The sequence below is a fragment of the Falco biarmicus genome, chromosome 13, assembly GCF_023638135.1.
Source record: "Falco biarmicus isolate bFalBia1 chromosome 13, bFalBia1.pri, whole genome shotgun sequence".
Lineage (NCBI taxonomy): Eukaryota > Metazoa > Chordata > Aves > Falconiformes > Falconidae > Falco > Falco biarmicus.
Window position 1 is genome coordinate 28962701 of NC_079300.1, and position 121896 is coordinate 29084596.

General features: G+C 47.8%; 8 protein-coding genes and 1 long non-coding RNA gene across 22 annotated transcripts; 3 read left to right on the forward strand and 6 right to left on the reverse strand.

The window, feature by feature from the left end:
* Window positions 1–7611: 7611 nt before the first annotated feature.
* LOC130157964 (aquaporin-12-like) lies at window positions 7612–9924 on the reverse strand. The gene is made up of 3 exons (XM_056358116.1): window positions 9152–9924; window positions 8558–8674; window positions 7612–7941 (listed from the first exon to the last, which is right to left on the reverse strand). The coding sequence occupies exons 1-3, from the start codon at window positions 9756–9758 to the stop codon at window positions 7760–7762; spliced, it is 906 nt and encodes a 301-aa protein (XP_056214091.1). The 5' UTR covers window positions 9759–9924; the 3' UTR covers window positions 7612–7759.
* A 4728-nt stretch (window positions 9925–14652) lies between these two features.
* On the reverse strand, window positions 14653–62448 carry PAK2 (p21 (RAC1) activated kinase 2). 6 transcript variants are annotated; one of them, XM_056358105.1, is made up of 16 exons: window positions 62290–62448; window positions 53974–54040; window positions 39244–39454; window positions 33436–33536; window positions 32775–32925; window positions 31868–31899; window positions 31413–31520; window positions 30049–30181; window positions 29311–29374; window positions 28455–28503; window positions 26288–26400; window positions 25639–25756; window positions 23662–23761; window positions 20841–21037; window positions 20148–20285; window positions 14653–19623 (listed from the first exon to the last, which is right to left on the reverse strand). In XM_056358105.1, exons 3-16 carry the CDS (start codon window positions 39428–39430, stop codon window positions 19537–19539), a joined length of 1578 nt encoding a protein of 525 aa, XP_056214080.1. In that variant the 5' UTR covers window positions 39431–39454; window positions 53974–54040; window positions 62290–62448; the 3' UTR covers window positions 14653–19536. The 6 variants fall into 6 exon arrangements, with proteins under 6 accessions (XP_056214080.1, XP_056214081.1, XP_056214084.1 ...); XM_056358106.1 differs by lacking the exon at window positions 62290–62448 and adding an exon at window positions 61880–62144; XM_056358109.1 differs by lacking the exon at window positions 53974–54040 and having other exon boundaries at window positions 62290–62446.
* A 3617-nt stretch (window positions 62449–66065) lies between these two features.
* PIGX (phosphatidylinositol glycan anchor biosynthesis class X) lies at window positions 66066–71596 on the reverse strand. The gene is made up of 6 exons (XM_056358121.1): window positions 71386–71596; window positions 70860–70923; window positions 70250–70391; window positions 69156–69369; window positions 67763–67863; window positions 66066–66662 (listed from the first exon to the last, which is right to left on the reverse strand). The coding sequence occupies exons 1-6, from the start codon at window positions 71453–71455 to the stop codon at window positions 66510–66512; spliced, it is 744 nt and encodes a 247-aa protein (XP_056214096.1). The 5' UTR covers window positions 71456–71596; the 3' UTR covers window positions 66066–66509.
* Window positions 70827–78168, forward strand: CEP19 (centrosomal protein 19). 3 transcript variants are annotated; one of them, XM_056358122.1, is made up of 3 exons: window positions 70827–70966; window positions 73906–74104; window positions 74392–78168. In XM_056358122.1, exons 2-3 carry the CDS (start codon window positions 73975–73977, stop codon window positions 74751–74753), a joined length of 492 nt encoding a protein of 163 aa, XP_056214097.1. In that variant the 5' UTR covers window positions 70827–70966; window positions 73906–73974; the 3' UTR covers window positions 74754–78168. The 3 variants fall into 3 exon arrangements, with proteins under 3 accessions (XP_056214097.1, XP_056214098.1, XP_056214099.1); XM_056358123.1 differs by lacking the exon at window positions 70827–70966 and adding an exon at window positions 71636–71722; XM_056358124.1 differs by lacking the exon at window positions 70827–70966 and adding an exon at window positions 71984–72153.
* Window positions 78169–78312: 144 nt separating this feature from the next.
* On the reverse strand, window positions 78313–83751 carry NRROS (negative regulator of reactive oxygen species). 2 transcript variants are annotated; one of them, XM_056358102.1, is made up of 4 exons: window positions 82777–83751; window positions 81943–82052; window positions 81225–81348; window positions 78313–80973 (listed from the first exon to the last, which is right to left on the reverse strand). In XM_056358102.1, exons 3-4 carry the CDS (start codon window positions 81330–81332, stop codon window positions 79003–79005), a joined length of 2079 nt encoding a protein of 692 aa, XP_056214077.1. In that variant the 5' UTR covers window positions 81333–81348; window positions 81943–82052; window positions 82777–83751; the 3' UTR covers window positions 78313–79002. The 2 variants fall into 2 exon arrangements, with proteins under 2 accessions (XP_056214077.1, XP_056214076.1); XM_056358101.1 differs by lacking the exon at window positions 81943–82052 and having other exon boundaries at window positions 82777–82947.
* Window positions 83752–83834: 83 nt separating this feature from the next.
* On the reverse strand, window positions 83835–92296 carry LOC130157970 (uncharacterized). The gene is made up of 3 exons (XR_008825104.1): window positions 85845–92296; window positions 84575–84706; window positions 83835–84044 (listed from the first exon to the last, which is right to left on the reverse strand). It is a non-coding gene; the product is annotated as an uncharacterized LOC130157970 (long non-coding RNA).
* Window positions 92297–92524: 228 nt separating this feature from the next.
* FBXO45 (F-box protein 45) lies at window positions 92525–98397 on the reverse strand. The gene is made up of 3 exons (XM_056358119.1): window positions 98015–98397; window positions 97076–97432; window positions 92525–95066 (listed from the first exon to the last, which is right to left on the reverse strand). The coding sequence occupies exons 1-3, from the start codon at window positions 98270–98272 to the stop codon at window positions 94881–94883; spliced, it is 801 nt and encodes a 266-aa protein (XP_056214094.1). The 5' UTR covers window positions 98273–98397; the 3' UTR covers window positions 92525–94880.
* A 53-nt stretch (window positions 98398–98450) lies between these two features.
* On the forward strand, window positions 98451–104120 carry WDR53 (WD repeat domain 53). Of its 4 annotated transcripts, none has more exons than XM_056358112.1 (3): window positions 98451–98499; window positions 99454–99945; window positions 102819–104120. In XM_056358112.1, exons 2-3 carry the CDS (start codon window positions 99469–99471, stop codon window positions 103398–103400), a joined length of 1059 nt encoding a protein of 352 aa, XP_056214087.1. In that variant the 5' UTR covers window positions 98451–98499; window positions 99454–99468; the 3' UTR covers window positions 103401–104120. The 4 variants fall into 4 exon arrangements, with proteins under 4 accessions (XP_056214087.1, XP_056214090.1, XP_056214088.1 ...); XM_056358113.1 differs by lacking the exon at window positions 98451–98499 and adding an exon at window positions 98507–98636 and having other exon boundaries at window positions 99456–99945; XM_056358114.1 differs by lacking the exon at window positions 98451–98499 and adding an exon at window positions 98648–99320.
* A 6651-nt stretch (window positions 104121–110771) lies between these two features.
* Window positions 110772–121276, forward strand: RNF168 (ring finger protein 168). Of its 3 annotated transcripts, none has more exons than XM_056358745.1 (7): window positions 110772–110884; window positions 111413–111756; window positions 112670–112746; window positions 116695–116871; window positions 117551–117675; window positions 117971–118058; window positions 118700–121276. In XM_056358745.1, the coding sequence occupies exons 2-7, from the start codon at window positions 111456–111458 to the stop codon at window positions 119780–119782; spliced, it is 1851 nt and encodes a 616-aa protein (XP_056214720.1). In that variant the 5' UTR covers window positions 110772–110884; window positions 111413–111455; the 3' UTR covers window positions 119783–121276. The 3 variants fall into 3 exon arrangements, with proteins under 3 accessions (XP_056214720.1, XP_056214721.1, XP_056214722.1); XM_056358746.1 differs by having other exon boundaries at window positions 118718–121276; XM_056358747.1 differs by having other exon boundaries at window positions 118721–121276.
* The last annotated feature ends 620 nt before the right edge of the window (window positions 121277–121896 follow it).

Consider the following 121896-nt stretch of genomic DNA (forward strand, 5'->3'; position numbering starts at 1 on the left):
ACCCCTCAGCCTTCACAGTCCCAAGTACTTTAGACATTAAAAATCTCCCAGGAGGAGCTTAAGCGTTTCAGCTCAGTTAAGTGACATTTCTGAGCGCAGGGCAGAACTGTACCGGCGAGTGTCCCCGCTGATGCACAGCCACTGGAAGTGGTGCTGCAATAAGCAAACTACAGTTAGCTGTAACAGTCGACACTTTTTCTGTTTCTGTTGAAAATCCAGTTTTTCAACAGCAAACCCAGACTCCTGACCCGTACCGGTGGGATGCATGTGATCGCTTCCAACAGCCCGTATTTGCACCATTGCTAGCTCTTCAGGCCGGGTCTTCTCCCACGTGTCACAAGGCTGCTGAGAGTAGGAGGTAAAGAGGGAGATGAAGACGCCCCGGGATGAGCAGGTCTGTGCACTCCCAGGCTCAGCCTCTTGGTCCAAGGCAGAAGGCTAAAGGAAGCGGGCAATGCCAACACAGATCAATCAGCTGTCAGAACGTGGCTTCCAAGAAAGCTCTGGCCAAATCTCTGCTTCCATTAAATCCTCCTATTCGGAACCCTCCGTTTCATGCTCAGCAAAGCAGCCTGTGCCTCTCCCTGCCTCTGAGAGGGGGAGAGCCGACACCTGGGGCTCGCAGGCTGGACCCCCACCCAAGGAGGAGCCCACAACAGGAGATCTAACCAGGTTCTCGGTACAAATCATCTCCTGTTAGGCAACAGTAGGTTCCCTGGGTAGAAACCAGCAGAAATGAAATGCAAACTAATCCTTATTTCCAGGGAGCTTAGTTGCCCAGCTGCTCCACTTAAGATTAAGGCTACAGTCAAGCTCCACCAGGAGTTTGCTGCAAGCCCTACAACCATAAAGTCTTGTGGCGATGTTTTTCATGGCCTGAATGTCCCCGCACACAACCCAAAACCCCAGAGCGTAGTGCTGAGGACTTGAAGAAATCACGCTGCTGTTGTAGACTTGGCTAAAACCAGACCGAACGCCAGGTCAGGCGCCGGAGAGGCACGGCTGGGGCCACCGCGGTGGCATCGCAACCAGCCCCAGCTGGAGCCTGCGCAGGTGGCCGTCACCTCCAACAGTAGGCATTGAGAGGAGGGGAAAGCAGGGAAAACAGTTTGTTGCCTTTGTTTATAAAGATGGGGTCCTGATGTTTCTAGACAGGGCAAGGCAGGAAAAACGCCGGCAGTGCCTGCTCCTGCTGCTCGGGGAGCCACCACGGGAGCTCAGGCGGTGCCGGTGAGGTGTCCCCGTGCAGCCAAGGGACTTGGCAGTTATCGCTGTTTACCTTTCGGTGCGATATTTGTATCCCAGCTGGAAATTTCCACTAGGCTGCACGGCCTGAGCACAGCCTCTGAGTTTCATCGGTTATCGCTGCCTCTGCACCTCTTCCACCTGTGAAAGCATGACCTTAAAAAAAAAAAAATATAATTTTCTTTTAAGTTTCAAGGTATCTGTCCCTTCTGCCTCACACACACATTTCCTCTGTCTACTAACGGTCTGAAATGTCTGCTTCCTTGCAGGAATCTGAAAGCAATATACAGGTGCCAGACAGCTCGGCTCTGGATCTTCTTCAGCCTCCTCATCCTCCTCTTGGTCATGCTTCAAGTCATGGAGAAGCTGCAGCCTGCCAGGTAGGTCCCAAACAGGACTGCAAACCTGCACCTTGTCCTCCGACCTTTCGCTGACCACTGAGGTGGGCTCAAAACTGCCCTCCTGAAGACCACCCAACAGTGTCTTCTGTAGACAGGAAGGAAAATCCAGGTGGGAGAGGACCCCTCCGGGGCTCTCACGTCCAACCCCTACGCCCTGGCCAGAGCTGAACCCACCCTGGGTTCAGACCAGGCTGCTCTGGGCTTTGACCTGGCTGGCCTCAACACCCCACAGCCCTTGAGCATCCTCCCAGCCTGGGGTCATCTGCAAACTTCCCTCCGGCTTCTCCAAGCCACCCGCCCTTCTGTCTCCTTGCCTCCTCGTCCTTTGCCCCTTTCCACCAGCCCACCGTGCTGCAGTGGGACAGGGGCATTAGCACGTCACTGCTGACCTCTCCTTCTCTTCTTGCACCCACCCCAACCTCCCGGGGCAGTGGTCCAGTCCTTCAACCACCCCAAGAAAGACGGGGGAACATGTCCTGGGGTGCCTGCAGGGCGGGGGTCTGGGCTGCAGAGGAGCTGCCCTCTCTGCATGCTCCGTCCATCCTCTGCAGCTGAGCCTCGCGTCCTCCCTGTTACAGAAACTGCCAGCACGAGCTGGAGCGTGCCCTGCAGCGGACCATGGACCGTCACCAGAAGCAGCTCAGCTATGCCCTCCAGACCCCCAGCCTGCTGTGGGAGGACGATTCCCTGCACTGGCAGAGGGAAGCTGTGCCAGACCCCACTTCGACAGAGAGTGCGCAGGATGTTTTTCAGATGCAGCTGTACTTCAGCCAGGAGACTCCACTGGAAAACAGCCCAGGCAGCCAAGAGGAGCACTGGACGGGGCAGCCTGTGAAGAGCAGCAAGAAGGTGAAAGCCCATCTTTCATCCGTGAGACTGAAATCCCAACTTCCTGGCCTGAGAAAAGCAAACAGAGAGGGTCCTTCTCCAAGGCTTCCTGGGAGGATCTCTACAGTTTTGGGAGATGCTGATGCTGTCACCAGCAAGTTCATGATCTTTGCAAACAGGATGATCGCAGAGGAGCCCAGGAGAACGTCACCACCAGGAACGATGCAGGTGGTGGTACGGAGCCAGTATCAGCTTCCAGCCATAGGTTCCCCCCACCACCAGTGGGGCAACTTGCTTAAACGTGCTGTGCCAAATTCAGCTCAACCTCCACAAACAGAGGACTTCTACAAGACAGACCCGGCAAGGGGATTTTTCCCAAGCTGGACAGAAGTCTCTAAGGTTGGGGAGGTGACACTTGGAGAAGGCCAGAAGGCTGTAGGGCTCTTCTCCCAAGGAGAGACGTGTAAGCCCAAGACTGACATTGTTTTCCTGAAAGTCCACAAGAGCGCCAGTAGCACCGTCATGAACATCCTCTTCCGCTTCGGTGAGATGCACAACCTCACCTTTGCCTTCCCCACTGGGGGTGGCAACCAGCTCTTCTACCCGCACCACTTCTTGGCGAAGTTCGTGCAGGGCTTCTCCCCCAGGAGCCCTCGGCAGTTCAACATCCTCTGCCACCACATGCGATTCCTGCAGCCGGAGGTACAGGCAAAGCCACAACGCCTTGGGAGGGGCAAGCGGCAGGAGGGAGAGAGGGGGCTTGTGGGGAGCAAAGCGGGACAGCTGCAGAGCATATAAACTCTTCAGGGATGAAGCTCAGGAGAGACAGGATTGTCCCTGGGTGCCCTGCATGCTATGGGCATTTCCCAAGAGCTTCTGTAACCGGGTTTGGTAAATCATTCTGCTGTGACCCAAGACAAGCCAGGAGACATCACCTGTAGCAGTCAGCAGCTATCATCTCGTTCTTGTCTGGTGGGCCCTTGGAGTTGTCTTGCTCCCTGGACAGGCCCAGAGGGTACCAGCTGCAAGAGGAGAGCACCTTAAGCACATTAGATCAGCTCAGCTGTGCCCAGCATGTACCCTTCTGGATGCCAGGGCTGGCGGATCTGGGGAAAGGCAAGGGGACAAGACCTGTCTCAAGCCTGGACAGGCCACCCAGCTGTGACAGCATGTCACAGGGAGCTTTGGTCACTGCTCTCCCTGTGTCCCCACAGCTGGCACAAGTGCTCCTTTGACCAGCTGCACCCTGAAATGCTCCCCAGCACCCACCATCTGCAACCCCAGCGGGCGTTGCTGCTTCCCAGCGGAGCGCAGGGCTGTGCGCAGGTCCCTTCTCCCAGCCTCACCCTCAAAACCTTCTTTCTCTCCTCCGCAGGTGCAGAAAGTGGTGTCCAGCTCAGCCGTCTACTTCTCCATCCTGAGGAACCCTGTGCAGCTCATGGAGTCCTCCTTTGTGTACTACAAGGGCGCGTCGGCTTTCTCCCGTGTTCACAGCCTGGAGGAGTTCCTCAGCCAGCCCCACCACTACTACAACCCCACAAAAACTGACAGTCACTATGCCAGGAACCTCATGACGTTCGACTTTGGCTTCAACCCCAATGGAGAGGTCTCTGCTGAGCGGGTGCAACTGATGATAAAGGCCATTGAGGCGTCCTTCGACTTGGTCCTCATCACAGAGTACTTTGATGAGTCCATGGTGCTGCTGAAGGAGATGCTCTGCTGGGACCTGGACAGTGTCGTCTTCTTCCCACTCAACAGCAGGGACAGCAGCACCAAGTCCCCTCTCCCAGACACCATTGCGGAGAAGATAAAGGACTGGAACAGGCTGGACTGGGAAATCTACACTCACTTCAACAGGACCTTCTGGGAAAGGATCGACAAAGACATTGGCAGGGAGCGCATGCGGCGGGAAGTAAAGGCGCTTCGGGAGAGGCAGGCAGAGCTGGCAAGGGTCTGCCTGCAAGGGATGGGCAGCGTGGCCCCGAAGGACATCAAGGACTCTTCCCTGCAGCCACTGCAGCACGGCAGCGCAAAGATCTTGGGCTATAACCTCAAGCAGGGCTTGGATAAGGAGATGGAGCACATGTGCCGGCGGCTGGTGACACCGGAGCTGCAGTACAGCAGGGCTCTCTATGAGAAGCAGTTTCCCCAGAAGCCCCCCCCAACCCACCCCCCCACCCCCTCTCAGCACGGCAATGCCATGCATCAGAGGCTGACGGGCACCCAAAACTGAGGCTCCTTGTCTCCTCCAGGCATCGTTCTCCAGCTGCCCTCGCTGAGGATAGTGAGGCACCCGCCTCCTGGGCTCGGGGGCTGCTCGTGCCCCGGGAGGGACAGGCAGGCAGGGACCGTGCTGCCCCCCGAGAGCCCCCGGTCACCTCTGCCTGTGCAGGACTGCGCACATGTTGGGTGCTACAAGCTGCTGCGGAGCGGGGCGGGCTGCCACGGGGGTCCCAGGGGCTCGATGCAACATGACTCTTCAGGGTAGGTCATGAGCAAACAGGGCAAAACCCCTGAGCAGGGGCCAAAGCCATGGACGAGGCCACCCAGGGCTTTGTGCTGCGTGGCACCGACTCCAGCCGCAAGGGCAGAACCAGGACGGCAGCCCGAGTCTTCGGCCCTGTGCCGAAGGCCATGACAGTGCAGGGCAAAGCCATAAATCAGAGCCACAAAGCTTGATTTACAGCTTAGGAACAAGTCCGTCTGTCCAGCTGCAGCTCTCCTCCACTACGCCCTAATGCTGCTGGAAAAGCAGCTTCTTAATTAAAAATAACGATATTCACCGTCACTCCCATTAAGTTCCACTTAATTACATCAATCTGCCCTGTAGACGATCTCCCCAGCAGCCCAAGAAACAGACCTCAAACGTCTGAGGATGTTCTAGAAACAATAAAAAAAAATAAAAAAAAATAAAATCAGTGTTTTTCTTGCCCTGCCTCTGTGGTTATACACTGCCTTCGGATCCTGCGCTCGTACGCTGCATTTGTAGGATCAGCACCCTACCCCAGCGCTGGTGCCGACGCCACGGTGTCAGGCTGCAAGTTAAATACCCACGTGTCTGGGAGACATCTCATGAGCATCTCTGCAGCCATGCATCCTGGCCCACCACTTGGAGAGGGTAGGAATACCCTACGCACTGCCTGGGGAAAAATACCCCAAGAACAGGCTGTGGTGGGCCAGCCAACCTCACTTTTCACATCCTACGCTTATCCTCAAATCAAAAGCAGAGCCAGCAAATCAGTTTGGATAAACAAAGGCCCCATCTCAGGATTTCCAGTATGATTTCCAAACTAAAAGAGGTTCAGAAAAAATTGCCAGGGGATCCGAGCACCCCAGGCTCTCCCTTGGCCAGCCACGTGGAGCCTCAAAGGTGCTGGTCTCCACCCCAGGGTGCCCTGTCTCTGGCTCACGGTTTAACCAGGATAAAAGCCAGAGGGACCAGCAGTGCCGAGCACCCAGCCGGGCACCGTGCGGGCCTTGGTTCTGGGGCATTTGCTGCTCAGGTTTTGGGGCGTTTTGTTCCCTAAAGTTTCACTTCTGAGGCTTGTCCACGTCCTTGGTCCCTTCTCTCACTTCTCCTGTCGGGATGCAGTGCGGCCTCATGGCTTGCAGAGGTGCAGCTCTTCCCTGGGTCCTGGGCGGGCTGCAGTTCGCCCCAGAGGGCAATCCCACAGGTGAGCCCCAGTCATCCCCCCAAAATGCACAGGGGACATCGCAGGGGTGCAGGGAGGAGCAGGGCTGGCACCCAGCTACCAAACCTGCCTCCGACACCTTTGCTCCGGATTTGAGCTGGGTGCCACTTCCTTACTCACTGCTTGCACCTCAGTAAACAGGAGCAGAACTTCCCCGCCCGAGCTCCTGCCAAGGTGACCCAGGGCAGGGACACCCGTACACCCCGAGCATCGCACCCCCCCATGCCCACTCGCATGCAAAGCACAGCTGGCCCCACACACGCACCCCGCACCGGCTCCAAAAAGCCGTGGTGACCAAGGATGTATTCAGCTCAGGACTGCAGCACCTCTCTGGGCAGGACAAAATTGACTGTTTTCTGCGAAATGGGGGAACTGGCCTTCTGCGGCACGGCAGGGGCGGGGGGGGACCTCGGGCAGCAGCTCGGTATCCAGCCGTGCCCCAGGGATGCTGCACATGGGATCACCCCAGCTCCCGCTCTTCCCCTTGGAGAGACCCCCAGGGTGCAGCACCCATGGGGTGCCCTCCCCCAGCACTGCCTGGGGGGAGCCCCGTTTACCCAGCAGGTGTCTCCACCCAGATTATCCCTCTTTCAGAGCAAGCAGCAGGCAGGGCAGGCAGTTTGGACATCTCCACCACGGTGTCTCCCGTTTTCAGGGATCAGATGGGGCTGATAGCCCTCTGCAGAGCTTGCAGGAATGACATCACTCACCCAAATGCCAATCACAACATTTATTTTCATCATCATCATTATTATTATTGCCACAAACCATAATTTTATCTTTAGGAACATTTCATGTAGACACAGAGAGGAGCCCAGGGATGCACTTGCTCACCCACACTGGCTGCGCACCAGCTGCCTGGGTCTCATTTTTTAACCGCAGACACTGTGCGCTGTGTCCTGATGCCTTACAGCACACAAAACCCAGACTAAGCACCACATCCACAACGGAGCAGGGGCTTCTGTGGCCAGTGAACCCCCTTGCCCTGGCGCATTATTAATTCTTCTCCAAGAACTGACAGGTTCAGCCTACGCAATTCAAGGAGCTTAGTTTAACTCAAAGAACACCAATTTTTGACCAACATACATTTAGTACCTTGAAAGATCAAAGCCTGCTTCCTCCTCACCCGAAGTTTCCAAGGTGGTTTCTGATTTATGCTTTGGTTTTATGGCTGCAGGAGACCCAGCCAAGGTGTTTCAAGCGTTGCATCGCGCAATACCCTGGGAGTTGCTCAAGCCTACCCATGCCACGGTCCTGACTTTCTGTAAGCTCCTGGTAATATAAGACAACCACCAATTTAGGCCAAAGTGTTAGGTTCCCCCCCGCCCCTGCCCCAAGCTAGCGATGCAGGCTTGAAACATTTAGGGCTCTCCAGGGAGACTTCCAAAGCTATCCCCTAAGGAGCGCAGGGATTCAGACATCCTGCAAGGTCAGATTGGCTGATTCCTTTGCAATGCTTAAAAAAAATAATCTCACCCTGCAGCTGGGACTGAACAGGCAGGACAGATGCTGGGTGGGACGAGCAGCAAAATCCTCTGTGCCGGGAAACCCAGGAGAGGGGCTGCGGGGGCCTCCTCAGCTCAGGCTCACGGCTCAGGCACGAGGCTCAGAGTTGCTCTTCTCCCCTTTTCTCTTGCGCTGCGGCTCGTCACCCTCTGTGTGCGCTGCCATCCTTGCCTTGGGTATCTTGTATTTGCTCTTCTGACTGTAAAGGAGGTTTTTCTGGAAGAGTCGTGGGATGTTGCCTTGGTACAGGAAGAGGGCAGCGAGCATCCCTGCAACGAAAGCACGGACCCCTTCCGCATGCTGCATCCAGCAGCTCCCCATGGCTCAGCAGTGATTTTCAGGTCCTTGCCACAACCTCCATCACGACTGAGAAGTAGCTCCAGCACCACCAAAGTCCCCACCGACACCTAAAGACCCTTGTTATATTACTTCAAAGAGGGTTTAACCATTGTGTCTGTAATGTAATAAGCAAGGTGTGTTTTGGCCCAAGAGGGTCATAAACCACGCCAGCAGCCTCCTGTCCCCACTCCCTGCGTCCAGAGCAGCACGTACCCAGCTCCCCGCGGTCACCCTGAGGCTGTGCACAACCTCAACAGCACAGCTCAGCCTATCGCTGCCCTAAAACACCTTTGCTTCACACACCCCCCCCCCCCCAAACTTTGGCCTCGTGGAGAGTTTTGCCTATGCCCCGCGTAGAAACTGAATCAAAAAAACCAGACAGCAAAGAGTTGACTCAAGTGACAGGGAAGCAGGACAGAAAAGGACCCTTGCCACTGGCGAGGCCCAAGTTCAGCCCCTTCCCAGGAGGTCTGTGCTCTGCCCGGCATTTCTGCCCTGCCCATTGCCCCCAGCCCCCGCCGGCCGGTACCCCCGGGCAGCCCCTACCTGCGAGGGGCCCCAGCCAGTACACCCGGACGTAGTCCCAGAAGCTGCTCCCCGAGCAGTGGAAAGTGGTGGCTGTGGCCAGGGCAGGGTTGAAGAAGGCCCCCGTGAACGGTCCGGCTGCATGGGAGGAGAAGCGTGGTCATCAGTCTCACTTGCACCCTTTGAAAGGCCGATAAAGCTGGGTCCTCCTGCCGCCCCTCCTGCCGCCAGCGGCGTCTCTGCTGCATCGGCAGCTGCATCCCTTGGCCCGCGCACAGCAGCAGGTGGGGGAATCCCCCCCTTGCCGCCCGGAGCTTTGCAGGAAGCAGAAGAGCTCGGTGTGGGACCAAGGGGTTGCGTTAGGAGACGTTCAAGGAGCGGTCCCAGTTTTGGGGCAAGCGATGGCTTCCCACGTGCTGACATTTCACCTGCTGCCTAGATATCCTGAACTGCTGTCTTCATCCTCAAATGACTATTCTCCAAAATAACTGGAAAATAAATGGCTTTGTAATCATTACCTATGAAGTCCTGGAAGATGAAAAAGGGACCGTTACTCCCCCCCAAATTAGGTATTTTTCTAAATGGCTTAGAAAAAGAAAGGCAAGTGCTGCTCACCTGTGTAGGTCAGGAAGGTGACAGTCGCTGCCAGCACAGGGACCTGGTACATCGGGTGACTCTGCCGCAACTTGAGAAGGACAAGGTGGAAAAAGAAAGAGCAGATGCCTTCCACAAAGGCAGCGTGGTGCAGAGACGTGTGGATAGAGGAGCTGCACTCTGACGCTATCAGGTTCTGGATGAGGTGGAAATGTGTCAGCTCCCAGGACCAGTAGAGCTTGGTGACAGCCCAGCCCGCCCCCACGCCCGCGCCCTGGGCCAGCAGCTTGGTGGCCGTTGCTGCGAGGCTGGACTCGAGGAGCAGGAACTCCTGGAGAGACACGGTCGGGTTGGCGGATGCTCCATCGAAAGAGACACCATGAACAGCGAAGAGGAGGAAGAGCAGGGTCAGGACCACATCCGGGCCAAAGCCACCACCCCACGGGCCGATCTCCATCAGCATCTTCAGCTCAAGGCAGCTTGCGCACAACTGTAACGAGCCAGCAAGTTCTCTGGCAAGGCAGCCATACGCTCCAGGAGACAGAAGCCTCTTGGAAAGCTGCCTGAGCGCCTGGCACACCCCAGCCACCAGGAAAAAAAAAGCAATGGAGACATTCAGGCCAGCCATAGCAAAGGCTGCGCTGGGGAAGAGACTGGACCAAACCCCAGGAAGGAGCAGCGAGAGCCTCTGCGCCTCCCCTTTATAGGGCTGTGTGCAAGCAAACGTGGCGCAGCCCGGCAGGCTTGGGAAACACCGCACGTGCTGCCTCCTCCTTTGCAGGGCCAGGCCTGCTGCCACGGGGCACTGATGCGCTCACCCACCTGGATCCGCCAGCAAGGTGTTTGTCCCAGCACGCAGGTCCCGGCGTTATCTCAGCACGCGGTCGCTGAGCCTCCAGCTCCCAGCAGTCACATCCAAGAACCCGCAGTAGCTCCCCGGAGCTGCTCAGGTCTTCCAGAAGCAGCAAAAACCTTCATTTTTTTTCTGCTTTGCACCAAAAATCTCGACCTACTGCCCCAGTCCCCAAGCCTGGGAGGCAGGGGACCCTCAGAAAGCCAGCAGCCTGGGCAAGGAGCCCACGTTTCTCCGGGGCAGGGCCACCTTCAGCCACAGCGAAGTCCCTCTTCAGCCAGTCTGAAAGCCCAGCTTGCTTACTGCTTCCTATCCTCGTCTTGATGAAGACCTCGCCTCGTTTGTTGGTAGCACTAATTGCACGTGCCGTTGGTCTGCAGGTGGCATTTTAGTGACAGTGACATTTCAACTCCTCCTGCTGGTAACACACATATCAGGGACAGGATCTTTCCCAGCTCCACCAAAACCACCCCATGGTGTTGTCGCTACCAAACTTGTGAAACCCACACCATCTAAACACCTATACACATCAGGTTACACCTCCGAATACACAACAGAGCCATCAGCAACTACAAGTGGCAAAATACACCGTGTTTGCTCCAGCAGTCGCAGGCTCTGCACCAGCTCCGGCAGGTCACTGGGGACCCCCAGGATCCCACATGGCCGGGGTCTGCGGGAAGAAAGGGGACAGGGAGTGATGGGAAATGCAGGAGCAGCACAGGCCATGGCAGGAAGGGTGGGATGGGGTGGATAATGCTGCATTATCGGGAACTCATGGTTAACAGAGCATAAACAATTCTTCATGTGTCTTCTGGGTCACTTCCCTGCTCCACGGCAGCAGTTACCCCACCCTGAGCCCACAGTTCCTCTCCCTACAGGGAGAACGGCATTTCCTTCATCACCGGCTCCGCTGCCATGGGAACAAGTGATGGGACAAACTGTGAAACAGCTGCCGGGCACTGGGACCACCACGCTGGGTACACCATGCCCGGGGCAAAGCCTGGTCCTGCACCCTTGCACAGGTGGGTGACACAGGCTCCCTTCATCACCCCACCACATGCAAGGAGCCAACAGCTTTTATTAATGCTATTTTATCCCTCTCCAGTCATTTATAGAAGACATTGCCAGGAGAGAGGTTTGAAGCACACTTGAGCCAGGGATGAGACATTTAATACAGCTCAAGCCGGCTACGGCAATGCAGAGCGGCCCGTGAGAACCCGGAGCGTACACTTGGAAGGCACCGGAGATGCTCAGCCTCTTACGGTCCTTGCTGCAGCGGAACAGAAACACACTGGTTCAGCAGGGCCTTTTGGAGATGTCTGGAAAGGTCACAGCCAGCCTCAGCATCTCCTCCTGCAACACTCTCCCTCCTTTCGTCTTTGTTCCCACAGTCATTTCTAAAACCTAGTGCCCACCCGAGGGCGGCTTTAGGAAGGTACCACACCCCCAGTGATCGCCACAAGCAGCACTTGCTTTGGAAGTCTTTGGAAATGTGAGCGAGGAGAGGAACCACGCTGCAAACAGCCCATTGTCCAAGCCCTCCCCTCCTTCCCACCAGAACTGCCCTGGCTTTGGTTGACCTGCCTCAAAACACAGCATGATTTTACCATTTTTAACCCGTTTCCCTCTCCAGAAGACAGGCTATGTGTGCATCTTTCGCCTCAAATGAGCAACCAACCTTGCCCAAATAAAGGAAGATGACACATGCTTTAAGAGACTCATAAAATTAGTATTTTTGGCCTCATGAAAATTCACTTCTGGTAGCATCAAAGTGCTGGCTATATGGCACTGCAGAACACACCACTAAAAAAACCACCTAACATCACACTCCAATTAGTTTGTGTCTCCCCTACTTCTGTGTTTCTCAAAAGCAGAGAAATTATTTCAGTTTTATCTTCAGAAACAAAGCCATTCGGGGATTTGCATTGGGCTGATGCCCCTGGATCCTTGGAAGAGAACCACTGGCTCACGGGACGCAGGAGACAGACGGGCAGTTTGCACAGAGGAACACCACGGCTGCCCCCACGCCACGGCTCAACCGCTCCCATAAGCAGCTGAACCGAGCAGACCAGAGCCTTCTTCCAGCTCCCCTCTGGAGAGCATCTCCAGAGCTTCCCTCTGGAGAACACCTCAGCCGCTGAGCAGGGTTCATACAGATCAGCAAAAAATGGGGGTAACAAACGTCCCTGACGCCAATATTTCTAGTTACTCTTAACAGGGGAAAGCTGCCACACACCAGTGCCCAAGGAGCGAGTGCATTCGCATCCCCTTCCTCCCAACACAGCTGTGACAGGGAAAACACTGTGACACTCATGGTAAAATGGGAAAAAATCCAACATCTCTTCCTTCCCGCAGGAACCGACTTTTCCCTTCTTTTCAAGTGTTTGAATTGGGCCTTCGGAAGTAAATGTTCAGAGATCTTTAAAACCGGTTTCCCATCCATCGCCTGTAATTATGCCCACGGCACATCCTGTAATTGTGGGATGCTTAACACCAGCTGGAGAGAGGAACTGCAAGCTGTTGCTTACGAGGATAATTATGGGATTAAATAACGCCAGTGGCAGAGGCCAAAGCAGCTGGTGGCAGCGCTGGTGGCAGGCAGGGCGCGCTGGGCGTTCCGTGTTGGAGCAAACCTTCACCCCCTGCAACGGCAAAACACCTCCATGAGCCCATGCAGCTTCGCACGGCTGCTCTTCTGGAAACAAGACTAAAAAGTCAGATACTCCCACTGAAAACCACTTTCCTGTGGCTGAAATACTGGGTTGTCTTCTAAACCAAATTTGCTTTCAGGGCTGCTTAAAATGCAGGTATTTTAAATGTTTTGGGTTTTTTGCTTTTTTCTCTTTTTTTTTAAGCCATGGGATAGGAGCAAGGTGGCATCTCCAGTTAAGTAAAACATGCATTACTCTCCTAAGCCACCCAAGGGTAACAAAAGCTGAGCAAACCTCCCCGGCTGCCCCCCACCGTGCTATTTTCACCCACAGGAGGTACTAGCCAGCGCCCAGTACAGCTGTAAGGTTATTTAAGGTGAGTTTTACTGGGCAGGGAGGTGGGCTGAGAGCTTCCCAGGAGCAGCCACCGGTCACCAGCTGCTGCACAAGGCAGCAGAAACCCAGCACCAGCCTCAATTGTGCTTTGTGAAAAGACCTGAATCCTTACAACAAGCATTTGCTGTGAGGAAAAAATAACAAAAATGGGTTATCCCTGGCTCTGTAAACCTTGAACTCAAGGGAGACATCTGTCCCTAGAAAGGTCACTCTATACCCAGTATGGGAAAAGAGCATCTATCTATTGTCCCCTCCCCACCCCCACCCCCCGAGCAGCCTGGGGAGATGCCCTGGGTCACATCAGCATCTTCTCCACTGATGTGCAGTTACACCAAGCCAGATTCATCATTCACAAGCCCTTCAGAAAACACCAGAAATTGGAGTCTGTGCATTGAGACATATCTGTGCACTGAGACATACTGTCTGCTATTCCAGCCCCATTCTCCTCTACTGACTCAATACATCTTCTCCAAAGCAGAAGTCTGGTGGCCTTTCAGTGTCCTGAAGAGAATGAGCAATCATTAACTTCCCAGTGGGAAAATCCCATTAAAAAGAAAAATTAAAAAAAAAAAAAAATCAAATCAGCCTCTACACACAGTTTCAATAATCAGGTCAATCGGTAAATGGGATCTGAAATGACATTACACTGTGCTGGAAGATATTCCCCCTGCAGACCCCGACCGACAAACAGAACGGGGAAAAAGCAGCATCACCATTGCAGTAAGGGAGCGAGCGTGAAAAGCTGCATCGGCACTGCCCACTTCCCTCATAACAAGACTGCAGGTAGAGACATTAGTCAGAAACTCATTGTTCTCACTTGTATTTCCCCCGCTCAAGGGAAAAAAAAAAAAAATAATAAATCCTTCTTAAGGCTGGAGTTCAAAGTAGGGAAAAAAGCTCTCAGAAGAACCTGCTTCCTCCACGCATCTGGAGGGCAACATCAATAATTTCGCTGAGCTCAGCACACTTTCACATACCTCTCTGACTGAAGATGGCTATTTTTATTAAAAACAATCTTCACAGCAAAATACAAGTTATAAAAATAGGGAAACAAACCAACTGGGAGCAGGCGTTTGCAGACCACTGCTGTGCTTGCACACAAGCCATGAACTGTGCTGAAACCCAATGCTTTTCTTCAGGCACCGCTGTGAAAACACTAATTAGAAATAAGGATGCTCAGTTTTCAGCCATCCTGTTTTTAACCAGCGCGTTGCTGGCGAAGTCCAAATAATTGTGCTCAGCTCTGCAGTAAACTCATGCAAGCAAACAGCAGGCCCGAAAGGGAGAAATCGTTGCCCCCGACTTAACTATCTTGAGTACGTTTTAATGCCCAATCTTGAATAAACAGATCCAAAAAGATGGAGCTGCTCTTGGTTCTAGTCTAGGCCAAGTATACGCAAGGGATGAGCAAGATTACACAAGACTTAGTAGGATTTATCAAGCAAAGACTAGCAACTTTCAACTTGTGCAAGCCATATTCAGCCAAACCCCTGCTCTCCTTCCAGCAGCACAAGTACCAACACCTAGCTAACTACGGAGTTCCGCTAAGCGCCTTCTTCCTCCTCTTGTCAACTTCCCCACCAACCCCCCCCCCCCATAAATTAAATGCAAAATCACTTAAATGCAGTGTTAGAGAACATCGGTTTAAATGCATAAAGGGTCAATTATATATAAAGACAAAAGATACTACAACAAATTCATTAACCTGAAGAGACAGTGCTTTGTGCAAAACAACATTCTCATGTCTGGTTGGAAAGGCTTCTGAAGACGAGTGGTTTCTTCATTTCCCTTGTCAGTGGTATGAGCAAAGCTTGTACAACATGCAAGAAAGGGGAAGAGAATTTCCCAATAACACACGGGAAATGCACGACATGGTGAGTCCTCGACATTCGCAACCAAGACGGAAACTTGACCCGGATCTTAACTGAACCGCTCTCAACCCCAGAGTAAATTCATTTAGACGTCCGTTCCTGTAGCTAGACTGCCACGCCAGCACGCCACAGCATTTTTACTGTTGCAATGACAAACACAAGCGACTCTCTGCAGCCAGCCAGCGGGCACCAGCAGTCTCGTCCCAAGTCCCAGGCGAGCTACATCCTTGACCCTTCGGCTCTGCTGGTCCAGCGCTGATGAGCGGAGGCAGGGCAGAGCCAAGAGCCATGCCTTTGGAGTGGGCATCGGGACAGGTCATTCCCCACGTAGCCTGTGCAGACACACGTTTGTATGTAGAATGCTGGATGATATTCACAGTGCAATAGAGCAGTCTTGTTTGGAACAGTTACCGGAACATCATCACATTGCCACGATGGCAGTTTACTGGCCCATCAGTCCCACCCCAGGCACTACCAAAAGGCTACCGTACAGCGAACGGGTGGTGGAAGATGTGACCGTGATGAACTAGGCTGGTCTTTGCTCTGCTCCCTTCGCAAGAAAGGTGAGGATCCTTGCTTCCCCGTTGGGTGAGAAGGGTGTTTCAGAGCTGCTCTCCTCCCGTCGGTGACCTGGAGCTCTGCAGGAGGCACAGCCGCCCACCAGCAGCGCGTGGCAGCAAGGAAAGCCTGCAGCTACCACGAGGCTGGTACAGACACCGATGAGCAGTAAAAATTTATAAAGAAACAGGGCAGGCTAGTATAGCATAAAATTATATCCATCGTAATTAAAGCATTCATAAGCTTAATTACAAACAAATACATTCTGTTAATCTCATTAAGACATCTAAACATGTACTCTTTTCAGCTAGTCTTGTCTTAGAAGGTATAAACTCATGATGGGGAACGGGGGGAAAAAAACCCAAATGTTTTTTAAAAGTTTATTTCTAGCCCTGAAAGAACAGTTATTAAACAAAGTCAACAAATACAGTAGTTAATATTGCAGTAACAATTAAATAACATAATGGGATTAAATTACACAAAAGGCAACATTAAAATCTGAAGACAGTTAAAAAAATAAAAAGAAAGCTTGCACCTACTTCCATCTCCATTGACAGCGTGAGGAACAGAGGGAAGAACAGACCAGAGACATTTAATTATTTAACCCCAGCTGGAGACCCTTAACAACCCTCTTGCCTCCTCCCCAGCCCACCCACCACCCCTCCGACCAAGGGACCCAGCCTCTCCCATCTGCTCCAGCTACACTTTTGCACCTCCCTGCACTGGAGAGCCAGGATGAAGCCTACAATTAGTCTCATTAACACCTAAGGCAGGTCAAAGTGCACGTTCCCAGCGCCACGGTTGCTTTTAATGAGGAGCCCGGTTTATTCTACACCAACAAGCAAAGCCCAGGAGTCACACGTTCCCTGCACACTTGCGTCTCTGCCACAAGATGCCCAGCTGCACACCCCCCCAGCCGAGCACGCCACGCATGGTGCGCTTCATACCACCCCACGCATCTTGGATCCTGACTCAGGATCTCATGCTGGCACACGGAAGTGAGACACACAGGAATCCCAGCACCTTCCGATGCAATCCCTTGTCATCTACACAAACTCTGGCTGGTCTCTGTCTGCCCGCCCTAGTGACACAGCAGAGTCGAACAGCCCTGCAGCAAGTCTTAAGGACACTGATCTGCTCCCATCAGGGGAAAAAAACCAAACACGGCTTGCATTTTTTATTCCTGCAGACACATGCAGCTGACGTCACTGGAAAACCAATGCCCGCCACACTGCGAGACAAAAGCACGGCACAGCAACCTCCTCACGGCTCTCCTCTTCTGCCAGCCCCATCTCCGACCCCGATTTCTGGCAGTGGGGAGAGGAACCTCACCGTCCAACAACAAAGCTGCTGGGGGAGCGGTGGGCATGGGCATGTCTCAGCCTCAGAGCTAAGCACCTTCCAGGTCACCCGGCCAGGCACTGGGGTATGTTTTGGTAACCTCTGGACTGGGCCAAGTTTTGTGTGCCAAGACGGCTGAAAGTCTGGAAATCATCTCCAAAGTAGACTAAATCGGACAAATTTTGTAACATGTTTTAAACCGTTCTCATTCACCAAGAAAAGTGAACTAATAAGTTAAAATTACTTAAGATTTCTTGGTTTTCTATTTAAAAAAATTAAATTTATTGCAAGGTATCTTACTGCCTAGATTGTGCCATAAAAAAATAAGGAGGAAAAAAAAAAAAAAAAAGAGAAAGAAGAAAGAAAGAAAGAAAAAGCTCCCAGTTTAACTCCGGCACAAGGAGTTTCACAAAGTCCACTGCCAGCAATGGACAAAGAGGGAATCATTGGTATGACAGTTCTATTTTCTCAGCCAAGCTTCCTCGCTACTTCATTTGGTCAGGGAGCCAGACGCGCCCAACCCGGGGCATTGCCGTTACAGTGTGTACAGTGTCCGTGGCTCGTAATACATTTTGCCTGGGAAATGCATCTAGGTTTCCTTGCCTGGAATGAGACACTTCCTTGAATTTAAAACTGTAACTATTCTTACACTTAGAGCTAGAGGGATTTATTCCTGTGATGGAGCAGCTAACATAATTTACCCGACATTAATTTTTACTACCACGCAAGAGTAGCATACAAGCTGTACTGCGCTACTGTAGTGCCCTGCACAAGGCATCGTGTTGGTACCACACCAATTCCCAGTAGCTAGTGAGCCGCAGCAGCGGATGCTGCAAGACCCCAGCCCCAACTCCCCCTCCACCATCGGCACAAATAACCCCCACTGTTCTGGCCAGCTGCTCTCAACTGGAAGTTGGTTTTGTCATACCTTGGCTACCAGTCGTCTCCAAAACATAGTTACCTCTATCACTATACAAATACTGAAATTATCTGAAAATGTCTTCTATCTTCTGCCAGCAACGTTTGTAAAAGTGTGCAAAAAAAAATTTTATTCAGGGTCCTCTGTCCATATGCAGCCATAACCCTACCTGTCCCAGGTCCTGCCCCACTGGGAACGCGGTAAAATCCCACTAAAGTAACGGTTGTTCTTTCACAGAATCATTTGGCACATTGTCACCACAGTTGGCTCTTCGTTAAACTGTTGGGGAAGTTGAAATGCATAGACTGTAGCACTAGAAGAAGCCGCAGCACAGGCTCTTCTACACTTGCCCCTGGTAACACCCCAAGAACTCAACTGCTCAAGTTGCTCACTGTCCTTCAGAGGGAGGCACTTTTTCTTGCATTGCATGTTTGACTTCAGCCATTCTAGTTGGTACAACGTCTTTAGTGAGAAAGGATCAGCGTGACACATCATGTCTCCTCAACCTTGAATGAGCCAGTCAAATAAGCCCCATGAATGTCTGACAGCGCTGTTCTCCCCCCTCAGCTTTCGTCTTCTCAGAACAGCGCTCTGGCATTTCCAGGTGTTCATAATCTTCTTTTTGAATCATATTTAAAAACTCATGTATCTTCAGTGTCCTCAGATCCGATTATTCGTTCTTCTGATTTCATTAGTACAAACGGAGCACATACAAAACTGGAAAAAATAGCTCTAATACTTAAACTGACAACTCCATAGGTTGATGCATTATTTGCTTGGGGAAAAAAAATACAACATATACAAAAATGTATTTGATACAAAGAAGGGAAATGTAAAATAAAAAAGTCAAAGGCACCAGCATAACTTCCAAAGCCCAAATCAGAGCACAGATACAATACATGTTTTTGAACCACCCACCGCACCAAGCACGTTATCCCTCAAGCTTCTGGCCAGCAAGTCTAACAGGGAAAAAATACAGAGCAGACAGGAAGACAGCTGGAATTTTTTCTTGCCCTGACTATAGCTGATCATTTGATCATAAATAAAGTATCTGACCCCTACCTACATATCGATAAACCAACATCCAAAGACTCGATCCATCATTAAGTTTCCACAAAGAGGCCACACCTTTGATTAAAAGTCCCCAGAGCACAGGCATATGAGAAACAGCTGAATACTACTCTTCCCCCCTCTCCATATTCATCTTAAAAAGTGAAAAACATCTCAACACGTTACGATTTCTTAAGTAGCCGGGTTATCAATTCTACAGTACAGTGACAGCTAATCTGTAAAGGAAATGAGGGGCAAGATGTACCTTCACATTGTCACACTTGCCGTGAATCTAGTCATATGGGAGCTTACTAGAGTGATTTGAAACTAGACAGGTAAAGGGGAGGAAGAGGAGAGTGAAAGAGACCAGCAGGCAAAATTAGTACTGCTCTCTGAAAGCTTGAATCTGTCATTCAAGTATTGAAAGTACCCAGAAGGGTACAATGAATGGGAGTTGTTACAGTGAAGTCATTAAAAACCCTTAAAACCCTGGGCACAGTAAGTGGCATTTCTGGGCTGTGTGGAAAAAAAAGGAAAAAAAAAAAAAATAAAAATGTCCTCAGTTCCTTCTGGACCCCAGACAGGGATCACTAGAGTCACCACAATTCATTTTGGGTGTCTTCTGGATGACAGTTTCTTCCCTTTTGCAGACGTTTCCCCCCCACCAAAATCCCTTCCCACCCCCCCGAGGTGTAACAATGTCATATATTATAAAGATTTGTAAAATACAAACAAACAAAAAAAGGATGAAGGCTGTGGCAGTAATGTTAGCGGTTACTCTTCATTGCTTCTTTGGCTGCCAAGATCAGTGGTGTCAAGCTAGACAGAGGTTTGGCCAGTTTCAAGAAGGGATGCTGCCAGGAAGAGAGAAATACAGTAAATTAGTGAAAGACTGTTTAAAAAGCCAGCAAAAGCCATATACCTATCCAGCCCTTTTCTTTCCAAGGTATGAAAAGCAATGCAAATGCTGTCAGTGCCCAGCTCCTGAAGGGACAACTCCAGAGCACCTCAAGCCCAGTAATCATTCCTCCTCCTCACCCCAGAAGAGCCTAGGCCTTTTTGCAATAATTCATTACAAAGAGGTTTCCTGCTCAAACATCTCTCAGTCGCATTCTGCTCACTTCAATGTCCCTATTACAGTCAGTTTGTAAACTGCTGGATGCTTTAGCAGCAGCAGAACAAAGGCGCTGTTCTTTGTTACCGAGGGAAAGACTTCAGAGTACGTACTACAATCTTCGACGACTGTAGTTGCTACCAACTCCTCCCCACTAGACTCCAGAGAAAACACAAAAAAGGGTGCAGCCTATGCTATGGTTTATCACAGGCTGACCTTACTCACGGCTTCTCTGTCTGTCTGTGAGAAGAAGGTGACTCTCACCTGTAGCAGTTCTTTGGCTGATCCTCTTTTCTCTACATCCATCTCCAAACATCGGTTCAAGAAATCCCGGAATATTGGGGACAGTTTCTCAGGGTTCTGTAGCTCTGGTGTGCCATTAGTTGCTATCAAATATAAAGCCTGTAAAACGAGGAATATTGTATAACCAAGCCAAATCTTTAAAAGATGCCAAACTGACCTGCCTAGCGGTAATCCCTTAGTCTAGATGAGAAAGGGCTCTGCAGTCCACTTCTCTCCCTAGCGAGACGGAAAACTGTAAAAATGCCACAATTATAGACAGTCATGACCTACTCTGGCTAGTAGCAAAATAACCTTCAAAATCTTTTGGCAACAGATACTTACCTTGGCAAAGAAAATACCAGATTCTGACACAAGCAGCATTTTTCATAATGTAATGGATTTACTTTCCCTAAACCATCACAGAAGACTGACTACAAAGTCCAATGTTTTAGTTACAGGCAGGTATGAATCTTCTAAACAGAAAAATTCAGGGTAGGGCTGACTGCAAATTCAAGACTGCTATCTCCCTTTGGAGGAATTTCCTTGCACTACTCACGCTCATTGGGGTTTTTGTTTCATTTTCTTTTTAACGTGTACACTATTAATGAACAATTTTTGAAAATGTTCATATAGTAAACACGCGCAAACAGTTCTAGCAACATCTGGACTTCTTACCCTCAGGGGGTTTTCGTTGAGGTACGGGGGTTCTCCTTCCACCATCTCGATGGCCATGATGCCCAGTGACCAGATATCCACTTTAGGGCCGTACGCTTTCCGTGTGACCACCTCGGGGGCCATCCAGTAGGGAGTTCCAACCATAGTGCTGCGCTTGCTCTGCTCTGGGGTGATCTGAGCACAGAAACCAAAGTCGGCTGTAGGATAACAGAATTTTAAAATGTTAAATTGGTGCACCCCAAGTAAGTGGGCTTCCTAGAAGACTTCTCTATTACTACACATATATTCTACTCCTCTACACTTGAGAGGGGCTTGGGGGGGTTTCTCCTCCCCCTCCCCCCACTACATTCTCTATACTACAAAATCCAATGTGCAAGATAGATACAAAACCTGAAGGTGTTTAAGCAGGGCAGAATTCCATGGAATGAAGATAAGGCTTTTTGTCCTCTGGAAAAGGGGCAAAAGTATTACCCTGTAGAAGAACTGTATTTTGTCCAGTCCTTCCTTCATGAATCCCAGACTGGTAACAGCTAAAAAAAAATTAATCAAGCAGAACACAGAAGGCAAGTGTTCTACACGTGGTACGTTATACAGTCTGAACTAAAATAAACCACCAAAACCCACCAAAAAATCCCCAACAAATCCACAAACCATGGCTTCTGCCCTGCTAAACAGATTTGTGCAGCTATCGAGTTCAACATTTCACGCAATTTGGCTATCAAATACATGTACTACAGCTGACAGAGACAGGGAAACGAGGCTTCAGATACATGCTACCCCACGCAGCAGAAGGAGCCTAGACAAACAAACCTTTCCACAAGGTAACTACCAAAGAGAACAACCACACGCAAGAAAACAAGAAAAGTCACCTATTCCTATAGCCTTCAGGTGCAGCAGCAATGCATGTTCCATCATGTTACTTTATCCAGCTGCAGCACTCTCACTTCCCAGGCATGTAAAGCATCAATAAGAACACAGTTAAGGCAGGAGACAGATATTACCTTATCATTGACACTAAGTTTGAGAGAGAGAGAAAGAGAGAGAAAGAGAGAGAGAGAAAGAATTTAAAAATTTTGAGTCGATTTTGAAAGTGTTATGCCAAGCGCTGCTAACAAAAGAGCCACAGTCATGGAAGCGTGAAGTTGTACCAAGAGGACACGTTAACAAAGAACTACCCCCACCCTGCTTGCTGAAACACTGCAAACCAAAACAAAACCAACCAACCAAAAAAAAAAATAAAAATCAAACCTACAGGAGTCACCGAGTTGCTCATCAGCACTTCCTGGCCTTTATCCAGGTGTCATACTCAAAGCACAGCTCATTCCAAAAGCAGCACCAATGCACGTCTCCTGACCTCCCAACAAGGCCGTCAGCAAGGAGAGAGAAGACAGGCCAGATGCAGCACCCAGCTCCACCAGCCAGTAGCGTGTGTAGGTGCGTAGTGGTGACAGGCAGACCGGTATCTCTTCCCTCTCCTGTCACCTGTGTCCCTCAGGCCAGAGCCTCCCACAGAAGGGGAAGAGCTTGAAAAGAAGGTGCAACTTCTTCCAACCTCCACCCTAAAGGACTGCTAGAAGCTCGATAATCACAGCCAAAGAAGAGCTTATCTCAACACTGATTACAATACCATTCTTTACAACTGACTCCTGTTTTCTCCTGTCTCTCCCTCCTCCTCATCCTCCCCCAGCGTCCTGGGGAGGATGGTTCTTTACACAGGCTGCTAACCCTGTCCTTTTGACACTCTGCTTTGCTTTGACAGCTCTTACTTTTTTGAGCCTTCTCCAGCTAACTCTTCTCAGCCACATCCTTCTACTGTAACTATTCACTTGTCTTTAGCCTCTGAATTCACACAGTTTGTCCACAAACACATCACACCCTCAAAAAATAAAACTTCCTATGCAAGCAAGAAGTGCCTCCAACAATGCTGGTAAGCAAATCAAGGTGCTTATAATCTTTCTTCCCACTCAATCTCATAAACAACATGAGACTGCAAACCATCTACACTAAGGAATATTGCCGAGATACATTTTCATGGCATTTCAAATTCCTATCCAACTGTAAAGTCACCATCCCTTAACTCTTTGGTCACTTCACGCTCTGCACATTCCTACATACCAAGAAGTCAGACAGACAATGCACCTCTCAACAGTCCCGACAGCTTCTTCAAGTGGTTTCGCATGTTTTTTTTATTCCCACAAGTTTACACACACCAGAAACTGACTTACTGTACACAAGTCCATGCATGCATAACAATTACCTGAAAAGCAAGTAGTTTCTTTTGTCATTTCATGATTGTATTAATGAAAGTGTGTTACACTGTCAGTCCAAGAAAAGGAGACCCAGTACAGGCATAGCATAAGACTAGACAGCAATACAAATGGTTAATAATGTATAATTTTCTTGTTAGTGACCTTCTAATGAAAAAGCGAAAATGTCAAAAGCAAAGGCATGACAACCTGAAGAGACTAACAAAGCAACTGCAGTTAGCTGCAACTTTTCTCTTGCAATCATTTACATCTTTGCTTCATTGTACGGTGCCAGTTAGTTCATATTTAGCAACGTATTCATGTGGCAACAGGTTTGCTTCAACATCCTTCTAGTCTAACACGTTCACAGCCTCAGTCTTAGGGTCCTCAGAATTTCATACCTGCCACCTGCGAGTTATACATTTCATAAGACAGAACGAATTTCTGTTACTCACAGTCTATCAAAATACACCTCAGCTTTCCCTGCCAACTCTCCTTCTACCAAGTTACACTCTCAAGTCAAAGTTTACTGGGACAAGGAAAACAGAACATTGAAATAATTGTCTGGTACTCACTTAGTTTAACGGATCCATCCATTCCTAACAGCACATTGTCACTCTTAATGTCTCGGTGGATGACCTGGTTGGCATGTAGGAACTCAAGTGCTTGCAAGCACTGGATGGGAGAGGAAAAAAAAACACACCAAACAACAATTCAGCATATGGAAATAATGGAAATAGAATTTGTGCGTGTGAACACAAATGCAAAAGCAATGCTTACACCCTCATCCAATGCTGACTGCAAAAATATAACAGGTATTATTTAAAATAACCAGCAGAGGAAGCTCTTGTGCTAAAAAATACACTCCAGATCTCAGGAGGTCAAAAACCTTTTAACCATGGAGTAAGTTTCTCTGCTATCCCCTAAATCAAAGTCCTCACATCTCCCAGTTGTCACCCAGTATGCTCCCAAAAATTCTAAGATGTTAGTTTTGGTACATCCCACAAATTCTACAGAAGAATTAAGTGAGAGATTTTTAGCCTGAAGTCTCACCAGAAGGAATTGGTGAGACTTTCTTCTCAACACACACAGAGAACTCCTACAGGGAAGGCTGCAAAACATCTTACGAAAGTCACTAATACTGTTTTTGCTTTGTTTTTAAGATTAAAACCTTTCACACTAAGTTTCTGCCTAAAAGCATACTGAAATTTACTTTTGCTATTTGAGAATAAAAGGGGAAAAAAACCAGAAGGTTCTTCTCTTTCAGTATCAGCAGAACATTTACCATTTGCAACTTGGCACGGCTGTAGTCCCTAGTGAGGTTTTTATGTCTTCATTTGCTTTAGCAAAGTGGCACCGATTTACCAAACGAAGCGTATCTAATATACTGGGCAGCAGAGTTTTGATGAAGTACAATAGTTCAGTATTAGACTTTTTCCTGAGAAGTTAAATACTGTTACAGTAAATAGCTGCTTTGGGTTCTCTGCTTCCAGCTCCAGTTTCTCTGGAAACCATTGCCTGTCCATACACGTTAATGTACAAGTTTGCTTCCCATCCCCTCCCTTTGGGTGAGTCATCAAAAGCAGATGGCAGGTTGATGTAGCCCAACGGAGGGGTTAAGAGCCTAAGTTTCTCCTGCACAGCAGAAATACAATTACTTCTTCTGCCCTAAGAAACCAAGTCTGAGCTGGACACCAGCATTCTGACTCAGGGCAGAAACTACTGGTAAGTTGTGACATTTTTAACTCTCCCATTTGAAATCTTACTGCAATCTCAAAATTATTCCAACTACAGTCTTCTGGAGAATTATTTCTCTGAGAAATCCATAAAGAAAGCTTAACTGTCACAGAACTATAGATTTCACACACAACGAAAACTACTAAAATGAGAAAGGGACAGTCTGCGCCAAGTTCATCTTTATTTTAGTACATGTTTCTTAAACCATTCTTGTTTCATCAGATCCACTTCCACGCTTTAATCAAACACAGTTCCTCTTCCACCTTCTAGAAAACACTCATAAGCTTTCAGGATGTTTTCCTTTTTTTTTTTTTTTTAAATATGATTACATCTCTACTTTCTATGTTACCTATATATGAACACTCAAGTTTTCTTTTTGGTGCCTTTGAATAGTCTTCATTAGTCAAAATTAAAAAGACATTCTTCCCAGCTGCTAAATTTCTTCATTGCTCTTCCCTGAACTTGAGTTCACGTTATTAATATCTTTCTGTTAGGACTGTCAGCAGGACTAGGTAACCCAGGCACCAAAGCCAAAATCTTTATTTGCTCCATCACCCAACACTCCCCAACACCCAGCTCAAAAACTACTGTAGCTCTTTTGTGTCACAACTTGCAAATCCCCAATTTTCTGAGTTAAACTACTTTTGTTATTTTCTGTAATTTTAAGATTGATTTCTGCTCTCAGTGTCATTCACTCTTCCTAACTCCATGTCTCCAACAGCAATTGTTGCAATTACTCCTAACCTAAGTGTACCACAAAACCTAGGGGAATGGAGTGCACCTTCATTCCTGTACCCACCAACTGTAATACTCACCTCTCTGCAAACAGCAGCAATCTGTGCTTCATCCATACACGTTTCTGTGACCACATCTGTTAGAGAGCCTCCAGCTAGATACTCCATCACCACAAACAACTCATCTCCTACGAGGTAACTACAAACAGAAAATGAAAAGCATGCCCGTTTGCCATCAAGGAATCGAGAACTGAAAAGGGACTGTTAAGAGCTGATCAATGAAACAATTCATAAGCATTTCAAGACAAACAGTAATGAAAGTTATCTCTGGGAAGTAGCCTGAAATGTAAATGCTGACAGGAAAAGCTGTGTGCTTCTTACTACCTAAACAGGCAGCGTAACACCCTACATCTCTCATGCACAACACAAGCACTGTCCCAACTGTGCTCGTGCACCGCTGATCCCCAAAATGACACGTAGCACTGCATTCACGACAGAAGATGCCTTCTTACTGATTCATCAAGACCATTCCCTAGTTGACTTTTTTTTCTTCCCACCCACCCCACCCCCCCATTTTTCTGTTTTCTTTTTCTTAGATGACAGTCTAAATACAGATTTATTTGCTTGTAAGACCTTTAGGTACAGGAAGTGTATGTCTGTGTAAGTATATCAAATTATAACCTCTTGAAAACCTTGGGGATTAAGGAATCAGCCAGATGTCTGCATTTACCTGTCCAGGAAGTTGACTATGTTGGGGTTCTTTAGCTCCTTCATTACCAAGATCTCATTAATAATCAACTCCTTCTTGGGCTGTTTCTGCAGGTTTATCTGTTTAATAGCAACCTGAATAGGACAAAATAAAACAGCAATCACTCAAACTTGAGTATCAAAACCTTTCGGTCATTCTTAACACAGTGAAAAGTTAGAAGAAATTCTGTAACAGGATTAAAGGAGTTTAGTACAGCTTGCGGCTGTATTTTTTATTTATTTATTAGCATACAACTTAAAAGAACGCAACTTGATGAGCATAAACTTGCACCCACAGCCAACATCATCCTCTTGCAGCTGAAAAGATCCACAAAAAAATAACAAAGGCCAGAACAGGCAGCAACGGAAACATTCAGGAGATAAAAAGATACTTGCCCAATCTCCTATCAACAGGCCTAAAGCAGAAGAGAATTGTGTAGCAACTAAGAGACAAAGCGTAGGACTTCCAACGCAAGGCATGGCAATTTGTTTTTCTATTTTCTGACTGAATTAGTATTTGGGTGTAACGAACGCAGGCAGGCAAAAGGAATTCCTCTCTAAGCAATTAAGCCAATGATTACCCCAGAGAGAGAAGGGAAGAGAAAGACCTATCTTGTCCAGGAAAATAAGCTAAGCAGGACAAGTATTCCAGACTTTAAAATTGAGAATAATTGTGCCAGTTATGTTAGCTGCAACACTTTAAGGAGACAGTTCGGAGTTTTACAAGATAACCTACCCACAAGTCCAAAACCAAACAGAAGAACCAATATAATCTTGTAGAAATTATCATTATCATGTGGCCAAAGGCATTAAAAGAAGAGAACTTGTGGCACAGAATCGCAAAATAACAGATTGGAGGGGACCTCTGAAGGCCATCCTGCCCAATCCCTTGCTTAAAGTACAGCCAACATGGAGCAGGTTGCTGAGGGTCTTGTGCAACTGAGTTTTGCATGGAGATCTCAGCAAGTACAATTCCACCACCTCTCTGGGCTCCCGTCCCATGTTCAATCATCCTGACTCTGAGGGAAAAAAAATTCTAATATCTAACCAGAATTCCCCTTATGGCAGTTTTTATCTGTTAACGTCTGTCACTGCATAGCTCTAGAGGAGTCTAGTACCATGTTCTCTGCATCCTCCCATTAGAGCGCGGAAAACAGCAATAAAATCCTCCTTTGTCCATCTCTTCTTACCACGGAGCAGACCCAGTTGTACCCTCTGACATGAAGCACTGCGGAAGCCAGAGGGGTACCGCGTCCATGTAATGCATGAAGGCTGCAAGCCATCAGCTGCCAGCCCACCTGCCTGACAAGATGCAGAGGAGGTCTAAGAAAGGAACTGGACTATGACATTGACTCTGCAGTCAGGAAGAGGACGTGAAGTCCTGCAGTATGTAGAAAGCAATTTAAGAGACGACGTACTGAGATGACTGAAAGGCTTGCGTTTTATCAAGACGTGGTGCTCCACTGCAGTACTGGTAAATGTGGTTACTGTTGAAAGGGCAATTACTTATCAGTGACCTAAGGGATGGCTACTTGTGGATATTTAAAGGAAAATTAAGGAAACCTGAATTCCAAGAATAGCAAATAATTGCTGAAATTTTAGTGCCAGGAAGCAGAGATGACCACCGGATGACAAGCGTGCAGAGTACTGCCAATGTCATCAGTTTCACCGAGTGGGTTTGGAGACACCAAGGAGTAAAAGCAAAGAGCAGGATGTGGAGCAGGCATTCTAAATACATCAAAGAATAACATGGGGCAAGCTGCTTCCATACAGATAGGCACATCCATCACCTTTACTGAGACCGGACTAGAGAACAAGTGTACAAAGACAAAACAAACTTTTATTTCTGAAAATGCCAGACACCATTGCCTACAATTCTTGAAGGATAAACTGTTTTCAAAACCCATTTCTGGAACACTTCACTCCCTCTGCTTTTCACTGGAAAGACAAAACTATTTTTAGCTTTCATCATCTGATTACTACAGAACAAGGCACACACTGTTAGAAATGACTATGATAAATATTCTTCTGAGAGGTGATAGCAGAGATGGGAGCCACAGAAAGAAATCTAGTCAAACCATTTCAGCCACCTACAGAAGAACATTTATACAAAGAAAGCGTTTTCATTACAATGAACATAGAAAGCTTACCTCCTGCCCGGTTGCCACATCAATAGCTGTGAAAACTGTACCTGAAGCCCTGTGAAGAAAAACGTTACAGCAAGTTGCACCTCTCTGTGAAAAACATGCACATGAACAAACAAGCCACAAACACAAAATTGTGTCAGATGTTGATGTTGCAAGAGCTGTACCAAAAAAAAAAAAAGCTATTAAAAATAAGTGGTATCACAGAAATGCCAGTCAGTTAACACAAAGCTGACTAATTGCAAATACACTCTTCTGACACCAGCTAGGCCTCCTGCATCCAGGACATCGAAGCCCCCAGAACTTGGGCTGCTCCCTACGATCTGGTAAGCTGAGCAGCACTTTCTGTAGTAGGTATTACTTTTCATTTTCCCCCAGGGGAACCCTGCCCACAAACACACACAGACCTATTTGGAAAGTATACAGTAGGAGTTAGGCATATATATAATCAAAGCTGGGAAAGCTACAACTTGCATATACTTTCTTCTCAGAAGGATTCAGAGGACCACTAGAAGAATAACTTAGTCATGGCAGTGTTGTTAGCTTAGCACACAGCAAGGCTCGCGGCGCGCCCTCGTGCTGTTCAGCAGTCATGTAACAAAACGGATGAACGCATCTTACTGGGAGGGGAGAGTACCAGCTGCACCAACAGCAAAGCTACAGAGCGACACTTTTCGTGTTAAAAGAGGCAATTCAAAACTTCCACCACCGTGTAAAGCCTTCACCATCCGTTTTATCACTGCTTAATACAGGCAACACTTCTGCCTGCTTCAGTAAGCGGTGGCTACGTGATGTATCAGACAGAACAGTACACCGCGTCTAATGTTGGCTCGCTGGGAAAGAACGTGGGCTGAATACTTACCCCTGCCCAATTTTTTCATATCTGTTGTATTTTTTCTTGGGATCTCCTATGCTTACAATAGTGCCTAAAAAAAAATAACAAAACAAAAGTCAATCCAGCTGTCCCCCCTTAGAAGAGCTGGCCTGGCCAAGGTACCTCCAAGAGTGGGCCAGCTCAGGTAGTAAAGGCTGATACATGAAGAGCCAAAGCTTCCTGACACTGTTCCACTCACAAATGGCCCAACCTCAGACAAGCATTATTTATATATACTAGATTATATTCTTCATGAGACAGATCATGCTATTTCCCCTAGTATCTCAATTTAACAGTAGTCTTCTCTGTAGCAAAACCCAGTATGAGGTTACGACAAATCCATTAGCTCAGCCAAGTCCAGAAACTATTCAGTTCTCGACTTAAGCACAGGAACTTTAATACAGTGAAAAGTTATCTTCAAGATGATTACGGAACAAGCAACAGCAAAAACTACTTTGTGTTATTATGGTTGTATTATACATACAGGTCACATTAGCACAACTGAACTTCAAGCCAGAAAAAACTTCTACAATTTTTTGTTATCCAATAGGGCTCTGAAGCATATTAAATTGGCAAAATTTCTGAAAGTAGTACTTTCAGCCTGACACAAAACTAGTCAAGCACAGTCCTCAAACAACCCTTACACAAAAATAGGATGAGGGCAAAAACTTAACATTCCTCCCTCAGTCATAAAGCTTTTGTTTATCCAAAATAAAAAACACCTACGCAGTTTTTCCATGATCTCTTCATCCGACATTTTGGTCTTCTTTTTCTGCTTATCACCTGATTTTGTCGCACTGTCAACAGAAGTGTCACTGGCTTGTGCAGGGAGGGGGTCAATTACAGACCGTGTATAAATCTGTTAAGAGAGACCATTTACCTGAGCATTTTCTTTACAATCATTGCCCTTCAGTTGAAAACAATCCCAGTTCTTCAAGATCCCTAAGCACCATTTTACATAATATGTTGGAGGCAGAAATTAGACCTGAGAAACGTTAAAAGTCCACTAAGTCAAGATGCTGGCAACCTTACTGACCTCTGAAAGAAAGACCCAAACACCTCCTGAACAGCATAGATGCTAGGGGATTAACTCCAACTTCCACAGAGATGTTTTGTGGGTTTGCTACCTGTTTATTCGTTATAATCTATGCTAGTTAATACAACAGAAACCACTATTTCATAGCGAGATCAACTACCAGTAAGATCTAAAGGAAAAAAAGCTTCATGCTTTGCCATGAAAAGAAGCACGAGACTAAGAAATTTCCCAGTTGCCCCAGTTTTGGGCATTTTCTTGGAGCTTTACTTAACTCCCACCTGAGCAGTTCACAGACATACACAGCTGCTCTAGAAATATCAGACTGTAGACTTGTCACATTTTCTACGTCTACATACTGAGTGGGCAATATAAAGCAGTAACACTTGACAAAAGAAACACAACTCACATTTGCACTCCTGGAGCGAGAGTAAGTGGGCAAGAGTAGCAAAATATACAGCTACCACAGCCAAAAGAATGAGCCGGAGTAAGTGGGAACCCTGGGACACTATTAACAAGGTGTGTAGTTCAGGATGACTACACTAAAACTGAATGAACAACTTCTTAAGTGTTTATATTCATGCAATGTTGATGACTGAGTGAAATAAGCAAAATAAGCTTTCAAATCTTAAAACTGAATTGTGTCGGGTTTAGGTAGTATATTTGCTGAAGGCTATCACACTGCAATCAAACAAAACAAAGAAAATTAAATACATTACACTTGTACCACTGTCCTGTGCAAAGTTACAGAAACTGGCTATAGCTTTTTAGAGCTAAAAAGCTGCCGCCTCATATGTTGGGTTGAAGGACAAGCATAACTGGATACCTTCAACACATGCCAACAAACAAAACAGCACTAACCTCAGGATTTCTGATCCAACTGATATCCAGAAATTAGGCATTTTCTTAGCAAACAAGTAAAAACCAGAACTTTTCCCTAAAAACTTACAACAGTTCATTTCACAAATATAACACTTCACTAGAAAACAGAAGTAGAAACTAAGTTCTGCAATACTGAGAAATGCAGGTCTGCACGGTAATTTTTACGGCTGCTCACCGATTTTGTGTGATCTGGTCGTGGAGCAATAACAGGAGGAGGAGCTTCTTCATCATCCTCATCATCATCTGCCACAGCTGTTGATGGTTCTGAACCTTTGGCATTGGTCTACATTTTCAAAGTTAAAAAAACCCAAACCACAAGATTATCTCCTGCACAGTGTTAAAGACATGCTTTTTTTTCCCCTCCTCTGACATGAAGATAAAAGAATTTTGATGTTGAACCAAAAAGACAGGTTGAGTGGTTTAAGTGCCCTATTACATTTTATTATGAGACTCAAAATACTACTGCTCCAGTGAAATACTCTCTGTTGACCCCCCCAATTCATGTTTTTATTCCACACAAAAAAAATATCTCATTTTGTTTTATATTGCAAGATTCAGCATAACAACAAATACAGAAGACTTGAACTTGCTTGCACCTAAGAATACATAAAGAATAGTAAACACACTCACCGTTGGTGTTCCTGACGGGAAACCATCTTTTTCTAAATAAGACAAATAGCAGAACATATAAGATCATCAGAAAAATAATGAAAAGTGAACTTTACAGAGTAAAGAACACAGACTGCTTTGGAGATTATTTTTTTTTCCATCTCTCAGAAAGCAAATTTCATGGTCACAAATACAAGAAACCAGTATTGCACTGTAAGACCATGCAGAAGGGAAGCTGTAAGTTTCTAAAATCCTCCCCTAAGGGTATACAAACCTATTCATTCCCCAGCTTGCTCTTCACCTCACTTGAATACCCACACATAGTTTTCTAAACTGATCACTGCTGGTCACACTTACATGTTCTGTCTTACTGAGATGTTCCCTTAAGGGTATTTTGAATCAAGGATGAGAAATACAAACTCTTATTACTAAGCTACTTCCAGAAATAATTTGGAAGAAAACTAGGTAAAACTGCATCTGCTTGTACGACAGTTATTCTCTCAGCCCCCCACATAGCTCCCAATGTAGAAGCCACAATTTATTTTGCATCTTTGATGTCACCATATGGTGATATCGAATTTACAGATAACCACTTTGGCCACAGACGGGAGGAGCAAGGTCTCCGGCACGAAACCAATCAATTGCAGTCTCAGAGTCCCAGCTTCATCAACACAGCCCATTAAGTTAATTTTGACTGCTATTTTGAATTATCCAGTTCTATTTCTTTCCCTCTCCACTTAAAACAGGAAATTAACTGGACAATGCCAGTTTCCATTAAGTTTTAAATCCATCTTCAAATATTTGTTCCTCATTGAAAAATAGCTTGCTCTTTCAGCATTTGAATCTGATTTATTATTCTGAAAGAGAGAAAGACTGTTTCAAACACCCAACTCCTCTGCAATGTGCCTTGCACACACTTGGATCTCACCTGGAGCAGAAAAACTCAGATACTTCTGTTTTGCTGTGTCTTTGGAGTCATAGAATTTCAGCACATCTAGTACCGCCTGGGGGTTTTTCTTCTGTTCTAGCTTCGTGATATTTGAGGTCTGAAGCAACCGAGCCCATTGCTCTGGCATTCCCTGAAGAAAAAAAAAAGGCTGCTTTAAGCATCCTTCTAGTATTTTGAAGATTTTTTAAAAAGCAGAACAGATTTCATTCTTCTACAAAAAGCGTAACACATGCAGCCTTAAACACATGACCAAGCAGATGGGGTTTAATGGGGAGCCATACATGCACACCACACATCTCTGTGCCCATGACACCACCTCTTTCAGGTGTATTAAGCCAGGAATGGGAATACAAAAGCACTCAACAGAACCAGCGTTACCCGCTAATGAAAGTAAACTGAGGAGGGTTTCTCAGGGAAGGCTCTGCCAGGTGACACAAAGCATCAGACCTGACATTCACACTGCAGAAGTACTAACACGCCACAGTCTCATTACTCTGCATGCTGTACAAATACACAATAAAATAATTCTTTTGATAAAAACAAAGACTAACTTGCACTTTATTCTAAAACATCGCAATGGCTTCACTACAGTGCTGACCCACAGATGTTTTCTGAACAACTCCAAGGCAGGGATACTTACAGTGAACTCTCCAGTAACAGCATCAAAGCCAACATGGATGGTGTGCTCAAAATCTGACGGTGGGGAGATTTCTGGCCTTTCCTTTTCCTTCTTCTTGCTTCCTGAAACAGACATTCAAAGATCTACTGAGCAAAGATTTAAAGTCCTATTGTCTCCATTTAATATAATCAAGCCAAGCATTACAACAGTTAGGATTAATGTAATCATTATTCTGTTTACTGGATGGAGGTCTTTACATAGGCAGCTCAGTGATTTGGTATTTTCAGGTTGGTATAGATTCACGTAAGAATCAACAACTTGTTCCATTCAAATCATTCATACTATGGTAGCAAGCAAGCAAGAGATTAAGAGCACCAGAGTGCAAGGAGCTCTTTTGAGCATATGAAATCTAAACATATGAAATGTTTACAATGCAAAAAAGGACATTTTAATATGGATTAAGAACACCACAGAAGACAACTTCAGTTCAACCTCAAGTTCACCCTAAAGACAGTTAAAACTCAGTTGCCTCACTGCTTCATTTCAAGGTAATTAATGCAAACTAGGACTTCCTGTGATGAAGATAAGTTTATAGTCTTAGAGCAATTACCTAATTTAAATTAAAAGAGAAAAAAAAGCCAGCATAAGTACCAGAAGCAGGAACAGATAATGAGAAGAACCATGTGCACAATCCAACCTAGATTCAATTACATTTGTAACATAGTTTATAATTCCAGGGGCTTGGGTTTTTTGTTTTTGGGGTTTTTTTGTTTTTATTTTTCCTGACAAAGAGAAAATAAAGAAAAATGGAAGACATTTTTCAGTTAACCCAATCTAAAACACACCATTCTGTTCTCTTTACTCAGAAAAGGTCCACAGTTAAGTTGGAAGGTTTCAGGACCCTGTTTTCTTGTTCTTGCCAAAAGCCTGAGCCCTGCTTTCCTTCCCTGCCAGAGGAGTGTACTTGCCGTTTGCTCTGCAGGTAGAAAGATGATGCTCAAGGCCTCATCTCACAGTCCTCGGCGGAAAGGCAGAGGCCTGGCAGTGAGCTGTGGAGCATGTCTAACCTGATACCAAGAAAACTGCATCTGTAATCCTGGGAACGCCTGTGGGCTCGCAGAACACACAGCTGAGTCAGCTGCATTTATTATAGCGTGCATGGAGCCAGCAAGAACACCATAGTGCTCATAACCACAAAGGAAAGCAGCACACCATTTTGCAATCTAACTTGATTCCTTGATTTTATGTTTGTACATCAAAAAAAAAAGGGGTTTTGCTTTGTTTTAAATTCACCTTAAAAATAAAAAGTCATGTTGTTTCAGTACAGAAAAAGAGCAGCTAAACCAGCAGCACCCTCTTCGTTACTACATGGCCAAAAGTTACGGAACATGGGACAAGCATAGATCACGCTACTCAGACCCAGGGAATCTGTCTGAAATCCCCCTACGCTGGCAGGAGATGGACAAGAAGCCGAGGACAATACTTACAAGTGAAAAACCATGTGGGCTGCCTCCAGCTGAACAATGCAGTGGAAAGACACGGCTATTATAAACAGGATATCTTTAATATGGCTGCACAGGTCAGAGCCAAAAAGCAAATGGACTGTCAAACATTCCCATTAACATCAGTCACAGGACAGAAGAAACTTGCTTATGTGAAAACTTTAAAGAAAGAATTGTTTCTTCCCAATCTCTTGCAATTATTTATGTGAAAGTAAGGTGGGAAGGAAGAAAAAAAAGTTATATTCCTCCAGAAGGTTCCTGTTCGGGAGCACTTGAGACGTAGGTAACAGGAGCTGGTGTTCAAACCCTCCAGCCTGTGCTGCGCAAATAAACCCACTCCTTCCAAAAATACACAAATCTTATTAGTAGGCTAGGCAAGGAGACTAAAAATCACTCCTCTGCCCACAGGAACAGCTGATCTGAGCAGCACTTCAAACGAACGCGAGCAACTCTTCAGTCAAGAGGCAAGTCCCGTGAGTCATGTGTTGGCAGGACATACTCGAGGCTCTTCGAACAAGGCCACTGTGAGGCCACGCTGCTTTTCAACCTCTGATTAGGTTTGCAACACAGTTCTGTCTTTAAATGGGCACCCCTTTAATAAAGGGCAATGCTCGTTTGAAACGGCAAGTCAATCTAAAATGCGGCCCCTGGGCCCTGCAGAGACAACAGCATATGTTCCCAGGAGTGGGGAGACTCGGTCCTTCAGAAGGATTTGGCGAATTGGAGAACTGATTAAGAAAGTGCCTCAAATACAGTTAAACTCTTCCCTAAATGAAGCCACAGGCATTCAGCAAGGTGTCACTCCAGGTGCTTCACATACCCTCCTGCATGGCAAACCCATCCTCAAGCATCCCTCACTTCCCGCCAGCCGACCTCTGTACGCAAAGCGAGAAACAGACACTTCCCAGCAGCCTGGTCGTGGCAGGTAGATGACTCCAGCTTTAGCGAGTTACTTTAAGTTTGAGTTACTGAGCTGCAGCTGAAACCACACTGAAATCTACCCCGAGCTGCAGCCTTGCTGGGTGATGCCCCACAGCACCTCCTTTAGCAAGTTCTGCTTGAAGACAAACATTTCTTGTTTCAGGGGACTGTTTTAAAGCTTTCCATAAACATACACACAGTTTCATTTGACTTCAGAAGTCTAGCCAAGGAAATTCATGGCAATTAAGTACTCTAGTAAAAGATGACTATCACTTCATTTATCCTAAACAATGAAACTGGGGGTGGGGGGGTGACCCTCCATGACTAGGTCATTAAATAATCCCTTCAAACAGATGATTATTTCAGTGCAGAACTAGCTCAGACTTGGGGCAGAAGCTCTGCATTGGCTAAACCCCATCGCCTGCAGTGAGTTCCCCGAAGCCCACCCCCCCCCAGCACCACCTCCTACGCTAGAGGAGCCTCCCAAGAGGGGGTCTGGGGGCAGAGCTGTGGCAATAGATGCGATGGAGCTGGCCAGGAGGGACCTTGCAAAAATCAGGTGGGCAGAGATCTGCAGAACAAAGTCAAATAACGTTAACCAGTAACAGCTCCGTTGCAGTAGCCTTGTAGATCTTCCTGTAAGGCATCCCTTCATTTTCAGAAAAGGAGAATTTACCATTTTGGTAGTAATTTAACTTTTGCACTGGCTGAGGAAATTTTTCGCATGAACTTTTTTAATTCACATGTACTTTTTTAATCCAAGCAGGAAGATAGGATTTCTATAAAGCTTCCCAGCAGCAGATTTTTTTTTTTCCCTTTAAAGAAAGTATTTAAATTGGCATTTCTAGCGAGGGTGCATCTCAGCCATGCTAACGAACAAAACAACTAACATCTGACCACTGTTTTAGTGCCAGAAAGCCACTGTGTCCATTTATATCCTGCTTACGTTTGACAGCCAGTTCTGCAGTCTTGAGGGCCAAAACCATTTTTTTGGATGTTTACATTATCCTTGCTGCAGGTCATCCAATCAAGAAGTTTTTTTCCTAATCGACAAAACACAACTTTCAGATAGTTTCTTTCAGCTAGGTAATTCAGTTACCATTTTTCCTAACCACATTATCTTACCATGCAGTAAAACCTTCTGCTTTTTTTCAGAAGGACATTATCTGAAATACTTTTTAACATCTAGAAAACACACTGACACCATTTTCTCTAAAATGTACTTTTCTCAACAGAAGTTATTTCTTCTGGTTTTAGTTTACATCACTAAATATCAGTAGGTATAAAGACACATGCTAAACAAGTATGCAGATTAATTTCCATCAATTTAGTACACATGAGTATTTACAGAGTGGTCTCAATAATCTTTAAGTACTGGGACTCCAAAGCAATTTCAGGTGAGCCAATACAACTCTAGACAAGTCTTCAACCACCTCCCCAGCCATTTCATCAAAAAACCAACCCACTGTCAAGATGGAAAGAGGAAACAGTCAAGGAGAAGTAAAGGCGCTATAAAATGTCACAAAGCTCTCCAGCTGCGCTGCGCCCGCTTGCATTCACAATTTGTTTCAGAACACAAGCAAGTCTTATGCAGTATTACTCATCCAGAGCAAGGAAAACCTTCTTTCATGTGGGGTTTATGTTCTACTTCATTATATCCCTGTCTGTAAAAAAGGGCTACAAGTGCTCTGCTGAACCATCGATGGAACAACATAATGACAAATGCCATTCCAGCTCCTAACCCATTCTCCAGCCTGAAGATGGCCAGATTTGATCCTTCCCCAATATTTTCTTTCAGCACCCACACCAACAATTTCTAGGCATTTCCTCCCATGACAAACACCATAATGGTAAAACACCAGTTTCTGCAGTATCAAAGAGCTAAGCTAGAACCTGCTCCAGACATGCGGCACTGCACCCAGCTAGCAGCACCCAGATTCACCACCTTCACCAGCCTCAGAGGCCTGGAGTCTCTCTCTTGGGGTGCTGCCACCAAGCTGTGGTAGCTTCCCATGTTCTCCTTATAGGCTTACTTCTTTAAAGCTTACCCATGCCAGTAAACAAGACCACCACTTCCACTGCTGTAATCCAGCCATGGACAGTTATTTCACAATAAATGACCTCGTGAAATAACTACAAAAGCTACACTGGCCAAATCCTTCCATCCTCCAAAAAGGAAAACACGCCCACTGTTGAGAGCAGAAACACTGCCAGATCATGGAAAGCCAGGTCTTCCAAACAGCGGGAAGCCTGCCGCCAGCGTTTCTCTCCAGCGTGAGGCATGGCTGCAGAGGGACTGCTCACACAGCTGAAGCAAGAGTGAAAACCAGCCCTGGGGGAAATACTTAGCCAAGTGAATAAATAACCAGAGGAGCAAAGTCTCTTGAAACAGTCAAACCTGTGTCGGCATGACTGAACCAGTCCTGCCCAGCACATCAGCAACGAGGCGCAGGAAGCCAAGAGCAGAACTAGAAGACTTCAAAGAGCAGCAGGGTCTTCACCTTGTGCATCTTAATAGTAATCACAAAAATACTAACCGGTAGAGATTAATAAAATGCACATCAGTTTCAGGTCAGGCCTGTAACTCCCTGCACAGTTTTACCACACCAGATGTTAGAAGATATTTCTGTCTATGCACTATTTTGCTGTACATGGATAGAGACATCCCGGAGAACCAGGATCAGGGCTACAGCACTGTACATACATTCATCATACAGAAAAGAGGACAGAAACAAAGCACAAATACAGTCTATTTCATATATGAAATATACATATACATGTATGAAATACATGTATTTCATTACAGCAATTTTTTCCTCAGAAATAATCCTTGTTTGCAGCAATCCAGATTTTTCCCCCCCACTAGTAATTAATACTAGCAGTGCAGTTACACACACAGAAGGAATTAATTTTTCTCAATCCTCCTTCATGCACACTCCACCCTCACCACTATTTCTTTATTACCTTTTTTTCTCCTCAAGAAAACCACATAAATGGTTAAAATCAACGTGACACAACTTCCAAAACAGCTGGATGCTATTTAAACTAGCTATCTGAATTTAGCATAGCAAAATGGTAAGTAACACAATACCCAGGAATCACAAATATTTATTAGGGTTGTTTGGAAATGCATTACTTTCAACTGGGCAGCAAACATGAGAAGCAATAGGTGGTGGTTTTCCTCAGCAAGCTATTTAGTTTTTCGTACTTAGCATTTCATCTTCAAACATTACAGTGCAAACAGAAAGAACATCTCAGCTCATTGAACACACATATCCAACTTTCAACACTTCCTCCAATCCCCTACACTTGGACAGGCTGGACTCAAACGTCTAAAGCGCTACCAAAATTTAGAAATATGCGTAAGGAATGCAAGTAGTAACCTTGGAAAATAGAGGCATCTTACCTTTTTCAGTGCTAGAGAATATGGAGATGATTTTATTTCTAGGTTTTCTCTCTTCTGGTACAGAGGGCAGGGGTTTCAAGCTGTGGTTGGCAGACAACTGGTCTTTGCCCCCTGAACTGAAGATAGTACTGCTCATCCGGACAGGAGGAGCTGGTGGTTTGTCTTCCAGTTCTCCGTTGTCAGACATGGTTCTCAATAGCTAGTGAAAACACTGAAATAGAAATATGTTTTAACATAGGAAGAAAGCATAGAACCCATAAACATAGCATTTCTTCTGTTGGCTAACAGAGAAAGGAGGTACAAACTCAACTCTGAGGAACGTTGCAAGCGCCACACTGGCAGACACTGATGTCTCCACCAAAGGAAGCGGATCCCTTTCTCACTCCCATTTCTGGGCCGCCCATTCACCTGCACAAGCAGGAGCATTTGTGGGATGGAGCAACAAATTTTTCCAGTGATGAAATTCACCCAGTCAAAAAGAAGAGTCAGTTCTAATGTGGCCAGATTCCCAGATCTGGCTCACTACCACAAAGGCTGCATATGTGAAAAGGACAGTACGCGTAAGGGTGTAAGTACAGTATCTTGTAGGTATAGCTCTAGCCCAAAGAGCCTCATCCTCTGAAGTCAAACACCTTTAAAAGCCTTAGATGCTTTCCTTCTTGTCGTTTATCAGACAAGATCTTGGGGAGAAAGGAAGAGCCTGTAAGTCATAATTCAGCACACTGCCCAGGTTAAGTCATACTAAGAATATCTCTACCCAAACTACGCAGCCTGCATTAAAGAGCATGGGACGAAGATCCACTGGATGCATTCCACTTCTGAGTGACTTGCATTGCTTAACCACTTTGTGCCACTCTTTCTCCATTTGTAAAAAGAATACACTGTTACCATAAGCCTCTGAGTCCTTAACAAAAACCTGAGCGAGATCACAAAGAAGTGGCTGCTAAAGCTAAGAACACGGCACAATGAAGTACCTACATGACATATTCCACATTCAAGAAAATCTGCACTGGTCTTTCTTCCCTCCCCATAATATCCTGGAGATTCTTTTCCGAGCACGAAGAAACAGGCAGCCTCTCTGCTACAGAGTAAACAGCACAAAGAACGATTTATAGAAATTACCTCTCAATGACAGCTGAGGAACAAATATGCCCCTCATTCCTCCATACGCTCAAATGATGAGCTACCCCAACACATCTCTGTGCTGACCTCCTCCTCTCACAGCAGTTTGGGAAATGAATGGCCTACTGATGTCTACCAGCTGCCCGTCATAGTCCCAGAGCGTGACTCTGTCCTAGCCACACCACTGCAGCAGTCATTATTAGTGTCATTTAAAAAATTCAGGATAAGACAGTGCAGAGCACTCTCAATTATAACACCTGATTTTCCAAAGTATAAAGATTGTGCTATACAGTGCCTCAGCACAATACGTATAACTCACAATATGGTCTTAGCAGAACTAAAAACATGTGGACTGCCATTCCCTATCATTTCACTGGGTGGGTGAATACTGCAAAATCTGAAAAAAAAGAAAACCAATCAGGCTAGCAGCCTGAATTCAAGCAGCACAAGAGCACGCTGTTTTATGTCGTAAAGCTCAAGACAGATTAAAATTAATTATCATGTAATTTCTGTTCAAATACCTTCAGAGCCACAAGCAGCACAAAGCAAAGTTCTGGCAGTGCAAGTAAAAGCTGGACATGTGCTAGCTGTCCCACCTACCTAAACCCTGACAGGGAACAGCAGTCAAAGCTGTGCAACACCCACCTAGACAAACCTGCCTCTGAGCCCTCTGCCTGATGAGGGAGCGATAAACAGCCCTGCAACACTTGAACATGTCTGCAGGGATGGTTGTGAATCAGACTGATTCCCATCCTCCAACGGTCTTCCAAATTCACTTGCTGATGGCTCTTTCAAATGTTGCAACTTAACTATAGGATCTTCTGCATTTTCCAGTATCTACGCTGCAATATGAGGAAAAAAATTTAAGAACCCTGCAAACGTAACAGCAGGTCTACCCACAGGGATTTTAATTCCAAACACTCCCCTAACAACACATACTGTTTGCACAAAGTGCATGCCACCAATTGGAGATGGACAAACTTCTGGTCTGTACCACCAAATCAGATATATGGTGTTCAGTCTTGTTGAAGTTGGGCTTGGCATGATGCAGTACAGGGGACCATAATCCATTTCCCTTGTGCTAATTAAATCTCCGAAAAGAGTAGGATATAGGGTGCTTAGCTACCCAAATGGGAACAGACATAAAAGAAAGTGCTCCTCCTTTTGAACAAAGAAATACAATTAGATGGTTAAATAAACCATAGTAGATAAATAAGCATATCACAGAACTTTTAACACCAAAATTATATACTCTGTGAAGAAAGCAACATCATGAGCAGTGTTTTGTATTTTTCTGATATAAACCCTATTATTTCTTCCATCTGTGCAGGTTTTTTTAAGCTGCTTGAGTAGCAAGGGTAGGATGTAAGGATAAAAACTAACCCGCATCTGAAACTGGACAAGCACAGACTTGGCCCTCCAAGCCCATACTAATTCCCCACACGCTTCCTTGGAGAGCGCAGTCATCAAATTAACAATGCTGTAATCAGGCTTCAAATTTAAAATAAAATTTAAAAAAAAAAAAAACAAAAAACATTTACTGCTCTTTTGTTTATATATTTTTTAAATAAAGTTCTCAGCATAGAAAAAATTCTTAATTTTCAGTGACACAAGCAGTGCAAGTCAGCTCATCACATACTCATTATTACAGCTTCTTATCTGAAACAAATTACTCCTAAGCAACCTGCGTGCTCAAGAGAAGAAATTTTTAAGCAACAGGCTGGACACAAGTATATGGAAATCCAAAACTCATCCATTCCAGGAGAAAACCAGGCACTTCAGCAAACCAGCACAACAGCATCTGTGCAGAACCCTCAGAGCTGCAGCTCTGACCAGCTGTTCAGTGTTCCAAGGTGTTCAGGAAGACCCCTGACCTCGCTCGCAGCCGAGCCCAGCAGCAATACCGGGGGCTGCAGGAAGGCAGCCGAGCTGGGGGGCTGCTAGAACAGACTGGAGTGGCAGAAAGAGCTCCAGCATCGGCTTCCCACCAGAGGGACAGGCGCCGTCATTCGCAGTTAAACAAGATCCTTCAAGTTCATTAAATCTGTGGTTTAGCAAAATCTCAGGTTTTAGGAAAAACTTAAGAGACATGATTTATTTAATAACACAAAGTAGTATAATTTCTGAGCAGCTGTTTCAAAGGCCTTTGTTAAAATAAATTGCTAGATCCAAAACCATTCTGCAGAAAGGACCATTTCAATGCACAGCACCTTTGAATTAATTGTTTAAATAAATTACAACAGCTCCACTCACAACGGACCGCTTCAGGAAACGGAAGTCTAACCCTTCAGCCATCATTGGAAGTTAAAAATCAATCGTTTTGTTCAGGTTCAAATCCAAACAGCTAATCTCTTTCTGACTGCACTCTTAGCTGAGTGCAGAAGAAGAGGGCAGTTCCCTCCCCCTTATCCTTACCCTGTCTTCATTCTGCAGGGAAAGTTTGCACAGGATCAGGAAGCACTTTTGAAATTGCTGGCAGAGGTTTGGCATTATGGGCAACGACTGGAGGAAGGATTAAAAAAAGAAGGGGGGGGAAAGAGGAGTGCAAATATACCCTGAAGCTCCTTTTTCTGCTCTCTCACTCTCCCGAAGAGAAAAAGGAGCCTGTTCATCTCTCAGCAGCTAGGCGTAATCGCTTTTGCACCATCACCCACGTGGCTGCCTTGCTGAATCATGGCTTGGAAAGGGAATTGCAAGGACCAGGGGGAATTTTCATTTTTTTCCAGTGCCTGCCAGGAGTCTGTATATTGGCTAAGGGGATGTCAGGTTCATATTTTTCTGACAGAATCAGACAACCCAATTAATGGTGGGGGTTTTTCTGGAGCTTGGCTGAAAGACATTTACTAAAATGGTTAACCTAAGTTTGAGCAGCCTCATAAAAGTATGCTGAATCTGAAAGAAAGATGACTGAAGCAGCAAAGGTAACATATTGAAGAGGACATAATCGGGGGAAAGGGATTCAGTTTCATCTTTGCCAGCGAAGATAATACCAGTAATAATAATGTATTCAAGCACATTGGCATCTCCCCCACAATCACAAGTCTCACGACATTTAATTACAAGAACTAGAAAGCAATGGAATGAACCACAGAGACAAGCTGTGAAACTGCCAACAATACTTAACTACAGACTTCAGATAGATTCATTCCCAGCACAGGACAGTACTGCAACCCATTACACGCCAAAAAAAAAGACACAAAAAAGAACTAAAAGCTTTCCTCCCAACAGTTCTGCTGCTTACTCCACAAAACATACTCACAGGTACCAGCGTGGGTGACCACAAGGCTCCGATTCTCAGTCCTCATCTGCAGTATACGATACTACTCCCAAGAGCTGTTCCCTCCTTTTACCAAAGGTTTCTTGCCCTGCACCAGGGCAGCAAAAACGGAAGTACTCTCTTCGTCCTCGGCAGCTTTAGACATCATCATAACACAGACTGCCGCAGTTGAAGAACAAATGCATTCTCTCCTCTGCTGCAGAGGCAGCAAGCGGCCAGCCAGGGTCTGTGCCATCCTAAATCACTCGCTACCAAAAGTAGGAGACCTGACCAAGTTCCTCAGAAGTGCAACTCTTCTCTTTCCACTTTTTCCGCATGAGGCTGTGGCAAGACAAGCACTGGGAAACTCCTTTTTTAGCTTAACCCACCCTCTTCCTCCCAGCCCCTTCCAGAGACCTGCAGTGACCAATTTGCACGTGCATTCAGAGTTTCATTTTTACAACAATCTTCTAGGAGTCAGTTCTGCTGCTCACTAGCTTTCTTCCTTTTGGGGAAGAAAAGGGCCCAATAACCTACAGCATACCCAGGCCACAGAAGAGAGACAGCAGTTCCTGTTGCTGCCATCAGTGTGAAAACACCCTGCAATATAACCCTGACAGCGAGTACAAGCTAGAAAGTAAAGTGAGAATTGGGCAGCATTTTCAGAAAGCTGAGGAACACAGGCTGCTGCAGTGCATTACTCTGAATGTTCTGGCTGTGAGTTGTTTTTTTTGTTGGTGTCCATCCCCCCTGTCCCTCCCCAATATTCCCCCTTGTGTGAGCATAAAGCTGGGCTGCTTCCTGACGAACTTCCCAAGTACAGCTCGTGTGCCATTCCTAGCTCCCTCGACCGCCCTCGTGATCGGCACCAAGGCTGCCAGGCACTCCGGTCCCAGCTGAAGCGGTGTGCTGGTGTGCTGGCTCGGCAGCAGGCTCGCCATGGAGGCCCCTCTCAACCGCAGGGCTGCTATTTAGTTCCTCTGACTTCTAAAAAAGGACGAACATTTTTCTTCTCAAACTGGTTTGCAGAATGACTAAAGGGAAATAAAATTAAACTGAAGACAATTTTCCTATCTGCTACAGTGCACAGTCACATTTTCCCTGGAGCACTCGAACAGATTCAGTTTTAAATACGCATTATGCATGCATACACATCAATCTCACAGCGTAGTACTGTAAGGCCCAGAGCAGGGGTAGGAAAGTGGTACCATGCATCAAATTAAACAGCTGGTGAGAAAGCCCTCATATCACAACGAGTTGAATTTGTCTTCTTAAGATGTTGATACTAATGTATTTCAGGAGCCTAGGCTGCGTCTGTATTGCACTGCCTGGGATCCAAAGCAAAAGTAAACTGGACTACAGCTTAGGAAAAAAAAACCAAAACAAAACACATGAAGCTCTGAGCTGTGTGATAACACATACATAAATTCCTACTCTTGGCATACAACATCCTGGCTTTGCACTGCATTTAAGCAACAGACCTCCGAGGAGCCAGAACTACATCAGTGAAATAAATCAAATCCTCTGCATGAGCATACCCTGACAGGGGGCTCACAAAGCTGCAAATTGAACTCAGTTCTGTTTACTGAAGGTAAAAATTACTCGGGTCATTCACTATCAAAGGGGCAACACAAACATCAAATTTAAGTCTGTTTTGCAGGGTTGACTAAAAAGCAGAAGTAACTAATTTCAGGCTAACAATGCATTAAGAAACATAACCACTTTGCTTTTGAAATCATAGTCCTTGATGTGCCATTACATTTGCAGAAGCTTATTGAGACACCACCTGAACTGCTGCAAGGAGAATGGCACAACGGGCCAGACACGGGCAGCAGGCACAGTGCTTGAAAGCAATGCAGCAAAAGCACCTGGTGTCCGACCGAAGGAACAGAGGAAGAAAAATTAACATATCAAAAGTGAAAAAAACCCTGATGGTAAAGTGCACTTCCCTGTCCCTGCTGCAGCAGAGGGCACCCGGGTTGAGAAAAGTTACCCTTACAGCAATCTGTATGGCGGCAGCTGTCATTTGCTGTCTTCCTATGGAGCCCTGTAGGGTGTTGCTGGCAACATCTGTCACACACAAAGAGCAGCATCCGGGACAGCCAGGTCCACAGCAGAGGAAAATAGCAAAATAGGTGTCTCACAAACAAATCTCCGAGGCAGAAGATGTCAAGTGAAAGGAAGCACAAAGTAATTAAAAACAATACAATAAAAGAGCTAGTGTGTGATGCTCCAAGAAAAGACCCATGTGACAAGACATTTAAAACAGTCATGTGCCACACTGGGTTTGAATTATAAAAACTCTTGTTGAAAACGTCTGCTGACTCATTCCCAGTCCGTTGACCCCCAGTGGTTTTGGTAGCCAGCTGATCTGCAGCCCCTCCACACCACCACCTTTTAATACCTGGAAAAACACTCTACTGGAGGAGATGAGACTTGATGCTTCATTATTCTGGAAAAGAGGGCAAACAGATCTATATATCATGCAGTTTTTAAGTGGAGATCCAAGGCTGCTCGTTTCATCAGATATTCCATTTTCTTGGATCAAAAAGATTTGGAGTCTAAAAGCAGAATTAAACAACTGCCTGAGTATTTTTCTTTTCCCCCTTTCTCCCCGCCCCCCCCACCTTTTTTTTTATATTTTTAAACAGGCTCCTGTTGAGCAATAGATTTCCTGTGATTAGCTCACTTAGTACTGATTATAGCTCACTTCCTCCCAGGGATTAGCTGAAAGCAGCTTTCTGACAACTTTTTATTCAGATGGTGCTACCTAGCCACAGCTTACTTCCTGCCCCATCCTAACAGCATGTTAGTTCAGCAGCTCATCAACTTGAAATTATTTCACCACTGCTGAAAAATTCACAGAACCAGCAAGTCTCAGGCTGTCTTCTCCACAAAAAGCAAAACTTTCCAACTTGAAGCATTTGGATCCATGAGATTTTTTTTAATCCAATCCAAAAAGGAGTTTTCTGGAACAGTATGAGATTACCTTCAGAGACAAAATACTTACGTCTTCATTTCAACTCAGAAAAGTTGCACAAAAAAACCCAGCAGTAGCAGGTGAAGAATTACTTTCTCACAGACTGGGCAAACGCAGTCAGAGTTCTTCTGCCTGCCAGAAAAGGACTTGTGCAAAAGCAAGAAGAAGAGTAACCTTAATAATGGCCAGCAAGAGCCAGCAGTATAATCTGTTCCACCTACAGTTATTAAAAACACACATAGATGCTCTAATGCAACATGCAGCTGTCAAAGCCTTTCCACCTCTTAAAAGGCAGGCATCAATCTCCACGGGACTTGCTGAAACATCCCTTTCCAGCTTTAGGGGATCCCAGATAAAAGTGTTTGGTCAATGCCAAACCACATACCTGCAAAAGCCACCAGTTATTTTTATTTAACTTTCCCTTACAGGGAGGGGAGAGGAAACTAGACTAACCCAAAATACTCCAACAAGCACAGATCTCCCTAATTTACAAGCACAAACAAGCAAAATACCCCCTTCAAATGATGCAGTTGAGAAAACACCAATAAAAAATATGTGATCACATAAATTTCTCACAAAGATATACAAAAGGTCACATATTAACCAAACGGACTGCTCGGCACAAGCCTGACCAACTACTGGAGCCAGTAAATTGCCAGCATCTTTTTTTTTTTTTTTTTTTTTTCAAAATTAACAGCCACCAAGCACCAATTTGCCTCCTTCAAAGCAGCAGGGCTACAACCGTGAAGTTTCTAAACAGGTCCTCTCTTGCTGTCTTCCTTTTACCACTGCATGTGACAGAAGCGATGCATAATGCTCCCACTCTAACAGTAGTATAGGAGAACCTCAGTCTTCTGCAAAATCAGACTGGATGACACATATAACATACCCAGTTAAATTCTTTCCAATTTGCCTTTTTCCGAGCCCTCAATTGCCTTTTGATTTTTGCCGAGTCATGCAAATAGAAGGGAGAACATAGCACAGAGAAAAAGAACAGCCATTTAACTGCCAAGTGAAGAAGAGAGTTAGGGGGTGGGGGGGTGGGAGCATGGTTGAACAGAAGAAATAAAAACAGAAAGGAAACTACCTTTTGTTCACTAGAAGGAATAATCTCTTGAAAACTGTGATGAGGTGTGCTTACCATCAGCCAATTTATGGCAGACAAATATTCATGGGGTATTTGAAAGGGTTGCTAGGGCTGCCTAAAGAAAAATATTCTTCAAAACCATTGCCAAAATACGTTACAACCTAAAGCGATTCAACTATTTACTCCTTAAGGCACTCGGCAGATGTGCAAAGTCTTGCACTGAAAATGAGCAACCAGTCCGCAAAAATGTCATTTTTTAAATAAAAACAGATCCCAGTCTAAGAAGCGACCAGTGGTAGGCATCATTTTGTCATCCCCTGGACAGCTAACACAAATGAGCACGTTCCAGCTAGTGCTTCTTCACCACGCAATACTTGCAGGTAATCCAGCCTCACCCCTCAATGCAGGGTACATCTTCCATATAGTCATTGACAAGACAAGTGAAACAGGTTACAATTCTAAGATTCTGGCAGCCTTCCAAAGTGGCAGATCAGATTCACAAAGTCTGTATATATAGCAAAAAATCCCCACACAAACCAAATCAGCAATACCAGAAAACCTGGTAAGGACTTCTCCCAAATTTTCAACTTTTTTATTATTTGAATTGGGGAAAGGGTGATAATTTCTCAATTATCAGCTACTTTTCTTACTGAAAAAAGTATCAACAGGGAAAACTCAGAAGAGGCACAGACCAGAACAAGGTGCGCAAGAGTCCTGATAAAAAAAAACATTAGTTCATTGAAAATACAAGCAAATTGATACTTGACTTCACTATATACTGCTGCCACCTGCAAGTCTTGTGATACATCCCCACTTCCTCCCTTTAAAGCATTCACAGCAATCAACTCCCACCTGAATATTCATTTCTGCTTCACTAAATGTATTTGGCACTATTGAACTGTGTTGGCATATTGTACCACCAATGAACTAGAAACCTCTTCTCTGCTTTATCGCCTCTGAAACAGCTCAAACACCACTGACGACAGTAGCAGAGAGGCCTCAGAAGTAACCTCCCAACTGCCTTTATTTCCCATTTCCCCTAAGGTTGGCAGGAAAACTTACTCGACAAGGTTATGACGTCATTATTGCCAGCTGACGACAGCAGCACACAGAAACGAGCCAGCCAGCCGAGCCAACAGCCGCAATGCCCATTCCCACCTTGTTCCAAGAGGCAGCCCTGGCAGGGCCGCAGAGCGCAGTGGAGGAGGAATTAAATGAAGCGGGACCTATTTCCACCCTCCGGGACCTATTTCCACCCTCCGCTGCAGGGATGGGTAGTTACCAGCTGAACCCAGGCCACACTTCGTTTTATGCAGCCCACAGCCACAGCTTTCCTTCAACGAACCATTGTGCAAGGCTGCATAATGATAACGTACTCAAAGGTGTTTGAAAAAGCCTATTCAACCCTCAACAAGGAAATTACTTACCCCTGCACTACCTACTTAAAAATCTGACTCAACTAAAGACAGACGAGACAGCCCGCAGCCCGCACATCACATGCAAATCCATGATTCAAGGTGTTTGTGCTTACTCATATTTCACTAACTTAGAAGACACTTTTCAGCCTTTATTTTCACGAGCTGAGGTTTTCTAAAGATCAAAGGAGAATGGGAAAAAAAGGGCAAGTAGGGAAAGTGTACAAGAAGAAAAAAATTAAGTCTGCATTTCATCATTGAGATTCTCTCTTAATTAAACTTGGCATTTACAGGCAGGGCGGGATCACGCATTCCAGAGCAAAAGTTATTTGAATAAAGGCTACTCTGCATGAGGTACCTATACAGCTTGGTGCACTTTTATATTTCTAACAGCGTTCACAGCCATTTAACCTAGCTAACCACCACTCAGTAAGGCAATATAGTTCTAAAACCACCAGGCTACTGATGCTGTGCGGAGCAATCACCAGTAAATCTAACAGAAAGCAAAGGCTTTTTTAACCTCCGGAAATACTACTGGGCAATGGTAAAACAAGGCCATGGCTTACTCATCCAGATTAGAGGTCCAGGGCTAACTGGAAAGAGAAGAGGAAACATGCAGTGTGTACCAAGGTGGCAAAAAAAAAAAAAAAAAGCCAAGCATCCAAGATTAAGGGATCCATCACTCCCTCATCACACTGGTAGAGCTGTCAAGTTTCAGCTATGGAAAAAAGGAGTAATAACAGAAAAGATGAAGGGGAAACAAGAGAGAAATAGTTTCCCCAAGAAAAGCTATCTTTTTCATAAGCAGGCAGAATAGAGCTCTTTCCTTCTCTCTAGTGGCTGGCAAGGCTTGCTTCAGCTGCAGCTACTGCTAGCTGGTAACGGTAACTGCATCTCCGCTCATCAGCCCTGGGGGCCAAACACTTGACTCTTCACACAGCGCTGTCAAACAGTGCTGGCCTGGCATAAAACCTCACAAATGTGAAATTCTGCCTCTTCCAAGTTGGTTTTCCCAGCCATGGTGCACACCAGCGGATACCAGTACAGCGAGCTGCTAAATGATTGCAACCACTTGGAACAGTTTGCCAAAACCCCTATGTGAGCAGCCCCAAGCCCGAGATGCTTACTTCTTCATGCTCACACCGAACATAAATTCAGCCAGAAAGAGCAACGTCTACAGGAAATCAAATGCAGTACCTGTAAATACAAGCAGCACTTGAGCATGGCAACAGGCCTTTCAAAAAAACCCCACGGAGATGGCTTGAGTGGACATAACTCATTTCCTAAGCATATTCTAGCAGCATCATACAGAAGACTAGAGATCATTTCACCTGGGAAAATTATATTTCATTTGTGCCATGACAGACAAGTACAATGATTTCTACACACTCAAACGCCTACATGAGCGGAATTCCCTGAAGCATCCCATTTCTGCACCAGGCAAGTTCACTTGCCACTAGCTGAAAAAGCTGTTTGTGGCTACTATGCACAAACTGTACAAGCCTTAAGCCCTTTCAGAAACACACACAGCTTCTAAGCCTCACTGTTGCCAGAATAACCTAAAAGTATAAATAGGTGCAGCCGTCTCCAAAGCTGTAGATAGCACTGCTGCCACCAGCAAGTTCAGCAAGGTCTGGCTCCCTCGACCCCAACCAGGGTCCTGCCCACATCAGCAAAACTGGTAACGCCCCCACCATGGCCAGACTACTTTTGGTAACAGGAAAGTACAAAGCAGTGTTCAGTGCTGCAGTTATTTGGAGGAAAACTGGGAAGAGGGGACAACAGCAAACTAGTTTCCTTGCAAGGCGTTAGCAGGAGCCAGCCGTAGATCTCGTGGGGGAAGCAGGGCATCCTATGAGTCTGGAAATGAGGCTGTCAGTTTATTAAAACAAGAAAAATCCAAGCGAAAGCAACACAGGAAGGGTCAACCCAGTGTTTCTCTACCAACAGCAGCTCAGGACGGTAAGATGGCATTGGATCTTAGTAAAATACACCCCAGAGCTCTGCAACAAAACCTCACAACTTCTGCCCACAGCTAGTTTGTACAAATGTTTCAATATTGTCACATTCAGAGAGAACTTCAATACGCTGCTGATTTTAAAATTTTATACAAAGAGAGACAAGTGATTAGCCTATATTTTCTTGGCATATTTAACTCTATGAGGAGAGGTAGAGATATCTAGATAGGGCATGCAACCAAATTCTGCAGTCATCGCACCCACAGACAATCCCTTCCCCATTATTTCAAACAGCAATAAACAGTATGAAAAGCACAAGCTCCAGCTGTCACAACTCAAATCAACATGAATTCAAGGTATCAACACATGTAAAATTTTGGACACAAAGACCTGTGTTCATCAACAGAAAAACAGCAAACTAATACCTAGAACAACTCAGGGAAAAAGCAATGAGGGAAACTGGCTCTGCAAATCATTCAGCCGTATTCACACCCCAGAACTCTTTTTTTGTGATACTACCCTGGTTTGCCTGGTATGCTGTTACAGATTTTCTACTTTAAAATTACTTGCACACATACAAGCAACACATTAATGTACAGTTTAATGCAGAAATTCCCTGAAATTTGGGCAGATGCTTTGCATATCTTTCAGGAAGCCTGGCACTTATTTGGAAGCTGGAAAGAAAAATTTGCATTCAAAAAACTTGCTGCCAGAATGAGGTTTTTAAATTAATGCTCTCATTTTTCTTTTTTAAGTCATTCCTAGTAAAACTACTCTCACTCTTTGCACTCAAATAGGTTTCTATCTAAAATGCTTGAAGAAACTATTCCAAACCAACTAGAACTGGTGCACAGGCTACAAATGAAAATATATTAAAAAAGAAAATCAGCCAAAAAAAGCTTAACATTGTATCATAAGTCAAAAACAACACATCTTTATTCCTCATATCCTCATGTGGAAACTTAGTTTTTGCCAAGCCTACACAGCAACTATAGAAGCCAGTAAGCAGGAGGAGGGGAAAAAAAAAAAAAAAGATAAAAAGCCCCGACTACTTCCATTTATTAGTACTACTACATACACTTCTTGCAGTTCACAAATCAAACGTATGGTAAAAATATCCTGAAAATACATGCATGTAAATAAATTTACAATGGTTTAAACACCAACTGTGAATGGTTAAACAAATTTATCAAATTTTCAAAGTGATGTAATACATCCTACCATTTTATGCTAGCACACTTCACAGAATTTACTATTTTACCCCAGCTTTACTGATGGAAAACTAGACACAAATTATCTCTAGCCGTCTACAACTGTTTATACATTATGCTGCAGCACCAGGACCACAAAAATTGATTTTATAGATCAAGAATGAAATACTTTTTAAAAACTAAAAATACAAAATTAAGAACAGTTACCAACTGAATAGACAAAGAGATTGTAAAAATTATAACACAGGATAACCAGCACCCTCTGAAGCAGAACAGCTTCCAAAGGAAGCTGTCAAGTTAAAATATTTAAACAGCTGACAAAACATAATACTGAACTTAGAAAGTTGCAAAAGACTTTAAAAACCTCATATAATTGTACAAATTATAACAGGAGTTTAACACAAGCACATACGAAAGCCAATTCGTGTGAAGGTCTCTATGACTGGTGACAGGTTGTCTTTTGGCATCTATCACATTGCTAAATTTATACAAGATGTTAAGCAACTGTAAATGTGATCCTATTGAAGCTATTACTCAAAGTGTTTCCTTAGGGTATTTCATACTACTAGCATTTCAGCTATCACAGCTAAGCTGCAAGGCCTGAGCTGTCTAGGCAAGGATGGTGCAGTACTGCAGCACTTGTGGAAGTTTAAACTTAATTTGCCCTGCCAGCTCTACCTGTAATAACTACGTACCAACCGGTTCAGTAAAGAACGAGTTAGATTATGGGCAGAATTCTAAGATTCCAGTGAAATTGTTACAGAACAAGAGTAAAGCTTCAGAAAATGCATTTTTCTGATGAGGCTCAGGCATTTACATATGAAAGGACGCAGTTTTCTAACCCAATTCTACCTTATCATCTTGCCTCCAGTAACAGTTGTGCAATTATAAAGCAGCTGAAGATGTCTGAGAGGATGAGATGGAACTCACATAGACCAGACCTCAAAGACTAAAGTCTACCAGATTTACAGGACACAAAAACTCATAGGTGAAATGTAGGCTTCTGTCCATGAGGTCCATCCACACCACCCCAATAAAAAATTAAAGCTATTCACTCCAACAGAAATAAGAGATACCCCACTTACCTGAGGGGCTCCAATTCCATTGCAAGAGATGCGTGATAGTAATCTGTCAGGGGAGACATTGCTCATGCTGTGCCATCAACACAAGAACTGAAGACTCGCATTATAGCGTTACCTTCATCTTCAGCCCTAGCCAAGCCCTGAATCACAGGACGATGAAGGATCTATCAGGGAGGCGTCACTCTGTGATAATCTACTCCTTCCTCTGGAGGTACTGCAAAACCAGGGTACTGCAGACAGCAGCTGAAGCAAGGCTTGCACTACATCCCAGCTCCAAAAAGCCATTTAAGAGAGTCCTTACACTGAAGCCGATATCCATCAAAAAGAGACTGCAATCAGTACCTTGGGTGAGACACAGCGATAGCCTGACCCAGCTCAATTTTATGCCTTCCAAGTCTTCTGCTTTTTAATTTACAATACTATTAGCTGCTGGTACCAGGAAGTCTGAACATACGCACGAGGGCATAAAACCTTTTTTGTTGCAACAAATGAGCATGGAAGACTTACAAATTCTGTGATTATGAAAATTCAAACACACTTTTATTGTAATACACAAAAGAAGACTGTCCTCTTATAAAATTTATTGTAACTATGGAAGAAGTTAACCCTAATATAATACCTTTAGAAGTGGTCAACTTTCCAAGAGCTTGTCATCTACGGGAAAATTTTCTCAGGTCCTTTCAATTCTGTTAAGAAAACAGGAAGTGAATTTCAGTAAGCCATTTCCACGGAGTGAAACAGAGATAAAAATCTCTAATAAACTTGGCAACAAAGAGAGAGTCCACAAAATATCAGTCTGAGCAGTCACTTGCCACCAGTCTTATCACCATGCTGCTCACTGAAAAATGGCCCATCATCCTCCGTTGACCAGGTATGTATGAGCACATAGGCAGCACAAGTGAAGCCAAAAAGAAAGCACTGATGATACCCAAACCTCCTTTAGGAAATTAAAAACATAAACAAGAGAAAGGGACAATTGTGACCCCAAATGTTGAGAATTACTGACAAGTTATTTGACAAAATGGCAAAACCATTAAGGGTTAGGAAGAGAAAGCTATTTCAGCAGCATAGGAAACACGATCATGCTCATTTAATCAGAGTGACACAGAACAAGATTTACATCTATTTTCAATCGTGACCAAGATCCTCGAAACAAAGACATTTCTCCAGTGAAGGTGCAGTTTTAAATTTAGAAAGCTGGCATCTCACTTTGGCCTGTGGGCTTTGGAAGGGCTAAGAAAGTAAAGTACAACCATCACCAGTCACCCAGCCAAATAAGACCTGGTAGAAAAGTACTACTGATTTTCAATCCAGGGCAAGGAGGATCCCCAACAACTCATGCTTGAAGTGTTACAAGATAAAAGTCAGTGCCAACCATGCATCCAATAAGTATCTCTTAGCAGCAATGAGGGAATGGAAAAAAATATTGTTTCAATCCTGTTGGTGTTAATACAAATTTTCTTTTGCTGGAAATGCAAAAGAAATGCAACACTACCATGAATTAAAGAAAAAATAAAAATATCATTCCCTCTTGGTATTTTCACTTATCCTTCATTTAGTTTTTTCTCCAACCCTCTTTCCAATTTATTTTTTTAAGACACTGAAACATTATTACATTAGATACTCCAAGCTCTAGTAATACTGCTGTGGGCAGGCTATTATATAGGTTTACCAGGTGTCTTAATTTCTTCCACAAGTAATACTCAGTCCAGTTTCACCAAGCATAAGTACATCTACTTGTGCTGAAAAAAGACTGTAAGACTTTCCAGCATACAAACAACAAGCCAAGGAGAATGAGAATTTTTCCTCTTAGAAGTAAAATAATTTACAGTGGAATAATTATTAATAAATAAAAAAAATAAAAGACATCACAACCACACAGTAAAACACACAGCCCTACTTGTGATGAAAGTATCCAAACCAGCTATACTGAACTACTCTTAAATTTTTATTTTCCATTTCCAACAGCTACCTAGAAAAATAATCTGTATCCAAAATCCTCAACACCAATCTCCTCAAAAAAAAAAAAAAAAAACCCCACCCAAAAACCAACCAAACAAAAAAACCCAAAACAAACCCAAACCAGTACTATACCACACATATAAAAACCCCGCAAATAGGTCTAGAAGGGCTGGGCAGAAGCAGCAGCATTCACAGCAGCACTGACTCGCCAGCACTGCCAACACTACTTCGGTTACTGCGAAACTGTCCTCAACCCACCGCTCTGCCGTCCACTTTGCAACATGCCAGAAACAAAACGCAGAAGGTACTCGCATGAATTTCCTGAGCGCAGCAGTCAAGGCCATCTTTACCACAGCGGATTACTTCGTAAGCTTGGACATTTGTATCAAAGTGCCTTAGCTTGTTAGCACCAGATTAAAATTAACTCTTCTTATTGCTAAATATCTTTGAAAATCCTGGACTTCACAACCAAGACAAGCAGAAAAGACTTTACTAAGTATTTCACACTTAGTGATAATGTCCCAACTCTGAAAATCAAACATTTCTCACAATTCATTTTCGTAATAGTTACAGCTAGCGTTTCACACACTGAAAAAAAGGCATTTTTGAAGTAATAAATCATTTAACAACATCAGAAATCTACTTTCTATGCCACAGAAAACAATGCTAGTATTTTGTGACAAGATCTACAAATAAACACCCATTTGTTTGCTTTGCATTTGACCTGAAGTAACATTTCCAAAATCTCAGAAACACCTGTGAAAAAAGCAGGAGCAGAAAGCCAGGCACGCAACTCTCCAGCAGCTATAAACTGGGCCACTCGTGTCAGATCACTGAGCAAAATTTTCAAGCCAAGTTTAACATCAGTGATTCCTTTTCCATCAGTTCAGTTCCCTGACACAGATCACCACGCTCAGGGATGCCACAGCACAAGCTCACTGGAGTCAGGGTTTGGGGAGAGGATGACCTTCTCCTCTCCCCTTCCAACCCAAATGGCTGGCTCCCATACCTACCTAGGTGTAAAATCAAGCAGCATCCCTCACAGTCAGGTATTTCTGGTCTAAATCAGGCACAGCAGGTGGACTTAATGTCCTGGGGAAAATCTCGAGCACTCAGCTTATTTAACACTAGTATAAAACATCAAGTATTTAATGAACTGCAATTAACCTGCTGGCCCAAAGCAAGCACACACAGTACCAGCCATCTGAGACCACGCAGGACGTCAGCCAGGCTCAGAAGACTCAACTAAGATCCAAATGTTTTGCAGCTGCCCAAGCTGAGCATTAACGCCATTGCTACGTTCTGTATTCCCATGCTACATGAGCTGCAAAACTAAAATCGCATCTTTTTATGCCACCAAGTAGCCACTGTTGAACGAGGAAGCATCTCTCTGCACACCCACAGCACACCAACACAGCAGTGGGAGAACTGCCTTAGCATGAGCATTTAGACCAATGTTTCCATGTAAGTCGGCCAAAAAAAGCTTATGGACACATAGCTGGGACTCCGTGGATGACTGTCCTCACCCTTTGGTCCTTCATCCTCCAACACCTTCAGGGACTGTTTGCTGCTGGCATTTTAGGCAGCCTCCAGGCTGTGGGACTGATGTGACCTGCCTGTAGCAAGAGAGGGAGATCCTTTCCATTACCTCCTAAATTCCAAAGAGGCCCTTTTCAAAAGCACCTGGAATTTGGCCAGAATTTTTTTTCCTCAAGTCTGATAAACATTTTTGAACATTTTGCCTGGATTCAGTGTAATTCTTTGTCTTAGGAATTCCTGATTGGTCAAACTGTTTAAAACAGAAGAAAAGGTTGAAAGACTCTTACATTTCTTCTCCTTTTACCTTTTGAGTAATGTTTTGGAATTATAAAAGTTGCTCACTTTGAATTGTTAACATAACTTATTACACAGTTTTTATTTTACACCCTAAAGCAGGTACCACACAAGCTGAAGTGTACTTTCAATGAGCTATTTCCACAAGAAACTGCCCAGGCAGCTTCTGTCTGAAGCCCAAATCCCCAGAAGACCACTTTATAAGAGGAGGGCCTTTTAAAATAGACACTTAGGGGAAAGATATTTTCATTCCTCCACGTTCTGACTTTATCGGAGACATTTTCAAGAGGAAAGGGGCTTAAACATGCAAAGATGATTTTAAAAAGCATCTTCCAGAAACAGCCTTTTCTTGCTCTTGCCCAAGAGATACCTCTGTTAGTCAAAGCAGTTCTAGAACGATTGTAAGTGAAGAACAAATACAACAGAGCAGAAAGTATTACAATTGTTTCTAAAATAAACCCTATGCAATTGGATAACTGGAAACCCTACAAACACTGACAAAGTCCCATGGGTATACACCCAATAATCCAGCACCAGCACCTATCACAGGAAGCAGAAAACCTCAGAAAAAAAAAGTAGAAGTTGAATTGGAGACACTTTTTAGTACATTTCCATTCCTTAACACACCTGCCAGCTGCTCTCATTCTGGTTCACATGATGTTAAATCCCTTTCTTAACATTGTACACCACTTCTAAATCATAGTCACCATTGCCCTAACATGTTAGTTCCTTCCTACAGCTACTTTTCTTCGAAATGAAAGTACAGAATTACAAAGTATTAAACCTGTCTTATCAAAATAACTCCTTTAAAGATAGGAAACAATTTTTGCTAATTGGCAGAGAGAACAGCCCTGACCAAAAATTCAAATATAGTATAGTTATTGACAACAGGTAACCATGTATCTTCCAGGACAACATCCAGTATTTCAGTACAAACTCACGCTGTTTAAGCATTCAGCTTTGAGCAAACTTGTCATTGCCAGAGCTGCACCAGCGCTGGGCATAGATCTTATGGGAAACAACAACAATCTATCTATTATACCCAGTACTTTCTGGGAGTCTTAAAAATACTGTATTTCCCTAGTAAGGTGTGTTCATTAAAACAATTCTAAGCACCAGTACATCATTAGCAGCTGAAGCAAATTTGAAATTCATGAACAAAAATTAGATACATGAATTAGAGAATTTCAAAATTCACTTGTCTTGCCTGAAGAAAAAAAGAAGCCTCACCAATTTCTCAAGTGTTTCAGTATACTGCAACCTCAGCCTTTCAAAAGCATAAGGAATTCTTTTTGTGAATTGACAGATAGCATTAATCACCCAAAGTGTATCTAAACAGCAAAATGAAACTTGTCAATTTTAAGGCTTGTTCCTAACACATCTCTGCCTGCCTGCCAGGTGAGACATTTTCAAAGCCCAATTAAACCCCATTCCCAGCTGAGAAAATAGAAAAAATGATTAACTTAAAAAAATGGCAAGTCAGATACAGAACTGGGACCAAAACCAGTGTTTCCAGCTCTCAGTGACACTGTCCACTACATCAGTCAAAATACAAGCATTAAAGTGTGTATTTTCCCAATAAAGTAAGGCACAACTTTAGGTAAAATCATGCTCTGAGATCTCACAAGCCTTGAGCTCAATCTACACCTCACCATCTGGCCCCTGTTCGCTAGGTCACTAGATCTCTTATTCTCACCTGAAACCATCCGTTACCTCTTACCACCTGCATTCAAATACAGGTAAGAGCTTTCTAAAATCTTACAGGATGGCAGTCTCAAGACACCCTAATTCCAAACAGCAAAGCACAGGAAGAATCTTTAGGCCTTCAGGGAATGCCGCAGTGTTTCCTTGCTAAAAGGAAACTGCCTTCAAAACCGGTGCCTTGCCCAGGGGTTTCTTGCACTTTGCCGTAAGGCAAGTACCCAGGAATCCTTCTCTCTTTCCCAGCTGCTGCCTACCACAAGCACGGCTGCTCTCACACCACGGCAGGAGTCCAGAGCTTCCCCCTCTTGCTCACACATGCCCACACCCCTTCCCCCATGGCCTTGCTAGGCCAGAAGGCTGGAGAACACGCTGATTTCTGCCTAACAAAGTCCTGCGAATGTGGAAAGCTTGCAGGAGATGCAGCCTCCTCCATGGCGCTTCCCCAGTCAAACTGACCTTGCAGAGAGGCAGAATCAACACAGCACCAGCCAAGCGCTGCATTAAGAGGACTGTATCGTTTCCAAGAGGCAACCTGGTAGCTGAGCCTGGCACCCAAGGGCTTCGAGTCATTGGTTACCTTTACCAGCGCTGCACTTCACAGGGCAAGGAGTAACCTCAGTGTTTGCAATGTTGAACTGAACTCAAAAGGAACATTCAGTTACTGTTACTACCACAGCAGGTGCAGAAACCTCTCCAAGAGGACATTGTGCAATTACACTCTCAAAGTCTTGGGCTGGACAGTCAAATCCGATTTAGATTGAGGAAGGAGGTGTCTCCTTGAAAAAATAACAACTGAGCTTGGTGCAGCCTTTCTGAGTCTCTCTACTCGTCCAAGAGAGTGCCTCTGCTTTGACAAGAACAGAGCAGAAGTGATCACAACTACTGCATTTCTGGAAAAAGAAGGCAAAGCTCCAACAACCACCTTCTCTTGGCAACTCGTTGCTTTTTCTCAGCTGCCAGCAGAAATGCAGTTGAATAGGACGCATGCTAATACCTGGTGCCTGGCTGCTGAAGATCTCTCCTTCCTCTTGCTCCCCCCATCACCATACCTCCGCTGCCTTTCCCTCCTGCATGCTTTGGCAAGTCAACTTGCTTTCAAAGCTTTCTGCCTGCATCCTGGTTTCTGACCCCAGGACTTCCATCACTGCTGGCATTATCGCTGGGCCCTGCCATCTAGAATAGCGTCTCTATAACTAGGGGTTGTTTTCAGAACAAATAGCTTTTTCATTGTCGTGGCTGCTGCACAGACATGTCAATAAATGTGTGTGTTGTAAGAAACAAGAATATACTGGCACAAAACTCACAGGGAAGCTCTCAGTGCCTCAGAAACCTCCTAATGCAGAAAACAGAGAACAGGTGGGGGCAAATCTAAACCGAAAACCCAAGACTGATACAAGAGCTCTGAAGCAGAACTCTCTCTTCTTAATAAAACACATAGACCTAGATTTGGATCCCTACAGCTTTCCACACCACCACAAGGACAAAATCTGCAGCATCAATAATACCCTTTACACATATTCTAAAGTTATTTAAAAACCAAAGGTGCTTGAGTAATTTTCTCTTTTAAGCATAACCAAAAGGCTGACTCAAACAGTGCAAGCTTGCATGAGTTTTTAAAAGGATACCTTTTAAAACAAGCACAAGATTAGACCTACCATACATGGTCAAAGCATTCACCCATCCTCCCCAGCACCCATCCCAGAGAGGTGGGTGAACATAAGCAGGTGCCTCCGGAAAGAAACTCCCCTAACTTGGCCAAACATCCAGGTTGTAACTCGGTACAAATTTCATTTCAGTACATCAGCCTCTGACAAGCTGCCACACAGCAGCTCAGAGAGCACACGCCTTGGATGCACCAAAACACACTGCACAGTGTTAAAAAGTGTAAGACAGACAGAGGCATTATCGCCCATTTAATAGCCCAACATTTTTTTCCTTTAACAACTATGTCTGCACAAAGCCAAGTCAAATTTCACATACAACTCGGAGTAACTCAGATCTTCTGTGCTGTCTTTCTCAAGTATTTCTGTTCTGGCCTCAAGAACTGAAACGCCCAACCAGTGAACTGCAGAACAGGCTTTTCCTTCCTTTACAAAATATTCACTGAGTAATGTTTTAAAGTGCTTCTCTTATCTTAATGATTCCACTCAAAAACTCATAACACAAAGGCTTTGCATTTTTATAGTTCTAATGTTGCTTCTATCTCAGTCTATTAGTCTGTAATAATGAAATGTCTGATTTGTCAGTTCTCTGGTAACATAAAACTGGAACAACTCATTTGGTTACATACGGATATTTCTCAACCTGCCTCCACAATGTCCGTGTGAGTTAAATTACCTCCATCTCCTAAATGAAGAAACTGAATCACAAAGTAGTTAATTCCCTGTTTTTTTAGGGAGGTACCACTCCAGGGCTCATATTATGAGGATACTCCATGGTGCAAAGTAGATCTGAAACTTTCACAAGAACATGCCTGCTTTTTTAAGTATAAAAAACACAGCCCAAAAAAAAAAGACAGGCAAAACCAGAGAAAGACTGAAGTAACACGATAAAAAAACCCATGATACGCTGCGTTTGAATTGCGCCTAACATTGCTATTGTTGCAAGACCTTCAAAATAATGATGATTAAAATACTGCACCTTTGCTCACCCCGTGGCAGCCCATGAACCGAGGTATTTTGGCTGCCGGCAAAGCACGACATTGCTCCTTGAAGGCCAGCTGATGCACTCTGCTCCCAAACCAACTTTTGGGCAGCTGCTCGCACATACTGGGCTAAAACAGCCTTCACTCGCCCTGCTCCCCGAGCCGCTTACCACTAAGCAACCAGACCCCCCTGCAGGGCTTTGGCAGAGCGAACACAGAAAGCAGGAGCAAAACTACAGCAGAAAACACAGAGAGAAGAAGAAACCAAGCAGGTGAGGGGCACGAAGAGCCACGGTTTTCAGCCGGCGCGGCAGGCGGGGGGCTACGGGCACCCCGGGCACGGCAGCCACGGCATGGGCGCGCCCCCCGCCTGCCGCGATACCTGCGCCGCCCGCACCCGCTCCGCTTCCGCGCCTGCAAATCCTCACGGGAAAACCCACGTTAACAGCCACATCCACGCCGACGTTCCCCGCCCGGCGAGGTTACCGAGGTTCTAACCGGCTCCCCAAGGACTCGGAGAGCCCGCGGACGGCGGCGGCCCCTCGCAGGGGCTCCCGGCGGCGGGGGCAGCGAGGCGGGGCCCGCCGCGGCCCGCAGAAAGCCGGGGCCGAGCTCAGGCCCCGCCGCGCCGCCCTCCCGCAGCCGGCCCGGCCGCCCTGGGTGCCCGAGGCGGCGGAGCCAGCGGGCCCGCGCTGCCGGAAGCGCCGTGAGGAGCCGCCGCCCCGCGCCCGCCGCAGGCCCGGCCCGGCCCGGCGGGCCCCACAAAGGACGGGCAGGTGGGAGCGGACTCACCGGGCTGGGGCGGCGCCGGCCGCCTCGGGGGGACGGGCGGGCTGAGCGGGGCGCGGCCGCCACACGGCGCCTCTGCAATGGCGGCGGCGGCGGGACCCACCGAGGCGGCGGCGGCAGGAGCCGGAGGGGGAAGCGGAACCGCCGCGCGTGGCCACAGCCCGCGAGGGCGGGCGGGGGCGGGGCGCCGCCCACGCGACTACAACTCCCGGCGGGCAGCGCGCCCGCGCAGGAAGGGCCGCGCCGGGGGCGCGTGGGCGGCTGCGCCGAGGGGAGCGCGGCGGGGCGGAGGCTCCGCCCCCCCCGCCCTTCGCCCCTCCCCCGAGGCCCCCCAGCGCCCCCCGCCCGAGGCACAGCCGTGCTGCCCGCCGGTCGCGCCGCCCGAGCGTTATACACGATTTCTTTTGCTGGGGGACGGTGGGCTGCACCGAGCTGCAGGGCCAGAAGCTCGCAGCCCCAGGGCAACAGAGGGGGCCGCGGCTGAACTGGCTCTTCTTCCCGCCTCGCTTCCATCTTCTGGCGTTTCAATCTGAGATTATTTCCTCAGCGCTTCGTTTCATGAGGAAAACGGGTTTCGCACGGCACAGGGGCTTCAGGCGGTGCCAGGGGTCTCCCGAGGCCCCCCCCAGCTCCCCCAGGTGGTGGCGCGGGGGCAGCCTACCCGCTCTGCAGCCGGGTGGGGAAGGGTGAGCACACCAGGGTGATGGCCTTCGTGTTCCTCCTCGGTGCTGTGCTCACTCTTCCTCTTGCCCTGAAGGTACTGGAAGGGGCTCATCTTTTGTATCAAAACAGCTGATGACAAATTAACCCTTCTCCCACCAACTTCCAGGTCCAAAAGTCCACAGGGCTCAGGGCTCGGCCCTGCCGGTGCAACCAGCATGCGTTGGACACGCAGCAGCTTCCCACGTTGCCTCCTACCCTCGGTGACCTAAGCCACTGCTCTGATGCCCCCAGGTCCCAAGAGATGCAGTAGTAACAGCTGAGAAAGCAGCGTATGTGCCCTCGAGACTTCTTTGCCAAAATTCCTGTGACATGTTTAATCTTCCAGATGACTTCCCCAAGCACCCACCTGTCCTGCAGCCTTGGACCCTACCTCTCAGTCCAGGCCTGAAGCAACACCTGATTTTTCTTTCAGAAGGATGTGCACCAGGCAGCTCCTCTTCATGAAGGCCTTGGGGGAAAGCAGCAGGCTTCCACAAAGGCTTCAGACCTCTGTGCAGGTCCTGGCACGAGGAGTACAAGTCAAACCTTCCAGCTTCTGTTGCTTTCAGCCAGCATTTGCTGGCTGTCTCGTCTCTTACTCTCCACGGAATTACTGCAGAGCCAATGGCCACAGAAAACTTGCCCCCATGGACCTGCCTTGTTTCAGCCCCTTTCTGCCAGGACCAGTACCTCAAAGTGACCCTGCTGTGGCTACTGGAAACTGCTCTGGTCCGCTTCCTACTGCAGCCAAGGCCATAGCCTTTGCTTCTCTTTGCATATTGCTTTGTTACTTTCCTACTCTGACTCAACTCTATTAAATCCTTCTAGGATCAAGCTTTTGCTAATACATCTCTGCATGTACCTCTCAAGAAACACTGCAGATTTCTATACTTCACGATTCCCTCAGCTATACCTTCCTTCCCTGTAAGGTAACCTTGCCTCTCCTCGCTGCTTCAGCCTTGTACCCCTAAACCCACTTGGCTCCTGCTCCAAGCTGTTTTCAGAATCCTTATCCCCCGTCCCATTCTTCTATCTCCCTCCCCAGGCAAACTAGGGTGGGGGTTTTTTGTTTTGTTTTGGGTTTGTTCACCCATTCATTCACGACTCAAAGTCTCAACTCCTAACATGGCCTTTAACACACCTGCAGCTTCCCCTTTTCTCGTAATGCTCTGATTCAGTCCTTGCACACATTAACGATGGACATATTTGTGTCCAACCCTTACATCTATGTCTTCTTGCTAAGAACTCACAGCCACCTCATTTCTGTCTCCAAAGCTGCCAGAATTTTTCCACAGGGAAATGACTGCCTTACAGCTCATCTTTTGAACCTGCCAGGGCAGCTGCATCCCCCTGCGTCTGGCACACCACCGGGGCATGCCTGCTAAATGCAGTGCTTGATTAACAGCAGTAGTTTCTGGTATGGGAGAGAAAGTTCACTGGCAAATCACTTCATACTTAACACTACAATAATTATTAGACTTATTTACAGATTTTAAAGAAAAACATGTCTACTATATTTATAATACAAGTGCTATGGATTTAAAAACAGCGAATATTCACTATTTGCCATTTAAAAAGGTCCGTTGAGAAGTACTGCAATTTCTCTCATATTTTACATTAATTAGTATTACTCAAGTTCAGCTGAAAAGCTTATTAGTGGGATCTTGATGAATTTAGATTCACTTAGTGAGCCATGCGCCAGCCAAACTGACTAGTGCGCATTTAAACTGAAGTCACTGTTCAGTACTGACAGTGCCAAGCCCCCTACAATTCAAGCCCCTCCTGCCTCCATTTCTCCTACAGCATCTTACTGCTAACGTGGCTTTCCCTTCTCACATCTCCACTTGGACAGATTTCCAAATCATCCACTTACATATTTTTGCCACTTGCAATATTTCTTCTCGTTTGTCCAAAGGACATTGCCATCTCCTTTCACTAGGCTATGCTATCAAGCAGCTTGTCTTCAGTACGGAACTCAATCTGTGATTTCCAAATGGTATTATCTTAAATGATGTTAAAAAAACAAAAGTGAGCTTTCAGGTGATAAAGACCTGCCAGAGCCAAGAGACAATCTGGAACGTTGCCATTGCAGGGATCAGATTGCAACATAGAATTACTTACCTGTGTAAGAGAGACCAAGCACTAGAACAAACAACTCCAGGAATTAAAAATCCCACTCGGAGACAAGCATTACAATACTAGTCCACGGCCCTGCTGCGCCGATGTGGTTAAACAGGCCGCCAAATCGCCCTGCAATTGTTCTCTGTAATTTCTCCCTTCCCCCAAGCAGATGCAGCGTATGACTCCTCTGAGGTAGCGGATGAAGTACTGGCGCAGCCATCATCATTCAGCACAGTGCAGGGAAAACAAGAGCCTAGTGTCAGAGCACTTGCCAACCTGTCGTGGGCGAAGTCACAAGACGAGCTCTCTATTGAATTCCAGCAGAAGCAGAAGAAAGATGCCCAAGGGATCCTGAAGCTACAGCTGGACAGTGATGAAAGGTCGATTCTGCGGATGAGAAGTCTTGGCTGCACGCAGAGCCCTCAAAAGGAGGGCAGAATATGAACACCAGAATTCTGATTCATCCCTCTCACACACGCACTCCCCAAAATCACCTGCTTTTACTAACTTACTCTCAGCTTATAGGAAATAAAATCTATTTTCTCCAGCAATGGTCTCCAGGAGTTGCCATAAACTCACAATGCCACCTACTGACAACTAGCAAGAGCAACCGATCTCGCCTGTCAATCCAGAGCAACTCAGGTTTTCCATTAAGTAATTTCCTCTCCATTTCCTTGTATTTATCAACTGCTCTGATGGCTGAATGCCAAGACTTCTAAATATTTGCATCTAGTTGCTCTTTTCACAGCTTTCATCTTCCAAGGGTTACTCTTTCTGCTTCTAACAGAACAAAGTTTCCTTCAGATTTTCTAAACTCTTTTCAACTAATTTGACCAAGAGCAGCTAATCCCTCCCAGTTACTTAGAACGCGAGAGATTACTTAAACCTTCTCCTGCCCCAGGTAAGCACAGAATGTTTCTTCACAAATTCATACATAACCCATCCAAACAACAAACTTAAAATTCAGAAACTTTAATGACTAGATGTTTTCCATACCCTTAATAACCAATCCCCGAGTCCGTTATTTTAAATTCAAGAAATACAAACACCTGTACAAGAGGCAGCACAGTAGTTAAAGCAGGCTCTGGAGCAGGGGGAGGCAATCTGAGGCAAACACTCCACTCCTGACTGTTGCCACACTGCCCATGGCAGTCCTTGCAGCTTTCTGAAGCGCTGTTCCTACCCCCCGTCCACTTTGTCTATTGTCACTGCACCAAAACAGTCCCCTTGATCTAATTCTTACAAACACCTTTCATGCACCAGGAGACTATAACCCATTATGGCACCCTTGCATGTTACTAAGATATAAATAACAGTATAATAGGATTCATTTAGGATGCTGATGTAATATTCAGTTATTTTTGCTGGATGGAGGTCAGTCATTCTCTATTTCTTTATCCTCAGGAGGTCACCGGGGAGAAGTATCCATATTTGCATACAGCTGTGAGAATCAGACTGGAACAGAGCACTGTGGCAAGAAGAGTCGCGACACACACTAAGGAGCTATGCTGCCTGAGCCCCACTGGAACCTGCAGAATCGATTCCTCAGATGCCTACAAAGAAAAATAAATGGATTACAGGCATTTAGCAAGCTATTTCTTCTTGACTGCAACTTAGAGGATTAGGTACCATACTACTACTTAATTAGCCCTTTACTAGGGCTTCTTCTGGGATTTGAAATCAAAACCAAGACGTGACATCACCCTTCCATTCACAGCAACTGGAGCACCAGCCACTCATGCAGTGCAAAGCTCAATAAATTTATCTCCTACCCTTTTTAAATGGTAGCCATTTATATCCTCTGTATCTTTGCTCTTAAAATAGGCTTCCCATTGAGGATATGCATGTAATACAGCATGGAAGAAAGAAGCTGTCAGAATGAGCATTCCACAGATCACCAAGAAGCCAGTTTTCTCCAAGGAGAACTACTATTTGGTTCATCTGTTAGTCAGGAAGCTCCAAAAGGTTTTTGGACAAGACCTGAAGGTATCCCAGGCATCTGCAGGTATCTTAAATGTAGGAAGGCAAGTGTGTTACTAAAACAACAGATTTGTTATGAGACAAATTAAGCTTATTTCTGAATCTCTGTGCTGCTGCACCCCATTCAAGTATCAAAGGCAGTTGCTGACCACACTAAAGATCCAACTTTCCTTGGTTTTGCACACAGAATAAAGATACTTCACCTTTTCCAAAATACTTAGCCAATCAGATAACAGCCAAACAAATAGAAGTGGCCTTTTTTTTTTTTAAGATGTTATTCCTTCAGTCTTTACAGTTTTACCACTCCCTTAGATCATAAAGTAGTTTTCCAGCTTGCTACTCCTCTGAAGCACCTCTGTTGTAGACTTTTCCCAATTTGATCAGTGCCAATTATATCCTAGAATTCCAAGTAAACTGTTAAGGAAAAAAAAAGGTGTGGAGAGCAGCCATCACAAAGGGCTAGAAGAGCACACAGAGTGACTACAAGCATGTCAGAAGGGCAGGATGACCCGCATTAAAAGCTGGTCAGAAAGGAAGAGGGGAGTCTCTCTAATGGGGAATCACACACCTAGTCTTTTACTGATTAGTTCCTGTACTATGCAAATTGCTAATGAAAAAAAGGCAGCGATTGTTCAAAGAGAACCTAGGATTCCCACCAGAAATAAGAACTCACAGGTTTGTGCATTACGCTGTACCACTGACAGGGCCCGACACCTCTGCCTGAACAGGGAGCTTCCACTTCAGCCGGCTTCCAACACTCTGCTGACAGGGAATCTACGGAAGACGTTAATGCATCAGCAGGACCCAGATGGGATGAAGCCATATGGCCTGCAAGAGTCTGCCAAATGAGGCATCCTTCCTCCACAACAGCTTGACAGAATCCACTCCCTGAAAGCCAACAGGTGAAGCAGCACCGACAGAAACATGCCAGCTAACCTGCACGGTCAAAGTGGTGCTGGGCAGTGCTCTTCACGAACTTTGCAACTCTTCCCTTCCTGATACAGTAGGTACCCAAGAAAGAATCTCACCTGTGTGGTATCCTGACACTTCTGTCCTAAACAGGGCAAAGAATTCATCACTGGCCTGTAGACTCCTCACCTTTAGCCATGCAGTTATTATTTCTCTTCCCCCAAAACAAAGAAGTCATTCTTCCATTTCTGCTTGTTGGCCTCCTCTTGGCCCATGCAAAAACTCCCCTCCAATGGACTAAATGCTTTCATACTAATAATAAAAATGTCTTCCTGCTCATAAGTAGTAAACATGCCAGGAAAACTGAAAGATTTCACACCCCTTTTTTAATTGACCAGGCAGTCTTCCCTGCCCCCAAGTTTACCCCAGAAAATCATCTCTCAATTAATGTGCAAGGAAAGATAAAGGAGCTGAGAATCATTGGCACATTTGACTTGGCAGCTAGCAAGAATGGTTTTGTGAAAGGAAACACAATTTGTAGCAAAGTTGTAGGATTTCATTGTTCATGTAATTTGAAATACTGTCAGCGGACATCAGGTTCTGGTTTCACAGGAGTCTGAGACTCCAACCATTCTAACCTTCAGGCACACAGTTTTCTACATTCTCCCCTTAAAAAAAGAAATGCAGAAAGAAAGTGTTAGAAACCATCAGAATACTTTGATTACTGTAAATACATGACTGTGAATATTAAATACGTCCTGCATAGCTTCAGCTGCCAAGAGAAACACTGCAAAAACGCAGCCTGAGCAAACAAAAAAAAAACCAAACCAGGGCCTGCCAGGACTGTGACAAACAGACCAACTGCCAGTGCTTTCAGGTGAAAGAGCCCAAACAGCCTGCCACAGTACAACGGTACAATGGCAGCAGTGCAACACCAAGAGATCTGTTGACAAATAATCTGCCTTTGGTCAGGGAGCAGCAGCAGCATTCAAAGAGGAAGACAACGTGGTCTTTATCAGGGCCACTATCTTCCCCTCATGTTCACATGTCTACTGAGAGCTCCATCTCCGGAAGACAAATAAAGAACTAGATTCCAAGCTCTGGATTGCCTGCGGTTATTCCCTTCTCCCCAAAAGAGCACGTAACAAGAATCTCACTGTCACAGCAGCAGACCAACACTTCTGGGCTCTTCAGAACAACCAGCACTTCACTGGTCTCTTCTGCTGGCCGGTGGTACCGCCCGTGCACAGGCAAGGCAGCTCTGAAACAGTGAGAACACCGAGGGTCGGGTTCCATGTACAAGAGAAGAAGAAAATCTGTGGCTAAGTACTCTGGAGCCTCCACATCAATGACATCAGGAATTAACACCGCCTGTAAGCAGAGAAAAAGGGAGGGATGTGGGAGAAAAAAAGTATGAACATTTTGTGCATGGTTCTGGGATTTAAGAGGCCACTGCTGCGGTAACCTACTGCAGCATCATAAGGGAAAATAATATTCCTCTTTCTGTTTTCTAATTTTGTGGGCTGGAGGCTCAAGTTGGAAATTTTGTCCTTAAGTTTTACCAAAATAACTTTTCAAGTCCCTCTCCAATGCCAATGAGTGATTTCTACATGTGAAAAGTTTACAGTGCAACCATACCTGCAGCCAAACCTAAGAGGCAGTGGCTTAGTGATGCGTATAAGCAAAGCCACACGAGCACCCGCAAGCATCTCAACCGCACAAGTCACCTAGCGTCTTTGCATCCGTATGTTTTAACTGCATTAAGTACCTAAGGAGATTACCTTAAAGCCACATTCTCTTCTCTCCACCAAAAATGCAAAGCAAAGACTGGAATGCAGCATGGAAAGCTGTGGTGAAAATAAAGCTGCAAAGCCACTCAGTCCAAATGCATAGCACGCTACTTAGAACTCAGCAGCACCTCTTCTGTGGAGGTTAACCTTCCATCTTCCCAGCCTTTCACCATCGCTGCTCATCCAGGGCTAAGCAGAGCAGCAGCAGCTCCCCAGTACACATGCCTACGTATAGAACTAGCACCAGCACATGCCACAAAATGCCCTGACTCGGCGATGCTGATCAAGTGGAGAGATAAGATGAAATGTCAAGAAGAAAATACAGTGTGGCATCTCCTTCCGGGAAAAGAAATTAATCACCTTTGTTCAATGACCAAGATAATGAACACAGATTGCAACTCGCTGAGCATATTCCTCCTTATCTGAGTAACTGCCAGATGTCTTAGCGTCCGGGTTGTTACCTTTGTTAGGTTGTGCTGCTGCAGTGATGCCAGCTCATAGGGATCCACGTAGATTCCTGCTGGAAGACGAGTTCTAGCTGCCACTGTGCATCTTCCTGCATCCTCCCCCACCACACCAAGTTCTACCTTCACCAGCAGGTCCCTACAAACAAGTAACAAAAGGAAAACGTTCATACCTGCACTTCAAAAGATTGGAACAAAACCCCAAGAGACATATGCTGAAGTGCACAGAGATGAGATGCAGCTCTCGCCTACTACGTGTGACAAATTTGGAACACAGTTCCCTGTTGGGCCATGCTGTCCTTCTCCGGTTAGGATGATGTAGCTCACGCTGACTCCACATCCACAACCAAAATGAAGTCTCACGTCTTTGGTAACTTCTCAGAACTACCAACGGCCTCCACACAGATCTTATAAAGGGGCCTCCTGTTCTTCTGCTGCTATAGCTTGCAGAATTAATGCCTTCATCATGCTAACACATTCCTAGTGCCTGGCCATGCCTAGGGATCACAGCTCCCTGCGGATCACAGCTCAGCGAGCTGATACAACTGTGCACAAATGCAAAGAGAACCTCCTTCACAGGTAAAGCCCCGCCGGGGTGCCAGCTCACCTGTGAAACCCCTCGTTCAGGAGCTCCTGCGTGACGCCGGCACCCTGACAGGCCGCCTGCGCATCTGCGGTGACACAGAACACACGGCGGCGGTTACAGAGCAGCAGGTGAGGACCCCACGTGCGGGCACCCCCGAGCAACACCAGAGAACCGCACACACAGTCCGCACACCGCGCACGGCAGGCGGCAGGGAAACGGCGCCGCGACCCGCAGCAAGGCGGGTCCTCGGGCCCTGCCCCGGACCCTCGGCGCCCGGCCCTGCACACCTACGGCGGGGCCTTCCCGGGGCGAAGGCCCGCACCGCCGGGCCGAGCCGGTCGCCGTCGGTGCGGCCGCCCCGGGGCCGGTGCTCGGCGGAGCGGGCAGGGCCGGGCAGCGGCACCGGCTGCACGAAGGCGCCCGCCCCGCGCTGCCCGCCGCACCCTGGGCACGGGCCCCCGCCACCCCCGCCGCGGCCCAGGCCCCCGCCACCCCCGCCGGGCCACCGGGGAGCAGCTCCCCCGCGGCCGGGCCCGGCGGCACTTACGGAGGACGCAGAGCAGCGCGGCCAGCCCGGCGCGGAGCAGCGCTCGGCCCCGCCGCGGGCCGCCCGCCATGCCGGGCCCGCTCCGCACGGGCTGGCGCTGGGCCGCCCGACCCCGCGGGGCACGTCCGACCCCCGCCCCGCCGGGCCCCGCCGCCCCGGCCCCGCCGCCGCTGTCCCGCCCGGTGCCGCCCGGTGCGCGGCGGCAGGGCCCGGGCAGCCGCGTCCCGCAGGCGCCAGAGCGGGCAGCCCGCGGGGGCCTTCGGCGCCAGAGCCCGCCGCGCGGCCGTCGCCGTGGCAACGCCCCGAGGGAGAGCGCCGCCGCCGCCGCTGAGGGGAGGTGAGGGCGCGGGGCGGGCGGGCTCAGCTCCCTTCCCTCCTCGCCGCCAGCGCTTGGGCCTCGGCCGCGTACGGCCCCGGGGCTGGCTCGTCCGGCGGACACAAGCGCTAGGAAAGCGGGTTTAACGGCGCCGGGTGGCGGGGCACAGCCCCACCTGCGCGCTCGGGGCCGCCGGCCGCAGCCGCCGTTACCGGGGACACAGGCCCTGCCCCTCCTGTGCGCGGCCCCAGCGGCGTCCTCCCGCGTTTGTCTCGCCTACCCGAGGGTTTCTTCGCTGCTCCGGAGCGGGTCTCGCTCTGATCGTCAGTGACCCTTCAAGAAGCCATTTCGGTGCCGTTTGAAGCTTCGTTTCTCGTTTTAAAATAGTGAAAGTGGCTCTTGAGAGACTTCTGCTTTTCTGCCCAACTCCTAGAGCTGTTTAAAAGCCAAAGGTTGTGGTTAATTTTCAGTATTGAGAACATCACTGTAAATCTGAACTCTTTCCTACGTGAGAATCTTTCTAACAAAGAAGGAGGGCCTTGCAATCCAACTTAAAAGTAGCTTTTGAAGGTTAATGCAATTTTTCAATGCGCTAAGGCAGGAAAAGAGAAGTTGCTGCTGCCAGGCAGGCTGACATCTTCCTCTCCTGCTGCAGGACAGAATTCTGCAGGGAAGAGTAAAAAGGATAATTATGGATTAACTTCCTAAGCTCATTCATGTAGTAGCTGATGACGTGCTGATACTTGGGAGTTCAGTAGTCCTTACTTTAAGATGAAATTCTAGTTTATACGGTCTGTTCTTGCTGTCTGTATAGATAAAGCCATATGTTTAGCGGGTCAGTCGGTGTTTCCTCCTCACTCATCCCCATTCTCCACCTTTTCTGTAAGGCAAAAGTTCTCGGTTCCTCAGCACACACATGCGGCAGCTCAGCATTTTCAAATCTTAAGACACCCTTGACCCTCATGAATGTTTTATAGCTGAAGCTCTACCAGTGGTAATGTGTTGTGTAAAGAGTATTTCCATTTGTTACTTGTAAATTCTCAGATTTTCAGTTTCGTGGATGGTGTGTTTTAGTTTGATAAGGAGTAAATGGTTGAACATCATCTCCTCTCTTTAAAATTAATATTTTCTTCATTGCATAATAAGGAGTTTCATTATTTTTGATCTTCATTTCTGAATCTCATCTCTCTCCTTGGCCCATATGACGTAGGTTACAGATATGGTGCTGTATTGACATCACTCTGAAACTGTAAAGAAGCTTTATAAAAACTGAATAGGTACCCTTCCTTTTAAGTTTATTTTCTTTTAAAAAGGGGAATTCAGTGTTACATGCATCAACATTATGTATGCAAGGTTCTCCCTTACCATATTGAATAAGGGTACGCTATCCCCAGGTTTGTGACAGCAACAGAGACAGATAAAGGACACTTTGTATCCTTTCAAAGCAAATATATATAATAGACAGGTATGTATAATAGAATTTTGTCCTTGTTGCATCTCTTGCAACATTCAGGTTTAATTTTGTGGAAACTCTTTCAGTGGGGTTCCAAGACATTTCAAATTTTCATTTTATCTGCATTTTTCTGAAGATTTTTTTTCCCCAGATATGCTCAAATAATCTTACAGCAAAAACACATCATCATATCTTTACTGAAAAATCAGATTCTCCCTGAAGCCACACCTGGAGCTTTCGTATGAGCTATCAGGTGATATAAAGTTAAAAGCCTGGGTTAGAGTAGAAAAGGGTTTGGTAGGTAAGCAATTCCTGGCTTTTCAGAGCAATGGATATAATACGCAGTAAAAGTTGCTTGTGAAGAAACTGTAATACATTGATTTACTATTTTATGACATTTTTCACTTAAAAAAAGGAATAAATGTAACAAAAAGTCTTTTAGGTATCATTTAGTAGTAGCATTATTAGTGTCATTAGTGTCATTACTGAGCTGGTGGACAAAAAATATGTGTGTGGTATGTACTCCCGGATGAGTAGTGACAAAGATGTAAAGCAGCAGCTGGGCGTCACTGTGCCCCGGCAGCCAGCTCACGGAGCGTGCGGGGACACGTTCAGCTTCCACTGAAACCAAGGAGACTTGCAGCCTGGCTGCGTGTTTTTGCTGAACTTGTATCACTCTAATTCTGATAAACAGAACAGCACTGAGAGACACTCACACTTTCTTTCCCTTTTTTCTTTTCCTGTTTTTCAGTGAGCTTTGACATTGCTGAGGACCTCTCTGATAAAGCTGACCGCACTTCAGCCAGCAGCGAGAACTGTAATGACTTACACTGCAAAGAAGTGCGGCATCTGCTTTCAGCCCCTGTCCATTATCCTGATCTACAAAGAAGACGGCAAGGATAAGACTCGCCAGCGTATCATGCCCGTCAGGAATTTCTCCAAGTTCTCAGGTGTGGTGCATTTACTTGCAGTGTTCCCCAAGACCCCTCCAGACACAGTGAGAGGAACAGCTGGTTGGTAACAGCATTTTTAGCTGCTTACCAGCACACCGGGATTGCAGAGAGGGGTGGTTTGGGGTAACACTGTCTCCCCTGAGGAGCCCAAGGCTACATCTTAACCCAAGGAGTGGCTCTGCTAAGTCTGGAGGTCTTGCTTTTGAGGGTTTGGGAGAAGGGGATGTGTTTCTGGGAAGAGATTTGCTTGCAGCTGTAAGTCTTCACACTGGCTTTCTCTTTAGACTGCAGCATGGCTGCTGAGCAGCTGAAGAATAACCCTCGGCACAAGGCTTACCTGGAAGGAGTCTCGCTGCGTCAGCTACAGAAGCTGTACAGATTGTTGAAAGGCCATTTGGGAGGAGAGAGCCTGGCTGAGAGCTTGGAAAAGCTGCGGCAGGAAACGACCATTGACCCAGAAGAGGATATGAACAAACTAGATGACAAGGAACTAGCCAAAAGGAAGACCATCATGGACGAGCTCTTTGAAAAGAACAGAAAGAAGAAGGATGATCCGGATTTCATCTACGACATTGAGGTTGAGTTTCCACAGGATGAACAGCTGGAGTCCTGTGGCTGGGACGTGGAGTCAGGTGAAGAAATCTGATTCTGGACAGATGTCTTGGGTGGGCAGTTCAGAGACCAATCTCACAGTCCTCCCAGCGTACATGTTGTTCCACGCCGTTTCCAGCTGCTGCAATTGATGCGCATTACGTTGGCTGCGGGGAACCCAAGGCCTAAGGTGCTGCAGCGCTTCCAGGTTTAAGTGAACTTTGTTTAAGAAGCCAAACTTGATGAAATGGAAACTGAACTTATTGAGTGTTTTTAGTCTTTTCCTATGGATGAGTGCCTAAAATAATTCTGAATTATTTAATCTTTCTTTTGTTTACATTTCAGTCAGCTTTGGCTGAAAACCTCACCAGCCTGCCTTGCTGTGATTTCTATTCAGCTTTCTCAGAAAACAAAGTGTTAAATATTTATGTCTCGAAAGCAGTGTTAAAGCTTTATTGTCTAAGTACGGTATTTATTATTGCTTGCTGGAATGTTAAATATATCTTAATCTTTCTGGATAAATCAACATTGCATTTAGAATATTACTCTGACATTTCCTGAGCGATGTGTAAATCTCCAGCTTCAGCTTTACAAATATAAATCCTTATATTTAAAAAATGGAATGTCTACCAAAACAAAATTAGTCTTGAAAGTACTTTTGAAAATACGGTGATTTCAGACTGCTGAAGTGATGTGTTTTGCTTCCTTCTTACTAGACGATGCTTTCTCAGTTAGTGCTCAGCTCAGGAAAAATGTGCTTAAACTAGCCAAAAAAAAGCAGATGGGGGGCAGGTCACAAAGGCTGGGGGTTGTTTTAGAGCAGAACAAAACCTTTATGCCTGCTGCCTCATCAGGGCTTAGTTCCTGGCTCGCTTGGAATCATTCTAAGGGACAACCTGATGTGACAAGCAAAGCTACAGCAAAAAGGTCCTCCAGGTAATGGAGGTTTGATGGTTAGTGGGAAATTCATCTCTGCAAATAAAGATTTTACTTATCCCACTGAAGTTTTTAATCCCACTGTCTACCGCTTCGTACTAGCCGAATCCTGCCCTCTTGTAAGAGCTGGAGGACTAAGTCCAGGATTCTTTAGAAAATCATGCAACTCCAAAAGCTTCCCAGGTTTTGGGTTTCTGAACCTGGGTGGCTGTGAGTGGGATGGGCCTTCATCCCCAGCTGAGTGGCCTCAACAAACCGATGGCTGAGGTGACTTAAGAGGAGTTGAAAATTGCTTCTGAGACTAGTTTAGTACCTGGCTTCCTTTGCGAAACCACAAATTAATTAAAACACGTCAATTTTATCAATAAGGCATCATGCCATAGCAGAGAAGCTGGGGGCTGGACGAGCTCTCCTACACACTGAAATTATAGAGTCAGGTCTGTGAAAAATCTGAAAGGGATGTCAATTAAACTGCTGTACTCTGTCATCACTGGAGATGAGTGACCTTACGTTTGTCCAAGGGAGTCCTCAGAAAATAAGTGGAAGCTGATGCCTTGCTTGCCAAAAATTAAAAAAATACAAAGCCTGACTCAGCTTTCCCAGGAACGGAAAGGGTGTGTAGGGCTCCAGCACGTGCCTTGCTCTGCTTCCAGTCAAAAATTGCAACATAACAGCATGTAACGACCTCCCACTTGGGTGGGAGGGGACCCACAGGGACCTCTCCTCCCCATCCAGCCCGCACCCAGCTTCGTCCTGGCGGGGCCTGCACCCCCCTCCCCCGGCACGGCTGTCCCCACCGCGTGAGGTCTAATGAGGGCCAGGCTGAGGGAGGTGATTGCCTCCCTGGATCGTGAGGTTCCTGCTGGCCCGTTCCTCGAGCCCACCCCGGTCCTTTAGGACAGCAGCCATACCCAGTGCCAACTGGTCGTCCCAATTTGACTTGTCTGTGAACTTGACACAAAGGCACTCCACGGCCGCCTCCAGATCATGGACAAAGACATCCAGCAGGACAGATCCCAGAGCAGACCCCTCGTGTCTTCTCATCAGCCTCCTGGTAGAGCGTCCTGCTAACTGCTACCCTCTGTGCTTGATCATCCAACTGATTTTTACCTACCTGGCGGCCCACCCATCCAGGCTGCGACATCCTCACTTGGCTGCCAGACCGTCGTCGGACGCAGTATTGAAAGCCCGGCTGAAGTTGTGGTAAATGGAACCACTGCTCTCCCCTTGCCTATGTCATCCTGAGAGGCAGGCGGGTTGGCCAAGCGTGACTCACCCTTGGTCAATCCACGCTGACTGCCCCCAGCCACCATCTTCTAGAAACGTGCTCCAAGAAAGCATACTCCATGGCTTTCCCAACATGAGGGTGACCGTCCTGTTGCTCCCCAGGATGTCCTTCTGCCCGTTACTGAGGATGGGTGCAACGTTTGCCTTACTCCAGTCACTGAGACCCTCCCCCGATCTCCATGACCTTGCGAAGATGATGAAGAGCAGCTTGGTAGGGACTTCAGCCACCCTGAGAGCGGAAGCTTGCCTTGTTGCCCTGACATCCCTTGCATGTCCCAGCTCCAGGTGAGCCTCAGCTTTCTGGGCACCATCCCCCCATGCCAAGATACTAACACCTCCCATGATGGAGGAGCATTGAGCATCCCCCACATCGGCTCAACACGAGCAATAGCACCCACTTTTTATCCACACCCCGGGCAGCGCCAGTCCCCCAGGTTCCCACCTACATGGCACACCCACGGCTGCACCCCACATCCCCCCACCAAAAGGAGAAGAAGCAGCAGCGGCCGGGGCGGTGGAGGAAGCACACACATCCACCCTCTGAGGCTGGACCCAGCACCCAAAGCAGGGGGAAACAGCCCCGGGGAGGGGGTGCTTACAGGGGCACCCTGCTCACCCTGCCAGCAGGGAGGCATTGAAACGCGGCTGCGGGACCTGGTGCCGGCGCAGACCCGATGGGAGGTATCGCAGGGAGGTGTTTACAGGTCACTTGTCCCTCGGGTGCACAGCTTACGGGCAAAAGAACCGCTGAAATAGGCTGAGGGATTCCCCAGCTGGGGCCCGGTTTGGGTTTGGCTATTTTGGTCTAAAATAGGGCCAAAGAGCAGCCCCTTTTCTGGGACAGATTCGACAGCAGGTTTCCAGAGCCAGAACTTGGCCCCAGCGGTGCTGCCAGCTGGTCCAGCATGGTCTGAGCTATGCTGTTTCTTTTCCTTTTTGCTCAAGCCCCCGGCGCACCCCACATCACCGCACCGCGCTCCTCCGAGCCCAAGCAAGGACAAGCCGTCGGTGTGCCCACACAGGCACTGCCGCGCGCTTCCCCGCACCCTGTGCTCCCGTTAAACTCAGACACCGATTTCACTGGAAAAATCCTGACAGTGCCACAGGAATAAAGCTGCTCTGGTTCTCAGCAGGGCTTTTGAGTTGGCACAACCCACCACCACTTCTCATTTCCACCCACGGAAACCCTCCCAGGACCAGCGCGGCACTTCCCCAGGTAGCGCAGTGCTGGCGCGGCAGAGCCAGGACGTGCTGCCAGCGGGGCTGGCCCGAGGAGCCATGGCCACCAGGGCACGGCTTGCACAACAGTGAGAAGGCTTGCTCGTATTTTATCTCGTTTACATCTGTTTAATCCAGCAGTTGCTGGAGAAGAGGAAATCAGTGATAAAATATCACCAGCGATATAATTTATTCTCCTCTGCCTTTCAATCATTTCACATCGTTGCAGCTCGGGCTGTTTTTAATGGTCTTTTCTAATCAGATTGTGACTTAACCAAGCAACAACGTGCCCTTCAGCCCCGCTGGCCGCGCCTGCCTTAGCACAGGCACATGGGTGCTCCCGGGGCTGCCGTGCTGGCAAGAGCAGGGTGGGAGGCTGCAGCCGCGGAGCCCCTTCCCGGCAGCGCCCGCGCAATGCTTGCTCCAGCACGGGGCAACCCGCGGAGGCTGGCTGCAGCCCCAGACAATGCTGTGCGGTGGAGACTTGGCTACGGGGCTGAATAAATAAAAGGAACAGCCTGAAGCAGGGGGAAAAATGTGGTGGGGGAAACTGTCTGTGCCCCTTTGGCTGAGAGGTGTTTGGTATTGTGTCTGCTCGGCTCTCACCAGCTTCAGCTGAAGGTTTCTGCTGAAGAAGTGTCCTCTGAGCGTGCTCACCACAGCCCCAGGCTCCATCACCGGACACGGTCCTGCACTCTTTGGGTACCCTTAGGGCATCTGTAGCAGGAACGGCAGCTCTGCCAGCACCCCCTCGTCCTCCATCCATTCAGTCTCCATCTCACCCACCTTGGAGGGGTTGTACCCTGCAATCCTGACAACCCGCTCGCGTTCACCATTCACGAGCCCTTCTCCCTCCTCAGCCATCAGTAAGGGCTGGACACCCCACACCGGCTTTTCACCATTTTCAGCAGCTTTTGCTTAAGTGTGAGGAAGATGAGAGCGAAGGCCACCAGGAGCGTCAGGCAGGTGGGCAGAGCCAGCACCAGGTAGAGGAGCGCCAGGTCAGCCGTCTGCCAGCGGCAGCTCCACCGGACAGGCTCGGGCAGTGCCCTGGGGCTCAGCGTGCGGGAGGCATAGCTGCAGGTCACCTCCTGGCCGTCCGGGACATGCAACCCCTTGACGTGCTGCAGAGAGTCCCACCAGCCCAGCGTGCAGCAGTTGTAGGGGTTTCGGCTGAGGTAGACCTCCCGCAGGCTCTTCCCCAGCGGCGTCTGCACAACGTCCGTCGGCAGGGCCGGGAGGCAGTTGTCCCGCAGGTCCAGGCTGCGCAGTTTCAGGATGCCCAGCGAGGTGGGGAAGACAGTCAAGGAATTCCCTGAGAGGTCCAGGTGCACGAGGCTGTTAAAGGCAGAGAAGTCCACCGCAGTGGAGGAGAGGGTGGTGTTCCTCAGAGACAGCACCTGCAGTGTCAGAGTGAGGTCCTGCAGCCACCCCAGGTCCCCGGAGAGTGCCTGGTGGTTGTCAGAGAGGTCCAAATGCATCAGCGACGTCCCCTGGAAAGGGTGGCCGCCCAGTCCCCGCAGACCACAGCTGGCCAAAGAGAGATGAGTCAAGGTCTCAACACCCCTGATGTCCACGCAGGGGGGGCTCTCCACTTCGCCTGCAACAGCTGGCTGGGGACAGAGGTCAACTCGGTTGCGGCTGAGGTCCACGGTAGTGATCTTCCTGGTGTAGGTGAAAACCCCAGGAGGAAGCGCCTTCAGCCTGTTGGTGCTGAGGTTGAAGAGCTGCAGGTTGGGCAGGATGTTGCCCCCATTGCCTACCTCCACCCCCAGCTCCTCCAGCCGGTTCTGGCTGAGGTCCAGCTCCGTCAACGTGGCTAAGGGGTCCCCCTCTGACAGGTGAAATGACTCCAGGCAGTTCTGGTTGAGCTTCAAGTGGGTAAGGGAGGGCATCTGGGCCAGGAAACCCTCTGGCAGGTACCAGACCTGGTTCTGGCTCATGTCCAGGAGGCGCAGGGAGGAGAGATTGCTGTGGCAGATCTCATCCCAGAGACTGACCGTTGTGACGTTGGTGGAGTTGCCATCAATGAGCAGGAACTGCACCGTAACGTTCTCCAGGGATGTGCCATTGGGAAGGCGCTGGTAGAAGCTCATCTCGTTGTTCTTCAGCAGCAAGGAGCGCAGCTTGCTCTGCCGGGGCAGCACAGGGAAGAAGAGGAGGTGGTTGTGGGACAGGTCCAGCACCTCCAGCTCGAAGAAGTCATCACTTTCCAGGGCCAGAAACCACTCGATGACATTGTTGCTGACATTGAGCACCCTGAGCTGGGTCAGGCCGAACTCCACCACGCACGGGAGGTAGTTGTAAGCTACATTGAGCCTCTGCAGCCTCTGCAGCCCTTCAAAAGCTTGGTCAATCTCAAAGATGTAGTTCTTCTCCAAGTTCAGCTCCAACAGCTGTGTCAGGTTCATGAAGATGGATGAGTCCAGCCTCATGATGATGTTCCTGGCCACAGACAAGGACTCCAAGGAAGACAGGTTCCAGACCAAAACCGATACCATGTCCTCAGTGAGGCGGTTTCCAGCTAGGTCCAGTGTCCTCAAGGCTGGCAGAGCAGAAAGAGCAGCTGCTGTCAGCGAGTAGTTGGTGAAGAGGAGGTTGTCTGCCAAGGAGAGCACGCAGAGGCCTTGGCTGCTGAGGAAGGCACCGGGCTCAACGAGCTCCAGCCGGTTCCTGGTCAAGCTGAGATGCCACAGCTGGGGGTACGAGAGCAGAGAGGCATTGCCCAGAACCTGGATAGTGTTGTCATCAAGCAACAGCTCCTCGGTGTCACCTCGAAGATTTCCTGGGATGGAGCTCAGCCACCTCCCAGTGCAGTCCATGGTGCTCCACACCTAAAGGGAGACGTGGATATGTAACACCGCTCTGAGAGGTAGGAGCTGGGGCAAGATGAGGAGGGAGAAGTCTGGGGAGCAGAGTAAGGGTGGAGGAGGTGGCTTTACAGTTAGAGCGTTGGCACCCCAGTCCACTCCTTAGCTAAGCTGGTAGCTGGGGGAGGGAAGCTTTGGGGATGCTGACACGGCCGGGCTCTGCTGGGCTGGACCAAGCAGTCAAGATGAGCCAGGGTTTGCAAGGGAGGACTTACGAGCTCGCAGCCACCCGGAGATGGTGCCCAGGCTGTGACCGCCTCGCTTCCCCATCCCGCTGCCAGGAGGACCAGGAGCAGGGAGACACCAGGGAGCAGGGCCTCCATCTCAGCGGTGGCACTCCTGTGGAGACAGAGACAGAGGTGAGAAGGTCAAAAGCTACAGATCACTCATCCCAAAAGGGCCAGGCTTTCCCAGGGAGCCCATCACGGCAACGGTGACCCTTCTGTGTGGCCAGCCTCCTGCCCACAGCTGCTGCCTGCAGGCAGCGTCCAGCTCCTGTTGTTGCCCCCAGAGGCACTGGGCTCCCAACATACCACAGCGGTGGCCACCAGGCCCCACAAGACCTGGCCCACTGCAAGCTGCCCATGGAGAAACAGCGTAGAGCCCTGGCACCGAGCCCACCCACCCCAGCAGGAGCCCTTGTGGGGTCCACCAAGACGAACCTGGAGGGGTGGAGAAGGGACGAGGAGGTGACAGCCCGGTCCCCACGTGTGGGAAGGGCACCATCACCGCTGCACAGCTGCTCGCAAACGCCCCTGAACTGCAACTCTTGCGCAGAGGCTTCCCCCCCACCAGGGCTCACATCCCTCCTCTCCACACCACTCCTCCCCCAGGGACACTGACCAGCCACCACCGAGTCCCCTCCAGCACCCGTCCCTGGCAGAGGTCCTGGGGGACCGGGGGCTCCCCAGCGTGAGATGCCCCATTACTAACTTGGTGGAACTGGAGCTGACGGCATTTGCATCTGGGGAAAAGCTGAACCTCAGGCAAATGAGCAGGTCCCAGTGAGGTCTCAGCAAGCGGCGTTTTCATAACTGCCAGTGCTTGAAGAAGAAAGCTGGGGGTTATTTTTGGCAACCCAGGTAGCCAGAGCCTCGCAGCAGAGGGAGCAGGGGCCAACCTCCTGGCTTGTCTCCTTCCTTGGGAGAGCCAAAAGCGATAAGCCGGTGTCTTATAAAAAAAAGCATTTATTAATCTGTGGGGATAAGGCCGCCCTTCCCTGGGCTGGAGCTGACACATGGCAGTTTATGTCCTCCCAGGCTTCTTTCTCCAGCAGCACCCTGCACGCACGGCGGCAGGAGAAGGACCCTGCTGCGTCCTCACCGCACCCAAAATCCAGCGGCCTCAGCTTGCCTTCAGCCCCTGAGCCCCTCCGATGAAGCTCACGCTTTCCTTCACTCAGCTCAGCCTTCCTTTGCTGCCCAGTGTTGGCCGCCTCCACCAGCAGAAGCACCTCCATCCTTCCACCCTGCTCCCTGCAGCTGCAGGGCTGGCGGCAGCGTGGGCAGGAGCGCGGGCAGCAGCACGGGCAGCAGCACCCTGCCCGCAGCCCCTCGGAGGACTCCACATGCAGAGATCTGGGGGTGCCCAGGGTGCTCCCCACGGCGCACGCCAGCCCCGGCACGGGCCCACACAGCCGCAGCTCCTGCGAGCGTGGGCATTAGCAACTCAGGGGCCACCACAGATCTTCAAGCTGGCAAACAGGGCTCCCCAAAAACCCCCGGCAGGGTTTTCCCGTGGCAAAGGTATTGGGGGGCAGTTACTCACCGCGTGGGGCGGTGCGCAGGGTTTGCTGCAACTCATCCTGCGGCCGGCAGCCCCTCCGGCTGCGCTCGGGGGACCTCGGGGGACCCTCGGGGCCACGGGTAGGTGCGAGCCGCCTGGTTTCTCTCCCCCCCCTCTGGGCGTACAGCACCGATATAGCCTCTGCGGAAGGAGCTAACGGAAACGGCAGTCACATGGAGGCAGAGAGCGCAGCCAGGCACTTCGCTTACTGATCTCAGCACTTGCACCCAGGGTCATGCACTCACCAGCAGCTCCCCAGCAAGGAGGAACCGTGGGGGCTGGCCAGGCGAGGCGGGGGGTGCCGGGGCAAGCAGCCCGCGCCAAGGGTCACGCCGCTCCTGGCCTTCCCACTGCTCCCGGGGACAAGCCAGCGCTGGGGACAACCCTGGCACCATGACTGCTCGGCACAGCTCGGGCAGCAAAGCCCCCACAGGGTTTCAGGCAGCACGGCTAGCGACCTGGGGCGGCTCTCGCTTGCGCAGCCACGCCACCGACCCCGCCAGGGCCACAGAAAGGCCACCGGCCGGCTGGCGCTGCCCTCACGGCACCTGTCCCCACCGCGTCCCTCAAGTCCCCCGCCGGCCTCCAGCGCGCGGCACGGGGGCTTTGACAGGAGCCAGGGGACGAGCTTCCCGCAGAGGAAGGAGAAGGTGCCGTTATTTCCCGTTGTATCCTGGACCTTGGCTCATGTCCCCAGAGTCCCTGCTTCGGGACACCGGCACCCAGCCCCTTGTTGCCTAGGACAGACTCAGGGCGCTCGGATCCCACCGCCCACAGACCTTTGGGTCTCCTGCTGCTGCTTGGGATTTCGGCAAACCCAGCACCTGGGGTGCAAGTCAGGCCCATCTGGATACAGGGACCTGCCCGATGCCAATCCCTCCACAAAAGTCAGCACAAATGGCTTCTCCCACAACTGCTAAGGAAGAGACGGACAAAAATCCACATTTCCGAGGCAATAAGGACAGGGAGGCCCCCTTCCCCTTCACCACCATCTACCCCTCCTCTCCACCTCCCTTCCACCCCCTGTGTGTCCCGTAACCCCCCAGGGTCCCCATGCACCCCCAAATCCTCAACAAATCCAGCTGCTGAGGGGCAAAAATGTTTGCCTGGATTTACCTAGCTGGGAAAGGGTTCAAAAAACACAGAGAAAAGATTGAGCCCCACCACAGGAACCTGTCCGGTGGGATCAGCAGGTACCACCCTGCGATGTCCGTGCTCCACATCCCAGGCACCGGCACCAATGGGACCTTCTGCAGCAATCAAGAGATGAACCGTGTTACTGTGGCACCCCAAGCACCCCACCAAGGGCTGTCACGGCCTGGGTCACCCCCACCCGCCCGACCAAGCGGCCCCCAGACCCCTGCCAGCCCGTACAAATGGCTGGGGAGATGGTTTTTCTGACTTCACCCTAAATTTCATTTCTTCTCTGGAAAGAAGCTGAACTCTCCCATATCACTCACAAAAAAGCCCTGTGGTTTCATTTCCTCCATTTTCAAGGAAGTTTTAAGTACAAAAATCAAGAAGGAAAAGAAAGAAACACTCCTCATCCAAGTGAACCAGAGCAGATGGCAGAAGCTCCGCACCAGGGCAAAATTCCCATGGCGTTGCTCAAGGTCACATGAAGGGCTGAGACTGGCCAAGGATTACAAACCCGCTCCTCATCCCCAAAACCCTGCCGTGAGCCCAACCCGAACAAAACCCACTCATCTGATGCTTGGAGCCAGCGGAGATTTGCCCTGGGCTGGGAAGTCCTGAAGCCATAGAACTCTGGTGTCCTCACCTGGGGCAATATCTGCTCTGGATGGTCTGGAGGCCTCAGGAGACCTTCTGATGTGATGCCTCCACGTGGTGCCACCAAACAGAGTGGCCCCCCGTGGGTCGAACTGGCTCCCTCCCTGCAGCCCAGGAGCAGCTGGCAGAGAAAACAGCACATGTCACCCCCAGCCCGCTACTCTGGGTGACCAAAGCCTGGCCAGCGCGACCCCCTCTCCCCAGCAGCCAAGGCGCTCGCTGGTGGGGCACCGTGGGGCAGGGGGGCCCCCGTGCCACCTGGCGTGTTTGGCCCACGCTGTCCTCCCCGGAAAGCAGCCGACGTCAGGGCTGCTCCCGCGCCGGGCAGCTGGCAGCGCCCTGCATTTCACACTTGCCCCACATCCTGCAGCCAGAGGCGTTTGAAAACATCCCAAAGCTGCTGCTTGCTCCCCTCCTCTTCCTCTCAAGCAGCATCACGCCCCCACCCAGCCCTCCCAGTAAGGACTGGATGTGTGCTTTGAGGGCTTTTTATTTATGCTTTAAGAACAGTAGGGTAAAGGGATAGGGACTGAGCTGCCGGGAGCTGCTGGCCTGACCAGCTCCTCACCAAGCTCCACCCCAGCTCGGCAACACACCTGGATTAAACTGGAGACGCAGCCGCGAGGAGCTGTGTCCACCACGCAGCTGCAGCTCCTGCGGCTGTAGGACAGGACTGGGAATCCCCACAGGGTTTCACACCCAGTGAGCTTCCTCCATCCCTCCCTCCTCCTGTTCCCTCCAAACCACTTTTTCCCCCTGAACAGCTCTCAAAGTCTCAAGCACAAACCAAAAGAAAAGCTGCAACAAGAGAGCAGCCTCCCGGCCGGCCCGGCCTGCAGCACCGGCACCGGAGCCCGTGGCACGGGAGACACCGTGACCCCACGGCTGCGCCTCGGCGTGCCCCGTTTTCCTGCAGGAAACGCGGTTCCTTCCAGGGTGGAAGCACCAAGAGAAAGGTCACTCACGGTTCACACACCAGCCGGACCACAGCCTCGGACGGGTCAGGGCAAAGCAAGAGAGAAATGTTTTCCCACGAGCTTCCTCCACTCCCACTGCGATGGAGAACTGGAGGGAATTAAACAAGTTGTTCCGCCAGGGGTGAGTGCGCAAAGCACCCCCAGACTGACTCCGGGCTCTGCTCTGTCTCCAGCATTTTGCCGGACAAGGAGAGAACGCAGAGAGCACCCCTGCAAAGGGAAAGAGACTGGGAGAAGAACCAGCTGCACTGGGAAACAAGCCTGGGAGCCTTAGGTAAATACCTACAGAAACATCATGATCTCCAGGCTCCTGGGAAACCGCGAACAGCATCACAGACAGTGTCAGGGGGGCTCCAGCAACTGACTCCCTCGCAGCCGCACGTCGCCTGTTGGAGTTCACCGAAAGGGAGGAGCAGCCGTAGGGCGAAGGCAGCGTCCCCCCTGCGCCGCTCACCCCCCGGCACCGTGTCAGTGATGACTCTGAAAATTGAAGAAAATCCAAATTTTATCTTTAAAACCCACATCAAATTTTCATTTGCTGCTTGGCTGAAGTGCGCACAGGCAGCGCAAACATATCAAGACACAAGCAAAGAAGTTTAATCAGCTGCTCTGGTTAAAACTGGGGAAGCTGAAGCTCTACCGCATCTCAGAAGGCGCCGTTAGTGGTGATTGCCTCTAATACAACATGAAGTGAGAACATAAAGAAGAAAACAGATCATTTGCTACATGGCCGAAAGGGAAAAGATAAAACAGACAGCTGGATAGCTTCACTTTAAGCTACAGCTCTGAAAGTTCACCTGGCTGAATTTCTCAACCGGAATCCACCCAGTTTATCCCCAGGGAACAGCTAGGGACACGTCCCATCCCATGGCGCAGATGCATCGATGTACATGACAAGGGGCATCCCCACAGCCCCAGCACTGCAGCTGACCTGGAGCTCTGCAAGAAGCACGGCTTCCCTTCGGTGTATTTCTTACAGGGGAAACCAAGAGACAAAAATCAGCGATTTATAATCGGCTTCGAAAAATCTTCTTTCCCCGCCAGCTGTTGCCAAACCACCTGCCTGCTCATACACCCAGCCGTGCTTGGTCTCCCGCCAAGGAAACGCATGTGCTAGCGCTGACACCAGTCACTAAAGTAAAGCTTCAGGCTCCGGTTCCACAGCGGCTCGAGTGCCTGGGAGCCCCCCGCAGCCACAGCACCCTCCCCCGGGCCCAGCCTCCCCCGACTCCCTCTCCCCCTCCAGCAGCAGCCCCCGCTCCTGGCTCGCTCTTGCTCTGTGACTCCCATTCACCCACTGCTCGGCCCACCTTTGCTCCCCCATTTTCAGCCCTCATCTCCTGGCTCCTGCCAGGTTTTCGGATGGAAAGAGTGGGTTCAAAGACGCCGTCTTTGAATTAATTCTAGGTTGTTCTGAGCGGAGCGCAGAGCTTGCTCGCTCGCCTTTGCAGCGAGGCGCCGGCTGCTGGCACCAGTGGACATCAGGGCTGTGCGAGCCCAGAGAGGAGAAGGAAACCAACCCACCATGGGTGCGACGAGCCCACCGGGAACCAGGTGAGCTTCCAGCACGAACAACTGGGAAAATTACACCTTTGGGCTTGGAGGACATTTGGTTGAGGACATAGACACCAGCCAGGAGCCCCACAACAGCAGTCTCACAGGAGATGCCCCCTTTGATCCTTTGGTCACCAAAAGGTGCGAGTATCCTCTGTGGGGCTCAGAAGAAAGGCAGAAATAGGTCTTAGTAGAAAGCAAAACCACGTTTCTGAGGGCGCTGGGCCACGTGGGAAGCAGGGAACTGGTCAGCAGCTCGGCCACAGCTGCTCCCTGGACCCCTGCGCCGGGGGGCGAGGATGCGTCCCAGTGCCCCCCCCGCGGGCAGGTCCAGCACCAGCAGCTTCATCCCTGCGGTCACCATCACGGCTCTTCCCTTTCCCACATCTGACAGCGTGAGAGATGTAAATGAGGAGGAGCCAGGCCACAGAAGGGGGAGCCACAGAAGCGATCTCGTTTCCCCCTTTGCTCGCCGCACAGGCAGCCAAGCCCACCCCGCGGGCTCTCCCAGGCTGGGGCTTTGAGGTCTGCACAAGGGATGCTCCGCCACACCGATGTGAACCTCCTCCCTGCAGAGCCGCAGAGCGGCCAGATCACAGGGTCCTCTGAGCAGAGCATGCAGCAGGACACAGCAGGTGTCCAAGCAGCGGAGCCCTGTATTTCTGCAGCAACTGGAAGCCAAATGCATCCGCTCCCTTAGGAGCCATGAGACAGACACTACTGAAGTCCAGACGCTCTAGAGAACTGCTTACGATGCACCTGCAGGAGAAACAAGCGGCTGACACCAGAGAAGACAAATGATCTTTCCTCCTAGATCTCCTCACAAGCTGGAAAGCCCCACGACCAGGTTGCTTACATCTGCAGTTTGGTCTGTGCTTATGCTAGACCTGGAAGTGTTGCCCAAGTCTTTCCCACAGGGCTGCCAGATATGGATAAACTGACCTTTTCTTTTGTACTGTACAATAAAATAAGCCATTAAAACCAGGAAACCTCCCCCGCTTGTCTACTCCAGTACATTCACCGAAGTTTTGAGCATAAAACCACTGGGACTGGAAGCTTTAAGTCAGGAGAAGGCACGGACAAGGCACTGCCAGGGCACCATTCAGCAACGTCAACTGCGGCAAGAAAAACTACTCCCATTTGTAGTCACACGTACTCCTTTCCTGCCGCCTTCTGGTTAAGAGAAGTGAGTAATTCTGTCATTAATGCAGAGGGAAGTGAAACGATCTCAGCTCCTCACAGGGTGAAGCGTATCCCACCCAGCTTTCCCCTCCGGCCAGGACAGCCGATGTCCCTGCTACGCCATGTTATCTCCCCAGCAACCCTCCTGCAGGCGGACGGCAGCCCAGGCTCATGCTCCGAGATCTTCCTTCCCCAGGTCTTCAGCCGCAGGGCTCAGCATCCCTCCCTTCTAGCATGAGACCTGTAGGACAAGTGACAAAGAAAAGCCAGTCTGCAGGGTCTGGGGATCGGCGCACACTCTTGCATTTAGGGCATATTCCTTCGTCTCACATAAGAAAACAGAAAAAGCTGGCATGATGGAAGTTTCTGTGGTTTTTTAAAATAAATTCTAACCCGGATGTGACATCACTGTTGTATCTGAGACCTCATTCCTGTAGCTCTGTCTGGGAGAGACTGGGAGCTGGCTTTCACCTTCCAGTTTGAGACCTGAATTAACACAGGAGAGTGAGAGAGGGGGAAAGTTCAAAAAGTTGCATCAAACAGTAACACAGATCTTCCCCTCCTGTACTCCACTGTTCTTCCGAGAAGCGCCGCAAACTGTCTGCCAGTAAAGACAAGCCACATCCCAGAGATGCACAGTATGGTGGGCTGAGATCACCGGGCCACAGGTTGACTGGTAAAACAAACTTATTTCCATACTGCACGCTCCCCCGAGTCCCACTGGTGTTGGTTCCAACTCTGCTCCAGTTCTGCATAGGTCAATTATTTTTCCAGGAATAAGACAAAATCGTATGCTAAAGCAGAGGTAAACTCTCTTTGCCGTTTACAAAGCGCAAGATCCTGCCCTCAAGCTCTGCTCCTGCACGAGGCTTTGCAGGAGGTGCCCAGTGTCAGATGGGATCTGGCATGAGAGAAACGTTCTCTGTCACCTGAGCACATAAAAAAAAGAACCAACAACAACAACAAAAAGCCAACAAAACCCCCAAAATGCAATTTGGAGATGGTGGACAGACTGAAAAGCTTTAACCACTGCAGTATCTGGAATATCAGACAAGAACATTTGGGTTAACATCCATCCCCTCGCTGGCAGGTTTGTCCAGCACTTAGTCGTTATAGTCACGTCCTGAAGCTGGCGGAGTGTACTCTCTTAAATAGCCATTTAAAAGCAACGAGACACGGCTTACTTCTAAGCACAGGATGCTCAGGAAAGAAAAGAACTTCATAACCTCGTAATAACTCGCTCGTAGGCTGTCGGTCCCCGATGCACCAAAGTCGCTCTTGCAGCTGAAGCTGCAACCAGCAGTTTGTTACCTGTAAACTGGTACCATGGAGGTGCTGGGCAGGGAGAACAGCCCGCACCCCACTCGCTCGCAGATTTAACACGTTACCGTGGTACAGAGAGTCCAGGGAAGCTCACACACGCAGCACACCTCACCTGCCTGGGGTGAACATCGGCCTGTGCTTCCCGGGATCCATCAGGTTTTGTCTCGCCTCGATTTCCCAACTCAGCCGCTGCAGACCAGAGCGGACGGACCGCGTTAAACGGAGGCAGGGAAGGAAGGATGCCAGCATGTCCTGCTGCGGCTATGCAACCGAGCCGGAACGTTTGCCAGAGCGCAGCATTTCGTGGCTTCATTTGCACAGTGCATCTTCAGAGGCACGCTCCAACGGCGGGGACAGATGTGAAAGCAGCTGTTTTACAACAACGTGTAGGCTTTTAACATAGGTAGAACAATACAGATTAAAAAGACAAAATACATCAAGCAAACATGAAACAACTCCAGCTAGCTCAACACATCTGCAAGAGCAGGCACGGAAGGAAAGAGATACCCTGGAGCTGGTAAAATTGCAGAAAAATAATCAACCCTTGCAATATACAACAAGTTTTATTTAAAATTCCCTTTTCAATAATAATTTGGGAGTGGGGGTGTTCAGCCACAATGGAATTTAAATTATTATTTTTATAATAATATTTTGACGATATCACTATTTCCTGACCGTAAATGCCTGAGAGGAAGAAAAGCAGCTCTGGGGAAAAGCAGACCTTGAATGGTAACCATGACATTTTGTTTGAGCCTCTCAAACCCCTTTCTACCTTTTAAGGTGATCTCGGAGTCTCAGCTCAGTTTACTGTCACTGGAGAGGATTTTCTGAAACGCAAAGATTTGCTCAGCCTAATTTCAGGATCAAGGGTTCAAATGAAGTACATTTTAAAAATCCTAAGCCCGTTATCCACTTCTCAGCAAGCACCTGCTTCGTTGAGGTTTTTTTAGTTTGTTCTGGTTTTTTAAAAGGACGGGAGGCAAAGGCTAACGGAGGAGGTTCCATATTAAATGTTTATTTTGCACATCACTTAGGAAATGGGAAGCCTAGGCTGCCCCAAGGCTGTTAACTTTGCCCTCTTGTGGGAAGGTGTCAGAAGTCATTCATAAGTCACCATACAGCGCTAGAGAAAGCTGCTTCAAGTACCAACCAGCAGGTTTAGCATCACTGCAGGAAAAGCCTTCTGTATTCATTTCCCACTTCATTAATTTTCCTTCCAACCAAATTATACCTTGGTGCGAGGTGGACTGCTATCGCGTGCAGAAATCAAACACATTGCACTCCCAAGCATTTAAAACCTCTTTTGTACAGGCAGAAAGGCTCCTAGAGCAGGTTTCGATAGCGACATTTGCCAGCTACAGATTTCACCAAATTATCTGCACTGTGCAAGCACCGGCAGCGTTCTGGAGAACGGCAGCACTTGTAGCTGCGATCCTGCCGGCGTCCACAGCTATTTATAACGTGCAAAGATTCAGCTAGAACTGGAATATCAGTATCAAAATACACAGGTTCAGGAATCGCTAGGGGCTGGTTACCTCTCGCATACTTGGGGAAAATACGTTTTGTATGATCAAACTATGATCAGGCCAAGCACTATTTTAATTGTCATCCCTGCTGTCATCATCCCAGTGAAAATGGAAGAGGAAAAAAATAGCGGCAGCCATCTGGAAAACGCACCCGGGTGTTAAGGAAATTTAAAAAGTAAGTCATCGGCAAGCGGAGAGAAAAGCTAATATTGCAGCTTGCAATCGGATTCAGAGGCAGACAGAGAACACAGCCGCATCCGAGGCAGCCGCAGCTCAGCCCACAGGATCAAGGCCATCTGCTCCCGGCTGGCTCCGTCACCTGAAACAAGGCCAAAAGTGACAAACCAAATGGCATTTGCTAGTAGAAGACTCCCAAAAACAGACACTCACCGCTGCACTGTCAGTAGGGAGGGGAAGGAAACACAACACATCTTGGGGAAAATCTCCCTGCCCGGGTAATTTTCCCATGCCCTTTTGATTTATTAGTTCATTCCAGCAACACCCCTGTCCTCTCACAAAAAAAGAGGTCACACAACTGACTTCAGGCCAACACAGTCACCAGCAAAGCCAAGGACCTCCTCTGCCCCGAGCCCAACGGCTGCCCCGAGCTCCTTGCTTCCTCGGACACAGCAACATGCCCAGATCAGATCAGCAACTGTTAAGCTCCCAAGAGATTTCACAGCGCACTTAAACCACAAGAAATTCTGGGGTTTATTCAAACAATAGAAAAAATGCTCACCTATCAAAAAATTCTGGATGTCCTGCAGGATTCCGAAGCCAAGACTTGGGAATCTGACTGTTATGGGAGCTATGGACAGTTGATGTTCCTCCTGACCAAAGCAGTCAAGTCACCAGTTGGGGTAGGGAAAATACTGCAAATGGCTGTTTATTAGCCGACTCGAAAGTAGCTCAGGCTAGAAAAAGTGATTCTACATTTTTGGCAAGCCAGCATCAAACCTCTTCGCTCCTGAAGTGGCTCAAAGATATTAGTCAGAAGCTCACTGCTTAAAAGCAGATACCTGATGCAGAGGGTTTGGAAAGTGCCTTGGAACTCACAACCACAAGAGTCTCCTACTTCTTCCTAAAAGCACCACAAAATATTGACCATCATATGGAAAGCTACAGAAGCAGAGAGCAGCAGAGACACTGACAGGGCGGCAGGGCAGGAGCGAGCACACCACGTTTTCAAGTCCTCGTTAACCACTCATCAGATCAGATTCTCTCTGCTCAAGCAGTCACACAGCACATCGCCATCCCAACACCTCCACCTTCTCTGCACTGAACCGCTCCTCCTTTTCGCCTAGCACCACAGCAGGTGGTGATCCCAACAGTCACACCAGCCGGCTGGTCATTACAACAATCCACACCACTACATCCTTCGGAATTATAGCAGAGTTTATTTTAATATTTTGTACAGCCAGCATTGGTCTCCAGGAATAAGTTATAATCATACACAAGTGAGTCCCCCCCAAACCCACCCTTAAGGAATGTTCAACTTTCAGCATTTCTAATTTAGAGAAATTATTTATAGGGTAAGAAGCAGTCTGAAGAATGGAAACCAATCTCAATTCGTGGATAAAACTCCTCAGAAGTTCTCAGGGTTTACTTGCATCTAATTGGATTCATGAACAAGCGCAGAGGTCGTGCCTTTCAGGACTGCATTGAGCACACATTCATCTCGGGGACAATTTTATTTTCTGAAGTTGGACAGGGTTTTGCTTCTTTTTTTCCCCGCCTCACACCCCCAGTTCTGCTATGCAGACACATACTGTACAGGTTAGTACAATCAATGCTTGTAACAGATTTCTCCAAAAGTTACTCGCGTGCCCGTCCCACATAATTTATTCAGTTCTCAACACCACTTAAAACATCTTCATTTCTCACCACGTATTTTGTTTCTTTAACCCAGCCAAGAGCAACGGACCCCGATACTGCCTTTAAGCAATAAACAACACACAAAACAAATAAATACTTTTAAATCCTTTTAAATGGTAATGACATACATACTCTGTTCCAGTGCAGAACTTGGTTACCTGCGAGGCTAGAAGCACTCCAAGACAGCTCAGCAGCAGCAGACGAGGAGCCTCCCTCACCTGCTCGCACCGCTCCCCTCCCATGACCCGCGTAATGCCAGGAGGAATTCCTCTTGCCGGTGTCTGATATTAAGCAATTCACATTCTCTAGCGCAAATAAAGCAAAAAGGGGTTGTATAAACATTTCCTTCTCCCTCTCTGAAAAGCATGGCCAACTCTGAAACAGTTCAGACAGCTCTGGGAAACACCAGCCAAGGAGAAACGAGAGACAAGAGCCGCAGGGCTGGCAGGTGTCAATGCCCCGGTAAAAGCAGCCCTTCTGGGGGTCCCCACCGAGCTCTCAGCCTCAGGGGGAAAGGGTTTCCCCAGAACGCGGCTCCCCGGTACACCCCGCAGCCCCCGGCCGCCCCAGCCCATACGCCAGCACACCCGCACGCCGGGGGCTCTGCGCGTGGTCTTCAGAAAACCGGTGCAAGCGAAAAGCCGGCACGTCGAACCTGATCCAGAATTGCCACCGAAGGGCTCGTGAGAGTTTTACTCCTCCTGACTGACAACAGGCAGGTGAATACCGGGGGACGGGGGGATCTTATTTAATGAAAGAAAGGTTCAGTCAAGTCTTAAAAGCCTCACAAAAGCCACCTAAGCCAAAAGCAAGGTCTGGATTCAGAAACTTGAATGCTCCTTCCTCATTACTGTGAAACATTTTGCAATAGTAATTAGGAAGTATAGGGATGCTTTTGAAAGTCAGGACTTTTGATGTTGAAAGGAAGATGAGCTGACCACTGTGTTGCGGTTTCCCTTCCTAAAGGGAACCGCAGATTTTGGCGAAAGGAAACTCACGGGGAAAACGTTCTGCGTTTCCTACAGAGAAAAAAACCTGTTGCTAAAGCAATGGAAACTTCCACAGAAAATGACCCGATGTAGCACCGTACTCCGCAAGAGCATCCCAAAATGCTTCACAATACAACAGAAGTACACTTACATGAATGTCATATACCTGTCCGAGGTATATTTTCTGATGCCACGCAGTGGGGTGGGGTGGGTTTTTTCCCCCGTTAAGAAATTATGTCCCAGTTAGAATAAAGCAAACCCTTTCTTTTAACTGTTCTTTTCAACGTGTTCTATATATACAACCCTTAAAATACACTTAAAAATAGCTGCACACATTTTGTATCATTATACTAGAGAAGGACAGTCCAGACGGACCATGCTTCTCAGTATGTTAAAAACTGTAAATAAAACCCAACCAGACTCGCTCTCCTCCGGTACCCACATTGGCCCAAAGGAGGGAAGGGAAGGAACAAGCAGTTTTAAAATGGGAGTCTTTCACAAAACACGCTACTTACAAATCTCAGGTTAACTTCCTCAAGCAGTTTTGTTATCAAATCCTTTCTTAAATATTTGAGGTCACATACTGCCATCTTAGCAATGAAATCTGTTGCAACATGCATGTGTCAGCTTCCCACTCAACCAACTGCAACCCTGAGGATTTTTCTGGCCTGGTAGAAAGAGGAAATGTCACACAATTCCCGAAGTATGGCTGGTCCTCTGTTCCAAAACGCCACGTGATTCCCTCGATGGTTCCTGGACACACACCCACACTTTTTCGTTTTTCCTCTAATACACGTTTCCCTCTAACCAACATGCAGATTTCTCCTCCCAATCATCCACATCTCGATGTCCCAACGGAACGATCCACGTCATCCATCCAAAGGTTTTCCCAGGTAGACCAAAGTCACTTCTGTGTTACCGTACACAGCAGACACTGCCGGATACAGGCAAACTTTTGGCAGTCCTCTGAAGGCAACTCCCAAGAACTCGTAGCCCCTCTCAAACGCTAACGTTTTGTCTTCCATGTCCAGGATAACTCGGATCCTTTCACCTATCTGTAAACAGAGACAGAAGGGGGAAATCAAATTTAAAAAAATAAAAATGCACAGACAGAGTCAGCATATTCAAATGAGACACAAAAATCAAGCATCGCCAATGTTTAACGCAGCAGGTAATTTTAAAGCAAGGCTTTCTTGTTTCTCATGATTTCGTTACTTTTATGACAGGAATTACTCAATTTTGCTCAAATGCACGAGGATCCCCAGTACCTCTGCTGCCTGTTTCCAGCGGGCAGCCTGTAACTAACCACCTACGTGATAATAAACATCACCCTTCCCATATGAACCTTGCAAGGGCACCGAGAGTGACCATACTGCATGCCACGTGCTTCAGAATACTGTAGAGTTTTGAAGACTTTGTAATGGCCTCCAAGTACCTGGACTCAGTATTTAGCTGTTGCTATCGCTGAGCAGTAGCTCTATGAAGAGCAGACAACTAACTTGTTTTAGAAAGCTCCCACACACAAAATATACCGGTATAGGCTACTGTGCAGGTGCTGTCGCTGACAGAGGTATTCCCTCACCAATGCAGAGGGAAATTCCAGTGCAAAGCTTCAGCAAAAAAAGTGAAAAACCTAACATATTTTTTTATATATATATATATATATATATACACACACACACGAGTGAAACTAACACTGAACACGGCAAGAGTCTCAGATCAAAGCCTGCACGGTGCTCCCTGCATTTCTCCAGTACACATTATTTTAGACATAAATAGAAGTCCCAGCCACCAGCAGCAAGCACAGCAGGATGCCGCACAAACTTCTGATCCTTCACCAGCCAGCCCCAACGCCGAGGATTCCTTTTTTGCTCTAACAGACGCTAACACACATGTGCGTTTCCTTTAAGTGTGCTTTCTATGAGCAGATCACTGTACATGTCTTAATAAACATAAAATACTCCAAAGGATCACCCATTTGAGCTCTCACCAATTCTTACAGAGAAAGCAGCGACTGCATTCACCCTTGAGTCCCCGCGTGAGCTGGGGGCTCTCAGCTTCAAGACCTTTCCTCACCCTGCTGCTGCAGACAGGCCTAGGCAAGGGCAGCAGAAAGCAACCACAAAGGGTTGAGGCTGGAATGTGCAGATCCAGTTTGCAGGCGAGGGAATGTGCAAATGGAAAGAGATCTAAATCTTTTTAATTACACTAGTTTTAGCGATTATCCCCAAAACCTGCAGGAATAACCTTCAGACAGAATTGAGTGCTTAGCAGTGAAATTTTACGTGAAAGGCAGGAATATCATATCCAAGTTACTACACAGATCTTCACCCACAACTGAAACATAAGCCAATGCTCATACAAAGCCACAGCATTACCAGATGGAAATTATACTGCATACTGCTTAAGGTGTAACGCCAGGGACTCCAGCAGTCAGGATGGAGTTGTGCGAGCAGCCAGAAGAACAAAGATAAACTCTTCTATAGGGACAAAAAGGTGGAACTGGCACTTGCTCTTTAATAACCTGAAATTATCTGAACATCCCAGCCCAGCCAAGGGCTGTCACCTACGGGAACGCAGCCAGCAGGCAAACGAGCAGCACTCAGCAGCTGCAGGTTTGTGCAGGAAGACTCTTACCTAACCCTAACCTCAGCTCACACAGCAAAGGGGCAAAATCCCACCGAGGTTCACCCTGCTGCGGGGCGAGTCACTACTTCAGGAGGCTGCAGCAGCCCTTCCAGCTTTTATTTCAAAAAGCAACACGGTGTCCAAGAGGCAACCACAGCACACGCTCCGCGCTCGGGAGTTGAGGGAAGCGTGGAAACGAGCGAGGGCCAGGTGCGTTCAGCACCGCACCGGCGCAGCCCGACGAAGCAGCAAACGAAGGGGCAAAGGGCTCGCAAGGCAGAGCCACCCGCCTTCCGCAGGGAGGGCTCGCGACACCCCTGAGTGGGCACCCAGGGCCAAGGCAGCAGCCGGCCAGGACAGACGAGGGAAGAGGCTCATGACAAACAGCTGCCGTCAGACATGGTGGAGCTTCCAGCCCACGCCAAGCCCCGCTCACCTGGTATTTGGGTGCGTTATTGCACTGGGGGAAGCTGCCGTTCACCTCGCCGTTATGCAGCAAGTTATTGTCCACCAGGTTCCAGCCCCAACTCTGGTCATCGCTCCCCAGCAGGGCCACGTAGCCCTGGCACTGCATGGCCGCCCGCTTCGTGGCGATGCCAATGACGGCCACGGTGCCCAGCGGGCCCTCCCACCACACCTCCCAGGCATGGCGGCCCTCGCTGAAGCCGATCTTGGTCCGAGCCCCGTCCGTGCTCTGGGCAATGGGGTTGCGGTGCAGCGTGAAGCCGTTCTTCTTGATGTAGACGTTCCGCGAGCAGTCGTTGGTGCTGAAGGCGTGGTGGAAGGCACGGACCTAAGGGGGAGATGGGGGGCAGGGAGGGGCAGAGGAGATAAAATCCTGCCGTGTTTTGCTGCCCCTCCCCGGGGGGGGGGGGGGGAAGGATGCTCAGGGGCTGTCGCGGGGGGGGGGGGAAGGATGCTCAGGGGCTGTCGCGGGGGGAGGATGCTCAGGGGCTGTCGGGGGGGGGGACAGGGGGAGGATGCTCAGGGGCTGTCGCGGGGGGGACAGGGGGAGGATGCTCAGGGGCTGTCGCGGGGGGGGGGGGGGAAGGATGCTCAGGGGCTGTCGCGGGGGGAGGATGCTCAGGGGCTGTCGGGGGGGGGACAGGGGGAGGATGCTCAGGGGCTGTCGCGGGGGGGACAGGGGGAGGATGCTCAGGGGCTGTCGCGGGGGGCGGGGGGAAGGATGCTCAGGGGCTGTCGCGGGGGGGGGGGGGAAGGATGCTCAGGGGCTGTCGCGGGGGGGGGGGGGGAAGGATGCTCAGGGGCTGTCGCGGGGGGAGGATGCTCAGGGGCTGTCGCGGGGGGGGGATGCTCAGGGGCTGTCGGGGGGTGGTGGGGGGCTCCGCCGCGGGGCTGGGGGTGCCGGGCTCACCTTGCCCTTGTAGGTGGGCACGTTGCAGAGGATGTCGGTGCGCAGGGCCTCCTCGGCCAGGCAGCGGGCCGCCAGGCTGCGCCACACCTCGCTGTTCTCGTCGCCGTGCAGCACGCGGTGCCACAGCTTGCAGACCAGCGCGCAGCTCCGCAGCTCCCGCAGCTCCAGGTAGGAGAACACCAGCTCCAGCACCCGCCCCGGCAGCCGCCAGCCCGGGCCCCCCGCCGCCGCCGCCCCGCCGCCGGGGCCCGCCGCCATCGCCTCGCACCCCCCCCCCCCCGAACGCCCGGCGGGCCGGGCCGGGCCGCGCTGTGTCCCCCGCCTCGACGGCGACAGCGGCGGCGGCGGGCGCGGGCCCCGAGGCCCTCACGGCGCGGGGGCGGCCGGCGCCGCCATCACCGCCGCCGGCAGCCCGCCCCTGGCCACGGCGCAGGCGCGGGGCGGGACGCGGGACGCGGCGCAGGAGCGGGCGGCGCAGCGCGGAGGTGAGGCTGCCCCGGGCCGGGCTGCGCCCCCGCGGCGGGCGGGCGGGGGCCGGCGGCGCTGCGTGAGCGGCAGGACCCTCGTGGGCGGCGGGCGGCCGGGCTGTGCCGGGCACAGGCGCGGTGCAGCGCAGGGTCGGGTCGGTAAAGGCCGGGCCCCGACCCAGGGGGGCTGCGCTGCCTGTAAGCAGCGGGGCTCAGGCGGCGGGGCCGGGCGCTGCAGCCGGGACAGCCCCCGCGGCGTCCCCGGCCCCCCCGCTCTGCCCCCCGCTGAACCGGCCCCGGAGCGCTCGGGGGTCGCGCCAGGGAAGGGGCCGGGGCGGGATCGGTGGCCGCGCCTGCGGCCCGGGCGGTGCCGGTGGCCCGGGCGGTGCCGGTGCCGAGGGACCCGCTTCCCCTCGGGAGCACGGAGCCGCCTGCGCCGTGGGTTAAAACTTAGTCCCGCCAATGCCTGCCCCTAACCCGCCGCCAAGGCAGCGCCCTCCGGCTCCGCCAGTTCCTCCCGCTCCCCCGGGCCAGGCGGGCTCGGGCTGCCCCGGCCTCGCAGCCGGGCCGGGCAAGTGTCCGTGTGCTCCCGCCCGGTGGGGCTGCCGGCTCCGAGACCGGCCCGGTTCGCCGTCCCCCCCGCCCCTTCCCGTGCCCCGTTCTGCCGGCCGTGCTGTGCCCTTACGCGCTGGGGAAGCGGCTCTGCCCCTCGCAGCCATCGGAGCCGCCGTCCTCCACGTGCCGCGCAGCCACGCGTGCCAGCGCCACTGTCCCGCACCGTTGTAGCTGATGTTGACGCTGGTTGAGCCAAAGTTTCATTTGGGGACTGATCTGCAGAGGTGCCTGTTTTAATTAGCCGTTAGAGTTTCAAGTGGTTTGAGTTACAGTCAGCGGGTTGATCCCGTTGCTTTGATAAGCTTTCCGCTGTAAGGAGACCATCAGGAGCGCCATTCAGGTTTTTGTTTGTTTCAGAGGTGTCCCTGAAACATGGCAGCCAAATGGACGGGTGGACATTCGACCTCTGTATTGTGCTTGAATGTAAACACGGAGGGCCTGGTGGCTTCAGGTGCGGAGAGAGGCGAGCTCGCGCTCTGGGACGGGAGAGGTGCCCTGGTGGGACAGCTCCAGCTCCCGAAGGCAGACGACGTGACCTCCGTGGTGTTCTCTCCCCGCCATCCCGCCAGGCTGTACACCTCCCACGGAGAAACTGTCAGTTTGCTGGATGCCCGATCCCTCAAGGAGCCCGTTGAAGGCTTCCATGTGAATGAGGAGGAGATCAACTGCCTCTCAGTGAATGAGACCGACAGTTTCTTGGCTGCGGCAGATGACTCGGGGGCAATAAAGGTTATGGACCTGGAAAACAAGAAAGTCAGCCGGTCCTTGAGACACTTAAACATCTGCTCCTCTGTTGCCTTTCGACCTCAGCGGCCTCAAAGCCTAGTTTCCTGTGGACTGGACATGCAGGTGATTTGCATACAAGTAGATGGTTATTAGAGAAGTGAAATGGTAACTACCCACCTGTGTAGTGAGGCGCCAGCAGACTTTCACCAAGAGCAAGAGTGTACAGCCTTGTCGCTGGAAAGCTCCTTAACTGTTCCAAAGTAGTTTTGGTGGACAAGCTCAGTGTTGAGGCTGTTTGTGCCAGATTCTGCTCAGCAGTTCCTCTCCCCGTTTTTCTCTTCCCTCCATATCCATTTACAGTCTAAAAGTGAGGGGGGGGGGGGGGCAGGAATCAGAATATGGTGCAGAGCATGCTCATGCCATGTTAGCTCCCCGTTGGACTGAGCAAAACCAGCAGCTGTCCCTGGTGATCAGTTACGGCTGCAGACCAAATACAGATGGTAGTTAGAAAAAGGCAAAATGCTTGAAGTGGACAGGATGCTAGGAGGAACTCTTCACTGCAGGTAGATAAATATCTTTCCAAGTGGCATGTATCACTCTAAGGACAAGTCATTTTTATAATTTATACTTTGTTCTGATTAACCTCTTGGAAGCATTAAATATTCCTTGCCTTTTATGCTTCTCTGTCCTTGCGAAGAGGAAACTTTGTCCTTTTCACACCACTTGTGGAAGCATTCTGAGAAAGACCGTGCTAGGAGTTAACGGAGCCTTTTGAGTTACGTTGCCAGAGTTGGCCACCCAGAACAGATGTTTTTCAGTAATTTCTTCCAGTGGTTGAGATCTGACCATGTTCCTGATTTAGCCCGAGATTAAAACTATCACTTCTGCATAGGTTTCAATGGTTCTAGCACTATTACAGCAACACTGAGCAGTTTCACCCCGTGTTACTGAAACTGAAGTGCATCTAACACCCGTTGGAACGAATACATGCCGATACTTAGTGTAAGTGGTATTTTTCCATATGAAAGGCATAGATTGTATAAATTCAGTAAGTTTATCCAAATAGGGGCTGATTGATGGAAGTATGCCAGGTTTAGACTTTGCCAAATATTCAGAAATTTTCCAGTTTTTTTTTCCTTAGGTTGACTAGAAGATGGATGTAGGATTCTAACTGAAGTACTGTGAGAAACTTCAGAGGTACCAAAGTATCAGTCTGAGAGGAGTAAACGCCCAGCATCTTAGACAGCTGGCTTAATTCGGGTCTCTAAAATACAGATTCACAAGCCTGTGGCTGGAAACTTTTTATCAGAATTCTAAGCGTTTGTATACCACTGCTGTGCAAGTGAACTGGTCATTTTTTGTGACTTTTCAGTTTTAGTACGGTTTACTGTAGCTCAGCAAGTTGTTTTTTAGGTGAAAGTCAATGTCCCCAGATGGTAGGAATTCGTTAGTGGGGTTTTGTAAAATGAAAAAAGTGGTTTTGTGCATTGAGGCTGGCTTTAAGATACATCATTTCATAAAGAGACGCTGAGCTGCAGTACTCTGAAATGCTGTGCAGCAGCCTGTCTTTGGACTTGTTTACAAGCTCTATGAGCATCAGAACATGTTCTGTGCTCGCATGTCAAACCCTCAGTGAAGCTGTAGCTGATGGGAACTGAGATTTAGGTTGCCAGGTTTTCTTCAGAAGTTCCATGAAAGCAGGGAAAACGCTATGAGGACAGAAAATACTTAGGCTGCAGAAAACTTGTTAGCACTTGATGAGTTCATAAAGCTGTTGCAGTTGTCTGTGCCGAAAATGGGAGTGTTTGCCTTAAGCATTAGGACCCAGCCTCTCTGATTTACTTTGCCCTGCACACACTGTTGTCATGGGAAGTCTTCCCTTGCATCGGTAGCAAAGGAGTTCTAATGTAGCAGCAACAGTGGTCACTAAAACAGCGAAATTGCAGGAAACGACATAGTTTGGAAGTCTTTGTGTGATCTGGATTCCAGAAATGCAGACCCAGTGCAGTGTGACAAGTTCTTTTGGGGCACAAATTTAAAGACTCCTGTACTTTCTACTGGAGATCACTAGTGGAGGAATATTTTTATTAACAACAAATTAAAGCTTTGATTAAAAAAAGCAAACAACACACCAGTCCTGCATTAGACTGACTCGTGCTTTCATATCCGTTGGCCTTGAAAATGCTCATTATCCATTCAGGTCCTACAAAAGTATCGACGGAATTATTTTTAACTGGTGTGGTATAAACCTATGGTACTTGAATTGCTGTACGAGAGATGCAGGGTGCATTTGAAGGCACGGTTATTGCTTCATGAGGAGCTTGGAGGTGGGGTGGCATTTTAAAAGCAAACCTAAAAGCACAGCCTCCCCCCCATCTCGTCAGGAAAAGCGTGCCCTGCCTCGATATGGTGGAAGCACAAACTGGATCTACTCATTGGATAGAAAAAAAACCCCCAAACATCTGTCTGTTTAAAAATGAGGGCCTGAACTGCTCTTTGCCTTTTGCTGTTCCATTTTTCACACACATTCATGGGAGTGATTATTTTAGGACAAGTACGTAGCAGAGAGAGAACCAAAATTCAGAATGCTAATGTTCTCTATTTACTGCTAGCGTTTCCGTGTCCTTCCTTTTAAATAATTTAATATATTTTAAATAATTTAAATAATGATGGGCACTATGTCATGATTACTACTGCCGAGATGAATGTGAAAGCATTCAGAACAGTTTGTTCATCCGTTTTGTGGTCTGAAGGTGCGAGTCACTGACTCTGTGCTGAGTAGGGCGGTATGAGGGTGTGGGAGGCACGCCGTAAAGGTTTGCTGTATTTATCAGGTAAAGTTTAACCACTCCTCGCAGCACATCTTGCATATCTTGCACTCATGCGTAGCCTTTCCTCTGCTGGAGCCAGAAGTGCGATTGTTTATTTTTACTGTTAGCAAAAGATCTGATGTTACGTAAAACAGACAAATTACCGATTTATACTTTTCTTTCAAGGTTATGCTGTGGAACCTGCAGAAAGCTCGCCCCTTGTGGACCACAAACCTGCAGGAGTGTGAAAGTGAGGAAGACAGTCCACAGTCAGCGGGCCAGTTCTTTAACCCGCCGCTTGCACATTCCCTGTCTGTCGCACCGTGCGGCAACATCTTTGGCTGCGGAGCTCAAGACGGTAAAGTCAGAATATTCAGAGTCACTGGTGCCAAGTTTGAACGTGAGCTGGAGTTTCTAGGTCACAGCTTAGGAGTATCGCAGGTCCTTTTTATGCCAGAAGCGTACTGGTTGTTGACTGGAGGCAATGACGGGAAAGTCTTGCTCTGGGATGTCAGCAGTGACATTGGAAAGCAGGAGCAAAGTCCAGCAAAATCTCTGCAGAGAAGGAAGGCCCAAGCACCTGCATCCACCAGAAAAGACAGAAAGCTCAACAAAGTGGCTTCAAACGCTAGAGTGTTACCAAAGCTAACCATTGAGCACGGAGAGAAGGTGAACTGGATCTCGTGCGCGTGGCTCAAAGGCTCCAAGAGAGTATTAGTTGCTGATCAGAGTAGTTCTGTATCTGTGTATCCACTGCCAGAAGCTTAGCTGCTGAGACGTTTAAAGAAATTTGTGGGGCATAAACCACTTCTTGGAGTGTTTGAAATTACTCCAGTTGCATCCACTGACGGTGAATTGAACAGTGAAACCTGCTGCATTCTTTGGAAGGGGATTTGCTGTGTACTCACACAAGGACTCGCAATGTAACTGGCCTCATGTTAAGGCTTTCAGCGGCTGTTTGTATTCACTGCAGCCATGTCTTGCAGGGTTGGCAGTTTGCTTCTTGAATTTAAGTGAAACTGGTTTCAATCTATTTAGGGGTAATACTAGTTCATGACTAAGCTGACATAATTGAGGTTGGAGGAAGAAAATCACGCTGACAGGGACACCCGCAATGCTAAATGAGAATGCTGAGCAATAACAGAGATGTCTTTGGCTGAACTCCTTGCATTTTTAACTATAGCAGTGCTTTACATTACTCTCCCCGTTAAACTGTGTCACAGTTAGCTTAAATTGGCCATAGTGGAAATATATTTTTCATTAGTTTGTCAGCAGCTGCATATAAGACTAGAGAAGCATCAGTTAATGAGTAATCAAATTAGTTTAACTGTCATTGCCAATTGGATTTTTTCACACTGTGGTAAACAAAGGAGCAGGGGAAAAGTTAACATCTGTTTAATGGGTCAGCTGTCTTGTGCATTTAGTTGTTTATCCCAGGGGAAAAATAACTATTACATTTGTCTTAATAAATGCTTTCTCTCTCACTGCTCCCATGTTCCTATACTCATGCTAATCTTGCCAAACTTACACAAAATTGTGTCAAAAAGTACGCTGCATACCCCATCACAGGGGGACTACAAAGGGCCAAAGGCACAGCCCCTCCTTGCCCCGATATTTCCACTGTCTTCCCAAAGCTTTAGAAACACAACGAGCAGAACTTGGTTTCCTGGAAACATCTCTGAATTTGCAGGTTGAAGGTGGGGAGAACGTAAGTGGGAATGCTGCAGCTCTTGACGTGTTCAGTTCAGGCTGGATTTCCCATGGAACAGGCAAATTATTAAAAGGAAAAAGCTTTTTTTTTTTTTTTTTTTTCTCAGGCTGTCCTTAACCTTCCACCAAACTGAATGCCTGGTACTGGCTGAAGATCTGCTTTGGTAACGTGGAGTTTGTGCTGTCTTGTTTCACCAGCTGTGCTGGTACCAGACGCACATTATCTATGTGCCTCTTTTCTTCTTTTTGATGGAAAACTTTCCACCTCTTTTTTGCATACCCAGCTCCTGAAAATCATTAGCCAGTTGTGCTGGCTGTCCATCCTTTATGGAAGAGATTCCAGCTGTCTTGGTTTTGCTCAAAGCAGCTCCTCACAGCCGAACACAACTCATTCTCAGCCAAATGTGATTTTACCATCATCCCCTTTTTTTTTTTTTTTTTTAAAAAAAAAAAAAAAGGCAATCTGCCTGCACAGCCTTTAACAGCAGGAGATTTTGGCCCAAGACACGAACTAGCTGGTGCTCCAGCAAAATGAACCCAAAACACAGGAAAAAAAGCAGAATAGTGTAGGTACCCCCTTTCGTGTCACCTCTGAATTTACGTATGAAGATGGAGAGGATCAGAAGTGGTGCGGGTGGGTGGTTCAGTATGGGATACGTTCGTGAGCATGTGTCTGTGCATCTATGACCTATATTTGGACATCAGTCTATAAAAAGCCTCAGTACAAACAACCCGCAGCAGGAGTCAGATCCTCTGTCCCTGTCATTGCTGCCTGCTTCAGGAGAGAGGATCGAGCCCACTCCGGCTTTTATTTCTTCTCTTTGTGCTCTCCGGGAAGATGGCTAAAGCCAGCATCTCTCTGCGCTCCCTGAACGAGACGTTAAACAGGTCACTAAAGGGTCGTGCTAGCGCTGCCCTGAGGGACAGGGAAGGATGAGGGGCTTAGAGGACTGGGGGCATAGAGGGCTGGGGCAGGGAGAGGAGACAGCAGTTCTTGGCATCAGCTCCCTTGGAAATTTTCATGGGTAACAAAGAGGTGGTAAATATACGTTGTGTGTATATGGGAAAGGAGTAGTTCGTGAGCGATCTTCTGTTTCGCCTTTACCGGTTGGGGAGGGAAGTGGGATAGAGCCACACGCTGCACCCTTCTGTGAGCGCAGTCCTGGGCAGCCTGCACGCTGCTAGTGCTGCCCATGTGCCACGGGACTTGTGCAATTGCTCCATGGCAAAGGCCTGCAGCTGCGTGAAGTGTGGCTGGGCGATTACGAGTAACGAAGTTAACGTTTGCACTCATACTGCTGTTGTAAATGGGAGATTTGGGATGAACTTGTGGGTTTGGGAGAATGCCTCAGTGTCTGGAGGGTTCAAAGACAGGGTGTAAGTGGTTACGGTTAACACACACCGCCACCCCCCGCCACCCCCCCCCTCCCCGAGAACAGACCGTTCTTAGGAGTTTAAAGAGAATAACTGTTGCTGAAGAATTGGGACATAGATGATGCTGATTCACTGTCCATTTTCGAAGCCTGTACTTGGAAGAGGAACACCTGACCAACAGGTTCATTGGCTTCATGTAAAATAATCTGGCCTCAGCTGCCCCCGCTGGCACCAGTCCTGTGCTCAGCTGCAGTGCGGCAGCACCGGCACTGGTGGATGGTGTCTCTAACCAGCTGGGCAAACAGTCACAGGATCAAGTATCAGCTGTCAGCACAGCTCGTCAGGAAACAGCTGAGAGAGGCTCTGAAATTCCCCACCGTTACAGACATGCGTGACAGTGCTCCCTCTCAGTAGGTTTTCACATACGGATTTTCATAGGTACTACCTTTAAAGGTATTGTGTAAAGAGTATCAAGCAAAACAACTGTAAGTCAGCTTAGGTGTCATACATGTAACCAGTTTAACTGTAGTAAAAATGATCACTGTCTATCAAGACTGTCAGAGCTGATGGAACACAGTACTTCTGTTTATGAAATGTTTATGAAATTAACATTTACAGACTAACACTGGCTGACAGACTTGCTAAGAAACTGCTGCTCTGGTCAAGATCCTAACGTTGCTTTTATGACTCCAATTCACACAACAGTAACCGCAAAAAAAGTTACTAGAGACCTGAACAGAGAGAGAAACAGAAAAGCAGGAACCACTCCTGAAAGAAAAAGTGAAAATTAAGCCTGTGGGAAACTGGCTGAAGAAGTGTGTGTCTAACTGGCTCTGTGAACAGAGGGTACAGGAGCAGCTGTGGAGTGTGGGGCTCTGCGTTGCCCTGGAAAATAAAACTGATGTGACAGCTCTAAAGTAATGAAAAATGTCATCTTCTGGAAATGCCTGAGCAGTGAAAATAAGGTTACGCGTACAACCACACTTTCAGAAAAATGGGAGTGCTAGAGCTTTTACTGTGAATCTTCCAAGTACGTTCTGTGTGCTAACAAGAAGAGAACTTCAAAAGCTTCCTGGTCAAGATTGGAGGTGTTTGCACATACGCTAGACAGATATTAGAGGCCACCGACTCAATGGTAACTTCGCTTATATTAAAGGAAAAAGTGTCTAGAGGTTACGATTGAAACAAAAGCAGGAGGTTTAATCCTTCTTCCTGATTTCATTCAGAGCTTGGATCAAGAGACAGAAGCACTCATTCTACCAGAACTTACAAGAAGCTGTAGGTTATTATGGAGATTGGTCCTACCATGATGTAACCGAACAGACATTTTTAGAATGAAAATTAGCAAATATTGAAATGTTTGCGACAGATGCTTAAAAATATACAAGAGTAATTTACAGACAGACAATATACACCATACCAAAAAAGTGCTGGAAAGGCAAAACTGGTCAAATAATTTTGTCAGAATCCAGCACACAGTAAGAACTGTGCCCAGTTTCAAAACCTCTGCTGTGAGCCAGCAGGAAACTCTGAGAGGCTCTGAGAAATAAAAATCTTGCTGCAGCAATAGAAGTCCTACCAAGGTAAAAGCAGGATGTAAGCAGCTTTCAGGAGATTGTGAAGGAAGTCTCCCAGCCGCGGGAAACTATAGAAAGTCATTAGACAAGAGTCTGCACAAGCTGCCAGAAAATGAATTAAGGTCAGGGAGACTCGGAAAAATATGCACTGTTGATGCTCTTTTATTTTCTCCTCCTTCAGGTCGACTGCAGGCAGAGCCCAAAGCAGGAGGAGAGGGAGGCAGGTAGAGGGGGGAGCTACTGTTAGGAAGCAATGGTGTTCTTGGTCCTTCTCTTCAAATGACAGGCTTTGAAATGGGCAGTATGCGTGAAAGAAGGGGAAACCACTGGTAAATTACCGAGTCTGCTGTTTATACCATCTAAAGTTAACCTCTCTTTGTTGGGGGGGTTGGTTTTTTTTTTTTAATGTCATCACCTGAAAGCTACTGCTTATTTTGTTCTTACAAAAAAGTTCAGTGAAAGATAAACGAAACAGGGCCACAACAAACAAGGTGAAAACCTTAATACAGTGTTTAACACAGGCAGATCACAACTCGGAATCCAGTTCCTTTAGCATTAGATCAATACAATAATAGTAACAACACTGCTTAGTGGAGCAGTGCGGATGAAGACAGGGAAGCTACAAAAAAAATATGTAGGGTCTTGCATCTTGCCTGTAATAAAATTTAGCAGTGGCATAGTTTTGGTTTTGTTGATACAGCCTGAAGTTCTGCCAGTAAAATGGAAAGAAAAATCACAAAAGTCTGTGAGGAGCAGCTGATGTTTTGCTAGTAAGTCGCTTGCAGAGCACACAGTACTGGGATATTTGTTCAGTATTTAGGAAGGAACTTTGAATGATTCGTATTTTGATGGCTTTGAGATCCTCAAGATTCTCAAGAACCCACCTTGGCATAAATCAGCTACCTGAGGCACACTTAAAGAAAACAGCCTTTGTAACAAGCACCCCGGGAAGGACAGGAGTCCAACGTACCCTGCTGCTGGGGCGAGGAGCATCCGGCAGGTGCAAAGCACACGTACTGCCGTTCCCTCATACTTCATCCCCAAACACAGCAAGTTCTTTTAGAGTGGCCAGTTCTCTTAACCAGAAGTGGCGTAGCTCAAACTCAAAAGCCTGTCTTTAGGGTTGTAATTTAAAGAGAGTACAAGGATGCACCTTTTGGTTTTTGGGGTTTTTTTTCCTTTTGCTTTGTGGTTTTGTGTTGGTTTTTTGTTTGGTTTTGTGTTTGTTTTTTTTTTAATAAGGAAAAATGCAATGGATAGTAATGAAAAGGCAGCTAATAAATACCAGCTGGGAAGCAGTTTTCTTATTGCTGCTTTACTAAGGTCTTCTTACGGCACAGTTCTGTGGAAGAACAGTCTTATAAAAGGGAAAACCAGAGCGGGATGAGCTGACAGGAGAAGAGAAACACTGCAGGTGGCTTGGTTATTACTTCTGCTGTTAATCTGGGGAGGAATGAGAAGTTCTGCCCAATGGCAAATGAGAATTGTTCAAAAGATATGACACTACAAATAAAAGCATAGATCACCTCAACATGTATTAGAGGAAAAACCCTGCACCCCTCATGTTAACGCAAACAGTCGAGACTTGCAGACATAGCTAAATTCAAACCTTGCATTGCATTTACAAGTTACAAGACCTCTGCACGAGGAAGGGCCGAAAAGACCTGGGCTGTGTCAAAACACCTGAATTTCTCGTGGCATGCGCACTCACAGTGCTGTCAGGAGCCTCCGCAGGGGTCGGGGCCGCTCAGCGCAGCGTGTCACCTGCTGCCAGGGCCAAGCCCTCACCCAGCGCCCTCGCTTTCCATCCTCCAGAGTAGAGGCCCAGCTGCAGAGCCTGGAGGCTCGGTTCACCCGCCTGGACACCAGCCTGCAGGGGCTGGCGCAGAGGTTCGAGCTGCAGGAAGAGGCGACGGAGGAGCTGAGCCGGGACGTGCTGTGGGCCGTGGTGCCGGAGGAGAGGTGAGCAGGGGTACGGCCTGTGGGGCTGGGTGTGAGGAGAGGTGAGCAGGGGTACAAGGAGAGGTGAAGCAGGGGTACGGCTCGTGGGGCTGGTGCTGGAGGAGGGTGAGCAGGGGTACGGCTCGGCCCTTGCCCGGTGCCAGGGACGCTGGGGTGGCTGCGGGCTCTGGCACATGCGCCAGTCCCCAGGGACTGCAGGGCGGGCGATGGCTCTGCCCTCACACCCAGCTGCATGAATGGGCAACGGCTGCTATGTTTTATATATATATATATATATATATATATATATAAAACTACACAAATGGGCAATGGTTGCTGTGTTTTATACGTATCTGTAACACTGCAGAAATGGGCAAGATTGCTATGTCATATATATAAATAAAAACCTGCAGAAATGGGCAATGACTGCTATGTTATAAATAGAGATGCATATATAAAGCTGCAGAAATGGGCAATGATTGCAGTGTTATACATACATATTTGCAGGCATGGGCAACGATTGCTCTGTTGTGTATGTGCAGCAACGGGCGCCGATTGCCGTTTTAGCGGGACCGCTCGATGGGTGGATCGCTCTCCCTCGCAGCCCTCAGGGGCGGGCGGGGCGGCCGGGGCCCGTTCGCCTCAGGGCCCGGCAGCGTGAGGGGCACCGGCCCCCCAGGAACGCGGGGGCTCCTTCCCCGCCGGATCGGGCCGTTCCCGGCGGGGGGCCGTCCCCGTCACCGGCGGGGGGCCGTCCCGGTCACCGGCGGGCCGTCCCCGTCACCGGCGGGCCGTCCCCGTCACCGGCGGGCCGCTGTGTCTCCCGGCAGGCGCGGCGGGGAGGAGCGAGCGGCCGGGAGGCGGGAGCGGCGCCTCAGCGACGGACGGGGCGGGGTGGCGCGCGCGGGCAGCGCCACGGCGGCGGCCATTGCGGGCGGCCGCGGCCTCGCCTGCCGCCGGGCCGGAGGGGCAGCCGCAGCCGTCCCGCCGCGGAGACGCAGCTCGGTGGGTGCCGACTCGTCGCTTTGAGCGCTCGGGGAGCGGGGGGGGAAAGGGGGGGAGCCGGGGAGGGTGGGGGGCAGCCTCCTCCCGCTCCGCGCCCCTGGCTGTGGCGCGGCGGCCCTGCGCGGCCTAGGGGCCCCCGCCGCCCCCCGCGCCTGACCCCTGGTATTTGTTAATACTTACAAATTGAAATAGGCCCAGAACGGGCGTACGTGGACTCGGAGGTTTCTCTAACTAACCACCTGTAAAACTAGGTGTCTCCGTGTCACCTGGCATCCTTTTTAAAAAAATTAAAGGATTTGTTCAACCAACAGAGAGCAGAAACAATAAAACCCAACTTAAAAGTACCTTTGCCTCCATGTTGAATTTCTGTGTGGCTGAAGCTGCAGTGTTTTCTCTCAGGACCTCTCCTCTCTCTGAAGTTGGCTGTTTTGAAGAAGCTTGTAAGAACTTTCTTAAGCTCCTGTGCCTTAAACCCCAGTATTTTTATCCTTTTTGCTGTATGTGCCTGTTGTTTTTGTTTTCTGTTCCACAGTGGTTTTGTGGGCCAAGTGGAAAAACCCTCTGAGGAACGTTGGTGATAGAAAGGCTGGATGATCTCCACCAGCTTAAGTCCTGCGAGAAGATGCTGAAGTGTGGAATGCTTTGGTTAGTTCTTTGCTTATATTAATGAAAAGTATTTTGACTTTTTAGTCTCAGCTTAAGCAAATGAAGGAACAAGGAAGAACCTCCTCTCATCTGAGGTGTAGGGGTGTTGTATTTCACCTACAGAATGTGGTGGAACCAAGTACGAAATGGAAGTACAGAATGGAAGGTGATAACATATCCACCAAATGTGAGCATAGCTGCTTGATTGTAAGGACTAAATGCTGGAAGAGCTCTCATCTTTCCCCCCACCTCCTTACCACCTCCTTGCTATCCTGAAAGCACCTGTTAAAACTTGCAGGAAACTGCAGTAGGAAAGAAATCCTGCTACCCTTTCTTCATGACTTCTGGAAAGAGCAGAGTCATCTTCTGGCAGCTGAGAATCTCTCCGATTGTAAACAAAAGTAACCACTTCAGCAGACTTCTTAAATCCACGAACATTTTCATAAAGTAGCCGTAAACCTGAGCATTATGTATTTTCTTTTATATCCATTACGGGAAGTAAAATCAATGTTTCTTTTTTGCTTTCAGGTACTGATGTTGTACTAGACTTGTTCCTCTACTTTGTGTCAGTATGTCGAAGAAATTGGAGGCTCCGCTTTCCTTGTCTGACTGCCTCTGCCAAATTTGCATGGAAATCTTTGTGGAGCCTGTGACACTGCCATGCAACCATACCCTCTGTAATTCTTGTTTCCAGCTGACAGTTGAAAAGGCCAGTCTTTGTTGCCCTTTTTGTCGGCGTCGAGTCTCTTCTTGGGCACGATATAATGCCCGCAGAAATACACTTATCAACTGGGAACTCTGGGAAAAAATTCAGAAGAATTACCCGGAGGAGTGTGAACGCAGGATTAACGGACAGGATTTGGAAGAGGAAAGTAAGTAAAATGTCACTTGTTCTGGGATGTCTCTGTTTTACCAAGGTAATTACTGTTGGTGGACTGTGGATGCTGTGAAATAAGAAACTGCTCATAGACAGGTGTGTTACTGCTAGAAAATGCAGTGTCAGAGCTCTGCTGTGAAAGGGGCTTGTGATGCAGAGAAATGGCCATCCGTGCCTCTTTCGTTTGTAGCACAGAGGGTAAGTCACGTTGCGTGATCACTGAAGTGGATGTTTGTTCATGCGTTTTGCACAAACTGTCCATGTATGGCTGCCTAGCCTTGCTATTCCTTACTGATACAGCTTTAGCTGTAAAGTCTGTAAGTGGAATGTTTGCGTGTGTGTATTTATTACTGTCAAGTTTTAAGTGAAGTGTTTAGAAAATTTTCAAGTTTTAGACACTGTTAATTAGTTTGGTTAGAAATTCCAGGGCTTCAGTCTGTGCGAGAGTCTCTGAGCCTAAAATTGTGGTGTCAGAGAAAAGGAAGTGAAATCTGATTAACTCTTTGAAGAAGGATTTTGGGGTTTATTATGTTGTAAGTTCCCTTGGGGGAGGCTAATTGGGAGGTTGGCTTTGTGACACGTCATTCCACTTGCAGTATTATGAAGTCTTTTTCATCACAAAAAGCAAGGGATGTCAGTTATCAGCAGCATATGTATTTGCTTTATATACGATGCTTGGAAAACACTGACTGTTCTTGCTGCTCACTAACACAGTGCTTTTTTATTTTGTTCCTTTTTTAGTGCAAAGTGCTGTGGGTTTTTTTCACAGCGCTTGATTTAACTCAAAACACTCCTGTGATAGGGTGTGGAAGTAATCTTAAAATCTTTCATCATCCACTGTTGTGATCATGCTTTGTTCCTCACTCCTCTTTTTTTTTCCCCCTGCCCCTCTTCTTCCTCTCAATTAGTCTGTGTCCCCCATCCACAACACCAGCTGAGCAAGCCTGGGGAACTGAGGCAGGAATATGAAGCAGAGATTAGCAAGGTAAGTCTAAAAATATGTTAAAAAGCATAAATGTTTAGTGTCTAGTTATTTTAATTGTTCACACAAACAGCTGTAATGTTATTTGATGAAAAAGAAAGGAACTTAAAAGGGCATTGCTGTTAAAGGAAAAATTCACACAGACATGGGTACTGCTAGGCTTTCTTTAATCACAACTCAGAGTTGGGCCACCACCTCAGTGAGTGGCAGAGAACAAAGGGAGGCAGCACAGCTTATAGACACTTACCAAATCATTATTCAATGTCCAAAGTTTTTCAAAGTTTCCTTTGGTCTTGTCAGTTCTGTGAATCCATCACCTGACTCTGTCCCAGTTGATTCATCTATTCGGTTCCAGTCTCTGCCTTGGTTCCAAGGTCCTCCTTGGATCATAATCTTCTTTTGGCCTGCTTTAACTCACACGATCCTTCAAGTACACTTAGTCTTTGAACAAGCAATTCCTATTCATACACCATTTTTTTCTAAAAACACCTGTGTTTCTGAGGGCACCTGTGTATACAAATTGATCATCTATTGCTTTTCTATTCTCCTACTGATTAACTTGACCAAGTTTTAAACCAGCCTTGGATTTGACACGAGGCAACACAAATTTTCTTGTGCTAGTTGATCTACACCTCCTACCTTACCCTCTCAGTTGTGCCAGTAGCGTATGCTGTCTTGTTGTCCTTGGCAAGTAGGTGTGCTTCACAGGCTGCGAAAGATGTAGTGGTACCCACACAGCAGAATGCCCAGGCAGGTCTGTTAGTCACAGAGTGGTTGGGGTTGGGAGGGACCTCTGGAGATCAGCTAGTCCCGCCCTCTGCTAAAGCAGGTTCCTCTAGAGCAGGTTGCACAGGGTCGTGTCCAGGCAGGTGTTGAGTGTCTCCAGAGGAGACCCCACAGCCTCTCTGGGCAGCCCGTGCCCGTGCTCTGTCACCCTCACAGTAAAGAAGTTCTTCCTCGTATTCAGATGGCAGTTCCTGTGTTGCAGTTTGTGCCCGTTGCGTCTCGTCCTGTCCCTGGGCACCACTGAACAGAGCCTGGCCCCGTCCTCCTGACGCTCGCCCTTAAGGTACTTGTAGTCATTGATAAGATCCCCTCTTGGTGTTCTCTTCTCCAGGCTAGAGGCCCAGCTCTCTCAGCCTTTCCTCATCAGGGAGATGCTCCAGTCCCCTGGTCATCTTCATAGCCCTCCGCTGGCCCCTCTCCTGTAGCTCCCTGTCCCTCTTGAGTTGGGGAGCCCAGAACTGGACACAGCGCTCCAGATGCGGCCTCACCAGGGCAGAGCAGAGCGGCAGGTTCACCTCTCTCGACCTGCTGGCATTGTCCCTCCTAGAACACCCCAGGATCCCACTGGCCTTAAGGGCGCACTGCTGGCTCATGGTTAACTTGCTGTGCACTAGGACTCCCAGACCCTTCTCCACAGAGCTGCTTTCCAGCAGGTCAGCCCCTGCCTGTGCTGGTGCATGGGGTTATTCCTTCCTAGGTGAGGGACCTTACTCTTGCCTTTGTTGAGCTAGGTTCCTCTCCACCCAACTCTCCAACCTGTCCAGGTCTCACTGAATGGCAGTGCAGCCTTCTGGGGTGTCAGCCACTCCTCCCAGCTTTGCATAATCAAGCAACCTTGGCTGTCCCTTCATCCAGGTTGCTGATGAATATGTTGAACAGGACTGGACCCAGGACTGACCCCTACAACCACTAGACTCTGTGCCACTGGTCACAACCCTCTGAGCTCTGCTGTTCAGCCGGTTCTCAGTTCACTCCCTGTCCACCCCTCTTACCCACACTCCCTGAGCCTACCTATGAGGATTTTATGGGAGAGTGTCAAAAGCCTTGCTAAAGTCAGGGTAGACAACATCCACCGCTCTCCCCTCGTCTACCCAGCCAGCCATTCCATCATAGAAGGCTATTAGGTTGGTCAGGCATGATTTCCCTTTGGTGAATCCATGTTGACTGCTTCTGGTAACGTTTTCCTCCACGTGCTTAAGATGAACTCCAGGATGAGCTGTTCCATCTCCTTTCCAGGGTTGGAGGTGAGGTTGACTGGCCTCTAGTTTCCTGGGCCCTCCTTCTTACTTTTTTGGAAGACTGGAGTGACAAGGGCTTTCCTCCAGCCCTCAAGCACCTCTCCTGTTCTCTGCGACCTTGCAAAGTCTTGCCCCTGGCAATAACATCTGCCACCTCCCTCAGCACTCAGGGGTGCATCCCATCAGGACCCATGGATTTGTGGGTGTCGTGTTTATCTAAATGATCTGTAACCCCATCCTCCTCAACCAAGGGAAAGTCTTCCTTTCTCTGGAATTCCTCTCTTGAGCCTCTGGGGTCTGGGATACCTGAGGGCCAGGCTTGGCAGTAATGACTGAAACAAGAAGGCATTTGGTAACGGCCTTTTCTGTGTCCTTCGTTGCCAGGGCACATGCCTCGTTTGGCAGCGGGCCTACATTTTCCCTGTTTTTCCTTTTGCTGCTGATGTACTTGAAGCCCTTCATATTGTCCTTGACCTCCCTCACCAGATTTTAATATCTAGTAGACCTCTTCACATCCCTGCATGCTCTGACGTTCCTATATTCCTCCCACGTGGCCTGTCCCTTTTTTCACATTCATAAATTTCCTTCTGTTTGAGTTTTGCCAGAAACTCCTTACTCATCCTTGCAGGTCTCCTGCCCCCTTTGCTTGATTTCTTATTTGTAGGGATGCGCTGATCTTGAGCTTCAATACCTCGTGTTTCCAGAAGAGTTCTTTTGGGGTTAGCGTGTCACCTCTCACTATTTGCATCCCTGCCCACACATACTGGAATGCATTTTATAGGTCCCCAAATGCACATTAAGTGTTCCAGACTAGCAAATGTGAAAATCTGGAACTGTTTGGGCTCTAGTCTTGTATGTGCCTTCTTGATTTCCCTCCTTAAGTAACAGACCACAATTAGATGAGCTTCAGTAATGAACACACAGCAGGTTCTTATTTGCTCTCTCCCTGTGTGATCTGTGTTCAGAAAATATTTGAAAGAACTCTTAATGCTTGCCTGTTTAAGGATCTTGTTCCACTTCAGACATGGTAGTAGTAAGAATTACAATTGGCAATAGTGTCGGAATGCTCCTTTCCCTGACAGCCCCGTTGGTGGTTGTTACAAGAGCAGGGGTAATACACGAAGCAGAGGACTGTAGGGTTCTCTTTTATGGCAGTTAGGGGACAAGATTGCTCGGCAGCAATCGTGTTAATGGAGATAGCGCCCAAAAGCGGTGAAACAAGTACGTCTGGTGCCAATCATAAGGCATCAATACAGGATCTGAGACAAACTCGGCCATAACATAACTTGTGTAGTATTACAGCTTGGCACTCGTCTCTAAAGCAAGGTTCCAAATTTCGTTACCCAGTTAAGAAAGCTTTATTGAAGTACTTTGCAGTCCTTGTGGAGTTACTGATTTATCAAGAGTGGGCATCTGCTATAAGGAAGGCGGATCTAAAATTCTTGTCTCACCCTTTGGGCTTTGAGTGTTTCAAGAGAGCAGGACTCTTCCAGAAGAGAGGTGTGCTGTCTTTTGGGCATCTTGCACCAATATTGGGATTACGGCTATGCAAGCAGGTTGAGCAAATGCTGTGGTCTAACTGGCAACCAGCCTTGTAAAGAATCTTGATCTGAGTTTCTCTGTAGATCCGCGTATTTGGAGATCTTAGTTCTTGTTACTAACATTTTGAAAAGGTAATGGAATTTAACCTTGCAGGAGAGCAAGGGTTAGTGGTATAGTCTTACCAAAAGGTAGGTCAGTGGTATCAAGCTGGAGACTCTCCATGCAGTATCGGTTTGATTCTTATTTCTTTGGAGGCTTGTGTAATTAAATACTGGGTTTGAAGTGTGCGGAGTCTCTGTGAATAGTGGATCATTCACATCTGAGAGGTTCTGGCGTAGTGTGGCCTGACAGTAGTCACCAGGTGTATTTTAAAAAAACTTCTTAGGTGGAGGCAGAAAGGCGAGCGCATGAACAAGAGGAGAACAAGGCAAGTGAGGAATACATTCAACGGCTTCTAGCAGAAGAGGAGGAGGAAAACAGATTGGCGGAAGAAAGACGGAGGGAGATGGAGAAACAGCTTAAGCAAGATGAAGAGTTGGCCTGGCAGCTGAGTAACAGCCTGGTGAGTTAGGATCAAGGGGGACAGTAGAAAATGTTGATATAGTGCAAGCTACTTTTCAAAGCAAAAGTTAGAATTCTGAATAATATAAATTTTATTTTAAATGTAATTAGAAGCTGTTGTCAGCCCCCAGTACTTCAGATCTTTGATTGACTATTAATTTTTGAAGAGCCAGTGGGAGGGTAAAATACCCCAACCATTTCCACCTGTGTAATATGCACTTGAAACGTATGCTGGATGTTTGCATTGTGGAACAGTTTAAAACGTTGGTTTTCTTCCAAATACTTCCTTTTCTTAATGATTTTAAAAATACTTCTTTGGAAGAAATTGAGGTCTGTAACCTGAAAAAAGGAATGTACAATGAAAGTTTACCTTATGTTTTGGGGGTTTTTTGTTAATTTGCATTGGGGTTTTAGTTTGTTGGCTTTTGCTACCCAGTAATAGTCCTAACGGTGAAGCCTGTGTACTAACTAGAGCAAAACCTGTTGTCCCTTAATGCTAGGTACAGGCAAGTGTACAGAACATGTAACATTTCTGACTGTAACTATCCATTACTTAAAGTTCTCAAGTTCATTGGACAAAAGTAATTCATTCTGCAGCAGAAACAAAGTAATTCTCTGGGTTTTCTCCAGTTTGTATTGTGTTTTGTTTTACATAATGCTATTTTTACTTGTCATTGAAGAATGATCATTCTAAAGGACGTGTGCCTAGCAGTCCTTCACCAATAGGCAGTCTCTCACCTGAAACGTCCCCAGCTAATTTGTGCAGGATGAAGAACAAACCAAGCAACTCTGGAGACATTCAGAAGTAAGTAATTAAAGTTTTTCTTATTGGTCTGTTTCTTGGTATAGTGTCCCTCTGCTCCATTAGCTTCCCTGGAATCCTGTGGTCCAACTTCCCCAGGTAATCTGGGGCAAATATTAACTGTTGAATGTCAAAATGTCTCCTTATAGGATAATACGGAGGAGAAGGGAACACTTGCCCTTCTCTTATTGTTTTTGTTTGGCAGAAAGAACCTGAAGATCTTGATTAATGCAAAGTACTGACAGTTAAAGAAAAAGAGTTTAAAAAGGTTTTGTTTTGCTTTTTTTTCCCTTTTAAGGTATCTGTCTCCAAAACTTCATCATACATTGGGATCAGCATCGTTCTCTAGAGCAGCAGAAAGAGGCAGGAGTGACTCTGGCTCTGTGGTAACTAGAATAATTTTGTTATAAATCTCAGTGTTAGTAATTAGGGGTTCTTTTCCCCTTGCGTATAGGATTGCCAATCCTGTATACCCCTTGCACATCAGCGCAGGGCAGTTTATCTTGTCCTTTTTGAATTACCTTCAGTATTTGTGATTCCTCAAAGCGGAAAGGCAAGAAGCCACGCTTGGCAGTCCACAGAGGCACACCTGCAGCTTACTTCAAGAGTTCTTTTGTATAGCCTTACGTATGTCTTACCTGTCTTCAGCGAGCTCTGGGTTGCAACCAAGGGTGTATAAAACTAAAATGACGGTTCTGGAGCTCACTGGAGGAAGGTTGCACTCCAATTTTCATCGTTCCATATGTCTGTCTTACCTTTCCTGTTGGGCTTCAAGAGAAGATGGGTAGGCTTGACCAATTGATTGAGTGGTTGATAAGAGCAGAATGCTGCAGTTGTGCAGTCCTTCAGCTAGGCTTGTGAGGTGGTTTTAAATATTTTCATTATTGTTGAGCAAGTATATATTTTTTTTAAAAGAGAACAGTCCAAGTTAATATCCCAGAGTTGCTATGATCAGTGCAGCTACAAGAAGAGAGATTGGAGTTTCATTTATACCTGTTGGCTTTTGGTAAGTTTACATTATTAGTAGTCTCTCCCTTTTCTTCAGGAGACCACTGTCAATGAAGGCAGTGGTTCTGCATGGCAGGATGAGCAAGAGGAAATGCCAACACTGTCTCCACAGCTGACCGGTGTGATTAAAGATTCCAGTCCTAAGGATTTGTTTTTGGAATCATGCATGAACTATTTTGGTGCCTCAGCTTCAGGGGAAACTGCTGCCATTAAGCAGGAAGAAACACCAGGACCAAATTGTCCAGGAGATGAAGTTCCACATGTGCTTCATAGAATCACAGAAGGGGAAGGGTCTAGAACAGTTCTTTGTAGATCCAAAAGAGAATATGGTAGAATTGAGACAGACAGTGGCAGTTTAACACAGGTAGAAAGCATAAACCTGGAAAACTCTGCTGAAACTTGCGCTGGTACTCAGTCAGCAACAGATTCTGTGATGTCTGACCACAAAAGCGAAGTATGTGATCTAATAAAAGTGACTGGACACTCAGATGAAGAGAAACCAGAGGGACTGCAGAACGCAAAGGAGACTCCAAAAAGAAAGTCACTGGAGGCCCCAGCTGAAGCAGTGGTTGACTTGTGCATGCCTGGTAAGAAGAGACGAACTATTCTGGAAAGTTTAGAGGACCAAGGGGAGCAGATAAATGATTTTAACTTGCAAAAGCAGAAAGCCTTTGAGCAGGAATTGCATGAAAGGCGTATGCAAGAGGAGCAGGACAGGCTTCTGGCTCTGCAACTACAGAAACGGATCAACAAGGAGGAAAGGACACTGAATCGACAGAAGGGCTCTCCAGATGAGTATCTTCTTCGCACCAAGCCGCCTCAGTTTGTGAAAGACTCTCCTTCTAGAAAGGGAAGTTCTAAGGTGGCAAAAGACTCAAAGGTACCAAAAAACCAGGCCGAAACAAATCACCGCAAGAGTCGGAGAGGTTCTTGCAATGAAAACTGGCAGTCCCCTACCAGAGTCCGAATGAAATCGCATAGCACTAAGGGAGGAAAAGTTTTGAATTGTGTCGTTAATACCAGTGATGCAAATGATATTTGTTCACTGCCTAGTAAGCAAAAGACCATCCTTCAGATGTTTAAAAGTTCTGTTGTGGAGTAGATCAGCAGAACCACAGATGCGTGGTGGAATGAGAATGGAAACCATGGTTTAATGCCTTCTCTTGTGTATAGGCAGATCTTCCTGTAAGCAGTTTTAAAGTTACTGGTTTTGAGGGGCATCACTTTAGGTCACAGAGGTGTTGTATATTCTGAGATGTTTTAAAAATGTACACCCCTGGACTTAAAATTTAATTGGTCTTCTTCTGACTACAGCTTATTTCCTAGCACTTGCATTTACATAATTTTGAATGTGAGTATTGTTAAGTGTTTAGAAACAAAAATAACTGATGGTTGCCTTTTATGGAAAGGATGCATATTCCATGGAGGAAACAAGCAAAAAATTCTGCATTTCCAGAGGTCTGCCAGCTGCAACGCTGAAGCTTGGCTTGGTATAGCTGTGTTCTGTTAAATTGAAGCATGTTGCTGGAATTCAGGATATTTGTTGAATTGCGTTGTTTGTATGACAGCAAGAATATAACTGGACAGCCAGACACACTCTTTCCATCTCATATACTAACCCCTTTCTTAGACAAAGAGGGGAAAAAACAGGTCGTTCTCCCGCTGCCAAAGCCAAGGATCTTTCATAGATACCAATAGATAAGTGGTTCTGGGCTTGTATTTACCTCTGTTCATAGAGGTGACTTCTGCAGATCTGACTGCCACTGTTGTTAAGAAAAAGATACTTTCCTTTATTGCTAGTGTTCTGTAACTTTATTCTTGTCTGATATTACCTATGTTTAGTGTTATTTAATTTTCATATGCAAACTGGTTTGAGTCTGATAAAACCACATAATAAAAAAATAGTTAGTCCAGGAAACCATTATGATGGAGAAAGTTAAAACAAAAGGGGGAAAAGCAACGGAAAACCAGAGTTGTCAGTAATGACATAAATATAATTAAAGATTCATGTCACTACCTTGCCTGGCTGTAACTGTTCCTCTCCATTTTTAGAGGGACTACCAAATGGTGTCTTCCAGTTGGGTTTAAAACTACCATCACTCAAAAGAATTGCAGTTCAGACATGGGGAAGCTGAGGCCTGTAGGAAGTTGAGGCTGGTGGACAGTTAACCAGCTGCTGCTCAGCAGAATTCTTCCATGGATCATTTTTTCTGTTGGTATTATAAACCCATCTTTGGTTTTGGCCTTTCTTTGCTTGTAATGAGGTATTTTTCCACTATACATGTTTGAAAGAGAGCAAAGCACCAATCTACATTGCTGAAGTGGGTGTACTGGTCATCCAAGTTAGCACGTGTTTTAAATGTATGCTTCTTTTGAACCTCATCAGTGTTCTATAGGCTTTAACTGGCTTCTAGGAAATTTGTAACAAAATACTTGTCTTTTGGTGTATTAAAAAATGAAACAAAACCTGAAATTTTATTTGAAACATGAACAGCACACCGAGCCGAAAACATTCATTGTTTTGTTTTCTTTGCCTGCATGTCTCAGTAATGCTGGGTTTCTCAAAAATAAATGACACTTTTTGAGAAAGTTACAATAGGTGACCAGTTGCAAGTAATTCCCTCTTGCTGTCTCTAGCATCGTGCTGGAAACCTTCCTTCAATATAGATCTGTTTCTGTTTAATCCTTACCTTTGGGTTGCTTTCTGTCTTACCCATGCAGTCAAATATATCTTTCATGAATTAAGCTGTTAAGGCAGAGAGATTGACTCTTTTCATGCTAGTGACACATGGTAAGCACATAAAAAGGAAACTCTCCATTTGCAAAGCAGCTGAGGAGTAGTTTATTTTTTAAGTCTATTCACCCTCATGTTAAAATAAATCTCCAAAGCATGGTGTCTGCTTTTAACTTGCTCTGGCATGGAGCTCCTCCCTCCCAACCATGTCTCCTGATGACCCCTGCCTATTCTCAAGTGCTCCTCTGATTTATTGTCATTTTGGTGTCGTGTTGTTGAGGATTTCAGAGCAGGTTGGAAATGGTTTAGAGCAGTGCAGGGCAGTTTCTGGCCTTTTCCCACACGGGTCACTCCTGCACTCTCTTGCCAAAACCCTAGGTTTGTGCCTGATGCAGCTGTGTCTGCAGTGTTTTTTCTGTGGTCCTGACAGTCCTGCTGTACCCCTTGAAGGGTTTTGAATATCTGCCCTGTTCTTCTCAACC

Coding starts and splice junctions, on each gene's coding strand:
- LOC130157964 (XM_056358116.1), bottom strand. CDS start 9,758: ATGGCTGGCCTGAATGTCTCCATTGCTTTTTTTTTCCTGGTGGCTGGG. Junction 8,675..9,151: donor CACCTTCCTGACCTACACAG/GTGAGCAGCACT, acceptor CCTCCCATGCAG/CCGGACCGTTCACGGGGGCC. Junction 7,942..8,557: donor CTGGCTGGGGCCCCTCGCAG/GTAGGGGCTGCC, acceptor CTTTCGTTGCAG/GGATGCTCGCTGCCCTCTTC.
- PAK2 (XM_056358105.1), bottom strand. CDS start 39,430: ATGTCTGACAACGGAGAACTGGAAGACAAACCACCAGCTCCTCCTGTC. Junction 33,537..39,243: donor ATTCTCTAGCACTGAAAAAG/GTAAGATGCCTC, acceptor TGTCTGTTTCAG/GAAGCAAGAAGAAGGAAAAG. Junction 19,624..20,147: donor CAGCCAAAGAACTGCTACAG/GTGAGAGTCACC, acceptor TCTTCCTGGCAG/CATCCCTTCTTGAAACTGGC.
- PIGX (XM_056358121.1), bottom strand. CDS start 71,455: ATGGCGGGCGGCCCGCGGCGGGGCCGAGCGCTGCTCCGCGCCGGGCTG. Junction 70,392..70,859: donor CTGAACGAGGGGTTTCACAG/GTGAGCTGGCAC, acceptor ACTTGTTTGTAG/GGACCTGCTGGTGAAGGTAG. Junction 69,370..70,249: donor AGCAGCACAACCTAACAAAG/GTAACAACCCGG, acceptor CTCTGCTTACAG/GCGGTGTTAATTCCTGATGT.
- CEP19 (XM_056358122.1), top strand. CDS start 73,975: ATGACTTACACTGCAAAGAAGTGCGGCATCTGCTTTCAGCCCCTGTCC. Junction 74,105..74,391: donor GAATTTCTCCAAGTTCTCAG/GTGTGGTGCATT, acceptor CTTTCTCTTTAG/ACTGCAGCATGGCTGCTGAG.
- NRROS (XM_056358102.1), bottom strand. CDS start 81,332: ATGGAGGCCCTGCTCCCTGGTGTCTCCCTGCTCCTGGTCCTCCTGGCA. Junction 80,974..81,224: donor CTCCGGGTGGCTGCGAGCTC/GTAAGTCCTCCC, acceptor GTCTCCCTTTAG/GTGTGGAGCACCATGGACTG.
- FBXO45 (XM_056358119.1), bottom strand. CDS start 98,272: ATGGCGGCGGGCCCCGGCGGCGGGGCGGCGGCGGCGGGGGGCCCGGGC. Junction 97,433..98,014: donor TGCCCACCTACAAGGGCAAG/GTGAGCCCGGCA, acceptor TCTCCCCCTTAG/GTCCGTGCCTTCCACCACGC. Junction 95,067..97,075: donor ATAACGCACCCAAATACCAG/GTGAGCGGGGCT, acceptor CTCTGTTTACAG/ATAGGTGAAAGGATCCGAGT.
- WDR53 (XM_056358112.1), top strand. CDS start 99,469: ATGGCAGCCAAATGGACGGGTGGACATTCGACCTCTGTATTGTGCTTG. Junction 99,946..102,818: donor CCTGTGGACTGGACATGCAG/GTGATTTGCATA, acceptor TTTTCTTTCAAG/GTTATGCTGTGGAACCTGCA.
- RNF168 (XM_056358745.1), top strand. CDS start 111,456: ATGTCGAAGAAATTGGAGGCTCCGCTTTCCTTGTCTGACTGCCTCTGC. Junction 111,757..112,669: donor ACAGGATTTGGAAGAGGAAA/GTAAGTAAAATG, acceptor CCTCTCAATTAG/TCTGTGTCCCCCATCCACAA. Junction 116,872..117,550: donor GGCAGCTGAGTAACAGCCTG/GTGAGTTAGGAT, acceptor TTGTCATTGAAG/AATGATCATTCTAAAGGACG.